The sequence below is a fragment of the Pipistrellus hanaki genome, assembly GCF_964339955.1.
Source record: "Pipistrellus hanaki genome assembly, chromosome: 13".
Taxonomy (NCBI): domain Eukaryota; kingdom Metazoa; phylum Chordata; class Mammalia; order Chiroptera; family Vespertilionidae; genus Pipistrellus; species Pipistrellus hanaki.
Window position 1 is genome coordinate 50,745,601 of NC_140515.1, and position 144,179 is coordinate 50,889,779.

The following is a 144,179-nucleotide window of genomic DNA, read 5'->3' on the forward strand; positions in this document are numbered from 1 at the left end:
ACTCAAGGGGCCAAAGAGCTGCATGTGGCTCACGAGCCATGGTTTGCTGACAACTGAAATAGGGCATAGAGAGATAGAGGTCTTGGTATTCAAAATAGAGCAGCTTATTGGAAAGTTTTGAATCACTTTCTTGCTAAAAGATCCAGTGGCCCCATAGGAATGGCCCTAGAAAATACTTCTGGCTAATGGTGGTGGCAAGTTAGGGCCATCCTGCTTCCTCTGTTTCCCCAGAGTTTTCAGTGTGTTAATATCTTGGAAACCATCAACGTTTACATTGCCATGATGCTAGCATTAAGACTCCCCAGCTTCCTGCAGTTTGATTTCTTTTGTAGGTGAAGTTTGCAGCTGCCTCTCCTGGGTTCTTAATCAAGAAAGTCAGTAGTCACCTCTGTCTATGCAAATATTACGTTCTCCCCTTTTGCGTAAAAGACAGCTCATACTGGCTCACATTTCCTTAAAGAAATAGGAGTGGTGCTTCCTTTCCATTACAAGGATGTTGGAAGAAACACCAAGTACATACATAGCACAGGCTGGATTACTTGACACAGATAACTCATTCCCATGAATTGCTTCTAAGCTGATGAAAAACAGACACAGGAAAATCGCCAGTTTGAAGAAATAGCATGATCTACCTGTCTTTTCTAAGTGTTTTAAATTTTTAGTCTATAACAGTGGCCGGTAAACTGCTTTTCACAAGCCATATGCGGCTCTTTGGCCCCTTGAGTGTGGCTCTTCCACAAAATACCACATGTGGGTACACACATACAGTGCGATTGAAACTTTGTGGCCCATGCGAGAAGTTGGGTTTTGGCCTGGGCGAGTCTATTTTGAAGAAGTAGCATTAGAACACTCAAGAGGCCAAAGAGCCACATGTGGCTAGCGAGCCGCGGTTTGCCGACCACTGGTCTATAAGAATGAGGCCACATTTTCTGATGAGATGCACAATTTCATCTTTTTCAAATGAGAGAGGAGTTACTTTAAGGTGCCTAATAGCAGTGTAATAGAGAGCAATGGCCTGCAACTGAAAAAGCGGCAATTTAAATTGGACATTAAGAAAATCTCACTCGAAGCAAGGGCAATTATTGCCATGAAAGAATTTCCTAAGGGAGAAGCAGGGAGCTGCCATTAAAAGACGTGTTTAAAAAAAAGAGGAGATGAAAACAATTGCAGCTGAACCTGCAGGAGGATCGTTTTATGATTTATTGCTTAGCGAGGCCTGCATGTCATCCTCACTGGAGAATGACCAGGCTCAGGGAGCTTACTTTCCAGGAGGGAGGGATCCTTACTGAATCAGAAGACTCGATGTCTATATTCTACTTCTCTTCATGCAGAAACGTAAGGCTACAAATGGAATATGTGTAACAGAGGCAAGGAGAACATGAGGGTCACTAATTTTTGAAAATCTACTCTGTGTCTTACAATATTTTTAAACACACAGATATCCATATCTATTATCTATTTCTATCTAATCTTATGCATATCTTCAAGCAACTAACTGATTTGTTCATATCGGTGGCTTTAATAAGCTGGAATTACTGGCAGAGGAGGCGAGGCCTGGTTCTTCCTTCACACCAATATATTGCTCTACCTGCAGTGTGAGATATAAAAAGCATTCTTTGCCTGAAGTCAGAAGTTGAGTTTAAGTCTTGCACTGGGGTTGTGCAAGGCCCTTGGACCTCTCACAGTTTCACATTCGCATGTGTACATGGAAAGGTGGAATGCCATATCAGCTGAACAGTGTTCACTAATAGAGGACGGTCAGTTTTTTAGTACATCCCTGTAAGTGATTCTGAATGAAAAAGAAGCTGTCATATTGGCCTGCAAAATGCCCCGAAACTCTCACTATTAAGGAACACTGGCAACCTATGCATTTTGGTGGCTGTTTTATATCTTCTCTTGTGCTATCTAACCCATTATGGCAGTCTCCTTTCCTGTCCTGCTACTCCCTAACTCACTCTGGAAAAGGGGCATATCACACCTTACTCCGACTCCATCAGTATTCGACACCCACACTATCACTAGCCCTTGTATGCATTGGGTGTGTCTACCTGGGAGAGTTGGAAGATGCAATGTTTGTATTCAGCCTTATTTACACATAAGTGTGTGAGCACCACACTACACCAGGGTGGACGCACACTGTGACTGTGGCTGCCTGAATGTGGGTTCAGTGTCCTATGGATGGTCAAGTCATGAAGGCAGAGGACTCAGAAGTGCCTCTGGGCACTCGGAACCTACACTGTTGTTTTTCCCTTCTCCTGAAATCCTGCCTTAGTTTCCAATGTCTGCTAAATTAAAGTAGATGAAAATCCTAAATAAGTCAGGTGATATATTAGCTAACATGATGAGGGAAATCCATTTACAATGCGTATACATTGATCAAATCATCATGGAGTACACTTTCATATCTCACAATTTCCTCACTTATACCTTAATGAAGCTGAAGTAAAGAAACTATAATAATAAAAGGGTAATATGCTAATTAGACTGGGAGACCTTCCGGATGTCCTTCTAGACAAAGCCATGGTGAGAGGGCTGAGGCAGAGGTGGTTAGGGCGATCAGGCCAGGAGGGGAGGGCAGTTGGGGGTGATCAGGCCAGCAGTGGGAAGCAGTTAGGGATGATCAGGCCAGCGGGGATGCAGTTGGGAGCAATCAGGACAGCAGGCAGAGACAGTGAGGGGTGATCAGGATGGGGGTGGGGGTAGTTAGGGGCAATCAGACAGGTAGGCAGGTGAGTGGTTAGGAGCCAGTGGTCCAGGATTGTGAGGGGGATGTCCGACTGCTGGTTTAGGCCCGATCCCATGATCAAGCCTAAACCTGTAGTCAGACATCTCCTGAGGGGTCCAGGGTTGGAGAGGGTGCAGACTGGGCTCAGGGAAATTTCCATCCTCCCCCCATTATAAATTTCATGTACCAGGCCTCCAGTTTTGGCATAAAAATCTCTTAGGAGAGAAAATAGAGCTGAACCTATGTTAGTGGAAGAAAAAAAAGTACCAGGTATTAGAATGTGTGTGTACTTCAGGTCTCTTGCTTTGGATTAGTTGCTAAAGTAAATGAGATTGGATATCTCAGAACTTTGGGAGAATTGGGGTATTTTGGTACTTTTGTGTTCTGTTGAATTCAAGTAACATTTCATCTCTAGTTTCACTGTTGCTATAAATCACATTTACTAGACACTCATTGAATACCAACAGCACAGACTAACTGAACAACTGCATTAACCACATTTAGAATTTTTCTTAAAATGAATATGCTTTTTCAGAGTCCTGATTTCTTGAAAGAACTAAGTCATTTCTACAACTCCAGGCAAGTTAATAAATGTTCTGGGCTCCAGTTTCCTCAGATCAGAAAGGTATTATAAGCTTACCCACTGTTTATTCTTCTCATTCCCATAAGACTTTGTACATCACTGTAGCAGTAGGAAGCCACTGAATTGTAAACTCTCACTTAACAAGACTGTTGAGAGCATTTAATGTTAGCAGATGCCCTAACTCTGTAGGTATAGGGTGGATTTTGAAAATTCACAGTGAGTGTCAGGAGTACAGTCCAGATGGTCTGGTGTCCAACTTAGTATTTATTCATTTTAAAATGAATTTACTTCATTATTTTCTCTCTGTGAGTAAAAAGTAACCTCATAAATCTCTTCATTTTTATGCACATTGTCCAACTCAAAAAAGTATAAGACATGCAAAGAGAATATTAAAAAAAAAAAACCCTCAAATAATGGCAGCAAACCCAGAAATAAGGTACAGAAGTAACTAGAGAAGTTCTAAATGGCTATCACAAATAAGAGAAAATAGATGTTTTAAATAGCTAATAAGATGAAGAATTTCAATTGAGATTTGGGATCTACAAGAAGGAATCCAAATGACATTCTAGAATTGAAAAATATCCTATATAATAAAAGCCTAATATGCAAATTGTTCAACTGGGAGTTCAACCAGAGTTGGATCACTTGCTATGATGTGCACTGACTACCAAGGGGCAGCATGGAACATGGTGGGCATCAGTGACTCAGTGGTGGCAGCAGGCAACAGTGGAGGAGCTGCCAGCACCAATGGCCCCCGATGAGAATGGTACCACAGCTCAATGGTGGAGCAGGTGAGCAGGTGGTGCCACGCCAAGGTGTGTGCAAGCAAAGTCATGATCGCCTTGTCAATTTAGCCACAGACAGTGACCAGTGATGCTGGCTTGGGACAGGGCCGCCTCCTGGCTCCCAGGTGCTGAGGGAGCCAGGCAGAGGGGTAGAGGGGGACCGGCCCCAATTGATCATCCTGCAACTGGGATGGTAGAATAGGTGAGGGGGCAGCAGCATGCCACAGCAGAGTGCCAGGTGGGGTTGCAAGGCAGCAAAGCTGGGGGGGGGCGGTGAGCTGGAGCTATGAGCCTGGGGGCATGAGCTGGGGCCTGATCTCTGCAGGACACCCCAAAGGACCCCACCCATGCACAAATTCATGCACAGGGCCTGTAATATAACACATATAACTGAGAGCTACTGAATGGGTGGAAAGAGGCATTAACAGATGACATAATTAGTGAACTCAAGACAGATAAGATAAAATATCAAAATTGAAGCACAGAGTCACAAAATTAATGTGAAAGCCTAAGAAGCATAGGAAATGTGTTGGACACAGATGGTATAACATACATGTAATTGTAGTTCTAAAGAGGACAGAGAAATGCAATAAAGAATAAATGGTCAAGATGTTTCCTAACATGTTAAAAATAATCAGCACACAGATTTAAGAAGCTCAACAAAATCCAAACAAGATTAATACAAAGAAAATCACAACTTTTTTGAGCTATTTGGGCTCAACTGCTAAGTTGACAGAGGCAATGGCCTTAGCTAAGATGGACTATATCTGCTCCATGGGGTCACTCATCCTCCAGTGGGCTATCCTGCTTGCTGCCCCATGACAACAAGGGGCTTCAAGAACGAAGGTTCAGAAGTGACACATGTTACTTCTACCAACATCCTAATAGTCAAGCAAAAACAGAGCCAACCAGATTCAGGTGGTGGAGAAAAGTCTTCACTTCTTGGTGGCTTAAGCTTCAAAGTCACATTGTATGGAGCATGGATGATGGGAAGGGATGAATTATAGACAACTGTATAACACTCTACTGATGCTAATCTGGGAAAGTCAAAGATCTATGCATACATATACCATTTCTTCTCATTCACAGCCATAGCTTGTGTTATTATGAATGAGAAAAACCAAAGGACACTGCATCTGAAGGTAAGAATATGCCAGAAATTAGTAAGTTTTATAAAGTCTTCACACACACACACACACACACACACACACACACACACACACACACAAAGGCAGGCAACTGACAGCATTGGCATCATTCAGATCAGGACTTTCACTATTGCAGTCCCAGCCTGCATATGTGTTTCAGAGCCTCCCATTCTAGCACATTAAGGTGCTGGTATTGCCTGCAGGTTTTCACATATGCCTACGCTTCAATGCCCCCATGTTTTTGTATAAGTTTCTTGTACCTAGAATGGCCTTCCCATTAAGCCAAATCCTACCAATATCTTAAAGACCCAACAAGAAGGCTACATCGTCTTTCATCAACTTGTCCCTAACCACCCCTTCCAATCCTCTCAAGTAGAATAAAGCTCCTGCCTAAACCGGTTTGGCTCCGTGGTAGAGCATCGGTCTGCGGACTGAAAGGTCCCGGGTTCGATTCTGGTCAGGGGCATGTACATTGGTTGCGGGCATATCCCTGGTAGGGGGTGTGTAGGAGGCAGCTGGTCGATGTTTCTCTCTCATCGACGTTTCTGGCTCTCTATCTCTCCCCCTTCCTGTCTGTAAAAAATCAATAAAATATGTTTAAAAAAAAAAAAAAGAATAAAGCTCCTGAGCTCATAAGTGTTAGCATATTTTACAGTATCCTTCATGTGACATGACTTTGTACGTCATTTTTTAAAATATATTTTATTGATTTTTTACAGAGAGGAAGGGAGATAGAGAGTTAGAAACATCGATGAGGGATAAACATCCATCAGCTGCCTTCTGCACACCCCCCCACTGGGGATGTGCCCACAGCCAAGGTACATGCCCTTGACCAGAATTGAACCTGGGACCTTTCAGTCCGCAGGCTGACACTCTATCCACTGAGCCAAACTGGTTTCAGCTGTACATCATTTTTGTTTGTGTCTTGTCTGTCTCTGAAAAGCAGAACCTTGACTGCAGGACCCGAGGCCGATTTATCCCTGCATTCTTTTACAGTCCCTGCTCAGAGCAGAGGGTTGCTCGCATGGTGGGTATCTGATAGATCACCTGTTCAGTGTCTAAAGAAAAAGGGCACAGTTCAATTCTATTTGATTACATAGACATTTTCAGTTGTGTCTTAATTTCTAACTATTCAGGATAGATGGATGCTGTGAGATTAATTTTGCATAAACCAGGTGATTGATGTCCAAGGAGGGGAGGGGAAAAAAGCAACCCTGGTTTCACTTTTGATTTTGACACATCTATTTCCTTGGGCCTCTGGGCATCAAAGCCTCCCCTGCAAGCTTTGATGCATCACTTCATCACTGACGGAAGATCTTTTTCAAACTCTTCGTGTTCACACATCTTGCTTCCCCTGAAAGATCTGAACAAATGGCAATTGCTTCCTGTTCCAGTTCATCACTCACGATGCCTGACAGCTTCCGACTTTAATGAACGCCACCAGAGCACCCAGTCCCTGAAACGTGGCTCTTTCCCCTTCTTGGCTCATGGCCCACACGAACACCGCTTTGATGCTGTGGATACAACAGAGTCTGTCGAACAGATGTAATCACAAGCTACCCTCCATTTAACAGTCAATCAATGTAGCTGACACGATGTCCTTTTGGCTAGGTGTTTATGTACTTATAACCATTCTCGACAGCCTGTAAAATTCTTCATCAGATGGATCTGCTTTTCTAAACATGTGCAGTGTATATGTTCCTTGTTCCACCATCTGAGGTTTTAAAAAATGCCTCATTATTTATCTAAATCAAAGTCAGTTTAATTCAGAACCTGTACTCCGCTGGATGACAAGACATTCGAGCTCAGTTTGCTTTTATTTATTTATTTTTTAATAAAACTGTATTTTAGAACAGTTTTAGATTTATAAAATGACTGCCAAAATTACAGAGTTCTTGTACATACCTCACCTAGTTTCTCCCACTGTTAATATATTACATTAGTATGGTCCACTGGTAATGATGAATGAACTAGTACTGATATATTCTTATTAATAAAGCCCATGCTTTATTTAGGCAAAATTAAATTTCTCTGTCCACTTTCTGTTCCATCCCATGAAGGATAGTGCGGTAAATTTTAGCAATCTTATCTCTGAGGTTCCTCTTGACTGTGAGAGTCTATGTCCTTACTCTTAATGACCTTAACAGTTTTGACACTGTTGTTCAGGTATTTTGTATGTCCCTTAAATGAGACTTATCCGATGTTCTCATAATGAGACTGGGGTTAAGGGTTTGGGGAGGGGATCACAAGGGAAAGTGCTATTTTCATCATGTTACAGCAAATGTACACACTACCAACATGACTCATTATTGTTAGATGTTGACCTTGATCACCTGGCTGAGTGTGTGTCAGGTTTGTCAATGTTTTTTTCTGTTTCCATTTCCTTTGGAGGAGGTAATTTACTCAGCTCACCCTTCATGAGTGAGAAGCTAGGCACCACCTACTTGAGGACAGAGTATCAATAGTTGGCTATATTTGTGTGAGTCTATTTCCAGGCATAAAATTCTGTTCCAGTGGTTTATGTATCTATTCTGTCAACAATGCCATGCTTTTCTGATTACCACAGTCTTACAGTAAGTCTATTTTTTAAAATATATTTTTATTGATTTCAGAAAGGAAGGAACAGTAAGACAGGCACAGAAACATCAATGAGAGCAAATCATCATCTCACCAGCTAACTCCTATACACTCCCTTCAGGGGATGGAGCTCGCAATTGGGGTACATGCTCAGACCAGGAATCAAACCATGACCTCCTGTTCATAGGTCAGTGCTCAACCACTAAGCTACAATGTCCAGGCTTACAGTAAGTCCAGATATTAGTGGTGAGACTTCTATCTTTGTTCTTCAGTGTTTTGATGCTTAGTCAAGGCCTTTTGCCTCTGCATAAAATTTTGCAATCAGTTATCTTCTATAAAGTAGATAATACACATGTAGACAAAAGAATAAATAAGATCATTTAAAATAGTGGAGGTAATTGATAGTGATAATGTGGAAAGGTGTTTGGGGCTAATTTTGACAGTGTGATCAGAGATCTCCTTAGGAAATGTCCTTTGGGATAACTGAATGAAGGGAAAGCAAGTCCTATCAAGTTTAAGAAAATAGATCTCTAGTGTGGAAACTAACGGGTGAAAGGGATCTGAGTGCAGTTCAGCTTGGTAGCAACTTCAAGAAGGCCATTGTGGTTGCTACTAAGCTAAGCGAGCCATGGGAGAGCTGGAAGAGAAAGCTGGAGCACTAGGCAGCGGTTAGAACATGTAGGGCTAGTGGGCAGTTCTACAAAACTTTACACAGCAATGGGGAGCAGATCGACCCTGGAAAACTATTTAACAGAATGTGGGCAGACAACCTAATGGTTGATTCAAATTCTTGCATCGTGTTCAAAATTTTCCCCACTCCTTCTTACTTTAGTAGCAGTTTTAAAGGTAGGTTAGAAAACATGAAAGAAAATATTTCAGAGACTTTTGTACTTTCCAATATGGACCATTTTTCAATAATCATAAATATCTGCCTCACTTGTAGAAAAACAGATTAAAGTGCAAATACTGAGTATCCATGACATCTGAGATGTTCTTCATGATCTTGGACTTATTTGTGTATAATTATTAAATTTTGGAAAAAAAATTCTATTCTTTTAATACATATCTCTCCACCCTCTATTACTCTCTCACTTCCTCCCTCCCTCTCTCCTACTTACTCCCTCCCCTTTAAATCTAATTCTGTCTATCTCTCTATCATCTATTTTTAATCTGATCTAATTCAAGGACCTTACAAGGTAAGTCTGTTAGCATTGCAGCATTAGCTTGACTAGAAAGACTTTATGCTTCTGCAATATAGAATGATTTTCTATTCCCTCTACTCCTTCTGCCCTATCTGCTTGTTCATGCTGTTTCCCTCCCCTGCATTATCTCCAGTAGGGCCCCACCATGTAGAAATCCTACCAATCCTATAGGAGCCAAATGCAGACTTCTCCAGCAATCACTTTTCAGAGTCAAAATGTCAGAGATGACTTTGGCCTGAGTGGTACTGGGTCTGAACTACGCTTTGGGGAAATGACTCAGATATAGGTGTACAGAATAACCGCAGGCTAAAGAAGTAAAAGGAAATAGTTCCGGTTGGTAAGACTCAGAAATCAATAGTCTTGAAAGCCTATGAGCCACTTCCCCCAACTCTGCAGTTTTTGCACCTTTTCCCAAGACATATGTCAATGGCACAGGTGGTCAGTAATTCTGTTTCTTAATGAGAACAAACGAGTCCTGGATGTTTGACGGAGGCTGGCTGATGACAAAATCACTAGCTCCGTCTCCCGAGTTGAAAGAATACTATGCAAACATGGCTGTGAGTCACACGTATTCAATTTAGGCAATTGCCTTTGGACGTGTGATGATTCTATCTGAAAATGGGGTCAGTCAGGGAGAAAAATGGACTTTGTGAGGCTGAACAAACAAGTCACTCACTGAAAATTGAAATTTCCATTTTATCCCCGAGTTCTTAGATGAAGTTGTCCATGTCTCTGAAGCTCTGGTGATTTCTTTATTTCCCTTGTGTCAAATAGGATGTAGCATATGCTTGTGTATGCATGTGTGTTTACCATAGGCCAGCACGGATCCTGCTGCATGTGGTTCTGAGTAAGATGGCTGGCAATGTAGCTGCTGCTGTGTTTGTAAATCTGCATCTTCCTTGGCACAGGCTGCAGGACAGCTATCCTGTCCTCTCACACTCTCCTTCCCCTCCCCCCACTTTACAATCTGCATCAGAATGGACAACCATGAGGAAATCTGCCTTAGCAAGCTGACTGAGTTTCCTGAACTACACAAGGCAACACTAGAATTCTTTGGGAAGAGGAGTTAACTACTCTTTATATCTTTATATCTTTATGTTTTTAAAAAATATGATGTCTTCTCCCCCCATCCATCAGTCAGAGCTAACGTGAAATGTGCATTGTCATTTTTTCTAAGGGCATACAGCCCTTGTTTCTGAGCCAGACCATCCTTTAATGTATTTTCAGTTACTGAAGCAACAATCACATTTGATACTTGCTTTTTAGAATTATATTCAGTAGCTGGTAGTAGTAGCAAATAGAAATAGTGGTAGTGGTAATAATCATCATCATATTCTTTATTTGGCAATTATTTTATGTACCAGCCATGGCAATAAGCACTTGCTATATAGTAAATAATTTAATCCTTCTGGTCATCCTCTGTAATAGCAATCATTATCTCCATTTTGGTAACGAGGGGGTTCAGGCTCAGAGAGATTTTATATGGCAAACAACTTACAAGTATTAGAGCCTGGATTCAATCCCACGTCTCTTGAACTTGTCATCTTAATCTCCCTGCCATATTGCCACTCAGAACCTTTACAGGGAGAAGCTCTTACCTGAAGACTAGAATCTATTGAGTGCAGGCAATATAATAGTGAGAAGTTGATCACAGCCAATGGTATTTTCTGTGCTGAATAGAGGAACCTGAAAACTAACAACATGATGAGGAAAGGGCAAGTTGGTGTTGCTAAATGGAATTCAATGAAACCAGTATTGATTTATACTAAAGGCAAGGTATGGATAAGCACTAAACAGAGGGTGATGAATTGGACCCAATCCTTAACTGTAAGCACAGTTAAGAGAAGAGGATCATACAAATAATTAAGATCAGTTTAGTATAAATGCTGAAAGGGAATGAAGTGATCATGGACTCTCATGCCATTTGCAATAGTTGGAACATTGCATTTTAAATAGTAATATTTCAGAAAATTGTAGGTTGACAATCATACGAAACCATGTCAGGGGGAATAGCAAGGTCCAGAGGGAAGAAATATCACATTTGCATCTCTAGTAGCCTGAGAAATAGGCACGGAAGAGAGTTCTCCTTGAGAGTCCTAGTGAGGAATAGTTGTGGATTCAGAGAGCCATAAAAAAAACTGGGCTACTATGTTCATTGCAGCATTATTTACAATAGCCAAAATACAGAGGAAACCTGTGTCCTTTGGTAGACAAGTGGATAAAGAAAATATATGTAATGGAATGTTATTCATGCAGGAAAAAGAATGAAATCTTGCCATTTGCAACAACATGGATGGATCTAAAGGGCATTATGGTAAGTGAAATAAGTCAAACAGAGAAAGACAAATACCATATGATTTCATTTATCCTATATAATATGCAAATTGATCGAATGGCAGAACAACCTGTCACTAAGATATGCACTGACCACCAGGGGGCAGATGCTCAATACAGGATCTGCCCCCTGGTGATCAGTGCTCTCCCACAGTGGGAGCACCACTCAACCAGAAGCCCAGAAGCCTGGCTCATAACTGGCAAGCGCAGCAGTGGTGGTAGGAGACTCTTCCACCTCTGAAGTAGCACTAAGCCTTCCTTCATACATTGCCTGAGGGCTCCCAGAATGCAAAAGGACTGAGGGACACCCCCCTGCCCAGTGCATGAATTTTTGTGCACCAGGCCTCTAGTATAAATATAAAAACAAAGTAAATGAAAAAAAAAAAAAACTCTTTGAGAACAAATTGATGGTTGCCAAATGGGAGAAGGGTTTGGGGGATGGGAGAAAAAGGGGAAGGAACTGATAAGTATAAATTGCCATTTGTAAAAACAAACACAGGGATGTAAAGTACAGCATAGGGAACATAGTCAATATCAGAGTAACTATGCATGGTGTTAGTACTAGACTTATCGGATAATCATTTTATGTTATGTAAATATCTAAGCACTATGTTGTATGTCTGAAACTAATATAATGTATGCCAACTATAACTGAATCAAATTGGACCAATTCCCTTAATCCACTCAATTTGCAATGATCAAGAACACCAAAAAGTTCAAATACTTTACTGCTGTACTCAAGATTCAACAGCTGCTTAGTAGTGATGTCAGAATTAAACCCCAAGTGTCCTGAGTTCTTTATGGCCAGGTGCTTCTTTGAGTCACTGCCCACACAGCCTTGTGGTCTTCCAAAGAGGTGGGGGGGTTGAAAGATGGGCCTTCTTCATTATCTCTTGGGGCAACTCTCAGAGGACAAGATGATCAGATGCCAATGTACAAGAAAGTGCTTCCAAACTATATTATTTTTTTTTTACTATAAAGAGTCCCAGACAGCCCTGACTGATGGGAGAAGCGAATTCAGCTGAGGCACCTGTCCTGCACATCTCTTCCTCTCAGTCAATGATTACTAAAGAATGCTAGGCAGGCTGAAATGCTAGTAGAGTGCAGCAGTGAAGGGTGTGGCTGAAGCCAGATGCATCCCCATCCATCCCTTACTTCAACCAAACCACAGTTTTCTCATTTCCTCAGACCAGGTAATACTAGAATTTCATTCAAAGCTCATGGGATGGTTGGTGAATTAATACAAAGAAGTACTAAGCACAGTGCCTGGTACAGGAAAATGTACTTCAACAAATGACTTCTACGACTATAATTATTTCTGTTGATAACGTTGGTATTAACTCAGTAAATATTAAGTGGGTGTCTGTCCAATTCCTAGAATGCAGTGGATGTAGAACTCCCAAACCCAGGCCCTAAAAAGACAGGCAGCTTCTGCTTCTTCTCTTTTGGAGCCCAGGCTCAATGCTCTCAGGAAGTCTAAGATAAATTCAGGATGATTAGAGAAGCCCTGATGAGAGACCCTAAATGATGAGAGTCCACCTTTGGGTGCTCCAGCTCCATCTCAACTCATAGCTGATGGTGGCCACCTGAATGACCCCAGAAAGCATCACAGAGAACAGAAAAACCACCTAGCTGAGCCCTGCCCCGATTCCTGACCTACAGTTGGTGCTAAATCATATATCATCTGTTTTATTTTACCAAGTTTAGGACTTCATTACATGACAATGGATAAGTGATACAACGTGCATTGAGTGTTGGGTATTGGGGCAGAAATAGAGAGGTGGTCAGCTGGATAGGTTACAATGGATTAAGAAAAAAGTGAGTGAAGGAAGAAGGCAAAGACTACTGAGGTTAGGAATTCGGCGGTGAAAGTGCAGAAGTAATTTGCTAACAAGAAAGAGATTAGATTTGTAGGTTTGTTTCCAGGCCAGAGCAAGCTGGGTATGCTGGCAGAAAGGAGAGAGACTGAGGAATGCTTGGCCATCTTTAACCACCTATTTCAAGGACTGCCCCGCAGTTTTGCCTAAAGAGCAGATGCCTAAAATGGTCCATCGCTAGGACCTCTGGTCTGTGCCTCTCAGCTTTGAGTTTTCTGAATTCACTTTCTTCTTCTCAGGAAAACGTTTCTGCAAAAAGTTTATCATGTCCTTTAAAAGGTGATGTAGTCATTTTAAATAAATTGTTACACATATTTATTTAGTGTTATTCTCTAAATGCTTTAAGGCTGTGGCTTGGCCTACGTGGTTCTGAAAAGGCAAATGATAATTGGTATATTGCCCAGTTACACAACCCACGTTTTGGTCTACAGAATGCACAGGCATGAGAGAGTGCTGCGTCAGGTCCCTGTGCTTTCTGGACAATGCCATACTGGAAGCTGATCGCCTTCCTCCTCATACCATCCTATACAGACATACTGGCCACCCAAGTGCACACTCATGCTTGCAAACTGACAGCAGATGCTGCCTCTCTGAATCCTGTATTCATGTAAAGAGGCATGTAAAAAGCAAAAGAAGACCACCATATTTTTACTGTGCTTTTTAGATGCCTCTCTCCTCCAACATTTGAGTGTATATACACTTCCTCTGTAAGACTGGGAGCTCCGCAAGGGTGGTTTATTCCTCTAAGCTCAGTGTTCCAAGCACATAGGACTGTTCAATCATGTTAATAATTGAACATATGATCTGGTATCAGAACCTGTGACATTAGGATCTCGTATGAGTCATTGAACTTCCAATGCTTGAGTGCTTCTGTGTCTCTAGCTAAAAGGAAGGGATTGCTACTTGCTCCTGCCTACTTCATGCTGCTCCTCTGATGTTTAACCAGTTAGCCTTCATAAAACACTCAGAAGGTAAGGGGCATGGAACAATGCCAGATGGTAACAGACTCCCAAGGCATCTCAAAGAGACCTGTCAATCAGCGAAAAGTCATGGAATGCAAGCTTCAAGCACCACAGATTCTGACAGCTGAGGAATCTCTGCTGTCTGTCATGCTGGTGTCAGGGGTCCTGGGAGCTTAGCTATGAGTCCTGCTGATTGATGCTCACAGTCTCATCTCGCACCTGTTTGGATGTATCTTTGCAAGGTGAATGTGTAATATCGCTGCACTTGGCTGTGATATCCAATTTCATATGTGTTCTTTACTTATCTACAACAGTTGCAAACCTTTTATAGTTGTGAATTCAAGGCGCAGACTGTCTAGGACTGCTCATATTAGCAGCCCTAGAATGTGATTGTTAGTTCTTGTCATGCAATTCTACTTTGAATAATCAGATGTTGGATGAAAAGCAAATACTGCTGTTTTAATGTAAATAAACTACAAACAAACAACACACACATAAGTGCACGCTCCAAAATTTGCCACGCTCCCCAATATTTCCACCTTCTAATATTTTCCAAAATTTGCCACAATTGCACATCTGCCAATCCCCAATTAAGCCATGGCCGATGATGCTGCAAAAACTAGGAGATGTTCCCATCAAGCCCTGCTCAAACTGAAGATTCAAGAGAAAAACGATTATGTTTTCAAGCCTCTAAGTTATAGGGTGATTTCTTATACAGCAGCTGATTACTAATACACTACCTTACCTATTCCTAATTCCTGCTGTTAGGGATCACTATTTTAAGTTTGTTTTGCCATTTATTTTGGAAGTTGCTTCCATATTTCTAGCTGGCACATCTCAATGCCAATTAAAGAAAGTTATGCCCATTTTCTGGGACTCAGTCTTATTTGTGAAATGAGGTAGCGATACTAGCTTTGCCACTGGTTTGTCTAAGGATTACCTGAGACAATGAGCTTAGACATAGTTCAGGAAATGGCGCATAGTAAATACTGTAAAATTATGACTTTTACAATGAGGAGAAGACGGCATTTTTTCACGTCAATGTAGAATAATCAAATAGTAGAGCCAGACCCATATCAGGGACCACATGGTCAAGATCTATTTAAATTTAAAATTTACATGACCTTGAAAACAGAAAATACTGCATCCAGCACAGGTGAGTCACTTTATATACATATTTTTAAATAGCTATTCCTTTTTTTCTATTTTTTAAATTTTGTTTTTCAATTACATTTTATAGTCAGTATTATTTTGTACTAGTTCCAAGTATACAGCATGGTGGTTAGACAATCATACTATACTTCACACTATGACCCCCCGATATTTCAATTACCTACTTGGCACTATACATAGTTATTACAATATTATTGACCACATTCCCCATGCTGTACTCCACATTCCCAGGACTATTTTGTAATTACCAATTACTACTTCTCCTAAAGCTATTTCTTGAGTTCTTAAGTAGTGGATATTTCCTATAAAGTTAACACTACAAAATATGACCACTTACCACACTTCATAGAGACTATAAAAGCATTTCCTTCTCCATATCTCTGTTATGTTAATATCACAAAACTTAGTTTCATTAGCATTTTACATTTACATTTTATAAATATTTAAATATTTTTATCTGGTACATATTCTATTTAATAAATGCTTTTGGTTGTTTATGGGTTTGTTTTTTTCTGAAGCTAATCTTTAAACTTTTGTGGTTTACTTAATTTTCTATGTACCTGCCATTAATGAATAAACTCTGCTTTCAGCTTTTCTCTGATTCTTGGCTCTCTGTTCAAGTCTATGCTTGTTACTAAAAATCTTTCAGAATATGACATTTCATAGGAAAAGCAAATCAACAGGTAGCTTTCCAGGTGAGTGGGAAGCTACATAAAGATAAACATGGATGGGTTGTCTCACACATTCACCCCAACCGGAAATTAAACCTGCAACCTAGATGTGTGCCCTGACTGGGAATCAAACCCGCAACCTTTTGGTGTACAAGATGACACTCCAACCAACTGAAGCAGGGTTCAATTCACATTTTGTGGTATTAATATGCCTTCTAGTTCATTTGCTAAAAAGGATAATAATTCCCAGGTGGCACATTATAGCAGAAATATTAACCTGAGCATCTTCTAAAAATAAGTTATTCAAGTATAAAAATGGTGTTTCTTATATACTCCTTCTTCCTCCCTTTCCTACCCTTCCCCACTTTTACTCTCCTCTCTTCTTTTCTTGTCTTCCTCCTCCCTCTCCCTCTTTCTCCTGTACTAGTATTGGATTTTTCTGAAATGAGTTTTTCCAAAGAAGATATTTAAGTCTATTTAAGAGCTTGAAAAAGATATATAGGCAGGAGAGTTGTAATGGTTGCAGTCTTGGTGATAAAAAAAAAAAAAATCTAATGAAGCTTTAAGACCCAACTTTTCTCTCATCTGTATCCTCTTCTCTGTTTTAGAAATCCCAAAATGATTTGTCAAGACAGATAAAAGAGGAAGAATTTTGCCATTGGGATTATTGCTTCTGAGGGTGAATGAGTTATAGACAAGACAAAAATGAAAAGAAATACATGATGTTCCGACTTCATTTCTTTTTATAAGGCCAACTAAGAATGACTCCTGCCATCCTCCTGATGAGAAGCTACAGTATTTCCATTTTCCCCTCATCTCTCTCAGATATATGATAGTCTAATATCATGCCCGCAATGTTGAAAGTAAAGAATTCTTACTATGACCTATTTCTTCCATAGCACATAAAATGGAATGCAGTGGGTGCTATGATTTCAAGACCTCTTAAGTTATTATCATGGACATCTCTTTTTGAACCTCATTGTTCTCTTATGTAAATAGGGTAACAATATTGTTGCTGGATGTGAAAAACAGTGAATTTTATGACAACCTCACTCTAGTCAGTTTTTGTCATTCATAGATAGATAGATAGATAGATAGATAGATAGATAGATAGATTTGTTTGTGTGTGTGTGTGTGTATGTGTGTGCATGTACATGGAGAGAGAGGTAAACAGAGAAAACAGAGGAACAGATTCCAAGATGGAAAAGAAGTAATAGAGAAAAGAGATTAGAATGAATATGTCTGTGCATATAATATATATATATATATATATATATATATATATATATATACACACAGACATATATATTGTACATAATTTCAACTGTGTGATAAAAACAATGATGATTGCATCAACATGACAGAAATATATCCTTAAAAGCAATACTTTCCTTGGCCTTCACAGGGAAACCACAACAAATTTAATTCAACTACGTTGCCGTTTTGTTTGTTCTAATATGCATGCTGCATAGAAGGCAGAATTAGGCTAATCTGGATGCATTAACTGAACACTTGCCAGTTTGATCTTTGTACAGTACAAATGTGTTTCATGATTAATGTCACTTGTTCTTTTCTAGATGCTGTCAAATTCCTGTCACTTTTTTTGTATTCAGCTGTTTGATGAAAAGGAAAAAACACTGTGGCAGAGGGTATAATTATGTAAATAAAATCAGCCCTTAAAGGTGGCTGCAGAGCAAGTGTGTGTGTATGTGTGTGTATGTGTGTGTGAGAGAGAGAGTGGGGGGGAAGGTGGATGCATGGGGTATAAGATGTAAGTTTAATCATATTAAAGAATAATTCACATCATGGTTAACACATGTTTTTGTAGGAATAGCTGCCTAGTCCAAAGCCTGTGAAAAATCTATTTGAAAAGTTTTATGACTACAATAGAAAAAAAAAAAAGATTAGGTTCAAGGCTACCCCATAATGCTCATTGAGCTAAAAAGTCAGCCTTAGGCTACTTGGTCCAGGTACTTACAAGACATTTATCTCATCTCAGAAAATATAAATCTGTGGTCAATGTAGGCATAGTTACCAGTAATTATTTGTTCATTTTGATAATTTTTTTTCTTTAAGGATAATAACCAGAGTTCACCATTTATTCCATAAACAGAAGGAAAAATCTGCTGAGGTATTTGTGTGGGGTTTTTTATTATTATTATTATCATAGAGGTTGAAGCATAACAGTAAGAATCAATCCTCCCATACCCTCCAAACTTTGAGAGAGATTTTCATTCCCTACAACTGTATTGTAGGGCCCACAGCAGACACTGCCACACCCCCCAAATAAAACAATTTTATAGATAAAGAAACTGAACCTCAGCAAGACTAATCAATTTCCCTGAGGTCATCTCCTTCATAAATTGGATTACAGAATTCAAATCCAGATTTCTGATTTAAAAGCAATTCTGATTTCTGCAATTCTGCCAAAGACAGCCAGTTATTCGATAGCTTTGCGGCAGAGGTAGTTTGTTATTCATTTATTCATTCATTCATTCATCCACCCAGCCATCAGTCATTCACTCATGCATCAACAATTACTGAACACATTATATATGGGCAAGGTCTTCTCTTCAGACTATTTCAACTAAAAGAAATAGATTTCTGTTAAGTTGTCATACTTTGCCTGGAATGTCCATGCATGTGTGCTTTCTGCTCTGTCCTGAATATTGCAAATAAATATTAGCTATTATTAGAGTGATAAAAGTAGTGATTGTATTATAGATTCTCATACACTAGTGTGTTAAAACTCCATGTTTATATTGGAAATCATGAATCCTTCTGAAATGTAATCTTCCAGCCCATGATTGAATTTCAAAATGAGGCTTTATAAGAGCAAAGGTAAATGACACCCACAAGCTTTAAAATTTATACAAGGTGGCTTTCAGGAACATTACAGACTTAATTCACTTTGCAAGGATATCTGACCAAGAGGTTGAGGAGCAGCTGAAATCTAGCCCAATCTCCCCTTCCCAAGCATAAACAAAGGACCTATGGACTCTAATTCACACACATCCACTGTCCACCCACCCAAGCTGCACATCAATACAACAGTTTTATCCTAAACAGAGATAGTATTTTTTTCAAGCTCTCTCAAAGTGCCATGTGGGCTAGTGGTGACCAAGCTGGTCTGGATGCCCACCTGTGGACCTAGACTCAGGGGTACCAGAATGAAGGACAGTCAGTACTACTGTTCACTGGTGATTAGTTCCGTGACATTCTACATCTAGATAAAAATACAATATCAAGTTCTAAGAATTAGGGTCTATGATTAGAATCTCCATTATTTCAAAACTTGGCTGTGTACAAATAAAGTTTTCAAGGTACAAATGAATAGATAACAAGATAGAGTATAGTATAATAAATGCCATTACATTTCTAATTAACAACAATAATAATAATGTTCTGTCTAGTCTCTGTATATCTATAATACCTTTGCTGCCATTTTCAAACTATAAATAAATTGTGGGTTGGTACTTGATAGCGTAGGGATTTTGAGGGCTTTATCACATGTCCTGAATGGAAAAGCTTTCATCTCATTGTAAAAAAAAAAAAAAAAAAAATCTGTCTGAATTCAGGTTCTCATGGCAACACATTCTGACATGAAAGGCTGCACCAAAATAGTACAAAACATCTAGAGGCGCCCTTACTGAGGGGGTTAGTGTTTGACCACAAGTCAATGGGAGGAAGAGATCATACATACAGCAAACAAATTCTTTGCATTCAGTAGGAGGCTTTGGCTCCTTTCACGCACGTTTCTCTGCTGGAGTTCCCTATTCCTGGATTTCTAACCGCTTCTCTTCCTGATTGCAAAACCTCTTCTCACCCACCCACTCCTCATGCTTCCCATTTCTTTCAAGTGCCTCTTTGAAGCTTATCAAAGCCACCTCTCTCAGGGTCCTTTTCATTTTCCTCTTTAATAACCTGCAAAGCTGAAGGTGCCTGACCCTGCTCTCTCTGGTTACTCTATGAGGCCTATAGATAATGGGGATTTCCAATGGCTGTTTCTGGCTTAATGATTCTCGGATTATTCACATGGCCCGTCAGTCTCATACATTCCCTGGGAATTCATCATGCATTCCCAAGGAAATGGTGAAACTGGCCATTTGGATGTTTTAGGTGGGGATGACCTAAATAGTCATCTTGACAAGTCATGCTTGCATGGTTAACAGAGAAGTTTCACTTTGATCAGGCCCTCTGAAAACTGTCCCTGGGGGCCTTAGTGACTTTTGCTTCTGATAATGGCAGGCAAAGCTAAGCAGACCCACCCTCTTGCTGGGATCAATGGAATCACAGGAAATGCAGCCTGCTAAAAGACACTGTTGATAACAAGGCTATTAAAAAAACTACAAAAAAAAAAAAGAATTTAAAAAAATGACAATTTAGGGAGGTAAAACTTCCATTTGAGGCCACTTTCCTCCAAGGTACTTTTACTGAATTCAGAAGATAGAGAAATTGAGGAACTAAGAAATGCATTTAGCAGCCTCATGGGTTGAGGGGAATAAAAATTGGATTCCTAGCCTTTCAAAATCTTCAAGCTTCTTCTTCAAGAAGAGGAAAACTTTCTCTGTAAAGGGCTGACAAGCCAATATGGTTTGCCTTTTGCAGCCATACTCAACTCTACTGCTGTTCCACGAAAGTAGCTGTATACAATTCTTAAATGGATGTCCCTGTGTCCCAACAAAACTTTACTACAAGACCATGCAGTGGGCTGTTTACCAACCACTTGATTATAATAACCAGGGGCTATGCCCTAGGAAGGGGAAGCTGGAAATAAAAGATTTCACATGAACTAGATCTCCACTCTGGCTCACTTCAATCCTGAAATTAAACTACGGCAATCATTGATTGAGTGGTCTTAGGGCACTTGCCAGAAATAAGTTCAAATCATTTCTAGAGGAAAGTGACATAATGCAAGGCTTCAGCGTATTTCCATCCTTCTTTTTAACTTGATTTACCTAATTGTATGCTGCAACTGTGACGCAGTGGTAAGAAATAACTCGGTGAGATTGCACACGCCTTTGGCACAGTTTCCCCCGTGTTAACATCTTGCGTGAGCATAGCACAGAATCACAACCAGGAAACTGACATCAATAGAATCCACTTACCTTGTTCAGAGTCCTGCAGTTTTACATGCACTCCTGGTGTGTGTAGGCATGTGTGTAGTTATGTTCACCATTATTTTGTCACATGTGTAGATGGATGTGACCACGGTCGATACACAAAAAATACACAGAAATACATGCAAATCATCTCTAGAGGGAAATAACATAATGCTAGGCTTCCGCATATTTCTATCCTTTTTAACTTTTCATGTTGAGCCACTTGTATACTGAGACGCAGGGAAAAGAAATAACTTGCTGAGAATATGCAGACCCTTGACCCAGTTTCCCACAGCGTTAGCATCCGGCATAAGCATAGCACAAAAGCACAAACCAGGAAACTGACATGGATAGCATCCACTTACCTTGTTCAGAGTTCTTCAGTTTCACAGGCACTCCTGCTATGTGTATACATGTGTCACCCTTATTTTGTTACATATGTAAGTGGATAATACAGATAAAAATACAGATAATACAGAGAAAAGTTCCATTGCAAGGATCTCTCATGCTTTCCCTTTGTAGGCACAACCATCTTATTACCTTACCCCACCTTAATACCTGGTAGCCACTGATATTTTTCTCCATCTCTAAAATGTTGTCATTTCAAAGATGTTATATGAGTAGAATCATGTAGCATGTACCTGTATTAGTTTGCTAGAGATGCCATAACAAAACACCAGAGACTGGGTGGCTAAAACAATAGAAACATATTGACTCACGGTTCTGGAGGCTGGAAGTCTGAGATGAAGTGTTGGCAGGGCTGGTTCTTCCTGAGACTGCTCTCCTCTCTGTGTCCTCATCTGATTATCTCTCTGTGCAAACACATCCCAGATTTCTCTTCCAATTCCTAGAAGGACCATCAGTAGCATCTGATTAGAGCTCCACCTTAATGGCCTCATTTTATCTTAATAGTGTCTTTAAAGATCTATTTCCAAATACGGTTACATTCTGATACTAGGATTTGGGACTATAACATGCGTTTGAGGGGGACAACAATTCATCCCATAATAGTAATCCTTTAAGATTGACTTTTTCATTTATCATAATAACACTGAGATCCATCCAAGTTATTACAAGTGTTAATAGGTTTTTTCCCTTTTTTTGCCGAATAGTATTCCATGGCATAGGAATACCCCAGTTTAACCATTCCCCTGTTGAAGGACACTTGATTGTTTTAACCCTTCCCTGTTGAAGGATACTAGATCTTGGAATGGTGATGTTAGTCTAGCCACTTTAGCTCTCTCTCAGTTACTTTTCATGATATATCTTTTCCACCAACCAATTTATGTTTTTAAATATACGGTGTATCTCTTTTAGACAGCATCTATTTGGGACTTGTTATTTTTATTCAATGTAACAATCCCTTTTGTGTAGGATGTTTATGGCATTTACATTTAATGCAGTTGGATTTACAATTGCCATTTTACTATTTGTCCTTTTGTCTCATGTCTTTTTATGGCCCTTTTATTATTATAGATATTTAGTGTGACACATTTCTTTGTTGACTTTTACTATGTTATTTGTACCTATTTCCTTACTGGTTGCTAATACAAGATGCATTATAATTCACTATAATTGACTTCAAAAACCCAGATATTTTGTTTCTTTTCATTGTCATGTATTATATCTGTATGTTCTATACACCAATAATACAATGTTATAATTATTTCTTTATACTATCTAACGCCTCTTTTTTAAAGAAAGAAAATGATAAATTATTTTTATATAGGCTTTCATAATCATTCACATACATTCCAGTTTCTAATTTTCTAGCTCTTTTCATTATTACTTATAGATACAAATTACCATCTGGTGTCACTTTCAGCCGAATAACTTTTTCTACTATTTTTTAGGCCAGATCCTGTAGCAACAATCGTTTCCATCTATGTTTATCTGGGAATGTTTATTTCGTCACTATTGAAGTGCATTTTTTTTTCTTTCAGAGCTTTGAGTATGTTACAATAGTATCTTATGAACTCCATTGTTTCTAATGTAAACCAGCCTTGAATCATCTGTTTCTCTGTCTCATGCGTACTTTTCTCTTTCTGCCTTCAAAATGCTCTCATCCTTGCCTTTCAACAGTTTGGCTCTGATCTGGCTAGCTGTAAATATTTTTTAGTTCATGCTTCTTAGAGTTTACTAAACGTCTCAGTACCATCAATATTTTTCAAAAATTGTGGGAATTTTCAGCCATTTTTTTTTTTAATGCCTGTTTCTCTCCCCCTTTCTCTACTTTCTCCTTCAGGGACTCCCATTACAAGTATGTTGGTATGTTTTATTTTGTTCCACTGGTCTTTGAAGCTCTGCCTGGTATATAGGAGATTCTCTGTGTCTAATGAGCTCATCATTTTGAAATGCTGAGTTTTTGCTTGATCAATATGATAATTGTCATCCCTGGCAATTGTGCAAGACCATGCCAATAATTTCAGTGGGGGGGTGGTGGGGTCTGAACTTAGCCTGCAAAAGGCATGCTACAAATTGGTTCTGTTTAGTCTTGTCAATTCATCCATGTTAAATCAGTGTGACTTTTCCCCTCAGATGTTATTTTGGGGAGTATCTTCTAAAACCCTTATTTTGCTCCTTACATTCTGACTAGTCTTTCTTGTCTCTATTGTCTTTCTTGTCTCTATTGTTTCATTTTCCAGTTAACTCATAAAGTGAGGTGTCAGGGACAGTTTAATGCCCGCATGGCTAACCCAGTCAGTAGTCTAATACCCCAGCGATACTATTTATGTCCAGGACAATTACGTCATCTCTACACCAAAGAAACTTCAGTGCCATAGTCTCTTTGAGGACTTCAAGGGATCAAAGCATTCTTCCTTGGACTAGGAAGCCTGTATTTGGTAGAATCGATAGGAAAGTGACAGCAAAGGGACCCACAGATCCTCCAGCCAGCACATGACTTAGTGCTGCTCAGGAGCAGTCTACTGGTTATAGAATCTAAAGGAGACCCCAAGGAGCTAGGAACAGGAATGAGAGCTGACAGCTCATACACACCAGCAGACAGCTACAGAATGTTCTTTGACACTAAACACAGATTAAAAGTCTGTTTCTCCTTCATCACAGACAGAACGTTCTAGTATATTTCTGTGAGTCAAGTGCTATTTGAAGTATTCATCAGTGGACAAAAACGTTCTTATAAAACATTCCTCATAAAAATGCTTATTCTAGGCAACTACTCTTCATTCAGTAGAATCTTGTGTACTTTTTCAGAAAACTTGGGTCTGGCCCATGTGGCCTTAGCAGCTTACCTCCCTCCCCCCTTCTCCTCCTCTCCCATGAGGTGCTCACATGGAAAGCTTTTCCCTCACTGAATTCATTAAATGCTTTCCTACTCTCAGTTCACCTACTCATGTCTTCTTGCTTGGATCATCCTAATCTGTTAAGGGCTTCCATTAATCATATCTTACAATAATCTCTTTAGATATTCATCCTTCCCAGTATAACTTGGGCCATGACTAAATCTCTTATGTGTCTTAAGATCCTAACACATGATAGTTAGATTTATTTGCTCAAGAATATTTCAAATAATTTTAGGTGCATGTTGAGTTTACTGTCTCATAAGTTGGTCACTATTTGCTAATGCCAAGAGATAATTCTTCCTTAATTCTGAATATTTAAGGACCAAAAGTTGAATGTTTCTTCATCTATTAGACTGCACCCTCTTAAGTGTAGAAAATTATGTCTGAACTTTCTAATTCTGGCATCTAATGAAGGGCTTGATGAAGATGAGACACTCAGTAAACACAGATCAAAATATGGCTAGAAATATAACACGAAAATGGGACTATTTGACTTCTGAAAGTGGCAGCTTAAATTCATATGATGTTTGTAAAGTAGAAAGAGGAAAAGGTAGAATTACTTCTGGTTTACTAGGTTTTCCTCAAAGATTTGCTGAGCTATGTTGATGTCACAAATAGAATAGGGAAAATCCATGTTCTACGATGAACTGAAGCTACTGAGGGAAATTGAACATTTTCAATCTAAAGTTAAGTTTTCTTGGGAATGTTTCCTTTAATTCTGCAAAAGACTGAATTATTTGCTGAATGTCTTCACACTATTTCTGACTTTACACTATTTTTCCCTACTCTAAGTTCTTGCAGCAGAAACTACTACCGTGTTTTCCTGAAAATAAGACATCCTTCGAAAATAAGACCTACTTACAGGTTTCCTTCTGAGTGAAATATAAGACATCCCCCTGAAAATAAGGCTCCCCTAGGCTAAACATGAGAGATTTGGTCCACTGATTCTGAAAGAAATGGAGTCACAAGAAATTTAGGAATTGGATTGTTATGATAATGTTCCAGATGATGATGACATGATTGTCATTGAATAAATGAGTAAATTCTTGATACTGTAGGATTCATAGTTTGTCTGGTTTGTGCTGACAACTACCGTACTACCGTACTGTATACAGGTAATAAATTTCCTTTATTTTCATTTAACAATAAATGTGTACCGTATTCTTCTTCAGGGAAAAATAAGACATCCCCTGAAAATAAGATCTAGCACATCTTTGGGAGCAAAAATTAATATAAGACACTGTCTTATTTTCGAGGAAACAGGGTAGATTGGTTTTAGACTCTTATTAGCCCTCTAGTGTTTAATGTAGCATCAGGGAAACCAGGACTGGAAATAATCAATTGAGGCTTATTTTTAGCAAGATTCAGCCTGAGAGAAATGGTGAAGTCTCCTAAGGTTTCCTAGCGGAGACTCCTTTAATTTAAGCAAATCATACATAATCACATTTCCATTCCTCCTTCAAAGTTTTATTTTTAAGTGCTTGCTGAAAAGCGTCCACAACATCCAACAGACTTAGCAGTTTTAGCCATAAATTTCAATAATTTAAGATCAAATGTAGCAATTTCAGGAAGGAGGGAGGAGACATCAGATGTTTCTAAACATCACCCCAAGATCTGATCTAATTCCAAGAGAAAAGCCAATGGGTGACTGATAGAACTTGACATTTTGAGTCTAAAACTGATGAAAATGTGAAAACCAAATGATGGGGGGGGGGGAAAAAAAAAAAAAGGCCAAATACTGAAGGAAAATAACAAGATGGGGTATAAGACAAAGATTTATTGACAAGATAGAAAGACTAATTTATTTTAAAGGTTATTGATTAGAACAGTGTGAATTTGACTTCATTATAAATAACTACCCCACGGGAATAGAATAGAAGTCTAGGAGCAGACTGATAACAATAGACTTAGTGCTTGTCAACGCCAACACTGCAGATTAGTGGATGGCTAGATTACTCAATGAACAGTGCTACCTGTATCTGTTATACATATGGGGAAAATTAAATTGCAATTTCTACCTTATACACAAATATTTGTGGGTAACCACTTAAATGTGCAGGGGGAAATTATAAACATTTAGAAAAAATAAGAATTATATTTATAAGATAGGAGACATAGTCCTTAAAGAAAATAGAGAAATACTCAATACATTTGAAAATGTTAATGTGAATAACCTCTATTTCTGGAAAACTATAGGAGAGAAAATGGATATATGACATACTGGGAAAAATATTTGTACCATATCCACCCAATATGGTATTCTTATCTAAAATAGTTAGAATGGCAATATGAATGAGATAAGAAATCCAGTAGAAAAATGGATAAAGGTCGTTAACAGGCACTTTACCGAAGCGGAAATGCAAATGAGTTGTCTGAGTGGTCCAAACACAATTAAACCAAATTTAATTTCTAATCATTTTCTGATATATAGTCCCACAAGGCACCTTGCTAAAACAGATGAAAAGTTCTGTACTGAAAAACCCACATTAATCCAGGCCTCAAAAAATTCTCCTGCACATGTATAAAGTAATAGCTCACAGGGGGAAAACATCACAAAATACAGGAAACACAACACATAAGGTAGCCACCAGAAAAATAAAATACCTCACAATCAGAGCCTAAAAATTATAGATACTAGGATTATCCAGCTCAAAAATAAAATGTTTAATATTTTTCAAGAAATTCACTGAGAGGGTCGAAAATATGGAAAAGAGCACAAATATGTTATACCTTGTACTAAATGCTTCTAGAAATAAAATACTGAAAGTTCAGAAAGGATGTGATCGGAGGTGACAGATACAAAGGGGAATAAAAAGCAAAGAAAGTAGTAAATGTGGACAAAAACTGATTAAAATAATAATTACAAGTAAAATATTGTTCACAAGAGGGGAAGGGAAGTTGTTGACTTTCTCCCCGCCCATCCCAAGTTGAAGGTTGTGGCAATCCTGCATCAGCAAGTCTATTGGTGCCATTTTGTTTTAAAGTCACTCATGTAAGTCATAACCCAGTTTATTAGTAGACAAGCAAGAAAAAGATATTTAGTTGGTAAATATAAATAATCATGAACATTAACACACTTTTTCAATATTATAAAGACAGCTTTATGCTGGATATTCGAGTAAGAAGTGATCAAATTATAATTGTTGTTTCCCGAGTAACAGATATTCTTTGTTTCTCTTTTCATTTGCCTAAACTGTTTGGGATTGGGTGTGTTTGGTTTTTGGGTGTTTTTTTTTTTTTTGGTTTTTTTTTTTCAGCCATCAGCTCTAGTTTCCTATAAAATATCTAAACTTTGAAACACACATCAGATGATTTTCAAAGGTTATTCAAGAGGCAAATCGCCTTCACATAGATAAAATCTTCCCTGGCTTCATCTGAATTTATTATTGTCACACTTTTCCCTCAAATAATTAAACCCGCCTCTCTATAGTGCCTTTAGCCCTTGTTTTATGGTGAAATAAGTAAAGAAGATCTTGAAATATATAGTAAAGTCTTCCGCAAACACATATTGTTGAAGCCTAAAGGAAAACAAAAACCAAAGTCCATTTATTTGGAAATTCCAGCTCAACATGGGGATATAGGAGGCTCCTGAGCTCACCTGCTTCCATGGACACACCAAATAGACAGCTACATACAGACCAATTCCCTCTGAAAGGAATTCGGAAACTGTAGGGACTAGTGACAATGGGACTCTCCTGGCCCAGAAGGTAGCACAGTCTGTTGCAATTTCTGGTAAGTGGACACAAATAAGGTGATATAGTTCTAAAAGCAATGGAAATAGCTTTCTGTTCCGGAGATTTTAAACTATAGTTTGTCCCTTTAGTTGCTTTAGGGATTCCCAGCTTCCAGGCCAAGGCAGAGCAGTTTTCTTTAGGAGCTGGTGCTTTGCATTGTTCTGGGAGTTAGCCCCAGAGGCCAAGTCTGGGGACTGTTGCCCTGGCTCTGCCCACAGTTTTGTAAGCCTTTCATTCCATGAATTGCATTCCATGCCTACCAAAGGTGTTTCTTTATCTGTGACTGAGCTCTTACTAATGTGGCATTTGCTATCAGAATTAGTTGCAGGTAAGAATGACATCCTGCCCTGGCCGGTTTGGCTCAGTGGATAAAGCGAAGGCCTGTGGACTCAAGGGTCCCAGGTTCGATTCTGGTCAAGGGTGTGTGTAGGAGGCAGCTGATAGAGGTCTCTCTCTCATCGGTGTTTCTGACTCTCTATCCCTCTCCTTTCTTCTCTGTAAAAAATCAATAAAATATATATTTTTAAAAAACAAGACAGGCAGGGGGTGGGATGAGGGCATGCGACGGGTCAGGGGAGACTGGGGCAAGGTCAATGGTGGGGGGAAGGAGATATATGTACTATATATGTAATACTTTAAACAATAAAAAAAGGAGAAAAAAAAAAGAATGACATCCTTCAAGGGCTTATTGGGGGTACCGATGCTGTGGATTGGTTAGCAATAGGATTTTGGAGAATAGAGAGGTAGGTGAAAAGTTAATCATGAGTTGACTGCAATTACTATGGCTGTTCTAGAAATGTATCCACTTAAGCAAATCCACCTGGCCCTGGTACTTGGTGTGTAAGTACTGATCAGGAAAATGCTTTCTTCTCTTTTCTCTCTACTGATAAACTGAAAATTGCAAAAGTAATAGTCCAGGCACCTGCGGGAGGCAGCCATTTGATGTATCTCTTTCTCGTCAATATTTCCCTCTCTCCTCCTCTATCTCCCTTTCCCTCTCTTTCATATTAAAAAAAAAATAGAAAAATATCCTCGGGTAAAGATTACAAAAAAAAAAAGTAACAGTCCACCTTTATGATCTTGCCTTAAGGATACATAAACTCCCAGATTCCCATAAGCCAGTCACAAAAGGACAAATACTGTATGACTCCAAGTTATATAAAATATCTAGAATAAGAACATTCAGAGACCAAGAGGAGACTAGAGGTTTCTAGGGGCAGGGAGTAGAGCAAATGAGGCATTGCTTAATGGGGTGCAGAGTGTCTGTTTGGGTGGTGGAAAGTTTTGGAAATAGTGGTGATAGTTGCACAACACTGAGAATTGTATACTTCAAAATAGTTAAAATGGCCAATTTATGTCATATGTATTTTAACACAAACACAAATTTAAAAAGAAATTGAAGTCTTCCTTAACTTCTTATCTAACCATTTTCAACTAGAACAGTGGTCGGCAAATTCATTAGTCAACAGAGCCAAATATCAACAGTACAACTACTGACATTTCTTTTGAGAGTCAAATTTTTTAAACTTAAACTTCTTCTAAGGCCACTTCTTCAAAATAGACTCACTCAGGCTGTGGCATTTTGTGGAAGAGCCACTCTCAACTGGCCAAAGAATGGCATGTGGCTCGAAAGCCACAGTTTGCCGACCAGGGAACTAGAGAGTCTGGATTCCTGCACAACTCCATCTTGAATGGGAGTGGAGACTCTTCCGTAGAGGTAGCAGGATTCTCTCACCAGGATGAGTGCATGTCCTTGATTACCACAGAAATCACATTGGCTCCTCAATTATTTTAACAACCACCCATTTGAAGAGTTCAAAGAGATAACAAAACGCAAAGATGGTCACAGTACCAGGCTCCACATTCCAAATTCAGAAAGCCCGCTAACTCTCACCTTATAGAGGAATTACCATCCTATTCAAATTTTTGCGTTCAAATTTTAGCACTAGAGCTTGTCAAAAGTCATAGCAAATAACGAGCAGTATACAGGGAAGACAATCAACAAGTTTCAGGCTTTATCAACATGCCTATCAATAGAGCATATTTTCTGAATCTATTACAGTAAGTCCTCGTTTAAGTTCATTGACTTTTAGTGAAACAACACATCCTGAAACCAATTTTATCATAGGCTAATTGATATCAATAAGACTTAAGTTCCTATGGAATCTCAATATATAAACAAAATATATTGAATGATAGGATGTTATTCAAGGATCTGCTATACTTGAGCATCTAAACTTTATTGAAATATTCCCTTTAACAAACATTTATTTTTGCCAGTAATATTTCATCTGCTATTTCCCTTAAGAGGTTAATTCTGCCTGTATGGAATTAAGATGTCCGAGGGAGGGGAGAACCCTTATTTATCTTTTGGACATTGCTTTCTTCTTGCAATGTCAGGAAATTAGAACAATCACCTCTGGCAACCAAGGTCCCTACTGTTCTTTCTCATACAGATTATCTAACTGTCTCAGTTCTCTTTACCTCTTAGAGCCCTATGTTGCTGGCACTTCTGAAGACAGGTGTGCCATTTTTGTTATGGGTATGTCTTAAAGAAATGGGAGTCTAGCCCAGCCAGTATGTCTCAGTGGTTAAGCATCCACCAATGAACTAGAAGGTCATGGTTCAATTCCTGATCAGGGCACATACCCCAGTTTTGGGCTCGATCCTCAGTGTGGGGTGGGGGTTGTGGGAGAGGCATCCCACAGATGATTCTCTCTCATCGTTAACATTTCTTTCTTTCCTTTTCTCTCTCTCACTGCTCCTTCCAGCCTGGGAAGGTATTTCTCCCTTCTCTGACAGGGATTGTTCTGCTCATTCTCAGCTTTTGAGTCAACAGACACTGCTTTTTATTGGATGGAGGCTTACTAGAAGCATCAGAGTAAAAGTTACATTGGAATCCAAGAGATTTGTCTTTGTTCAGTTTCCAACTAAATGCCATATTTCCCTTTTACATTCTAGAAATTTGATTGATTATTTGGCTTCAAAAAATAGGGTAAGTTAACCACAGTAGACTCTCTGATATGCTTGTAGTTCTAAGCTGAAGAACAGGTGGTCTAAAATACACAGCCCTTTCAATTAATTTAGTGGACTTACTTGGATCTAATGCTAACAAAACCCATTTAGTAGCCATCAAACTGTCAATCAGAGACCCCTGAATCAAGAGATGGGCAAAGCAATAGGATCAAAGCAATTATACTTGCCAAGCATATGACTTTATTTCATGAAAAGGAACAGCAACGCCAATAGTTGTTGAATTAGATCAGCTGAAGTTTGTTTTTTAATGTGAATATGCTTTTTTTCTCTACAGATTTTTTGAAAAAATTCACAGAGATGGCCTTTTATTGTGTTACTTTGATGACTAAATAAGGGCCTCTATCATTTCCATTTGCTACCTGGCACCTGCACTGTGGTGATTTGATGGGGTAAAACATGTTCTGCTTTAAAGACCCGGCCCTGGGCTGTTTACTGCCACATGCTACTTTTGAAACACAAATGTTTCCCATTTTTCTCTAGTACAGCCCCAATAAATATTAAATACACCTAAAGGCCCAAAGCAGGCCAGCAGGAGACATTTGTAACGTGTAAAAACAAGAGATTGACTTTTGGGATGTAAAAGAAACTCTTGTACATCAGCATGATTTTTAAAAATAAATGCAATAGAACAATGGGGAATGACATGAAACAAGAATCCAAATGGTCACTGAATATAAAGAAATATAACATTAGCAATAGTCAGAAATGCAAAATAAAACAAAAATGAGACTTTGTCAACCTAGTTGGTTACATAGGGTATGTTTTCTTTCTAAAACTTTAGCTGTCTGCTTATTGTATTTTCCTGAATGCTTATTGTTTTTCAGTACAAAATTAAAGGAATTGAAAAGTAAAAGGAATAGAATAATATTCAAGAGAGATACCAATTTATACCCTTACAGATGGACAAAGATTAGACAACTGAAATGATACCAAATGCTATCAGGGTTGTATGTAAGGAAATGTGATACTTCTCGCACTCATAATGGGAATGTGGACTGACCGATACCAAAATTCTCAGGGGAAAAAAACATCTGGCATTGTTCATTGGGACTGAGGATTCTGAACTCTAGGGCACAATTCCACTCCTGGATACACACCAAGAAACTCTCATTCGGATCCACAAAGGACCATGTATAAGAAGACCAGCATAAGTAATGGTTATCTGAGTCTGATAGAACAATGGAGATGTTTCACATCCTGTGCTTGATATAGCACCTTTCACCTACTGGGGACCACACCCATTAGCTGGTGGGAAAGCTAAAGAGAAAGGGGCACCCCTGACCAGATGCAAGATGGTACAATATTTGTAAACAACTGCAGCTACTGAATTAAATGCTGCTCCTCTATATTCCTTGTTAGAAGTAAATAAAATATTTTCCCTTTGATTTCTAGCCTTGTGAAGGAAAATGGGGGGCTGGGTGGGAAGAAAACAAAAAAAAATTGGCAGAAGAATGAGTGTATGAAAAGAGGTAACAAAGCCCCTAAAATGTCTCTGGAGCCACGGGAAACCTCAGAAAGGCATTCTGGGTGACACAGAGGACAGCGGGCTGAAAAGCCACTGGGGCAGACGAGGGCTCCTGAAGTGACGGGACAAGCAAAGGAAGCATATTCAGCTGACACAGTGAGTGGCAGAAGGATAACAAAGAAAGACCTTGACGCTGAGGATAAACCCAAGAGCGCAATAATGCAGGCAAAAGCAAACTGACTGCAGAGCTAATGAGGTTTCAGCTTCCCACTCCCTCCCTGGCACAGGCCACCACAGGCCTGTATCTCATCCTGTCTTCTTCTCCGTACAGATAACCTCCTCACGTGCTACAAGCCCGCAGACAAACCCACCGTGCCCCATTTCTTGTCTCCACTCCACAGATAAGCCTCCCTGTTGTTTTTGTCCTCCTGCGGGGGCCAGCCAAGACACAACAGGGGTTATCTGTCCAGTGGTGTCACTCTCAGAGCTTTGCCTGCAGAGAGAGCAGGTCCCAGGGATCAGCTGACACTCCCATCGTTTCATTTTTCCAATCCTTATCGGTACAACATAAATGCCAGGAGGGCTTACCAGAGAATGAAGTCAGAGCAGCAGCGGCCGAGACAGCCCAGGAAAAGGCAGTGTCTCCATCCTCAGGCGCACACGGGGTGAAGGGGGTAGGCGGGGGTGGTATAACCTCTCGGACACGTGCAGCCTATTGAATTAATTACACCGTTAAGCTTTCTCCCGTGAGCTCAGAAATAAAATCTAAAAGAGCTAGAAAGCCTTTGGAGAGGACACCAAGAGTCACTAGCCAGATTTTGCATTTAATATCACGAGGATTGATGGCTTTTTTACCTAGGGTTGCATAAGGAGACCACCAAGGCCTGCATAATTGCTGCATTTGGGCAGAGATTTTCAGCATCCCACAGACCTCGCAACCTGTTAGGTCCCCTCTGAGGTCTTATAATTGCACTCGGTTAGCTAAATCAATGCGTAATCTGTAACCGCTGGCATAAAGGGCCTATTTCACAGGCTGCTCCAGAGCAGGGAAGAAATCAGGGAGAGACAACGAGATTCCTTCTCGTAACTCCATCAACTGGGGCCAAGTTGATGAAACAGCGTATGCAGCTCCTTAGTTAAGTGAGCTGACCCCTGAAGGGTCATACGCAGACTCTGGAAGTGTCCAGCCAATCAAAGCAAGGAGTGGTAGACTCGACCTGCTGGAGTGCATGCAGCTCCATTGGACAGGATTTATTGTTTACTCTTGCTACTTTCTCGAAGCTTGGGCCTTGCAGGCCACATGGTCTGAGCTTGGCATGCATGTCACCATCAGCAGCATGAGAGGTTAAGATGCAGGTTCTTAGGCCCCACCCCAGGCCCACTGAACAGAATTTACAAGATCCCCAAGTGGTTCACAGGTACAAAGGAATGATACTGAGATGATGAAAACGCCCCTAGGCCCGTGGCTGGCAAACTGCAGCTCGAGAGCCACATGAGGCTCTTTGGCCCCTTGAGTGTGGCTCTTCCACAAAATACCACGGCCTGGGCGAGTCTATATTGAAGAAGTGGCATTAGAATAAGTTTTAAAAAATTGGCTCTCAAAAGAAATTTCAATCGTACTGTTGATAGTTGGCTCTCCTGACTAATGAGTTTACTGACCACTGCCCCAAGTGATCTAAAGTCTAAACTCACCATCAAAATTTTCGAACTCCTGCAGTGCGTTAGTTTACATGGAATCTGGAATCAGACCAAAAGGATACAAATGCAAGACCAACCTTTACCACTTGTGTGCCCTGGGTAAGTTGTCAAGCTCTGAAGCCACAGAGAATCACAGAATCGTGACATACATGCCAAGCTCAGACCATGTGGCCTACAGCAAGCCCTCAATATGTTTGCTTTTAATGTTACCATGATATGAGGATATAGATGCTTAAGGCATGTTTTGGGAACGCATAACTGAATCCAATGACCCCTTCTGACAGCCTTGATTATAGGATTGCTGACCCTCTGCCTGCCTCCTCCTGGCTCAGTTCTCCTCAGGAAACACGAACTCCCTCAGTGGCATTGTTTGAGTCCTAAACATTCCCTCCTCTGGCCTTTTAATGCAACTGTAGGATTAGCTCATTTTCCTAGCAAGCTTTTTTTATTTTTTTTATCTTTATTTATTTATTTATTTATTTATTTTTAGGAGTTACTTCTTTCTAAAGTAGGTCAAAGTGGGAAATGTGCTGGTCTTTGCACAAATAACTTGCAATTCAGCAACACATAGATAGATACTCAACTGGCCCGTCTCCATATTTAGGCATCTCAAAGGAGCTGACACAGAGGAGAAAATCCTAAAACTTGTTTGTTTATTTTTAATTATTCTAGCAGAAATGTGGTTAATCCAGAATTTCTACAGTACATAAAAATAGTTACTTTGGGGATCAGGAGGGATGTGGGCAAGTTCCTGACTATGAAGAACCATTATGCTCCATCTAAACAATATTCATATAGAGTTATCCCTCTTCCACCCCCAGCTAATTGATCCTGTTTTCTCAACCAATTCCTTGATATACACTCTCCCTACCAGAATGTAAACAAACAAAAATCTTATAACAATGAGAGGAAATCAAAACATGAGAGTGGGAATTCCACATAACTAGGTAGGTACTGGTTAGAAAATTCTGGGAAGGGGTCAATGAAAAGGACTTTTACCTTACACATGTCTCTGTATCCTCTTTTATTCCCTTGGAAAATGGTCAAGCATCTCTACTTCATAAGATGGAGGCAAAATTCTTACAACTTACATGGGAATATCCACAAACTTTAAAGCAGTCTTATCAAACACCATTCACAGTGCATCAAAATCACCCAGAGAGCCTGTGAAACACCTATTTCAGGGCTCCATCCCTGCTGACTCTGACTCAGCAGTTCTGGGGAGGGGTCTAAGAATTTACGTTTCTAGCAAGCTCTCAGGCAATGCCCAGGCTGCAGGGCCATGGACTTTACCTGGTAGCAGCCAGACCATAGTGGAATGTTTTATTTCATTCCTTCGTGTCTCCTTTTACTGTGACAAATATAACCAATAAAAAGAGTGTAAGCTGTCCTGGTTGAGTCTTTTACCAATAACTGCATATGAATATCTTAGTTTTCATTGCTATTTGTCTGTTACTATTAAATATGGATTCCTATTGTCAAGCCTGGCCCTTTCTAAGATTCTGGGTGGGGTGGTACTAGAAGCCACATGGTGTAGTGCCAGGAACCAATTCCAGCATGTCATAATTACAAGAGTTTCATTTGGTGAGCTCTTCGAAGCCACTCTGCCATACTTCCCAGAAAACTCTCCTGAAGGATTTATTTGATAATATGGTGAAACAACTGTCAAAAATTTCAACCACATACACTTGAAGGAAATGAAACCAGATGTACCTGGTAAGGTCCACTCATGTAACATGCCAAGAGGGGAAATGAAGGCCCTCAGTGAGAGGGGTGGGTACACATTCAGCCTGAGGATGTTTACATAGGGACTAGGAATAGGAACAAAGAGCCTCACCTCCCACCAGTCACAGGGATTAACTTTACAACTGCAGTAACAGAACATTTTACAAGGACTCCAGGTTCAAGAAGAACGCCAGAGCATACATGGCTTCCCCTTTCTTCTGAAGGCCCCATGGAAAAAGAAGTACAGGAATAAACTAAATAGTAAACAATATTAGCCAAGGGAAAGGAGGACGCTGGAGAGGCCACCAATGTAAGCGATTACAATGAAAGGGTTGAAGATTAAGAACAGTTGGACTGTTGACATATACAACAGGCCGAATAAGCACAGCCTGCAATGTGTTAGGAGGGATATATGTGCTGCAGAAATCCTAGAGGAGCTTTGGCTTAAAGATGACAGGTACAGCAGAGCTGTACCAAAGGTCATGTGTGCAGACCTTTTACTGAGCATTAGCCAGCAACCCCATCATCCCTGCCAGGGCTCCCACAGAGCACAGGCTCCTTGGCATTTGGCTGAAAACAAATCAACAAAATACAGGTCCTCTAGGAGGAAATGGAATAAAATGACTGCAAAGAACTAGGGATGTTAATGCCTGAAAAAAACAACATCACTTCTCATTTTGACATTTAGGGCATTTGCATCATATATTGAGCTCTATGCCCGTTCACTTCAATACTGCTCCTGCCTCACACAGCAGCAATCAAACAATTCAAGCAGGAGTTCTAGCACAGCATCTTACAGAAACACTCGGGATCCCCAAGTATGTAAGGAGAACAGACAATATTAAAAAAACAAAACAAAACAAAACAAAAAAACAAATTAAAAAAAAAAAACCAGGAAGCAAAATTTTAAACAAAATTTTGCAGGTTTGATCCCCAGCCTACGTCAAGGCACATTCTGGAGGCAACCAATTGATGTCTCTCTCTCACATGGATATTTTGATCTCTCTCTCTCTCCCTCCCTCCCTTTCTCTCTAAAAATCAATTTAAAAATATTCTCAGGTGAGGTTTAACAACAAAATTTTAAAGAAAGAAAAAGGGGAAAAAAGAAATAAAATGCTAGAAACAAACAAGATACTAAAATAGAAAATTGTGTTTGGGGGCATCTTTTGGGTAGGAACCCAAAGGGCTGGCTCTAAGATAGTAGAATGGGAAGGCAGCTTCTCTGAGGGTAATCTAGAATTGGTACTACAATTGGCCTCCTGCCAGAAGCAAACTTCAATGTAAAAGGCCTGGGGCGGGGTGCAAACCAGGTGGAGGAGAACAAGGGGGGGAAGGGATTTGCCCCAGGGCTAAGCCAGCTCCCACAATTTTTCAGTTTCAAGTGTTTTATATTACTTGTATTTTGTGTCGGTTTCATTTGCTGCTTGTTAAATCACTTATTCATTCATTTCTTTATTATTTATTCAGACCCACTGAATTGTGAATGGAATTGAAAGATGAAAGAGACCTAGCCCTTCCCCACCAAAGATCTACACTTTAACATGTTACATCCAAACAAATAATTATCATACCACATGAGATAAAAGTCTCCCCTAATCACACGTTCTTTCTAAATGGTCTCCCGGAGGGGTTCCTATGGGATACCTCTCGCATTCCTTTCCTCACATCTTTCCTTACTCTTCATTCATTATGTCTCTGTTCACTAACTTTGAATGTAACATTAGAGATGGTATCATGAGCTGATGAGAAGAAAGTATCTCCTCTACTGTTTTTAAGTAGCATCTTTTCCAGCTGAATTCTCTCTTTCAGTTTGTATGAACATTCTGAGAGATAATTCCCTAATTTTTGTTAAAGAAAAGGATCCAATACAGTATGTTCTCAGGGTATTTAAGTAGTGCCAGCTTTTCAGAGAACATGTAAATTACACTTGGCAGTTTTCGTCTCAGAAGAAAATGAAAAGTAAATAAATTCAGTATTGCATTAGACAATGAAAAACATTGAGAACATTTGGCAGCAAATAGAGGCATGTCAATGTAGATACACTGTTAAGTTTGGGTTGCAAAATTCAGTAGCTACTACCAGGAGAGAACACAGACTGGAATCTGAAGGTACAGCTGTGGGCCCATTGATGCTCAGAGAGGAATGCCCAGGCTGTTGAGCTATTCTTTCCTACCTGTGATCCTCGGGCGTGATGTCAGAAGCTCCCATAGAAGCGCCACTGTCCTTGACCACCATCTATGTTGCCATCTCCGTGCTCAGTTGTCCCTAACACGTGACACAAGCCCAGTCAGTTACCCATAGCAACCGCAGCTTGGCTTCGCCCAGTTCCAGAATGCTTCTCCAGCATTCTGACCCTAAAATGTGAGCACACAAAGGCTGGTAAGGGTCACAGCCAATGAGAACCAACTGGCTCTAGCTCTCCAAACTGGCCTTTTAGGAGGACAGAGAGGCTAACTTTGGAAAAAGCCTTATTTCTTCCAAGTCAACATCTCCCAGGAAGCAAAACAGTACAACACAAAGCTAAAACAATGTCATCCCTCCTTTTAGTACAAGTTGTGATTAAGTTTTGGCAATTTATACATAAAATCGCTCTCAAATCTATTGCTGCCCATTTATCTTACACCCAGTGTTCCCAGTACAAGCCCTTGTGATTTACACTCTGGAGTGTGACTGCTACTCCCTGCTAACACTTCTTCTAACCTCCATCCCATATTGAGAGAACAGCCTCTCTAAAATACATCTGATCATCTGCGGCTCCCCATTGCCCTGGGGACAGCATTCAAATTCCTCCGTGTGGAATAGGAAGCCTGCCACCATCTGGTTCCATGCAATCTTTTCTTCCTCTGGCTCTAAACTTCCCCCAGCCTGCTGTGGGTTTCCCTGTGTTCCCATATGTTAACTTCTGCAGATCCCTTACTCCCTGCCTTTATTCAAGCAGTTTCCCTGCCAGGAATTCCTTTTACTTTCTTAACCAGACATCTGTGTCCTATATTATCCTCTGTTTAAAATTGGTTTTTCTAGTTGCCCTCTTTCAACAAGTTATGATGAATTTTTATTTCCCTTTCCTAAAGCTCCCTTGGCATGATGCTAATAACTACTTCCCTCTCATCCTGCCTCCTCTCCTCCTCTTCCCAGTTCTCCATTCTGCATGCCGTGGTCCTTCCTTTACTCCTGGTGCCTTTCTTCCATCAATCTCCTGGGCCTCAGCCTTGTAAACCCTCATTATAGATTATAGGTGAGTCCTAGACAGGTGAAGACTCTCTGTGACATTCTTTTTTTTTTTTTTTTTTTTTTTTTTTTTTTTACAGAGAGGAAGAGAAAGGGATAGTTAGAAACATCGATGAGAGTCATCAATTAGCTGCCTCTTACACGCCCCCTACTAGGGATGTGCCTGCAACCAAGGTACATGCCCTTGACCAGAAACTGAGCCAAACTGGTTTGGCTCCCTGTGACACTCTATCTTATCACATGTTAATCCTTCTTTCCCACACATCAAAGTGAATGAGCAGTTGTATGATTTTTGCCTGCCCTGTTAGACTTAACACTCTGGCAGGTCGGGGCAATGACTGATCTTTAGCTTTACAAGGAAATTGTCTAGACTTATGTGGAACTTAGTAGCTAGTCACTATTTATTGGAAGACATCAAGCTGCCTGAATATAATAATGATGTAAATGAATATAACATTTAAAGAAATATTATTATTATAAATACTATTTATCACAATAAAAAGTATATTGATAAAATAATTACAAATTGCCAAGCTGAAGTCATTTTCTGCATTAAATGCCTTGCTCAGAAGAATGTGTCTTCATGAAAAACCACGATTTGGGAAAATTTTAAACTCATGGGAGAAAAGGCATGTTTTGATTTTTTTCAGTCTCTGAATTATAGACTGTTATGAAGTTATATTTATTTTAAATTTATAGATTTGACATATTATGTTTAATAGGTACAATCATTTAATTGTTTATTCATGTATACATTTTTGCTAAAGTATTTATAGCACTGCTATCTAATTAGGAGGATCAAACATGTCTCCCTAATATATGATTGGTGTTTTCATTTGACTTACCAAGTAGTTTTAAACTAAAAACAAAAAATTAAGTAAAAATTCAAATATTTTTTACTCAAATTTCACCAATTCCAATTGAAAGGGTGTCTATTAGTGCATTTAATTACCTATAAGCATTCAAGGTACATTTTAGTCAATGAATATAGTCTTAGGGTTGAGAAAACATTTGTTACAGCCCCTATTTTAGAATGGAAGTTTTTTGAAAATAGGGAAGTTTTTAGCATTATCATCTCAGCTACAATTTTTTAGTACATTGCTCAGGGCAAACACCAATAAAGGTCACTGGGTTCTGTGGGGAGTTTGGACAAAAGGCTAATAATTATCATGGTCTCTACTCACTCATCATCTTGTGGAGAGACATCATTGGGCTCATGGGTAGCTGGGGATCATGTGATTCTGTGCTCCAGCCAAGGGCCCTATTCTCTTCTATTTCATGCAACAAACATGAGAGCAACATTGCATGGGTGTCATTAACATTTAGGCTGGGTTATTAAGAGGTCTGAGGTAAGGCACCGATGATTTAGGACAGTTCTAAGAAATTCCAGCCTCCCAGCACAGCACATGGAAAACTTGGGCACTGCAGATCTGCAAGAATTGGGCTTGGGCACAGACCTTTTTTCTGGGAGGAGCCCAGCACACTTACATCACATAGCAACCTGGGGTAAGCCCCAAGGCAACGAATTAGGAATTCAGCACAATGCACATCTCCTTTGTTCATAAACCCTTGTTTTCATGACGATCATGTTGAGACTGGGCTCAAAATATGTCTTTCCTTCTTTCTGTAAGGAACGGGATAGATGGTGGCCTGGAAACTTGACTTGTTAGCCAATCAGGAGAAATTGGTCTTTATGTGATAACTAGATGAGAACAGGAATAAATAAAAGGAGTAAAAACAAACAACTACTCTTTTTGTGACTCATACCTGTCACTCTATTCCTGTATCACCCCTATGAGGTAGGCATGAATGCCCCCTTTAAAACTAAGAAATGGAGAATCAGGTTAAATAAGTGACTCAAGGCCTCAATACTAGTAAAAGGCAGCCTTGTCTGAATCCAAAACCCATTTATTGGGCTGATCTGTCTACGGTTCCCTTTGGAGTTATCAAATGCAAAAACAAACAAACAAAAACACAGTTTGTTGTCATGAGAACTACTCAAAGTGTATGGGTCAATTGTTGTTATCTGTGGTCCCAAGACAATGTGTCTATTGCTTTATTCTCTTATCCTTATGTGATCATCCACTAATTAACAGTGGATTTTCTGCTCAAAATCTAATTAAACCACAAATCAGGAGCTTTCAAACTTTTTTTAAATTGGTGGAATCCATTTTAAAATTAAAGAATAAATCAGAAGACCTTTTCTTCATTTTTTTTTTAAAAAGTGCCCTTAAACATGCCTTTGAAGAATGGTGCTTATAGGATAATGCTAAGTGAAATAAGCCCGTCATAGTACCATATGATTTCACTCATATGTGGAATCTATTGAACAACATGCACTAACAAGCAAACAGAACAGACTCTTCGATAGAGAGCATGCTGACAGCATTGGGAGAGGGGCTGGATGGAGGCGAGTGGAGGGATTGAGTGAAAAAGAAAATATTAGATAAAGAACTCATGGATATAGACAACAGTGGGGTGATTGTCAGGGAGTGAGGGGTGGGAAGAGGTGGAGGAGAGGACATAGGGGTTATAAATGATAATGAACAGAGACTTGACTGGGGGTGATGAACATACAATGCAATGTACAGATGATGTGTTGTACAATTGTGTACCCGAAACTAATTGTGTTAACCAGTATCACACCAATAAATTCCATAAAAAGGGAAAACAAACAAACCATGGGATCTGAAAGCCACTGCTTTAGCCAGAAAATTTACTATAGGACACAAATGAGTATGGCCAGAATGAGCTTTCTCGTTTTCCCAGGAACTCAGTCTCAGACAGAAGGCCATGCCCTGTAGGAGAAGTGACAGCAACTCACAGTCTATTGGCTGTGCAGCAGCGAAAGAAAGACAACATTAGTTCTAAAGTTTCAGCTCACAAAATGGGGGCCTCACCTCATTACCCCTGGGTGCCTGTTACTGCAACTCAATTGTATGGAGTACAAATGTTTATGTCATAAAAATTATACTCTCTATATATCATGTTGAAACCGAACTAACCTCACCCTGACAATAACTCTTATGAAATCACATGGATTTGCAGTTTGACTCCATTTGTCTTCCTGACCCATTAATAGTGCATTTATCATCAAATGACCTTAGAATGATTTGCCGCTGTTTGCTTTCAGCATTGGAGGTGACCAAGGTGCTGACATTAGTTGGTGAATCTCACCATGAGGCAGAGACTCGGCAGACACAGAGGCTACACAGATTCTCTGAAAGAAGAAAATACGAGATTGAGCTGAAGGCAAACAGCAAGACGGAAAGTGAAATTACTGAATCAATTTAGGCTTTTTATGGTGTTTTGGCTAATCTGAGGTGGCAAACACAGCTCCTTTTCTTGGCAACAACAAGGATCAGCCTACCATTGTTATCTTATCCTGCATCAGTGGGTTTTACTCACTGAATTTGTCCCTGAAGTCTCAAATGGAAATAAGCATTGTGACTGTCTTTATCATTTGGAGGTAAGAAAAAGTAATAATGTTGTGATACCAGTGTTGCCTTGGCTCAAGGTTATCATATAAAAGGCGGCAAAGGTATCTAGCCCCTTCAATCTGGCAGGTTAATCAGATAGTCTTTGCAGGGACTATCAGGTCAGACATCATCTCTCCATGGGCCCCTTTAGCCATTACACCCATACAATCCCTTTTGTATTTAAAACACCAAGAACAACAAAACAAAAAATGTCCACTCTTCTGTTCCTTCTAAAATTCATCCAGGTTCTTTCTTTATAGCCAACCAATAAGCCTACTCCTAATTCCTTCTCGCCACCAACTTCATCCTGGATTCTAAACCTTGACTTCTCTGTCTGCCCTCATCTAATTCTCCCCTTCCAAACAAGAGCACAACGTGCTGCATCAGGAACTCCATGGATGCCTTGAGATTTCAAACTGTTTACAGAGGGTGTGAATTTGTCCAGAGTTCTTGTAGTTATGTCAGAAGCATTTCATGCAAGAGAGAGGAAACCATATCTAGGCAGACAGTCCATAAATTCTAAGGTGGATGCTAGGCAGAACAAGGGAACTCTGGGAATAAGGAATAGGGAAGGAAACCTGGGATCCAATGTAGAATCTCTACTCCTTTTTAAAATTTTAATTATTTTTCTTTTTTCTAGTGTCTCTCCCTATATAGTACTAATCCCATCATGAGGACTACAGTCTCATGACCTCACATTATAATACCGCTCACATTGGGGGGTTGAGAACCTCAACAAGAATTTGATTCAGTCTATAACACTCTGTAACCTTGTACACGCTACTTAGTAATGCTGAGACTACAAAAAAGAAGATTAATAATATCTTCCTCAAAGAATCATCAATAGGACTGCTGTGATGCTTAAATGAGAAACTGCAGAAATAGTGTTTAGAATAGTGCCTCATACACAACAAGAGCTGGAAAAATATTTTGTTCCCTCAAGGATATATATATCTACTTCTTTCTGGGGTAGTACGTAAATAAAGGGGTAAATATAACCAATAATGCCTACGGCGCATATGTATAGTCTCCAGATTAGGGCAGAAATGCTCATCTCTGCACTGTTGGTTCAGGCTCTTGGTCCTTCACCTCTTATAAAGGGCCCTAGGACCAGAAGATGCCACCATGATGTCAAGGCATCTGGACCCAGGACCTCTGTCTTCATTTGTAAGTCTATTTTAAGAAGATTATTGACAGATATGGGAACTTCTAGAGGAAGATGACAAGGTTAGGAAAAGTCTGGAAGCCACGTGAATGGGTGAACAACTACCACAAGTAAGGTTGCTAGATTTAGCAAGTAAAAATATAAGAATCCCAGTAAAATCAGAATCTCAGGTTTAAAAAAAACAAATCATATTTCAGCATAAGTAGGTGCTGTGCAATATTTGAGGTCTACTCATACTAATAAAGTATTTCGTGTTTATTTAAGATTCAAATGTAATCAGGATCCCTGGCAATTCTCTTGTTGGAGACAGTACATACACATGAGACGGAAATGTAACATAATAGTCATAAACCCATATTATTATTTAAACTTGAACAATATGAATGGCTGGGTAAAAACATTCTGGAGTGAGGAATGGGAAAGTTCAAAATTAGGTGGCAGTATTTGGGAGAATTCCTCTACTTCCTATGAAGAAATTAATCCACACTACTGCAGGCAAGAAATAAGTATTAGCACAGAATTTCCTAATATCTTCAGCCTTTAGCCTGTGGTAATCTTGGGATTCCCAGAGGTAATCATAGGATAACTTTCCCAAACCCACAGTGTTTGCTATAGTCTGTCCTCATCTCCCACGATTGCTGGCTCAAGTCTCATTATCATGGTCATTCTTGGACTCTTTTCACTTACTTTCCAATGGAGTGAGTCTTAGATAACCCATCTTTCCTTCATAATAAATGAAGAAATCCTTCATTAGAAATTCATTTCAGTTTTTGGGGCAACACAACCTTCTCAAATTTCCAATTTGCCACACAGTTTTCCATTAATATATTATATAGGTCATTACAATATAAATTTCCAAACATGATAAAGAAACTATCATCAAAGGAACAGGTGACCTTTATTTTACAAATCTATTGGGGATAAAGTCCACATAGCTCAGTTTTCTCTAACTTTCATGATGAGAAAAACAAACTGTGAGGAGACACCTTATTCAAGGAAACTACGTGAGGTTTGGCTGCCACATGACTGCCAGAAATAAACCCTGAAATTTCCAAGCAAAACCCTGGTAAACTAAACATTTCCTTCTCAACTTATCTGATTGGTAATATTCAGAAGGATCCACACAGACTATCTGGGCAAGACCTTTCTCTCACGAACTGGTAAACAAGGTGACAAAAACCACAAATTCCACCATAATGAACTGAAGAGGGCAACACATTCTCTCCATCAAAAGCAACAAGAGAGCAGGGCAAAGCTGTCCAAAACAACCAGTTCAGGGCTCAGGAAACTGGCCAAAGACACAAAACCAAAAGAGACGCAGTGCCACTTAGCCAGAAGTTAGGGTCATGGCTGGTAAGCACAGTAGTGGTGGCGGGAACCTCTCCCACCTCTGCAGCCATGCTAAGGATGTCCAACTGCCAGCTTAGGCCCACTCCTCAGGGCCTAAGCTGGCAGTTGGACGTCCCCTGAGGGCTCTTGGACTGAGATAGGGTGCAGGCTGAGCTGAGAGACCCTCTGCCACAACACCGAGTACATGAATTTCATGCACCAGGCCTCTAATATATTAATAAGATAGGTCCTATTTAAAAGATTTTAAATTAATATACTAACTTTTAAAAGTATCATAAAGTATTAACCTTGAATATTATTATATACTAGAAATTCAAGGACAGCTTTGCCCAATGTAACTTTCTCAATGATGGAAATGCAAAGATGTCCAATATGTTGGTTCCTATTTAGAATACATTGACTTTTGAGTACTTGAAATGTGGTTAATGTGATTGAGAAACCTGGGTCATGGGGGCTGTGGAGACCCAGCACTGACTGCTGCCACCAAGGCCGGTGCAATGCAATTGTTCAGGGGGCCCCATCATTGCCCCATGATGGCCCCGTAGAGGGAGGCCCAGGCTACCCGGCCAGCGGTGGTGGGTGGGGCCTTCCTCTGCAGTGCACTCATTTCATGCACCAGGCCTCTAGTATATAATAATTAATAAATAATATTACAAGAATATGCTCTGTGTTTCCTGTACTCGCAACTATAAACCTAGTTTGGCACTACCCTGCACATAATTTAGTTTAGAGAAAATGATCATTTTAAAACAAGGGGAAAATAATATAGGTAATTATTTCTATCTGCAGATAATACCTTTTTTAAGGCTTGCAATGCAAGGAATTCAAATTAAGATAATGTGATACTATATTTACTCACTTAAATAGGCAAAAGAAAAAATATTACACATTATTAAACAGATCATTTGCTAATAAATGAGGAAAGTTGTTCACTTAATTTTTAAGACATTCTTAATTGAATTATCAAGGGATCTGGTTTATTGGGGAAGTGGCTGTGCATATCAAATAACTAAAAATTATGCTTATAATTAACTCAGAAATTCCACTTGTAAGAAATGGCCCTAAGAAAATAATTTAAGTATGCTCACTACTGTGTTTACAATATCAAAACACTAGCAAAAAATGAAATATTGAAAAATAGACTAGTAAATTACATCACTGTATGAGTAGAATTATAGAATTATAGTAGAATTTTAACATTTATTGAGCTTAAATATGTTTAGTCTTTGTTAGTAAGTGCAAATGTAGTTTGCACATTAGAAAATCTGATTTTATTTGTGATATCTCTGTGTCTATGTTCATCTGCCTCTATATCTAGAATCAAATAAATCAGCAGAGCAGCAGGGCTCATTTATTGGTGATGAAATTATGGGCATATCAATTAGAAATCTCTGTTGGCAAGCACACAAACCAATTCCAGTTATATTATGCAAGCACTGTTTATTTAAGAAGGCTGCAAAAACAGATGAACTCATATTGAATAGAACTGAATGGGGGGAAGGTGGAGAGGGAGAGATAAAAAGAGAGGGAGAATAGAAAAAAATATATTTAAAGAAGCGCAAAAGAGTAGGAGGATTGTATGATGAACATAGCTATGACAACCAGTTCTAAAGCCAGAAGTGTCCTAATGGTTTAGACATTGACTTTAGTTGCTGGACTATGAGATGGTCCCAGTCCAGGGAACCTATGAGGAAGAGCCCAGGCAGTAAGGGTCGAGGATATGGAGGAAAGTTCAAGAATCAGGTCAGAAGTGTTTCAGTATTTTAACAACCACTAACAGCTGTACTAGTACAAACAAGCTATCAGTCAAGTCTATATCTATAACAGTGTGCATCCCACACTTGCTATTTCTTTTCTTCATGGGGTCTCTGTTCAATTTGTTAGAAGCATGTTTCAAATACTTTTCTTAGGACAGAATAGAATAAGTGATTTATTCTAAGAATTCTTAAAATTTCTCAAAAAGTAGATAGGTAAAATAAATAGCGATATATTTTCAAATAGTATCTTTCCTAAATTTAGGACCCTCTTGTTACAATCATTTTTTTTTAATTATATGTAGATAGCTTTCCTCTGACTTCTAAATACAAATTTTGCAACCAAGAAATCTGACAGCAGTCAAATTCTGCGTTTCTTTTTTAGGTGTCTATGCTTTTGACCCAAAATATAATATATAGTTTTATCCTGAGAGACTATGGATTTTATCATGTATGCCTAGAAGACTGTTCCTTTTTGATGAATGTAGCCTAGAACTATAAATGTGTTCAGTCTGTAGACTCTGAACTTTCTTCCTCAGTTAACTTGCCTCTGCTGTCTGCTTAATCATTGCCTCTAGTCTCTGTTTTTTCTTCTACTTCGGAAATGCATATATTGATATGTTAAAACTCTACCTCTTCCGGGGCTCTTATCTTTTTTTCCCCTTATTATTTCCAACTCCTCTCTGGTTTGCTCAGTGTTTTGAGAGATTTCTGGCACTTAATCACTCAAACAACTAATTGAGGCCTTAATAGTGTCCATCCTGTTCTTCAATTAATATACAAAGTAAAAACCATGTTTTATAGTGCAAGGAAATCTCTTTGCTGCAGTATTTGAATTCTCATAGATTCATTTATATTTTTTAATTATGTTTTCTATCTGTCTTCCAGCAATTTCATTTCATTGAGGTGTTTTTTTGTTTTGTTTTGTTTTTGTCTTTTCTCTTTGACCTATGCATTTCCAACCCCACTCTATTATAAATGAATAGTGTTTTTCCTTATGCTACTGGTCTAAGTAATGATTACCTGAATTATCTAAATGGTGATGAAAAGTCACAAGCACTTTCCCACAGATTTGCAGTGGGGAGGCAAGACATTTCCCTGATAATAATGATCATCTTGTCATGTACTTATCTTCCTAACAGTGTTTTCTATCCTGTGTATTTCTCCTCCACTTTTATCCATTTTCCCATTATATTGTTTAGTGTGTGTATTTTTAACTAATGCATTTTGAAGTTCTTTATTTTCTAGATATTAGTACTTTGTTGGATGTATGGTTTATAAATAGTTTTTTCCCCATACTCCTAGTAGTATCTTTTACATAGCAAAACTATTTAATTTTAACAAAGTACAATTTACTGATATGTTTTACTTTAATGGATCATGCTTTTGGGATCATGACTAACAATGTTGACCAGATTCCAGATGCTGCACACTTTGTCCCATATTTTCTTTTAAAACCACTTTGAGTGAATTTGAATACATAATGGGAAGCTTAGATAAAGATTCACTTTTTATTGACTTTATTCGTTAGAAAATTTTAAGGTTCATAGCATTTAGTACTCTCACTTGATGATCTTGACCTCCAATTCACTGAAAAATTGAAGGAATCAGAAATGTAAGGAGTCAAAAAAAAATTTCTCATGACTCATAATTTACCTATGTATCTAACAACATTATATCTCTATGTTCTGCCTTCACTTGCAATACAACAGATTAACTATTTGCCTTCCTTTCTAAAAGCATTTCCCCCCAATCCTGTCTTATTTACACTCCAGCAATATCCCCCTCTCTCAACTATTATCAACTTTCTCCATCAAACGGATTGTTCATAGTAGCATATGAACATGCTGCTATTTATTCTATATTAAAAATCCATCTTAAACACACTTTCTTCTTAAACTACTACCCATTTACCCATTTATTTACTCACCTTCTCATCAAAAGTACTTTGAAGTATTGGTATAGTCAGTCTCCATTTTATCTCTTTCTGTTTTGTCTTATCCCCATACAAATCAATAATTTTCTCATTCCATTGAAATACTTTTTTAAAATAGCCTTTGAGTTATTAAGTTCAGTGTTCAAATCTCAGTAATAGTTTACACCATTGGTCCCTCCCTCCTCCTAGAATCAAAATCATGACTTTGCCTCCAGTCTAAATTTTCTCCCTCCTCCACTGGTTGCTCCATCTTATGCCCCTTTGCTAAATATTTTTCACTCTTTCCCCTAGCCTCTGCAATATAGTGTCCCAGATAGTTTCAAAGCGAAATCAAGTCACGGATATTTATCTCCTTTCAATTACCAGCCTATGGCCTCCTTCTCAGCACCATATTCAGGTCTCTTGTGCCTTCCACCAGGAAGAAATCCACACTCATTCAAACACTTAGCCTTGTCCAATCAGAGATGGATCATGGCCCAGAACAGTCACAATGCTGTTCTGCCACATCAAAGAAAAGATGTCTGCCTAAGTAATAAGAGTCTGGAGGTTGGGGTAGGTGGAAAGGTGATCCAGAAGGCAACTCCAAAGCATCTGTGATTGATGGACCAGAGAATAGTGAAATTCTTTCCAGGTGCTTCAATAACTTGAGAGTCTCTCTCTCTCTCTCTCTCTCTCTCTCTCTCTCTCTCTCTCTCTCTCTCTCTCTCTCTCTCTCTCGAGTGTGTGTGTGTGTGTGATATCTTGGAGGCACAATTTGTAGCCAAAGTGTACATTAGAATGACAAAATATGAACAGCTATAATTGGGGTTTGATTTAAAGTAGGTAGGGTACCCACCTCCCTTACTCATGAGATAATGCATCAATGTGAAGTAATAGCTCTCAGAAGTGGGCATGATTTGTTCTTACACTCAATGGTTTTTTAGCAAAGATCCCTAATAAAAATTTATTATTTTTTCAATTTTTCATTTTTTGCCTTCATTAGTTTCCTAGAGTGCTTCCCCCGGCACCTCTTTTCCCTTTATTAAAGCTCATTTGTGGAAATTATCTTACCCTCAGGAACACAAATAAACTTTTATTTAGCAAGCTGTGGAAATCAGAGATAGGCAGCAAAGACAACTGAGCTCATAAAGCATCAATGTCACCAATGCTCTCTCATTACTCATTCACTTCACTGATGGCTTTCATAGGACAGGAGACACCACATCTTCCTTGGATCATCACGTTTTCCTCTCTGGGTGTCACAGAAGACAGTGGATGGGAGCAGGTAGGGTTTGGAGACACAACAGGAGTGACTATTAATCATCCACAAGTCCAAATTTGAGTCTTAGTTCACTCATCTCCTGTTTCTCCCTCTATGAAGGAAGCAGAAGTAGGTGATAAGAGGCATGTGAGGTAAAGAGATGCTCTCAGATGGGAGTTTTATACTCAGCATTTGATGGGAATCAATTCAGAGGACCCAGAACGCTGCATTTACCATTTCTATTGTGCAGTAGTGTATTTCCACTCCAAACGTGTGTTTAAAAAGTCAGCTTGACACTGGTTCTTCCACTGGAATTGTTAGAAGCATCCTGTACTCCACATAATAGAAAGAACTTGTGGTACATTTCAACACAAGTTTTGCTCGCAACAGGAAATGTGTAGAAGCCGATTTTCAGAATCTGCAAGCTCTTCTATGAACACATGGGAGTGGAACGCAGGAAATTATCATTTGTATCTATAGACATTAACGGGAAATTTTCAGTTACAGCATCACATGAAGCGGGCTGGGAGAATTCTTGACTTACTGTAAGGGGATGTTTGAAGAGGACCTACTTAACATATAGCCCACATGGCATCCGTGGGTGGACCCTGCAAAATGGGGAATTGGTGGCACCTCCCAGGATTGCCATGAGCAGCTGGTTTGCAGCGGAGCTTTCCCACTAGAATGGAAACGTGACGGGGTGCACCAAGGTGAGAAGCTCCAAGTAGTTATTTATTTTACAACAGCTAGTAATCCCCTGATAATGACCCTGGTGAACATAGCTAGTGATGCCATCATTACCAAAGTTCTCTCTGTTCTTTCTCCGTGTCAAGAAAGATCCTAAGACTTCACCTGTGCTATGTCATCAAGTCAACAAAATAATTCCGTAGGGTAGGAATTATTGATACCCACCCATTTCCAGATACCCCCTCACTTTCCAGATGATAGAAAGGGACTAATCAAAGGGTCACGCAATGAGTAGGTGGCCGAGCCAAGAGCATAAGTAAGGCTGCTGAACTTGAAAGCTGTTGCACTTGACAAGTGTCTTCTCAGAAGTTAAAAGTCAGAAGCGCAATATTTATCAATGCATCCCTCGTAGGAGGAGATAACATACAAGTCAGAAAAGCAAGCGGCATGTTGGGAATGGGAGAAGCAGAGCAGTTTGTCACTAAAGTTAGAGGCTTAGAGGCTGGAGAGATGAGAGGAAACTCATCATGGAGCAATCAGAGCTAATAAATAAATAAATAAATAAATAAATAAATAAATATTATTTATTGTTTATTATTATTTATTAAGGACCAGGGCCACCATATCCTGTGGTTTGGGCACAAAACATAATGGGAATGAATACAGCTTGAATCAAAACAATAAGCCCAGTACCTCCTTGTTGTTACATGTCTGGTCTATCTCTCTCCATATGGTCAAGATGGGAATGACTAGAATTTTATTTATTTTCCAATGCAGAGTGGTAACTGACCCTTCTCGGTGGTGATGTCACGGGGACATCAGAAGAAATCTAAAGCTAGGTGGCCAGGTGTCAGGCAAAAACCTTGAAATTCTATTACTAAGGGAAGCTAGGGAGTCAGGATCCATGGCTAACCGAAGTCATTCCTGCTAAGATTCAGGCTGAATGAAGAACCACTGTAATCAACAAATCTTGGAGGTGACAGGGCTAGATCCTTAAATTGTTGGTCATGAAAAAGCACAGGTGGGATTTATTTTATGTCCTGCGTATAAAATGCATACATATTTATCCTGGAAATGTTTGAATCCTATAACTGTATATAGAAATATGAATCGCCGTATCGCCACCATCAGAAGCAATTATTGTTAATTGGCATAATTTCTGCATACCCTCCATCTACTGTTAACGCAGACTCCAGATGACCCACTGAATACTGAGAAGCTCTAAAGGAGACCATTCCCAATTCCTGGGGGCCGTACAGCTTGTGCTGAGAGTGTAGAAGAAGGCAATCCGCTTTTCCCTTCTTCCCAGGCCCCAAACAGCCACTTCTTCCCCAGTGATAGACAATGTGATTAAGGAAGACTGTCTACGCGTGTGACATGCTATTGGGGCAAGGATTTTTCTATAGCCATTAAAGAGAGATAAGATTGACTGGCGATACAGAAGTACCTGCTGTTCTAAGGTAACCAGCGTAAGATTGTCAGATAGCGGGGTTTTTTGTTAGTTTCATGCCAAACTTAACAAAGTACCTACGGGAAAGAAATGAGATGGCAAACCACCTGCTTATCACATCTTTTCCTATTTGGGGGCTGTCACCCTGTGGGCAAAGATAGTGTGTGAGAAGGTGCCACTCTCCCATCACAGAAGGTTCTGAGGCGCAGAAGGCCCTTTCTCAAGGTCGTACTACTTGGCATTAGTGAAGAGCCCACCTCCAAGCTCTCTCAAAAAGAGAATAACTAGCCGAGGCCAGTTTGGCTCAGTGGATAGAGCATCAGCCTGTGGACTGAAGGGTCCCAGGTTCGATTCCAATCAGGGACATTGTACCTTAGTTGCAGGCACATCCCCAGTCGGGGGGAGGGGGGGGTGCAGGAGGTGACTGATTGATGTTCTCTCATTGATGTTTCTGGCTCTCTATCTCTCTCCCTTCCTCTCTGTTAAAAATCAATAATATATATATATATATATATATATATATATATATATATATATATATATATATATATTTAAATAGAATAACTAGGTCAGGGACAATTAAATAGAATAACTAGGTCAGGGACAACTTTCATAAACTTTTGCACTCCATAGATAGTGCATGTGTTTCTGGTGGGTGTTATGACAACTGCATGTGTGTATAGGCCTATGGAAATAGATCTCTTTAATGTATTCATCTCTCAGCAAATATTCATTGACCATCAGAAAAGTACTCTTTTAGCTACTTCTGCTGTGGTGCTGAAAACACAGTCTCTGCCCTATGTGGCTTATGTTTTAGTAAGGGATACAGACAAAAAGCAAATAAATGATAGCTAATACAATTCAGAGGACTGCTTACACAGAATAGTCAGGCAAAACTCTCTGAGGAGGTGCTTTTGAGCAGAGATTTGAGTAAAATGAGGGAACAAGTTATGGATGCGGGGGGGAGGGAGGGAGACAAAACCAACAGAGAAAAAAGTAGGTGCAAAAGCCTTGAGGTGGTGAATCTGTGTGGCCTCTAAGAATAGCACAGGCCTTTGTGGCTAAAGTGAGGGAAGGAAAGGCAAGATGGAAGTCAAGACCTTAGAGATCAGAGACATAACACTGCAAATACTGTGGAAAGGTATCACTCTGCTAACATCACTCTCTGGTTCCTCCTCCTTCCGCCTTCGGCCGCCCTGAAGCCTGAATTGTTTCACAAGGCACACCCACTCTCTCTGATGATCTGCACACCACCAGCTACCCACCCCCGGCTCATGGTGTACTCTTTCCTGCAGTGATACCGAGCGCGCATGCACATAGCTCCCTGGGTTCTTTCTTGCTTTTCTGTCTTTGCATAAGCAATATCCTCAGGCTCAAATGCTTTTCTTCTTATTGACCTGATGAATTATGACCCTTCTGAGAAAACACCTTTTAGCTCTTGCTTTTCCAGGCTCACACACGAAACCCCACCTCCATTTTTATGCCATGTCTATTTCCAGCATATCTTATAGCTGCTCTGTGGTCACTACTTGTCTGCATCACTGCTTCCCACATAATATTAATTTGGTGCAGTTACAAATAGGATATTTATCTTTAGATTCCTGATGCTTAGCACAAGGTCACATGCATAGTAAAAACAACAACAGCAACAACAACAATAATAATGATAATACACACAAATAATAAATGAGCTTGTGAGTGCCCAAATGAATGAAAGTTGTCTCAATGAGTTTTGGAAATCTTTTAACTTCAGGTCAATGAAACAAAACGTCATCTCAAAATGGACTTTTCTTCCATTTTTCATTCAGTCAAGAAGACAATCTTCTTTTCTGAACTTTTTCTAATAGAAACTGCAAGTGAAGTGAATGTCAAGCATGTTCTGTGCATAGAAAAATGTAATAACTACATAATACACCTGTCAAAATGATGTTTTAAAGAAAATGCTAACAGACCCATATAACTGAAGAGGTTTTGTGGGAGTTGCTATTATAAAGCAGTGTTTGACGCTCTGAACAGAAAATTATCACCTACGTGAAACTTTTAAAGCAACTGTGATTTAGAGTTGGAAACATTACCAGCAAGCCATTTCAAACATTTCAGATATGTGATCATTGGTTTGCAAATCTGCAGAATGGGCCAGTTCTTATGTGCTCAGGACTGAATGGGAAGAGAATGAATGACATTTCAGAGTAAAGATTTTTCTTTAAATATTGCCCTTCATTTAGAGTAAGTACCTAAATTGAACATAGGATGTTAAAAATATGAAATTAACTGTACCTAAATATTATGTAGAAATAATAAACGATCTTTGATATGATTCAATGATTGAATTAAGTTGCAAGGAAAATGCCCTCATAAAAACCAAGGTATTAAAAATCAAAAGGAGGCTGAGAAAGTAACATGAGGTTATTTTCCTGCCCTATTTATTCATGTCCAACTTATCTTTTCCCATTTTTTTTGTTTGGTCACAACTGCTCCAATTGGATCCCTGCTTCTTGGCTTGGGAAGGGACAGGGTTATTGCAGTTTCTGAGGTCCCACCTGCAGGGCCTAACTGAGAAATACCTCAGGTCAACCTGCAGTGGACATTGAAATCATTGATGGGGCAGCGAATCCAAGTGTAGAAGTAAGCTGGACAATTTTGAGAAGGAAGTCTAAATTTGTTAACAAAATAGAGGGTGAGACCAAAGAGGGGTTGATACCTGAGCTCCAGCCCAGGAAAGTGGGAGGAAAAGTAAGAAGTGGAGAGGAGAGGAAGGGTGAGGAAACACAACTCACACATATTTATCATGTAAACAGGCATGATGCTAAGTAGAAGAAGCAGAGGATGCATAGTGAACCAACAGCATCATGGCATCTACCTGGAGTTGGCTTTATTAGCTGCTGCAGTGATTACCGGGCACAGGGAGGTTGGTTCCAAGAAGAACCTGTTGGTGGTAACATGGAGAGTTGTTATTTTCCATGACTTTATATCCCCTGGATTCTCTTCTTACAATTGCTATTTCTTCTTCTCTGGGTTTTCAGTCTATCGGTTTAATTACAGAACTCTAAACCACAGCATTAACCCTCTGCTTTTCTTTGAGTATACAGGGTTAGGCAAAAGTAGATTTACAGTTACAGAGTTTCTTCTTATATTTATTAATTATTGTATTATTTTCCACACGAAATAATTGTAAACCTACTTTTGTCTTATCCTGGACTCTAATTGACAGAAAAAGCTCTCATTTCTCAAACAGGATGTCTAATGACAATCTGCTGATCTGTAGCCACTCTTTCTAATCAATTGCATGTAGTAATCACCATTTGGATATCCCAACATTGTTCGAACATAGCATAGCCTCCTCATCACCTTCAAAAGAACTTCGCAAGACATTGATGAGATTATAAATTCTATAAATATATTTTATCTACATTATATTTATTAATATGTTCACTCTTCTTGGATTCCAGGATAGTTGATTCTAGGGTTTGTGTCTTTTTCTATATGGTGTTGCTTAGAGTATATATTAAAGTGTTTGGCACATGAAGGGACCCATCATGTTTAGTTTATTGAAGTGAACTCCATGTTGAATATGAGGAAACTGAATAGATAAAAGACAAAATTTAGTTAAAATATTTTGGACTGTTCAAAAACCATCTCTAGCAACATATTTAATCCTGGAGTCTGTATTTCATGAGTTGTTTTCAAAATACCAAGGAACATAAAATGTAGCATATATATTTTTGAATAAAATATATACCTATACATATATGAAATTGCAGTGTCATTTGTAGCATCAAGTGTAAGCCATAAAGATATTCACTAATGAGGGTTAGTAAAAAAATTTATGGTTCATCAAAATAGCATATTGTATTAAATACTGTGTGTATTATCATTATGCTTGGATTTACTGAAAGACTACACACTGCACAAGAAACTGGGAGATTAGGATTACAGCTACAGTTAGGGTTAGGGTTTGGGGCAGGAGTTTAAAAGCATATAAAGAAAACTAAATTTTCACAGCATACTCTTTCCAACATTTGAATTTTTTATTAGGTGGTTTCATTAGCCTAAAAAGAACACACACAAAAAAATCAACTCTAGCTAAGTTAAACAAAAACAAAACTATTAAAACTACAGAGATATCTGATGCAACAATGCTCAATCTTCAAATGAAACCAGAGTCAATTTTGGATATGACATGACATTTGGCTCAAGAGATCAGAGTCAATCTCCTTGAATACCTAGAACTCTTAAAAATGGTTTTCCTGTTTTTTTGCTCGCATGGTGATGAAGTGCCAGTTCAGATATTCTACCCATTTTTCCAATTGGGTAGTTTGTTTTCCTATTATTGAGTTGTAATACTTCTTTATGCAGACTTGATACAAAATATTCATAAGATGTCTGACTTGCAGATTATTTTCCCAGTCTGTCTTTTCATTCTTTTTACAGTATCATTTGAAGAGTCAAAATTTTTCATTTTGAAAAAGTAAAATTTATCATTTTTTCTTTTATAGGTCATGTCTTTGATGTTACATCTAAAAATTTATTGTCAAATCCAAAGCCACACAAATTTGCCCCCTTATTTCTGGAAGTTTTATAATTTTATGTTTATAATTTTATGTTTTATAGTTAAGTCTGTGATTTACTGTTTATCTATGAATGAGATGCAATTTAAGTGTAAAGATTTGAGGGGGGGGGGGGTTTGTATATGGACAGCCAATGACATCAGCACTATTTTTTAATTGTTATTTCTCTATTTAATTGCCTTTGAAATCCTATGTCAAAAATTCAGTTGATTATATTTTGTGGGGACATTTCGTGGCTTTCTCTTCACTTCTCTAATCAATGTGCCTGCTCTCTCACCAGTATGACTGTCTTGATTACTGTAGTTGATAATAAGTCTTAAAATCAGGTCATCTGATTTCACCAACATTATTTTTCTTTTTCAGAATGGCTTTAACCATTCTGAATCCTTTTCCTCACCATGTAACTTTTTTTTATCAGCTTTTAACTACAAAAAAAAATTTGCTAAGATTTTCGTTGAGACTTTGTTGAATCTATAGATCAAATTAGAGGAAACTGGCTTCTTAACAATATTGACTATTCAATTTATGACCATGATATATGTCTCCATATTTGGTTTATTTTTACCACTGTTTTCAACCTACAATTTCTAGATATGTTTTGATATATTTGTATTTAAATGCTTCATTATTTTCATGTTATTGTGACCACTATTGTTCCTTTTCTAATTTCAAGTTCCAGTTCATATTACTGGCATACAGGGCAATTTATTTTATTTTGTAACCTGGTATCCTACACCCAAGTTAATCTTACTTATTTAGTTCCAGGAGCATTTTTTGTAGATTCTTTAAGATTTTCTACATAAATATTCAGGCTGTCTTTAAGTACAAATAGTGTTATTTCTTCCCTTCTACTCTGTATTTCTTTTTCCTTTCTAATTGCACTGATTAGGTCTTCCTGTTTGATAGTAACAGTAATGCTCTGAGAAGACATCCTAAAGCACATTAAGAACATTAAAGTCTGCATTTCTCTCCAGTTAGAGTGATTGTCATTTCATAAAGTTAAAGATAATATTAAATTAATTTTCTATTAACTGTTTATTCATGTTTTTTGCCCACTTTTTTTAGTCTTCCTCTTTTTAATTTTTTAAAAGTTCTTTATATATGATAGCTTTTCAACTTTTTTTGTTATAGAATCCCATGTAGATTTTCCCAATATTTTACTTTTGGGGAGCTTTGTCCATACTCTCAGTTGTAAATGCTTTATAATTTAACTGAAGTCACCAGTATTTTCTTTTACTGCTTCTGAATTTTGAATCATAAGAGAAACTTACCATCTCTTCATTTTATAATAAAATATATTCATTCTTTTCTAGCATCCTTATACCTTTTTAAAAAAACATTTAGCTCTCTCAGCTATTTGGAATTTATTTTGTTTATGGTGTGCTGTACAAAAATATTTAGCTTTTCATAGATAGCTATCCAAAATTTTCAATGCCATTCATTAAAATGTCGATTCATTCCCTGCTAACTTGAGATGCTATCTTTATCATATGTTAAGATTCTATATGCCTTTGTATATAATTCAGAGCCTTGCTTTTTGTTCAGTGAGTCTGTTTGTCCATTCCTGAGCCAATACAATACTGTTTTAATTAGAGAGGCATTGTAATTTGGTAGGGCTATTTCCCTACCAAATTACAATGCCTCTCTCATTAATGCTCTTCTTTTTCAGGACTTTTCTGTTCATCCTTGTCTTCAAAATGTCCAGGTACATGGGGAGATAAGGACACATATGTAATAGCTTAATCAATAAAAAAAATTAATTAAAAAAATTTAAATGTCCAGGTATAAAAGCAATGTTTGTGTTTTACTGTGATCTCAATAAAATAGATTAGCTTTCTAATTGTTCAAGTCAAAGTTCTATAATGCATAATTATTTTAAAGGTTGTTACAAATGTAAACATATACTAATGACTTCAAGTATATATCTAGGATTGTTTGTAGTTGTGTTTTTGGTTTGAAGACCTTAAAGATAACTCTGGTCTCACTCATTCCATTAGTGGGCAATGGTAATTCTCCCACCTGCTCCCTCACCATTGAAGCCTCCCTACTTTCGAGATCCCCCAAACAACCTACTATTATAAGACCACCATTTCAGCCCCTGTAATTCTGAAGTCATCTTCACACACACTGATGACAAGTTGGACTGTGAATTGTTCAGAGTCGCTTGGAATATACAGGAATTGTTCTTGGGCACATGTTAGGAGCTGGCTGAACCGGTGTGACGTCTGGGAGGAAGACTGACAAAACTTAGTAGAGTTCATGAAGTTGCAACTCGGCTTCAGAAAATCATTGAGAATGTCAGCAGCCCTGCTCTCGTACTGCACAACTTCTGGCCTGCATTGTGTCAGCAAAACAGCCTGACATAAATTTCCCTTCCCTGAAATTCACAGGCAGTGTTCACGAAAACTACCGCCAGGAATCATAACAGTGGAAATTGAAGCAGGCGAGGTGCAGAGGGGTGGGGATGACAATTACGAACTGAAGTGGAGGCATTGTTCTGATGCTGTGAAAGGTGCTTTTAAGTAGATTAGTGATATTTCTGTGAAAGCTACCTTATCAATTCATTCAAAACAAAGCACCCATTATGTGGAAATTGTGACGCGCAAGGAAGGAACATAATGATCCTTTTGTTCAAACATCTGAGCAAAAAAAAAAAAGAGCCTAGATTCAATCAGAGTTCCCGAAAAGAAATGCTAGGTATTAGGATTAAATGGGTCTTTGAAAATATTTCTGAATATTACAAAACTATTAAAATGATCCGAAAATACCTATTCTTTCTTCTTATTTACCCCCCATTCTTTATACTAATAAGCCTCCCTTGAAGTTAAATATGTCTCAATCAACCTTACTAATTGACACTGACAATTATTAAATAGTAGGAATAATGGTCACCAAAATATTAATACATATGATTATTTTCTATTCTTTATTTTGGGTTGTAACTGAAGATGCTCTCTGCAAATATTTTTGCATAAACTCTCCTATAGGTACATAACAATATCGATGCATTTTCAGATTTTTGAATATTAATCATCTCTTAGCTAGAATGATAATGTGTTGGGAAGAGTGAAAATGATGTGGATTTGGGAGCCAGGCCTGGGTTTGGATTCCAGGCTAATCTATTTTTGTTATGACGGAAGAAAGTTATTTAGCCTTTCTGTGTAAAGGAGGACATACCATCTATCTTAAATATTGTAGAGAATATTAAATACAATAACCTATATCCAAAATGAATGCCTTTAGACCCAATAAACAACAGGTTTTCAGAAGACTGATTCTGTACCAGCTAAACCATACTCATGCTCAATCTCACTTCACCCATTTAGAGACGTATTGGTTGGTGTAAGAAGTCCATGAGTACTTGAGTGAACAGAGAGATACAGGTGGAGTCTCTGGCATAACTGAGGCTTAGATGCCCCCAAATTTGAAAATCATTGCTACCTTCCATAGTAACAAAAAAACTCAGACCATGTCTTAGGCTCAGGTCTCACCAGGATGGAACACAGCCGAGAACCTCTAAATTGGGCAGATGATGATGTTGGACCAAACCCTGAGAGTACAATGAGCTCATTGTGCTTTGTTCTTCCCAAGATCACACAGAATCTGCCAGGATTTCCATGGTTTATACCACCATCGAACCTCAAGCTCCTACATGTGGTTCAGTTTCTCTGTCTTACACATTTGGGAGGAAAGAGCCAATTATTGAAAACATCCTCGTTGCCAGCATTATAGAAAGCTCTTTACATGCATTTTCTTCTGATTCCATAAACTAACTCCATGATGTTGGTGCTATTATTATTCCTCATATTTTTAGGTGAGAAAACTGGGACAACCTGAGACTATTTTTAAAATCCCATGAAAAGTAAACAGCACCTTCAAGCACTTTCTAACTCCTGGGCAGGAAATCGTTTTGCTATGCCACCTACTGCAGACGGTAGGTGCTCACTAGGAAGTTCTTGGCACTGAGCTGAGAACCACACAGCTTGAAGACAGAAAACAGTCATTAGCCTCGCTTTTAATGATCCTTAAAAATCTCTGAAGATGAACATCACTTGTATTGGGGCTTAGAAATGTTCCCCTGACAATAGGATATGCTTTCTTCGAAGACATTGAGAGGAGGGCCAAGAACTGGTGGCACTGCTGCTCCTCTACCAGTAGCCAGCATTCTCGGTTGGGTTGTAGCAAACACTCTAGTCTAGACTCTGTCGTTGTGATAAAATACCAACCAGAAGGAATGACCATTTTCTTGCAACTACGAATAATTCATTGAATATTTCAGGTAGTGATATCACTAAAAACAGTAGGAAAGTCAGATGCTCTGGACCTTAAAGCAAAATCTAGGCTATTGCTGAATCCTGTTATTTTTCAAAACAGGGTACCAGACAATCTAATCTCCTGAAGACTTGGCTTGTGTTAGTCTAACTTACTGATTTCACAGCAAACGTCCAAGTGCCTTTCGAAAGTCTGAACAAAGGCTGAAATTATCCTTAATCTGTTAACTGAGCGGGACGTATAAATACGTCAAACGTAAACAATATCGGGTACAGGTAGGACGTATGAATACGTCCTTGAAACATATGTTGCACCCTGAAATGGGCGGGACATATATTTCCGAACAAAAAATGTATTAGTCATCCATACATGTCTCCACATGAATTTAAGACACAGTAGGAATCAGTATAATTTCGCTATTGAGAGTGGTGGATGTGTTCTGGGTGAGCAGTGACGGGTAAGTACTTACACTTACCTACCTATTTTCGTATTATATGTTATTTACTTATATTTTTTATATCTCCAACCTTTATGTAATAAAAAAACATATAAAATTGATCCAATCATCAATTAATTTGTCAGAAAGGTTTAAAAGTTTTTATGTATGTGAACAAGAAATATGCATAGATGAATCTCTTTTATTATGAAAAGGGAATTTATCTTGGAAACAATATATATCTACAAAAAGTGCTAGACTTGAAATGAAGTTGTTTATTTTGAGTGAAAGCCGATCTGGATACGTACAAAATATAATTTTATACACAGGCAAGGACACAAATTATGGTTTGAACTACCCATAAGAAAAACAATCAACAAGAATTGTTTTGGAGTTAACACATGACTTACTGAATAAAGGGTATAGGATTTAATTAGATAATTTCTATACGTCAATTCATTTGGCTGAACTCTTGTGTCAAAACAATACAGACATTGTTGGAACAATGAGGATAAACAGAGTCGGAATCCCCAGTGAAATAAAAACAAAATATTACAGAAAAATGAACATATGTAAGAATCAAAGACAAAATTACAGTTTTAAAATGGAAGGATAAAAAAGACGTATTGATGCTCAGTTCTATTCATAATGATGAAAAGACAATGATTGAAAAGAGAGGAAGAAGGCAAGAAAAACCGAATGTTGTCCTGGATTATAACAAGAATATAGGTGGTGTAGATTTGGGAGATGGAGTTATGGTGGCCTACACGGCTCCCCGTAATAGGGTAAAAAAAACTTTATAAAAAATTTTTCTACGATTTATTGATATGTGCTGCTTCAATGCATATATTATAAACAAAAAAGATAAAGGTCATTTGGATCGATTACACTTTTTGATAGAGTGTGTAGAGAAATTGGTAGATAACAACATAGTGAAAACCCACCCAAAGACATCAACAAGTAGCTCTACATCTAAACCATCATGCTTAGTTGAAAGGCATTTTCCAGAACAAATGAAAAATGATATAGGAAAAACTAAATCCAGGAAATACCAAGTTTGCTACAAAAAAGGTGTTAGGAAAGAATCTACATACTGGTGTCTGGATTGTAAGGTAGCACTATGTATCAACAATTGTTTTAAAATATATCACATGGAAGTTGAGTTTTGAATTTTTACATTTATATTTCAATTTTTTAACTCAATATTTCTATTTTATTTGTGTGCTTTTGTTTATTGTTCTGTAATTGTTAACTTTTTATATTTTTTATTGTGTATAAAAATAAAAGATATATATTTTTTGTAATCTATAATTGTTTATAAAATTTATAATTTTTTAATTCTGTTTCCATTTTTTGTAGGTATTCTTTTCTATTGATATTTGTTTGTAATTTTGTATTTTCCTTTGTGCTTTATATATAATTATACGAAAAATACATATATTTCATTTATTTTAATTAAGTATAAAAAAAATAATAATATAAAATTATGTACTGACACGTCCTAGTGAAAGAGTATGTGCCCGTTGTACGTTGCGTAATTAAAAAGGGAACTCCCCGGTTAACAGGTTAATAGTATTGCTCTAGTCGTTAAAATCTCTTTACAGATGAGATCTCGCTTTCCTTTCACATTCTTACCCTGATGCCTTAATGTGACTGACACTCTTGAAAATTGAACCAGAGTATGAGAGACTGAAAAAATAGATTGGAAAACCTTGGGAAGAAAGTGGAATCTTGGGCAATAGCTCTGTTTTCCCTTTTTTATTTTTCATGTTTAAAAAATGTATTGAGGTATTAATGCATATAACAATGTAATATTAAGGTACATGTGTTGGTTTGATGCATTTATATATGGCAATATGGTGAAACTATAGTGCTAGCTAACACCTCTATCATGTCACATTATTAGCATTTCATTTTTGTGATAAAAACAATTAAGATCTAGTCTCTTACCAACGATGTTTGTAATACATCACTGTTGATCATAATTACTATGCTAGGTGTTGGATCTCCAGAACTTATTCATCTTCTAGTTACAAATCCATACTCTTAAACATCTCCCCAACTCCAACTCCCTCAGCCCCAGGAAACCACCATTCAACTTTGTTTTTATGAGTTTGGTTTTTTTTCCATTTGGAAGATGGATTCTCTAATCTGTTAGGGAGAAAATGCCTGAATGTGATCATGACAGACTAGGTTTATAGCTTGCTAGCTATATGTCCTTGGGAAAATCAATGTTGCTCTGGTCCTCTGCTTTTTTGTCATGTAAAATAGGGATATTAACACATGCTTATCAGAGTGTTGTATAGATCTACTGAGAAAAGATAAATGAAAAACTTTCTAAACCATAAATCAGCACAGCAATGTAAGCCATGGAGCCACTGAATCAAATGAAGAAAGAAGTGGAATCACCTTAAAGGAAATTTGGACAATAAGCCTCCCTCCCATATTATTTTTTTCACACAGTACATGAGTAAGTTATGATAAAAGATTCCGAGTATATGGAGAAAAATTAGAATGTTCCCTCTAATGAGTTTGATCAAGATTTGTCCCTTCAGTGTAACCCCTGGTAATAGTTGGAAATCGTTTGCCTCCTTCCTCTTTATGCACTCAAACCTTCCTTGTTCTATCTGAAACCGACATGGAGAAATGCTGTAGTTTCACCTCTGTATGACCTGTGTTTGTCATTCTTCCTGCTTGGAATGTGTCCATCTTTTAGATGTGGAGAGACAGAAATCTACTTCTGGGAAGAGGTGATGACAAATGGTGAATGATTAACATCACACCCTACCTCCCAAGCTGTTGTTTGAAGTATTAGGCTTTTTTTTTTTTTTTTCCACTGAAGGGAGAATTATTCCATTATCCATGATTCATCGTTTTTGGGGATTGTTATTGTTATTAGTATAAGTTTGAGAATCAATGTGACAGGAAAATAGCATCAAATCGTTAAATGGAACTTGAAAACACTGCATTTGATTGCTCCATTGTTTTCAGTAGAATACAAAGCCAGAATGACCGCTTTGAATCTTTTGAATGTACATGTTTTGCCAAACTTTTTTGAGATGATTTTTAATTTTACATTTCTGATATTGCAGCATCCTGCTTGAGGTACCATGACTGAAAATAACCACTCATTTATTTGGGACTAAAAAATTTTTGCATCAGATCTTAATTATCTCAGCATTTATAGTGTTAATGAACATAATAGGATATATTAATATACTTCACATAATCACAGTGATGGCTATCCAGCAAAACTAGTTTTCATTTTCTAACTATGTTGGTGAGGGATTAGTATCCATGATCTACAAACTCTGAGCTTTCTTATCCTTAAAAATAGTTACATATTTAGAGGTAACATGTAAAATTTTGTATTATAAATCTAAATAATTGTAAAATACTTAATTTGCATAAAAACTGGTATTTTAAAGGAAACTTTGTTCATCTAACAGAATCTGAGCAATTTAATGCCCACACATATCCAAGCTCTCACTAGTCAAATACTTTACATCATTCTTTAATCTTTTGAACTCATATTGCTATTCCATGGAACTAGCAAAGATGAGGTCCTAGGATAAATGCCTTTCACTAAAAGTCAGAAGGCTCAAACTGTGCCTTGTTCTTTATAACCATGTATATCAAGGAAGCAAGAGTAGGCTTACAGTTGTTTATATGGAACAAAATACAATAATTATAAATAGTAATACAAGAATAAGTTTTGATTTTTGAGTGCTCACACTGTAAACCTACTTTTGCACACAAAAGTTTATGGGAGCTAAAATGAATCTTCATTTAAGCGGAAAGTACTTTTTTTAATTTGCCATGATACCATGACGGCTCAGCTATAGCAGGTTATGATTAAGGACATGCACACCGTAAGTAGAGTGTCATAGAAATGACAAATGTTTAGAGTTGGCAGCTTTCTCTCAGCTGCTTTGAAGGTAAACTATGTCTTTTTTTTTTTTTCTCCCACATGAGACCATATGTCTTCCATCGTGGAATAAGAGCTGTTATATTCAAATTGTACTTTTGTTTATTCATCCCATCCTGGCAACAAATATCTGGAAAAGAGCTATGGGAAAATGTTTAAATGATTGATACTGCCTGCGCTATCCAAAGCAAAAATCAAATTATCTCCAACATTACTCACATCTCTTTTCCATCTCAAACACCACAGATAATAAATTAAAATGTCAGAAATACTCTTTGGCTTAAACATTTGTCTTGAAGATTAAGGATATGACCCAGCTCTCCTGGGAGTACATGTGAATTCTGTTCTTTTGGGGATTGTAGCAGTCAGGGCCCAGAGGAAGGGAAAAAGTGGCTTTGGAATCTTCATTTTGAGTATGCAATTGCTAGAATATTAGTATTTATGTGTTTTGAATACAGCAGAATAAGTTTCCTGTAACATGGAAAGCAGGGTCTGGTACTGTGCAAAAACAGAGTATCTGGATTCAGAATCTGCCTCTGCTACATGCTATGTGGATTTAGAGAAATTTGCAACCTCCGTTTCCTCATCTATATAATGGGAATGATCACTGTACCTAAGAGAATTGTTCAAGAATAAAATGTGAATGTGCCTGTAAATATTCTTATGCTGTTAGATAGTGTAGTAAGGATTCAATCATTGGTTTTTATTACAATTATTATATACAAAGAGGTTGGCTAGGATGATAAAGATTTGGAAATGTTTTCCAGAGAGGTAACAGTCAAATTAGTAGGCAAAATATACATGAGCATATTGAATGCTCTGAAAAAGTGCTGCACTACAGAATGCTCTCACACTTTAGTTACCCCAGCACTTCTCAGTAGTTTTTACCAAAGACAGCTCCTTTCACAAGACACCCTAAAACTTCTATGTGAACATCCCCAGGAAATTAGAATAGTGACCCAATACCAAGCCCTTTCTTTGTGTTAATTTAAATTTGAGAAATTTGTTATTTTTGTTGATTTTGGATTCTAAAATAAGATATGCTTTTTTGTTATGATAAAGGAATTCGTGGTTATTGCTGAAGTTTTGGAAAATTGAAGATATAAAATATAACAATTATACTTCAGACTTATCTCACCCCCAAAACAAATTGTTGACATGAGATGGGGTACTTGCCACATTTTGTCTGTCACTTAACTTTTTATTTCCACGTTTTACTTACACTCACTCTGCATGTAAAATATGGCATGGAGCTTTCTCGCATAATATTTTAACAAGTTATTACAAACTCTCTATTTTTTATAAAATACTAGAGGCCCAGTGCAGAAATTTATGTATGGGGCCAGGGGTGGGAGGTGTCCCTCAGCCCAGCCTACACCCTCTCCAGTCTGGGACCCCTTGAGATATGTCCAACTGCCCGTTTAGGGATCGAGCCTAAAAGGGCAGTTGGACATCCCTCTCACAATCCAGGACTGCTGGCTCCCAACTGCTTGCCTGCCTGCCTTCCTGATTGCCCCTAACCACTTCTGCCTGCTAGCCTGATCACCCCCAACCACTCCCATGCCAGCCTGATTGATGTCTAACTGCTCCTCTGCCATGGGTCCTGTCTTAGAGAAAAAATTTGAACAATCTGTTACATATGTATAGACAAATTGCTTTCTGAAAGCATTGTCCCAAATTGTGCTGTAGATATTAGTAACTAAACTTCAATCGCAACTGCAAAAGTGTATAAAAATGTAGATAAAATTTAGATACAGTTGCAATTACATACAGATATATAGAAATATAGATGTAATTCTGTCAGCAGCATTATGATGGATATACTGATGTCTCACATTTCCCTTTCATCCCAGTTCCTGCTTTCCATAGTAAACATGTCCTTCCTACTTATCTAAAAGATATGTCAACATCTGAATATCACAGTAAGTTGTCTGATATAAACACCACTACTTTTGCACATATTTCACAAAAGAGCGACATCAACAGAAATTTCTAAGTTTTGAACATAAATATTAATGGATAATGTCAAACTGCTTCAGTATGACTTGCCTCTGAAGGAAGATCCCACTTGCCTATGGGTCCTCAGAGTCTCGGGCCCCTTTAATTTTCTAAAATTCACACAGTGGACAGCATTCCAGAAGACTGTGTCCAAATGGCTCTCTCTCCTGTAAATTCCCACAAGTTCATGCCACTTGTAGGGAATTTCCTCCACGATTGCCATAGCAATCAAGGACTTCTTCCCTTCTCTTAGCTCTCCCAACCCTGCAGCCAGATCAACACTCCTGAAATCTAACTCTGACCATTTCACCCAAAAGCCTTTCATGAGCCCCCTACAAACCCCAAGTAAAAAAACTGAATCCTATCTTTTCCAATCACACTTGTTTCTCCTTCCTTTCAAGTAATTCCACTTCCAGTCAAGTCCGAAGCCGTAGCACCCTATTTTTTTGCTTTAATGTTCCACCTCGTTTCTTGATTTATTCTGTCTAGTTGGTCTAGAAAGCCCTATCTCATCTACATAATGACAATGGCTATCACAGATCAATTATCTACTTTATGGCAGGAACTGAATAGTGTTTCCAAATGTTATCTCATTTTCTTTAAATTATCACAGCCTCTATTTCACAGGTGAAACAACCGAAGCAGGCTTATGTGGCTTGTCCAAATTCACACAACTTACTTGAATTTAGAGTTCTATTGAACTTCAGAGTTCTTGTTCTCCCAAATTAAATACGTGTCATGGTGCAAATATTTCTTGTACTTAAATCTCCATTACCACCAAATTCATAAAATCCTTTCCAACATTCCAGTTAGATATGATTTCTCACTCTCTGAGTTCTTGTAACTCTTACTTTGTGTCTCTACCACACCATCAATTGTGTTACTTCTTAAAGTATTTAGGTAACATGGCTTTGTTCACTTATTTATCCATTCAATATTTTATTAAGTTTGGGCCTACTACATGACAAGGAGTTTGCTAGCCATCTGATCTATTAAACAAAATAAACACGATCCTTTATCTCAAAAAAAAAAACAACATATAACTTCATCATGAAAACAAGCATTAAGAAAACTCAAAAAAATGTATAATTAAACATTTTAACTAGTGCTGTGACGTGAAAGCATGGAGTACAATGAGACAATAAAGAAGATCCCTTGATCTTCCTGAGAAGACGCCACAAAGTTGAACTGGTAGCAAGTCAGAGGTTGGTAAAATGCTGGGAGGTTGCTCTTCCTCAGCTGGAAATCCACTGGGTGGACTGAAGCAAATTTCCCTCACTGGGGAAGAAAGGTCATTTATAGTTTTTAGCCCATGCCAATCAGTTAGTAGAAGCTCTACTGAGAAAGATTGGAGATTATATCTGAGGCGGGAAAGAGATGTCATGATTTATGAATGGTGTCTGCCAGGGGCTCAGAAGAGGAACTGGCAGTGGGCACATGGTTACTTCTGCCAAAATCCATTTAGACTAGCCAAGGCCTTGAGAAGTGTTTCTAGTATTGGCTAATTTAGCCAAAACACAAAACAAAGGGGGGTATAAACCAAGATTCTTAGAGAGTGGCAAAACAACACAGCATTAAATGTTTAAAAGGCTTGTAAACCTAAAGTTGATATTCAAAGAGTATGACCAAATCTATTACAAAAATGACCTCAATATAAATTTGGGTAATAAGCCCAGGGAGGTATTGACTTGTTTTAATAGTCCTTTTTATTCAGCCTAGTTACCAAATTGTTCTTTACATTTCTTATTACTGTTACTTTGATTTTCTTGAATTTTCACAGGGCCAATCTGCAGGTAATTATAGCAATTCCATTACAATTTTCAAATATTGTAATATCTTTCTCTTATTTCATTTGACTTCTACAATAATATAAATAATGAAGAAGAGAATATACATTTTTTTTGTTTACCTCTTCAATATTTTACCATTGAGAGTCAGAGATTATAATAATGGTTAATTTTTTAAAAAACAGAATTGAAGTTAAATTATATAAATATTCTGACATTGATTGATATTATTCAAACTTTTTTCTCCTTTATTAATTATATTTCCTGCTATTGCTACAATAAATATACTTGATTTGGGTATATTATTCATGTTGCTATAATACATATGCCAATATTTTAAGATTTTTGTTTCAATGTCCGAAAATGAGAATGGCCCAAATATTTTCTTAGGGGTCATTATTGGCAAGGTTACTGCTTCAATATTATGCTTATTTTATAAAAGTCTGTACTTTGTTGCAGTTTTTTTCTGAAAGCCACTTAGGGTTGTGGTTAAGAATCAAGGTTCCTACAAATCAAAACTATGGTATTGGCATAAAAACAGACACAAAGCTAATGAAACAAAATAGAAAGTCCAGAAATAAACCAACACAGATATGGTCAATTAACTTATAACAAAGGAGCCAAGAACATAAAATGGGGAAAGGATGGTCTCTCCAATAAATGGTGTTGGGGAAACAGAACAGCCACATGCAAAATAATAAAACTGCACCACTATCTTATACTACACACAAAATAAACTCAAAATGGATTAGAGACATTTACATAAGATCTAAAATAATGAAACTCCAGGAAGAAAACAAAGAAGTAAGCACTTTGATATTGGTCTTGGCAATGATTTTTTATTAATTTGGCACCAGAAACAAAGGCAACAAAAGCAAAAATAAACAAGAGGACTACATCAAATTAAGATATTTCTGCATAGCAAAGGAAACCATCAACAAAATGAAAAGGCAACCAACTTAATGGGAAAAATTAAAAATCATATATTTGTTAAAAGGGTTGATATTATATATATCCTATACAACTTCATAGAAAAAAAATTCAAATGAAAACAAACCTCCACAATGAGATATAACTTCACACCTGTTAGAATGAGGATTATCAAAAAGACAAGAAATAACAAGTGTTGGTGAGAATGTGGAGAAAAGGGAATACTGATACATTGTGGATGGGAATGTTAATTGGTGCAAAAACTATGGAAAACAGTATGGAGGTTCCTCACAAAATTAAAAACTGAACTACAATATGATCCAGCAATTCCACTGAGTATTTTTATCCGAAGGAAATAAAATCACTACCTTGAAATATCTCTGCACCCCTGTGTTATTTACAATAGCCAAGGCATGGAAACAACAAGACATGAACAGATGAATGGTAAAGAAAATGTAAAACACACACAAAAAAATAGATTATTCAACTATAAAAACAAGGTAATCTTATCATCTGCAACAATATGAATAAAATTTGAGGGCATGATGCTAAGTGAAATAAGTCAGACACAGAAAGACAAATACTCTCTGATCTCAACTATATATTGAATCAAAACAAAACCAACAAAAAACAACAACAACAAAGAAGCAAAACAAAAAGAACCATGAACTCATAGATACCGAGAACCAATTGGTGGTTGCCAGAGGCAGGGGTTGCAGGACAGATGAAATAGTTCAAGGGAGTCGAAAGGTACAAACTTACAGTTATAAGATAAATAAGTCCTGGGGATGTTCTATACAGCATGATGACTATAGTTAACATTACTCTATGGTATATGTGCATGATGATGAAATCTTAAATTTTTCATTACAAGAAAATGTTTTCACTGTGATGGACATTAGCTAAACTCATCTTGGTAATATTTTCATTATGTATACATACATCAAATTAGAGTAATGCCTACCTAAAATTGATACAGTTATATGTCAGTTACATATCAGTCTTAATAAAGAAAGAATTGAGGCTCTCAAGTCTGAGAGATGTGGATTAGAAACAGAGTTCCACTACTCACGGATATTCCCCATCTGTATGAAAAGGGTTAACAATGGTGCCTATATCATAAGAGTGTGAATATTAAATATAATAGTTCATACCAAGTACTGACCAGGCTTTGTGACAAATAGTAAGTACTCAATACTGTGTAAACATACACTGAAAAAACAAACATTATGAAGGTATTGTATCTTTAAATCTTCGTAAAATTAACCAGTAAGGTAGTGATAATCTAATGCCTCTTCAATCCTTAATTCTTGGAAACTTTTCCCCCTCTTTCTCCCATGTGTGTTCCCTTCAAAGGCTCTCTCTTTTTTATATTTAACTTGACTCAGCCCCAATATCAAACATTTCCATGAGACTGTTAAAACGTATTAGTGAGCTAAACATAGCTTTTTAAATACAATTAGCTACTTAACCCCCTCTGAATCCACAACTACATCTCATTTCTCTCTTCTCATATATTTTTTTCTTCTTAAACAATGTCAGAGATTCGTCTGTTTATTAGCGTTTCCCCAAAGCTAGCTCTTGAACTGAACACTGGATTTTTCTTCTTTTGGTTTCCTAATGTGTTGGCTAAATACTTCGTTTTCTCTCTTGCTATGATTTTTATTTTCTGGAATGCATAGTCTGCCCTGTGTGGGGAGAAAAGTGAGAGGAAACCTGGGTCCTCAGATGTAATGATGTTTGCATGAACCAGTCTTGGCTTCCATCCCTGGTCTAGATGGTGGGCCTCTGCATCGAGGACCACAGTGGGGAGGGGGTTTGTGGGAGGACACGGGGATCCATTGGCCCATTGTATGTGCTCTCTTATCACACAGGCCTAGCATTTTGACATGAGGTTTGAAATCAGACAGCTAAGTTTGATCCAGGATCTTCCATTTACTGTCTTTGTGATACATTCCCTAACTTCTCTAAACCTCGTTTTCTTCCTCTGGACAGAGGACATCATCACGGCATTTTTCTTAGAGGGTTTTTGTAAGGATTAAATGAGATAACGTGGGGGCAGTGTGTATCTCACGGGAATATCCCTACTAATAGAAACTGCTGCATGCCTGTGCTTGTGCATATGTGTGTGTATGTGTATGTGTACAAAACATTTCTTGAATTAATAATTCAATACTATTTCCCGTGTGAGCCTTGCAAATTTCGTCCGGGCCCTAAAACTCTACGTGTTGCCGCGACCCAATCTTGAGAAGAGATGGAAGAGCTCACTGAACTCCGTGGCTACAGCGTGATAAAAATGATCGAAGCCACTGGCCAACATAAAAGTGCCTCATGCACAGTTATTAATAACACCGAGCCGTGCCTATTATAGGAAACCTGCAGCTTCTATGCTTCCATAATTTTAGGCATGCTATCATCCTCTCAAGGAAGAAGAATCACCCCTAATACAAATCTCACCAGCTCTCTATTTTCCAATAAAGAGAAGCTTGCAAATGACAAAACAAAACAAAACAAAACAAAAACAATGGCAGGTCCTTTTCACCAGCCCCATCCGAGGCGGGGAAGGGATGTGGATGAGGAACATCCAGCCTGCCCTCCACAAATCACCGCTTGCTTGACTTCCGAGCTGATGGCAAGAGCCTTGATGAGCAGATGTGGAAAGGGAAGTGCGCCCCGGCTGACAAAGGGCCATTTCTGAAAAGGCACTCCGTTCTGATAAAAAAAAAAAAAAAAAAAAAAAAAAAAAGAGCCTGAAAAAAAATATTTAGAGAAAAGGCACCAAAATGGACCCCCAAAAGCAAACTGCACGCTCTTGCTCATGGCCTGTGCTGCCATCACTTGTTTCCAGAGGATGCTTAGGGGAAATCTTGGACATTGCCAGCCGCCTCTCCCCTTTTCTTCATGAGATTTTTTTTTATAATGATTTCACTTCCTGTTCTGAGGGCAGAAAATTATTGTTTATTATTTTTTTAAAATTTATATTAGACTGTAATTTGTGAGGCTCATCACAAATACATAACATTTACATTTTATATAAAAGACAAGTCGGCCACTACCAACTGCCTACAATGATGAAAAAAAAAATTACTGAGATAAACATTTTAATCAGGACCAGGCCATTGGAAAGAGTGCCCTGAGAGAAAAAGACAAAAAAATATATATATATTAAGTAAAAACACTTGAATATAAGGTTTTGTTGAAAAAATTGTGTGGGTAAGGACAACTCAAGAGTCCTAGTTGCCTGCAGCTGCTTCTTTGGTCCTGTGCACAGGTCCACAGGTTGGGGTGCTCCGGTTGGGGGGGTAAGACTCTATAGAGGTTACTCCAAAGAGAGGAGCTTTGGGGACCACCTCCTCCTTGGGGAGTGTTCAGACTGCTCTGACGCCCATAGAGTGCCAGAAAGCTGCTCAGACTTCTCATGCCATCTCTGGGGCTTTCCCTCCAGCTGAAAACTGGGGGGGAAGACTGGAGTTGGATTGTGAAGATGGCAGTGGGGAAGGAAAAACTGCATCTTCAGAAGAGTAACTCCCCTCTTCCTCTTGGTGGCGAAGCAGTCTTGAGGCAAAACCGTCTTGAACAAAAGACTTTGGTTTAAATTATTTTTAAACAGGAACCACAGAATGCCCTCCTTTAATGGGGCCGTTATGAGGGCGTGGTTCCACAGTATTCAATGTTTTATTCTTTAAAAAAGTATCAGTCATTTGCATACCAGTGTGAAAGAGGTGGGCAGCTATGTTGTGCCTGTTACGTATCTTTTCCCAAGGCCACAGCCCCCAGGAGCTGCTGAGCTGTTACATAAATGATGTCTGACACATCCAGAATTTCTTCAAGACGGACCTCTTACGCCTTCTCATATGTTTCCTGAGAATTTTCTGAGTTCAATATCCAAGAAACAGTCAAAATGCCCCCAGGACTTAACACTGTAACTGTAGTCCACTGTGCTTCTCTTATCCAGAGATATCCTGTTTCCGTTGCCTAGAATCCTTTTTCTTTTTCCCAGCGTAGATGTGAGATCAAGATGATGTAAGAATCTGATGCTACACATGTTGTACTTGGAAGATAAAGAGCGGGAGACCCCTCTGGACAAATACGTCTGAGAGGAAAGGCCACCGTGAAGAGTTGGGTGACATCACCTTCCCGATGGAATTCCCTCCTCCCTTTGCCATGCAGATTTTCAGAAAGAAATGAAATCGGGAAGGAACTGTGAAATGCTTCGGGGAAAGGCATTTCCTTCTCCTGTTATAGCCTCTTTCAGGATCTTTATGGAAAGATGAATGGGGATCCAGCCTGCGCTTGCTCTCACGGTGCTGTGGGAGCTGCAATATCCGTGAAATCTCTTGTGATTTTTTTTCAGCCAGAGGTGCCCTTATTTAACTTACTCAAGGCCTGTAAAGGGGACTGGTTACAGCACCCGTGTGCAAATTTCGCCCATGGAACTGCCAGGTGAAACCAGGAAAGGGATCGAGTCTGAGCAAACTAAAAACCAACAACATAGAGACCTAACGCCCCCTATTGTTAAAAATGTGTAAGTTGGAAAATACATTCAAATAGGCTCCTTCCCTCCCTTTTTACATGGGACTGGGGCAGCTATCTATGCAGGGACCTTGTTATTTTTAGCAACATGCCAGGTGGGCCTGGTTAATGGCCTCCCTGCAGTACACCGGAGCCAAGTGGAGACTGTCATGTCAGGCCTGAGGAAGGAACTGATGAGGACTCCAGCCTTTCCAGAGCTGCTGTGCAGAGCCCTGCTAATTGCCCTGTGGTCCAAGCTCAGCATCCATGGGATTTCCTCACAGCGGTCCAGATGGCTGCAGCCTGGACTCCAGGCCGGCCAGCCTGCACCCACGGGCACTGCCACCTGCTCCAGGAAGAGGGCTGGGCCCATTAATTCTGGTTTCCAAAGACGCTGCTGTTTCAAAAGCGCCGGCCACGTGGGACCCCACAGACCATTGCTAGGAACAGGCCTCTAAGGCCTCCTCATTCATTCTGTTCCCCGTCCACTGGCCTTGTTTGTAACATAAAGTTAGCTGCAGCCTTTAAGCCCTGTTGGCTCTCTGGTTTTATTGCCGGCAGAAAACGGTGAGCGAATCAGCATTGTCTCCTATTGGCAGGTCCCCACCTGTGAAAGGGTAGTTGCTGCGATCATTAAGAGATGCTTCCACCCTCTGCCTGATGCAGGATTTACAGAGTCTGGCTGTGGAAGGCTCTGGAAAGTGCAGATTATCTCATTATATGAAATGACAGCCTAGCACCTCCAAGACAGGGCAATTCCAAGCACCCACAGGCTCTGATACAGCCGGCTTGTTGAAGACGATGCTGACCACTTTGAAGACTGGTGCAGGCTGCATCTGTGTCTGCGCTCCAGGCTTCAAAGGAAGATGTGCTTTTTTTTGTCCCAGAGAGCCCCTGCAAACCTTCCCCAGGAGGAAGTATGTTCCCATCTAGGCGATGTTTACGATGTACAACGTGCCAAGACCGGTTTGGCTCAGTGGATAGCCTTTGCCAGGGGTCCTCAAACTTTTTAAAGTGGGGGCCAGATCCCGGTCCCTCAGAGAGCTGGAGGGCCAAACTATATAAACTACTAATTTGTACTGTAACACCTTGGCTGCGCTCACTGCCCAAAAAACCTGGCGGGCAGGATCAGACTCCCCTGGGGGCTGCATGTGGCCCGCGGGCCGTAGTTTGAAGACCCCTGGAGAGCGTCGGCCTGCAGACTGAAAGGTCCCAGGTTCGATTACGGCCAAGGGCATGTACCTTGGGTGTGGGCACATCCCCAGTGGCGGGTGTGCAAGAGGCAGCTGGTCGATGATTCTCTCTCATCGATGTTTCTAACTCTCTATCCCTCTCACTTCCTCTCTGTGAAAAATCAATAAAATATATTTTTTTAAAAGATGTACAATGTGATGAATTGATGCAGGTAGATATTTATATATTTATTATCACACCTGCTAAAGGACAGAAATACAAACACTAAAATAACATTTATATGATAAAAAAAATAAACACAAAATTATATCAAGAAATAACCCAAAACAAGGAAAGGATGTTGGTTAGCCCCATTACATCAATAAAGCCCCAAGATGGGGCCCCAATCTGGGTCCCAAATAAGATGCAGGATTTGGGGATGGAAAGAAGACAGTAAGATCATACGCTAGCCATGTACAAGCCATCATGACATGTTCTTCTCAGGAAGATAAACCACATGTCTTCTGGCCCAGAATTTTAGCTTAAGTCATGTTCCTCCATTAAATTCATAATGAAAGGCTTGCACTTAGCACAACAAATAGTACTGAGTAAGATTTTTTTTTTTTTTTTTTTTTTTTTTTTGCCTCTTTGACTATTTAGCTAACATTTCTCCAATGAGTCATCTGATTTCAAAGCATTTGCAGTTTTTCCTGTTGGAATTTAGGTCATTCAGAGATGGTTTCCTATCGTTTGAACTTTATTTGCCCTGCCTTTTCTCTCTCTCATCTCTATACAGCTAGTTTTTTTGTTTTGCTTTGTTTGAATGGCATTCTGCTCCAGTTTCTGAGCTAAACACAAAAGTTGGAATAGTCTGCCATAGCTTCAGCCCATCTACCTGCTGAGATCTGGGCGTTAAATTCCATTGCCTGTGTGGCCCACTGTCTGACTCCCCAAGCCTGAGAGCCCCACAGCTTCCAAATGTCATCACTGGCCCTAGCTGGTGTGGCTCAGTGGCTAGGGCGTCAGCCTGCGGACTCAAGGGTCCAAGGTTTGATTCCAGTCAAGGGCACATGCCCAGGTTTCAAGCTAGATCCCCAGCTGGGGGCAGGCAGGAGGCAGTGGATCAATGATTCTCTCTCATCATTGATGTTCCTATCTCTCTCTCTCCCTCTCACTTCCTCTCTGAAATCAATACAAACATACTTTTAAAAAAATGTCATCACTGTTTTCCCTGCAACTATGTTGAACCATAGCCCATGGAGGGACCCTCCTGCCTTAATCTCACTTTTCATCCTTATAAACATGTCTTCTTTCAAAGCCTTTTCATTCTGTTTTCTGAATGTACATATTAGCCAGGATAAAATTGTAGCACTTTAATGACTACTTAAAGAAACAGGAATGTTAATATTTAAATGATGCATGCAAGCGTAATTATTTTTATTTCATCCTGAGAACGACTTGTTTTCCTGATTGCAAACCACTCGTGTTCTGGTTTCCCTGCTTAGTCCGGGATTGATGGCCCAACCCCACTCCAGGTGCCTTTCCCATCGGGTGGGAACCTGTGTTTTATCTCTCAGGGACCCTCCACATATGTGGCACGTGAGTGAAGAGTAGACAGCACACCTATAGGGATCACAGAAGACCTGCTAAGGAAAAAACCCTATGAAACAAAATAACTCTCTCTTTTTTTCCCTGTATTATCATTGCCAGTAATTTATTGTGTAAAAAAAAAAAAAAAAAAGACAATGATCATTCATTTTCATTTAAACGTAAGGGTTTCCAATCATTTCCTGACTCCCGAGAAACTTCTCTATTATAGCAAATGGCGAAGAGGGGTGAGGCAAGGATTTATGAGGGTAAGGCTCAGCAGCTGCGGAATGAATATGAGGCTTGAAAGCTGCAGGGGACGATGGAAACACCTGGAGAGAGACCATCAGGAGGCGGGGAAGTGGGGAAGCACAGGGAGGGGAAGAGGGCCACACCTCACCACCAACACCTGCCTGTCCGTGGTGTGCTTTCATGTGTAGCATGTCATGCAACACCTGCTCTGTTCTTCAGGTGAGGTGGTACTACCACTTCAGAGAGGAAATCAAGGATCGAACACATGAGCCATTTTTCAGGGAGTGGCTGAGTTAGAACACATTTCTGACTTACACATCTGTGTTTTCTGCCATGTCCCACATTTGAGAACTTCCTGTCGTGGTGGGGACCAGCATCCTAGCACCCATTCCCTGTGCTTCCCTGGTTCCCCCTGGAGGCCACTGTGATAGCAGCTGCCGGACAGCCATAGCAGCAACAGGATGCTTTTAGTGAGCGATCCAAATGTCCAGAAAATGTCCAGAGAAAGTTGGGTACGCTATTTTTACCGGCGAATAATGTAAGTTATTCTCAAGCCAAATAAAAATGGGTAAATGAATGATGCCTGTGATGCAATTAAACGTCCATCATTTTGCCGGGACCGGTTTGGCTCAATGGATAGAGCGTCGGCTTGGGGACTGAAGGGCCCCGGGTTCGATTCCGGTCAAGGGCATGTACCTTGGTTGCGGGCATATCCCCAGTAGGGGGTGTGCAAGAGGCAGCTGATCAATGACTCTCTCTCATTGATGCTTCTAACTCTCTATCTCTCTCCCTTCCTCTATGTACAAAAATCAATAAAATATAAAAAAATAAGATAAAAAAATAAACGTCCATCATTTTAAAAGACAAAACAAATTCGAGAGCACGTTGTGATTTTAGAAGCTCGTGTCAGGCTAGATGCCCAAAGCTTTCCTGAGAGCCACACCCCACCCCCTTCCTGCTATCAGGGCTATGCATGTTAACATTTTTGAGAAATAATGATGGCTTCAAAAGTACCTGTTTGTTATTGCAGGGTAGATTCAACTTCTTTATGTCAACAATTCTATCATTTCCTTGAAGAAGAGACTAAGGGAGAAGAAATGACCTACTGGTTAGCGTTCCCTTGGGTCCAGAACCATCCAAATAAAAAGATTTCCTATCCTGTGCTTCATGTCACTGCCCTTCTCTCATTATCCTACGTGGTGATGTGAACATCATTGCCTTCTAAAACAGTTGGCTTGTTGTTAGTCACAGAACCAGGATACAGCCAAATAGCAGTTTAAGGACAGATTATCCCTTGAATGAGAGACTATTTGAAGGAGTATGTCATGTGTAAGAGTGACAGACGATTGGGGAGGAAAAAAAATAAATGATGGCCCTAGAGTTCAGAGCTTAGAAAATAGAAGAAGCCTTGATTTTATTATACTTCTGAAATTGAGCATGACTTCCTAAGGATGTTGGAGTACATTCCAAAGAGGCACCAAGGTTTTGAAATTGACACCCGATGTTCTTGATTTGCCAGTGATCAAAGTCAACCCTTCAGCCTGGCAAATAGGACCCTTTGCTCCATTTTCTCTGCGTTACATTATCAGGAGTAATTCTTGTTATTCTCGGTGATTTGCATTCTGAGGCCGCTCTCTGGTCTCTCAGGACATTAATATTTATGTATTGTCAGTGCCCATACCGTTGCTACAGGCATGAATTAGCAACTTACTTAAGCTCATCAAATATAGATCCCTTCTTCCTGTGGTGAGCATTATTGCCTTTGTGCTTGAAATTATAAATGGCAGCTTTGGTACAAGTGCGAAAATATTTCAGATGTTTCTGACAAAATCCTAATGCTGGTGAAACTGGTTTCTCAAGTGACTATGGTTTAAAAAAAATTTTTTTCAAACCCCAAAGTAGCAGAAGTATGTGTTTTGTTTGTTTGCTTGCTTTTTACTTACCGTCTATTTTATTTTTCAAAATCATGTGCTTAAAGCCCTGGCCAGTATGGCTCGGTTGAGCATCCTCCTGTGCACTGAAAGGTCACCGGTTCAACTCCCAGTCAGGGCACATGCCCAGGTTGTGGGTTTGGTACCCAGTTAAGGAAATACAGGAAATATTGGTTGCATACAGGAAGCAACCAATCAATTTCTCTCTCTCTCTCTCTCTCTCTTCCTCTCTCTCTCCCTCCCTCCCTTTCCCTTCCTCCCTCTAAAATCAATGAAAAGATATATTTTTTTAATTATGTTCTTAAAATACTTAAATTGTTCTAAATGGCTGAAATTAAAGAAGATACCAGTCTAATTACTCTAGTTTTTTATGCCTGAGTCCCACTGGGCAGAAACAAAAATGCTAACAGAGGTTGAACTAATCAGAGTCAATTCTGATTAGTGAAATATGGTTATGTTTTGATTACTGAAGAATGATTTTGTTATCTTTTCTATATATTTATTACAAATTCTTCCAGATACTTCCATTATCATAATTTACCTGTTTTTATCAATGAAGGCTTCATAATTTTTTTTTTTACTTAGTTCATTCTGTTTTGAAAAATTATATTAACATGCCTTGAGACAAAAGTTCATTTTTTTCAGTTCACTGTGATAAGCAGATCATGGGCCTTTTCAATCATGAAATACTTTACTTCTTTATTTTATTTTTCTCCCCTCTTTTTACCCTGTTCTGTCTTTGTAATAATGCTACTATGCGTGTTTCATCACCTGGATTGTTTTTAGCAGTTATTTCAATGTGGTTTTTTTGTTTTGTTTTTTTATCTTTGACCTTTTGCTTATGTTTCTAGAATTGCCACAGCTTTATTTTGGCAGTGTCTATTATTTTTAATGTTCAAAATTCAATAACCCAGTAGATCATTCTTTTCTCTGATGCTCTTATAAAGATTATATTACATTGTTTCATGGATGCAATATCCTCTCTTATTCCTTTGAGGATCATAGAGATAGTGTTTTTCTTGTTGTCATCATCATCTTTACTGTCTTCTGCTCTCTTTGCGGTTTATGTTTCTTCTGAACTCTTTATATATATATATATATATATATATATATATATATATATATATATATATTTGTTTAGACTCTGTTTGTCAAGTTGGAAACTCCTTTATATATCATGTGACTCTAGTTGTTCCTGAATATTTATTTGTTTTTTAAGAGTGAGAGATAGTAAGTAGGTGATTTTTAAAACTCTGCATGTCTAGAATAAATGTATCTATTGGTACAATTCACTATGGAACAACTGAACTGTGAAAGAAAATATGTATTCATTATAAATGCTTACATTTCCTCTCTAATCAAACATGTCAGACAATTCGTCAGATATTTCTGTTGGTCTTTTTGTGTTAGGCTGGTCATCTCTACAAGAGAATGTTCCAGTAGGTTGCCTGACATGTACACTTGGTTTGATAACAGTCTGGGAAGACAGGAGGGGCAGTCAGGCTTTTACCAACTGCCATTTTTAGTCTCGCATCTCACCCTATTCTCCACTGCTCTTTGTGTTCTTCAGTCAGCAGATCCTTTTCATTTACCTTCTCCTTTTCCTGCTCTGAATGTAATTTATGTTTTATTTAAGAGTCCTGCCAGGTTTTATTATTTCACAAGAATGAAACAAGGGGTAAGGACAAGCGTAACACTGCTGGCTTTGATTACTGGCCAGCTGTTGGGCCCTGGGTAGATGATCTCTATTGAGATGGCACTCCTTATTCACCAGAGGAAAGAATTTTAAAAATACGGTTATGCTTTGAACACATCCGTGAGCTTTTATACATAATTACAAAAGAAGGTCAACTCTGGTCTCATCAGGAAGAGCGAATGGCTAGGGGACTGTGGCTCAGTCAGACTCGTTTCAAGTTTTGCTGATTAGAGGTCTGATTTATACCTGGAGGGATAAGAACTCCCCATGTAAACTTGGAAGCAATCGCTCTGTTTTCAGCTCCATGCACCATTTCTGACTTCTATAGCACCGGTTGCCTGTACATTCTGAAAATGCATAGGGCTTCTCAGATCAAATTCTCACCAGAAATAACTTGTTTTTCAGACATTTAGTTCTTCTACTCTAGCTTTCTGGGGTTAGAGGGTCTCCATTCTCCCATCTGCATTCCAACTCCCCAAACAGTGAAGAAATCCGTAATATATGACTATTGCATTGCTCTCACCATTTACATGTTTTATTCTATTTCATGTTATATTCTTTCAGTAAATAGTTTGTTTATACATTTATTATACTATTTTATTTTTTAAATTAGCAACTCTGGCCTGGCTGGTGTGGCTCAGTGGTTGAGTGTGACCTATGAACCAGGAGGATATGGTTCAATTCCAGGTTAGGGCACATGGCCAGGTTGCAGGCTCAATGCTCAGTGTGGGGTGTGCAGGAGGCGGCCGGTCAATGGTTCTCTCACCTCATTGATGTTTCTGCCTCTCTCTCTCCCTCTCCCTTCCTCTCTGAAATCAATAGAAATATATTCTTAAAAATCTTTTTCAATTTTCATTTCTGAAATCTACCCAAAAATTAAAATATTGGGCAAACTTTTAAATAAAGAAGAAAAGTATCATAACCCAACCCATAAGCTCTGAACTGTAAACATACACACACACACACACACACACACACACACACACCAAATTCTGTGCAATATTTTTTGAGGTGAAGGCACCAACATATCTGATTCAAAGCTACATAATTGTCAGCTCGTGCTGACAGTGAAACCTAGGTACTACCTAGCCTACCCCAGTCTGATTAAAGTAGTAGTACTAGTAGTATTAGCATTGTACCATCAGAATAAAATGAAATATGCAGCACCTGCTTAGCTGCTGGTTTGGGGTGGTAAGAAAATCTATATTAGAGGCTGGAAAATTGGAATCCCATTTTATAGTGGAAAATATTTCGTAAATAGTAACCTGCAGTAACTCAGTAGGTAGACCACATAGGTATTAAACTGAAAGGAATTTGGTGAATTTGGCAAAGAATTAAAAGAAAGCTATGAGCTAGTTAAAATAATTGGCCAATTTGAAAGTGGAAAGGAGATCAATAGATTTCAGAAATTTGGGACTATGTAGATCTAGGATAGCTGATTGCCTTTAGACGCCAAATGCAAAAGACAAAATTGAGAAAGTATTTAAGACCAATTAAACTTGAATCTATTAGAATAGATCACATTAGGAGCATGGCCTGTACTTCTAGCATTAAAATGCCTATGTGAATTAATATGCCTCAAAACAAAAATGAGAATACAGGTGAACATTTCCATAATTGCCTACCAGTTCTAAGATAATCTAAAGAGATGTGAAGACAAAAAAAATGCAAAGACACACATCTTACATGAAAACCATGTCTCCAAAGGATTTCTAGCATGTGAAACTTGCTGGAGTAAAACAGAGAAGAAATCTACACATTGTGGGAGAATTGTATTCTCAAATAAATCATGAGGCTGTGTATAAAGGTCCTGTGACACTGCTGGGACATCTACCCCTAATAAACAGAATGTGGGCTGAGAAAGCTCTAAGAAGAAAGCTGTACAATCTGCAACAGGGGTGTGTTCCCCAATACCCTCTCCACAGATGGCCAAGGAGGAAACAGGTAAAGGAAGAACCCCATTCATTGGACTGGAGCCAGAGACCACAAAGAACTATGGACAAAGAAGCTCTTCCCAAGAAAAAAATTCAGTGCTTAAGCAAAGGAACATTCCCTGCTCAGAGTTAAAAGGCAATAGGTGGATTTCATAATACTGAGAACAATATGGCAAGAGCATGGTTAACTGTATAGACATGCTAACCTCAAACTCATGATGCACCTGTAGGCACAAAATAGGCTCAAGTAGGAAGATGGTAAACTATTAGAGAGATCTAAGAACTGCCCTTATCCTTATATCAAGTATTTAGAATATTTATTTGTAAAAACATTTTCTTCAAAATGCACTCCAAGAATCAAAAATAGCAGAGATAGCACTAGTTACCCCTAACTCCTGTATAGACATTTTTGAATAATGGCTAAATGATTTGTTCTCCATGTGAATACAAACTTGTCTGTGTGATTGATGAGGACAATTTTCAAAGATAAGTAATATGACTCAGGATATTTGTATTAGTATGGAATTAACAGTTTAATCTATTTAGTATTTCACACTGATTGCTCTCTGGATGTAAGCATTTATTAGTATTTATACTAATGATGTTTGGTATGTAACATCTATAATATATTAGTATCCAGTATTAGTATATAATACATAATATGAGATATGACTTCATGCAGTAACATGGAGGGGTGATGTTAATATGATAGTTGTGTTTTGTTTTTTAGCACTATGATAACCAAGTCACATTAGTGATATTACTGGCTTATAGTATACCATCTAATGCAAAAACAAACAAACAAACAAACAAAAAAACCAATTAGCTAAACTGGACTCCTTTTCCTAAGCTAGGCCAATTAGAATGATAAAGGACCATCAACTTCCATTGTAAAAAAAATGTTCTATATAGAAATGATTTAACTATGTTGATTCAAAATACAAATACACAGATAACCATTCTTATAAAGATAACTAGTGGCCCTTTGCACAAAATTCATGCATAGGGGTGGGCAGGGCACTTAGCCTGCCCTGCACCCTCTCCAATCTGGGACTCCTGCTGGTTTAAACCAGCAGTCAGACATCCCTCTTGCAATTGGGGACCGCTGGCCCCTAACTGGCCCTCCTGCCAGCTAGATTGCCCCCAACTGCCCCCCTGCCAACCTGTTCACCCCCAACTTCCCCCTGCCAGCCTGCTTGCCCCCAACTGCCCCTGCTTGCTGGCCTGATCACCCCCAATTGCCCTCCCCTCCTGGCCTGATCACCCCTAACCACCTCTGCTTTTGCCCTGCCACCATGGCTTTGTCCAGAAAGACAAAGGTCTCTGGTCTAATTAACATATTACCCTTTTATTAATATAGATAGGACATACATTTCTCAGATGTGGCATGCGATTGGTGGATGACTATAATAATCACGTTTGTAGGTGTGAGAAGAAAGAATGGTTTCATTTAAGGTAACCCTTCTTTCCACAGGGAACAAACTGAAGTCCATAGAGGTTGTCACCAGCATGAAGCTACAATGGCACAGAAATAGAATTTAATTCTCTTTTTCACAATCAAATGCATTTTTCTCCAAATTGCATAGCCTCCAAGTATAATTGCAGAGAAAACTTACTTAATTTCATTGATTTGTTGTCTTTCCAATAAAATAGGGAAAAGCAAGCAAACGAAACTGCTGCTGAGTCGATGCCAAGCAATTTCTTACAATAGAACAAAAAAGGATAATCTGGTTTTCTCTAACAGCATTCGCTCTTGAGTCTCTAAATTGCATTTATTAAAATAGTAGCATTTTTTGTCTTATAATAAACACCTTCCCTTTCACTTTTCTCTCCTTTAAGTTACTCTTGGTAGTAAAAGGCAGAACACTAGAGGCCAAATTTAAAATCAACATAGGAAGAGTTTTTGCAGGTAAACAGGTTCAACTGATGAGCCAGAAAAGGTGTTTCTTTCCCAGTATGGACCAGATGTCTCCTACGGAGCTGAGAAAACATGTTTACCTGAGGTACCAACTTGAATTCTCTATGGGAAAACCTCTAAACTTGCTGGAAAACTTTTTTTCTGTGCTGTAGGCGAAGCTTGTAAAGCCTCACTCCACTTCATGTCTCCCTTCCTTGGGTATCAGATCCCCCCACAAAGCAAGCAACATTTGTTTTTAGGGGCGGGAGGTGAAGGAAAGATCTGCATTGCAAGGGGTTGTACTGGTTTATTCTCCTCCTTACTCTGGTGGTTGGAATTGTGTTGAGAACATACCCACACAGAACAGGAGATGGAGCTCTTAGCTAACATGAACTCAAGGTGCCTCCCAGCTTTTCAGATTAATCTCATTTCTTTATCCTACGATATGCAAAGGGTCCCAGAAATCGCAGCTGTCTCAATTTTCCATGTTCATTGGTTACTTATGTTGGGAAGTATCCAGTTTGGGCACTCAAAGTCCTTCCAGACTCAGGATCTGTTACTGAAAATGATGAGAACTCAAAGAAGCTCTGAGTCCCAAGGGCTGTGAGATTCAAGGAAGCACAGAGACTATTCCCTCAAAAGACAGTGCAGGCTGCAGGCAATTTCATGTAAAGTTTATGCAAATGAAGCATTAAGACCCTTTATTTGATCTGATTGCTCCACCTAAACCCCTTCTACATAGAAATAATGTTACTGCCACTAGAGTCTTCTGGTTTAACTAACTGATTTTTAGGGATGACCATATATATTCTCTTCCCTCACTTATTCCTCCTAAATATGGTCTTTTCTCACCAATAGTCCTATTATGTTTTTCAGCTTGCTTTGTTCTGGGTAGATCCTCTTCCATTCCTTTCCCTTTTGAGTCTTTTCAAATGGTAGGAAATAGTTCTGGAAATAAAAACCCTTCACAAATCACGGGAGGGAAGCCAAAGAGCAGAGAGGTTAGACGTTACTCTTTCTGACTAAATACTAGAGAGAGAAATTGTTTACACTTCTGGATGAGTGAGCTTGCGGGACTTTTGTCCCTGCACTTAGCCCATAAAGAAATGCTAAAATTAATCATCCATAGGTTGAAGTATGATCCTCTTTAGGAAACACCTCCATGTCATCTTAACTGACACCACTGCAGTTCAAGATGGATATTTGGGACACAATACTCTGATCATAGGAGGGTTTGGAAATGGCATTGATTAGCTCCCTCAGCCCCGATGTTTTCCTCACTCTCTGAAGAAGGGGCAGCCACAACACGCTAGTGATGTTAGAAATGGGGTGAGGGATGCAATCTTCCCTGCGCACAACTTGTTGTCTTAGCTTCTCAAATGCTAGTGAGATTAACTATGTTTCTAGCCCTGCAACCATGGACAGTGCTCACCCTACCATCAAGTTTGTGAGACCATGAAACAATCCTCTTTTTGCCATCTCCAGGGGGCAGTGTTTTTTTACCTTTTTTTCTGAATTGAGGGGTCCCCTGGGGAGAGTTTTCTCTGTATCTTGCTGGAACAGTAAGACTGGGGAAAATGGATCAATAGTTTATCTATTTATAATCACTAAAAGGAATAAGGTGGGGCTATTAGCTTTAATCAAGATGCATCCCTTAAAACACATTGTATGACAAATGTGGATTATCCTATATAATAAAAGGCTAATATGCAAATTGACCGAATGACAGAATGACTGGTCGCTATGACATGCACTGACCACCAGGGGGCAGATGCTCAATGGAGGAGATGCCCCCTGGTGTCAGTGTGCTCCCACAGAGGGAGCGCTGCACAGCCAAAAGCTGGGCTCAGGGCTGGCAAGCACAGTGGCAGTGGCGGGAACCTCCCCACTCCCCTGTTGTGAGAGAGCACAGGGTCCCCTACCTCCTGAGTGCATGAATTTCATGCACCGGGCCTCTAGTATTCTCATAAAAGTACTTAGGAGATAAATTTTAAAATGCAACATAGGGCTAAAAGCTTGCTATGAAGAGGAGGCATCAGATATGCAGACATGATGCATGTGTGTGCATGGAGCGCCATGGCAAGGAAGGAGTGCTGATGGTGTGTGTCAATGACAGTCAGAGAGGACTTCCAAAATATGGGAGTTTAAGTTAAATTGTGAAAGATGAAGAGGAGACCCTCAGGCTGACAAGAGTGAAAGGAGAAATGGTAAGCAGCAAGAGGAGAGGGCTTGTGGTAAACGCAGGAGGAAGCATGTGAGAAAGCATGGAGCCAGGAAAGGAGCTCTAAGGAGTGAGGAATGTGAAATGCTAAGACTGAGAACATACCGGAGGAGGATTTGGGGGTGCCAGATTTTGCTACCTGGTGCTCACCCCAATCCTTTAAGTGATAGACACTTCATGAGTGGTTTGGACTTATTCCCCAAATTTATCCTACTGTGTGAAGACAAGATCATAGTGTCCTGGTGCTTTCTTTTTTTTTTTTTTTAATTTCTTTATTGATTAAGGTATTATATATGTGTCCTCCCCCCACTTATGCCCCCACCCCCCTGTTGTCTATACCCATTGGTTATGCTTATATACATGCATACTAGTCCTATGGTTGATCTCTCCCTCTTACCCCCACCCGCCCCTACCTTCCCTCTGATGTTTGATAGTTCGATCAATGCTTCTCTGTCCCTGGATTTATTTTTGTTCATCAGTTTATGTTGTTCATTATATTCCATGAATGAGTGAGATTATGTGATATTTATCTTTCTCTGACTGGCTTATTTCACTTAGCATAATGCTCTCCAGTTCCACCCATGCTGTTGCAAATGTTAAGAATTCCTTCTTTTTTACCGCAGCATAGTAGTCCATTGGGTAGAGGTACCACAGTTTTCTAATCCACTCATCTGCTGATGGGCACTTAGGCTGTTTCCAAATCTTAGCTATGGAAAATTGTGCTGCTATGAACATAGGGGTGCATATATCCATTCTGATTGGTTTCTACCTTTTTCGGATATATTCCTAGAGTGGGATCACAGGGTCAAATGGAAGCTCCATTTTTATAGTTTTTTGAGGAAGTCCCATACTGTTTTCCACAGTGTCCTGGTGCTTTCTTCAGTATTTTCAAGAACAGAAATTCTCAGTGATGAGGATATCATTTGAATTGTAACTTTAAGGGGGAACTCCAGGCTACTGGACATATATTTTTAGAAAAGTGTTTCACATGTTTTCTAATTATGGGGAATTCATTATGAAAATATCTATTTCATTAAGTATTGTGAATGATGTGACAGATTTGATTTGAGATGGGCCAAAAATCAGAGTTTCTTACATTGAACAATGTGATGTTGTTGTTGTTTTTTTTAAAATTAATAATGCAGGATTCTCATTATGGATGTGCATGACATATCATCTGCCTATAAAGGACTCATCAGGAATCATTTAAATGTGATGCCCTGTTAGGCCTGTTGATAAGAAAGCCTGGGGATTTGGCCAATTAGGTTTGAGTTGATGGCATTTGTTGGTTGTATTAGACAATAACAATAACAACAAAAAGATAAGATTATATTTTAGCTTTAACTCATTTAATTTACATGAAAAAATGAAAATAACAATAAGCTATAAACCTAGAAAGAAGCTTCAGAAGGCCCTCAATGGAGTAAATTGTACCATTATATTCTTAAATGCTATCGAGATATGAGATATTTTCTGCTTAAACTAGAAATAATGTTCTGGCAAAAACAATGCTTACATTGTGTGACATTTAGAAGTTAGGAGAAAATTAGGTATCTTTTCTGAAAGCATATGTGTTCCTTTTCATAGAAAAAGGTAATCTATAGTTACTTCCTTTTACATCAGCTGCAAAAAAATACTTAATATTCTTCACATCTAATTTAGCTCAGTGTTCCATATATTTATGTTCTCTTATTGCTCCTTTAATAGTTCTATTTAAATGTTAACAAGATTATTGTGAAAGCAATTCTATTACAACTGAATTTAAAATACTATTTTCTCCTTTTTCTTATAGGCAGGAATATTGTCCATTGCTTCTAATATAAGTATGATCTGAAAGTGATTATGAAAGCGCTATTATTTGTCCATGAAGAATCAAATCACTCAAGTGGCTTCTCTTAGGCATAGAAATGCAGGGCTATGAGGCATATATTCTGGGGGAGTTATTTGTAAAGAAGAATGTTATGAAACTTGGGGTTTCTACCATGGCTTGCAGCCAAACCTGGTTATAAGAAAATAGGTTAATTTAAAGAGCATCCTGAAAAGAAAAATTACCAATGTGTATACTTTAAATATGTAATGGAAATAATAGCCCTTGGAAAAGAGTCCAAGAATATCATCTTATATATGAAAAAATCCAAACACTAAGGGATTATATGACTTTCCGAGTATCACTCAGAGAGTCCACAGCTGAGCCAGAACTGGAATGCGTTAGAACATGGGTTTTGTTTGGTTGTTTCTAAGCTTGTATTGGTTTTCATTTCACCAATCACTGACCAAGCATTTTGGAATGACACAAAAAAAATACAAATTTAAGAATTAGTATAGCTTTGGTTAGCTTTAGTCAAAATTAAACCCTGGTTTACATGGAGACTAATCTGCACCAGAACTAGAATAGTAGAAATGGCAGCAAATTTCTTCAATCATGGAAATATGCTAGATTTGTAACGATAGAACATCCATTTGTCTCTTTATCTCATCAGCTCTGGCTAAGAAAGGTTGTATCTAGCAACCTAAGTCCCATCTACACAGCTCCATGCTCCAAAATTAGCATGAGGTGCAGGGGAGTCATTATATAAAACTTCCCATCTTTTCTAAGGAATAATAAAAATTCAGAAGAGAATAAATTTGTCAAGTTCACAATGCTATTATTTATGATATCAAAAAATTAACCAGAGCCCTAACTGCTTTGTCTTAGTGGATAGAGTGTTGGTCCGTGGTCTGAAGGGTCCCAGGTTTGAGTCCAGTCAAGGGCACATGCCTGGGAGATGTCGATACCCAGTCAGGGGTATGCAGAAGGCAGCTGATCAGTGATTCTCTCTCATTATTGATGTTTCTCTCTCTTTCTTCCCCCTTTTTCTCTCTCTGAAATCAATAAAAATATTTCTAAAAAAATTAACCAGAATAAAAAAGCAAACTAAATAAAATATTTCTAAAATACAGCAATTTGATGAAATATTAGACAAAATTTGTGTAACATGAGAAAATGAAATGTTCTTTGATAAAAAAAAAAAAAAAAAAAAAAAAAATCGGACAAATTAGTAAATGTTGCACCCCCGAGTAATGAAGACTATAAAATTTATTTCCAATCATTTTTGTATGTTCCATTTTTTCTGCATAGAATAAACTGTATTTTATAAGCAATACTTCGCTTACTGAAAAAGTGGATGAGCCAAAATGATTAGAGGCTCTTAAAGGCTCCAATGCAGAGTGATGTGAAACAAGGAAAATGTGTACAGTTATAAAGTGCTGTGCTTTTAACTTTATAGACCTAGAGGACCTAGCTTGAAGCCACTGAAGCTCTCAGTATTACTACTTGTGAATTCTGCTTTCGTTTTTAATTCATGAGGAAATTACGTTTTTATTACTCGCTGTCAACTTCTTATTTTCTTTCTGCCACTTCACCCTCTGTCATCTCCCTGTTTTCCTCTTCCTGCATTTCTCCTAGGATTTGGGAACAAATCCTAACTGAAGTTTGGTTACAAACTCAGGTATTTGGACATTCCATTTTGAAAATATTAAGTATGGCTCTAGGAAGCCATTTATTCTGATCAAAATGATAAAAATGAAAGAAACCCTTCCTACTGTTTATTTTGAGTTACACAATAATTCTCTTAGTTATTCTTATTTATGTCTAATAAAAAAAAAAAACAGGAAATTTCCTTTACCAAGACTTTTTTTAGGTCACTAATGGTATTAGATTATTAATGTCTCAGAGGATGAGTCTTAAGTACTGGTTTTCTCTTGTGCTAAGTTTCACTCCTTGTGGTTTTTGGTGACTTATTTTCCCCCCTGTAGCTTTGCATTGATGACACACGCATCTCCAAACACTTGGCGTATGTTATAAATCAGATGTTAGCAAACTTTCTTTGTAAAGATCAGATAATAAATATTTGAGGCTTTGTGGACCACATACATTCCCTTGTAACTACTCAAATCTGCTCATTGCAGCTCAAACCAATCACAGATGATATCGATATGAAAATGTACAGTCCTAGTTCTTTTCTAATAAAACTTTATTAATGAACACTTTATTAATATAGCATTTTAATTAATAAAGTTTATTAGTAAAACTTTAATTAAAATGTTATAATATAACCATGTTTTAAAATAAATCAAAATTTGAATTTCATAAAATAGTATTTTTCTTTTGATATTTTTTCAACCATTTAAAAATGTGAAAACCATCCTTAGAGTGCAGACTCTTCATATTGGAAAACTTAAAGTTATTAAAGCCAGAATTATGGAATAGTATTATGGGTGATCAATTATAATGCTTTACAATGTTTAGAATAGGCCCGAGCCAATTTGGCTCTGTGAGTAGAGCATCAGCCTGTGGCCTGAAGGGTCCTGGTTTCGAATCCAGTCAAGGACAGATGCCCGGGTTGCAGGCTCAATCCTCAGTAAGGGGTGTGCAGGAGGCAGCCAAACACTGATTCTCTCTCATCATTGATGGTTCTATCTTTCCCTCCCTCTCCCACCTCTCTGAAATCAATAAAAAATATTAATTAATTAATTAAATGTTTAGAATAAAATTAAAATATTTAGAATTCACTAAATTGCCTTTCTAACAAGTTATTAGATCTTCCTAGGCAGTGGAATCTCTGTTTTTGTTTATTCTCTCCCTTCACCATCACAACAATCTAGATATTGGACTCTGAAAATCACCTTATCTAATAGTTATCCCTTTATAGTCATTACTTAGAAGGCAGGGTAAAATAAAATATATCCAGAGGATTTGCATTTCTCTTTGATGAATGGAAAGTTTAATCAGTCTTCCTTAAACAAAATACTAAAATTATTCAAGTTAATGTATAAATACTGTAACTAATAATGGGATTTGCATAAAGCCAAATAAATCAACCTCTAAAGAGAGAATTTCAGAAACCAATAATTAAGTCCACTTGTGGATGGGTGAATAATGTGCAAAAAATGTGCAGGCAGTAAAATACCTCTACACCTAGGAAATAATCATTAGGTTTGGTGAACATGAAGGCAGATGCAAAATATGTGGAACACGTGCTCAAAGCCTCAGACATCTTCTCTGCTGACAACCCGACTTCCTCTCTTCTACCCTGATTTATGGCGAATGGCCCTTCTTCAGTGGAACCCGGTTGTGTGGACACGGTTATTAAACAGCTCTCCTGGGATCATAAAACAACTGCATTTGAATGTCCCTGCTTTGCTCCTGATTCTTTGCCTTCAATTTCTGAAATTGAGTCAATCTTTAATCCTGGTGCCTTAGCTTGATGCCCTTGGCCCTTGCTTATGTCCTGACTTCAAATAACTGAGAAACCCAGGAACCCTAAAATAATGCCCTAAATTACTTGCCATAACAAAATGCATTTAAAGTAAAATCTAGCTTTATTTAATATGAACAAGATTAGCTCATTATGAATTAACTAGAGACCTGGTGCATGAAAATTCATGCACTCAGGGGAGAGGGGTGTTCCTCAGCCTGGCCTGTGCCCTCTCACAGTCCAGAAACCTCAGGGGATGTCCACATCCCAGCTTAGACCCATTTCCCAGGGGATCGGGCCTAAGCTGGCAGTCAGACATCCCTCTGGCAGCCTGGGAGTCCTCAGGGGGGTGTCCAACCAATGACAGTTAGAGATCTTAGCACTGCCATGGAGGCGGATAGACTCCTGCCACTGCCTCTGCACTCACAGTCATCAGCCCAGCTGGTGGGAGCACACTGATCACCAAGGGACAGCTTCTGCATTGAGCATCTGCCCCTAGTGGTCAATGTGCATCATAGAGATGGGTCATTGCTGGTCATTCCACCATTAGGGTCAATTTGCATATTACCCTTTTAATATATAGGGTCCTCTATTATTTAAATCTTATAAAATTTGAGATAACCACAAGCCCATAAAAGCCCAAATCCATAAACAATCCATTGTAAGGTAAATGTGGTTGAAGTAATATTATTCATCCAACTACTGATATGCTCTATTTAAGCCAGATTTTGCTTAATCGACGTATTTTGCCCCTCTTTGTTGAGTTAAAAATTTGACAGACTAGGCCTAGTAATTGGTATTCATTATTCTAAAGATATTAAAATGAATAAAGGCTGAATAGAATACTTATATGTACTTTGTAAAGTTATGGTCAAAGTTATTTTATTCCAGTATTCAGAGAGTATTTTTTAATGTTTCAACCATTAAAAACCCACTAAAAACTATTTAACTTTTTCATGAAATTTCAAAACAAAAATGAAAACATTTCCCTACATCTAGTTCGCTTTATCAGTTTCACAAGCAAAGTCAATGATTATTGACTTGTGATAGGAAGAAGATATTTTTTACTCTTGAGCTCCCCAGAATGTTTCACATGGAGAGGCAGTACTACCAAGCTGGGAGATAGAAAATCTGGATTCCAATCTTTCATTCTATTTGAGGGGGAAGGTGAATCAGGTAGATTACATAGCTTCCAGTTTTCTCTTCTATAAAATGATTGGGTTTGAGAAATTAGGCAAGAGATTCTTTCCAGGTCTAACATTTTATGATATATGATTGGAAATTCACTAAAATAGAAAGCACAGAAAACACTGCAAAAATAGTGACTTGTCCAGCATTTTCTAAGCTCACAAATTATATTCAGGGAACATTCTGAACATTGAGATGGATGTATTTCTCAATGTATTTCAGGCTACTAATCTTTCTCAGAGAAAATGACTGTTCCATCATACATTATGTACTCAAAGAGTGAGCAAATGAAGCTTCCAAAATTGTCTCCATCACACATAAATAACTAATACACTAGATGACCATGTCTCCTCTAGTTACTGAAGCATTGCACAATGCTATTTTTTTTTTTTTTTGGTCTTTTAAAGAATTTAAACTTCTCTAATGTTCTCTGTTTAAAATAAAAATATTTAAAAATTCATGTTTTAAAATAGAGCAAATAGCATTGATGAAAAAAGACAGAAGTTCAGCCGAAACCGGTTTGGCTCAGTGGTAGAGCGTCGGTCTGCAGACTGAAAGGTCCCAGGTTCGATTCCGGTCAAGGGCATGTACCTTGGTTGCGGGCACATCCCCGGTAGGGGATGTGCAAGAGGCAGCTAATTGATGTTTCTCTCTCATCGACATTTCTAGCTCTCTATCTCTCACCCTTCCTCTCTGTAAAAAATCAATAAAATATATTTAATAAAAAAAAAAAAGACAGAAGTTCAATTTTTTTTAAAACCTCCGACTTAAACTGTTAGGCAAAAATAGTTTGCCTTGAACCAAATCAATGAGGAAGCCAAAAATAAATATATTTTTAAGTTCATCTCAAGTAAAAACAAATACTTCAAAGGTAAAATACAGCTTCTGGTTTTAGTTACAACATGTAAAGAATGTAAAAACCATTACTCCCATCCTTAGGGCAAAAACTGAACACTGGGTCGACATGGGTCAGTGGTTGAGCATCTGCCTACAAACCAGGAAGTAAGCGTTGATTCCAGGTCAAGTCACATGCCAGGGTTTTGGGCTTGATCCCCAATAGGGGGCATGCAGGAGGCAGCCAATCAATGATTCTCATCATTGATGTTTCTATCTCTATCCTTCTCTCTCCGAAGTCTATATATATATATATATATATATATATATATATATATTCTTTTTTTAAAAACTGAACAAACTGAAAATAATTGACTTTCTCATATCCATCAAAGAAATGGAATCACAGGACAAAGCACAACCCTGAAATCTAGAAAGACAGGCAAAAGCAGAGACTCTCAGTTGAAACAGAAAATCACAGCCAAATTCCAGCTTATGTTCAGTTCAATCTTGTACTGCAGTTTAATCTCGAGTTTAAAAAGCTTTTGAGATTAGCTTGGTGACCCAGCCAACATCTGCATCCTTGTTTCTCCCATGTCTCACTTAGCTGAGGGGGAAAAGCCTCAGCTTAATTATTTCTATCATCAAAAGATGTGGCTGCGCATACAATAGAAGTCAGAAGCATAAATACTGAGCATGTGAACGAACACATGATTTCAAAAAGTGTATTCCTAAGTAGGAACGTTAGTGGATGTTATTAAGACTTTCCTCTCCACCTGACTGAAATTCAATTTTGAAGGTTTGTACTCTTTCATCAAAACCCTCTTAAGTTCTTTCACACTTGGATAGAATAGGCAAACAGAGTATATTGAGTAGTTTTCAAAGAGGAAATTCATTTTTAATGAACAGGTTGCTTGATATCTGCCCTCGAAAGTGCCTGGAGTTAGTGAAAATGCACTGTGAGCCCTTCACACAAAATCCTTTTTATTTGATTCTATTAGATTCCAGTTTCTGTCAGGGCTTTTAAGTACATCGGTTTAGATTGGAGTTTCATAGCCTTGACACTATTGAAATTTGGGGCCAGATAATTCTTTGTTGTGGGGAGGTGTCCTGTTCAGCAGCATCGCTGGCTGGTCCCCACCTACTAGAAGACTAACCAACCCCCATTACCTTCCATAACAGCTTAAATATGTTTCCCAGCATTGCCAAATATCCCATGGAGGACAAAACTGACTCAGCTAAGAAGCACTCATTTAGAATGATCCTTGCCACAATACACATATAACCTTTCTCAAAAGTTGGAGAGAACTGAATGATGTACCAGTAGCTCTGGGATCTGCTCTATTGTTGAGATTTATGAGTGTGTAAGTTATCACCTCAACCCCATCAGAAAACTCCCAGTGTAAATTGTCAAGTCTTCTCTCTGTTCAATTATCACCATGAGAATACTTAGTCTTTGACAAAAAGTCACTGACTGCAGATTATACTGGCTTCTGCGTGTGTGTGTGTGTGTGTGTGTGTGTGTGTGTGTGTGAGAGAGAGAGACATAAATTAAGGTGTATATATAATCCTAATTTATATTATTAAACTATATATTGCTACTTTTATTATGTCACCTGTCAAAAAATGATCTAAAATTCCCAAGTTATGTTTCTAAAAATAATTTTATGCAAGGTTAGTCAACTCATCAGTAATCCAAAAAGTTACAATGGTTTGCCTTGGATTCCACTACATCTGAAAATAGTATCATACTAGCAACATAATGGTAGTTTTATATTTTGTTAATATACCTCTCCTTACAACTTTAATTTTTACCTTACCATTAACACATTTTTATTCAATTGAGAAATTTTTTTAGTCCTATTTTTGAATACTTCTGTGATCTTTGTGAATAAGTATCTTGTTCAGGAACTCTGGTTTTCTATAAATTGGATTTCTGTTCTCTATCATAGCTGTTAATTTCTGTCGTTAAGTCTCTTTGTCCTTTTTTTTTTTCTGTGTTCTGTAAAAATCTCCCAATTTTGACCTACATGTCATTCATTCACTTTTAACTGATGTTCATTTAATTCTACATCAGAATCGGGTTTAAAAGAAAACTCTTGCAATTTTTGTTTTTAACAATTTTCTTTATATTACTTAGCTCCATTTGTATTGTAGACTAATCATTCCTTGTAGAACATTTACTACTGCATGCTGATTATACACTGGCTTAATATCTATTAACTTATATCATTGCCATATAAGTGTAAAATGAATATATTTAAATTGTCCACATTTTACACATTAGGAATCTGAGCTGCAATGTATAGGAAACTTGCTCAGAGCAACCAAGCTTGGACATCAGTCCAATGTCAGAGACTGATTTCAGTATAATAATACTGAATTTTAAGAGTCTCTAGGAGGGTAAGAGATCAACCAAAGGATTTGTATGCATGCATATAAGCATAACAAACGGATGCAGACACTGAGAGGGTGGGGGCTTGTGCTAGGGAGTGAAGGTGGCCTGGGGAGAGGCCAGTGGGGAGAAAGGAGACATATGTAATACTATATGTAATATTTTAACAGTAAAGAATTAAAAAATAAAATAACAAAGAGTCTCTAAAATTTTATCGTTAATCATTTGAACTAAAATGTCTTGTATCATTAGAATCATGAGTCATATCCATTGAATGAGAACTGTCACAGGCTTAATATTTGCAACATAGATAAAACATTCTCCATCACCGGCTCAATTCCCTGCCTGTTGGTTCAGAATGTATAGCATGTATCTAGAACTTAAGATCAAATTGGTTCACCCAGCACATAACATACAACTGCTTTGCTTTGTGAAGTTGAGGGAACTTCTTCTATCCTCTTGTTTGTTTTTTCTGGCACTCTGATCCAATGAAAAATATTTTTAAAATTATAATTTTTTATGTACACTATGCACACTGCTTTATATCTTGATTCTTGAGATCTCCTATCTCACAAGAAATTGAGATCTCCTATCTCACAAGAAATGGAATGAGGAATGAAAGAGTAGAAACCCACAAATGAAGGGAGAAAAGATGCTACGATATTGTTTTCTTAGTTTTCTGATTTATGCCAACCATAAATTATAAGCAAAGATGACTCTTAAAGTATCTTCCCTACATTTCCATGGGAAGATAAATTTAATGCCAAATAGGATTTTCTCTCAACAGACTAAACGTATGTTAACAACCACTGATTGCTTTTGCCATATTTTTGTTTATCAGTTCTATGCCAGCAGAATTTCAGAAATGTTGTAGCAAAGATTATAAGCCAGTCACCAGTTAAAAATAAAATTTTACCACATTGCTCCTCTTACCAAACATGGGTTAAGAAACAGAAATGTAGATGACAGTAATCAGAATAAAATAGACAACATTTATATGCTAGCTAGCATATTCTTTGAGTATCTAAGCAATGACTCCATATGTATGACAATGGATATATTAGATAGATAATATATGTTTATCAAAATGAAAAGATGCACTTTTCTTTTTTCAATAAATTGTATCTTTCCATTGCAAAATCATGTCTAATGTGTTTCTTTATATAGATGCTCTCAAAACAAATGCATAGGAGCAAACATCCAGTAATGACAAGGCTGTGATTGAATTATTATTGCTCTGAAGTTAGAGGATAAAGAGAAAATTCATGTTAATTTTGAGATAAGTTTAAATTAAAGCATTAAAAACACTGTATATTGCAGAAAATGGCAGGAATATATTAAAGATTTAAAACAAGACATTCCTTTTTTAAAAAAATATATTTTGTTGATTTTTTACAGAGAAGAAGAGAGAGGGATAGAGAGTTAGAAACATCCATGAGAGAATCATCAACCAGCTGCCTCCTGCACACCCCACACTGGGGATGTGCCCGCAACCAAGGCACATGTCCTTGACCAGAATCGAACCTGGGACCCTTCAGTCCGCAGGCCAACGTTCTATCCACTGAGCCAAACCAGTTTCGGCAACAAGACATACCTTATAAGAGTCTGTGAATATTTCAAACAACTGAAATTGTGAATGAAGCACCAAGAAAGCATATATAGTAGGGATTTAATTCAAGAAAGGCAATGATAGTGTAATGGGCATTATAACAACAACTCTAAGGTGGATAATGGGTCACTGTTCCTTAGAGACAAATACCTCATTCACACAGGAAGAATTCTTCTACCATATACATCCATTGCCACCTCCCACACCATCGAGCTCATACACAAAGTTCTGATGTGGGGTGCTGATGGTGATTCTCTGTACTCCACCATAAGCCTCCCCACCTTTCCCACCCATGACATTCCCACCTCAGGAGTGCTGGAAATTAGGCAAACAAGGAGATCAAGGGGTTCCATTCCCACACCAGGCCTCCCAGCTCAGGTCCACTGCCCAGAAGAAACTCCCCATGATTTATAGCTGTAAAAACCAGCAAGATTGTGGCTGAGATGTGTGTGTGTGTGTGTGTGTAGACAAAAAACAAACAACAACAAAAAAGCTATGTCCCAAATGAACGAACAGAACAAAACTCCAGATAAAGAACAAAATGGAGACAAGCAATTGACTAGATGTAGAGTTCAAAACACTGGTTACATAAAAATGTTCAATGAATAGGTTATGTATAGGTTAATAAACTTATCATTTTTCATTCATGATTAGAGCTTTTAGCATCTTGTTTTTAAAAACCCTACTATATCTCAATGCCACAAAGATTTTCTTCTGCATTATTTTGTAAAACCCTTCCATATAGACGGCTTCCATTAACCTGGAATTGATTTTCATGTAGTAGGGAGTTCCATTTCTAAGGAAAATCAAAACCTTTATCATCCTGACAGAAAATAAAAGCACATTAAAATGTAAACCGAATTTACATGCCTCCCAACTCATGTTACTTTTTTTCCTGGAAATTTTAGTCTACTATATTTTTTTACTTATGATCTCCACTAAGCATTAGTATTATTATTTTATATATTTTATGTTCATTTACATTTTCCCACAGGCAGGAATATATTTTCTTGCTTTTAATTCCTTCTGGCTTTTCAGAACTTAAATTTGTATTAATTTATCTTCTACTTAAAATGCTTTAGAATTTTCTTTGTGAGAATCTACTAGTAACAAATTCCATCAATCTTTGTTTATTGCAGATGTTTATACTTGACTTCTCTTCATGCAGTATATTTTCTCTAGGCATAAAATTTTGGATCTCAGTTATTTTATTTCAGTGTTTTTGAAAGAGACTTCCGTTGTCTTATGATATTTATAGTTGCTTTTCAGAAATCAGTCAGCCAGTCTTTCCTCTGAACAAGGGTATTTCTCATTTATCTGCCTGCTGTCAATATATTCTTGTTAGTTTTATTTTTGTTTAATTTTACCATTTTGATAACAATATATGAATTTTTAAAATTATATTTGGGCTTTGTTGTCTCTCAACACTTCTAAAATTTTTTCAACTATTCTTCCTGTAAATGTTGCCTTCTCATTTCTATTTTTCTTCTACATTGGACTCCAGTAAAATGTCTGTTAGACTGCTCATGGCATTCTTATCTCTTACCCTCCATTTGCTTTGTCCATGATAAAAGCTACATAATTTATTACCTCACTTCTAATTTACAAATATCTTATCTGCTATTACCAATCTGTAGCAACTTACTTCATTTTAAAATTTTGAGACTTGTATAATTATTTCTAGAAGTTTTGTTTATTTGAATAAGCTCTGCTAATTAAGTTAATAGTGCTATATAAAAGTTAATTTCCTGGTTTTAATCATTGTACTTTAGTTATACCAGGTATTAAAAGAGAAAATGGGCTAGGGATATAGAGGAACTCTACTATTCATGCAACTTTTCTGGAAGTCTACAGTTAGTTCAAAATTAAAAAAAAAAAAAGCAATATATCAAACTAGATAGTGATTTGGCATATACGACTAATGTTCTTTAAAAATGATAAAAATGTACTGACCCAAAGAAGACAGCGGGCGCTCATTAGAAGTGTGAAATCCGTATTAATAATTCAATCTCATATGCAGAAACCATGCCCACAATAGGAAGTGCGGGCACAGACCAGCTACAGCTTTCAAAAAAAAATCTATAATGAAAGCGCACATAACTAAAGCTAGAAATTTCCGTTTTAAATATTCCTAGGGAATGTAGAACCGAGAAGCTGCAGGCCCTGCATTTTCTTCTCTTCTTCCTTTTCCTCTACTTCTCCGTTTTTCCTCCTCTTATTAAAACATTATCAACAAATGGAAATTACATTGAATAACAGATTTTTTTCTTATAAAATTTAAGCTCAAAGGCTTCCAGTTTTTAAAAAATAATAGTATCTTGAAAATATACCAAATGAGGCATAATTAAATTCCTTACTGAATCATAGCAGGGAGGATGGGCCCACTGTTCTGTAATATACCGGCATCCATCCCCTGTCTTATTTCATTCCTACTTATTTCTTTGAATGGTTGACTCTGCCTAAATTAAAAACAAAGTAGAGAGTAGAAGTAGTTCTTGGCCCATGTCAAAGACCAGCACCAATGAAAATATTACTGTCCCGTTTTCTGGAAAATCCAGTCCATAAACCTTAAAGTCGGGCACTAGATTTTTTCCTCCCACCTCCCTTCTCTGGTTGGAGGCTTTTAATGAGGGACCGCCCTCACATTGCCCTGGCATGGCTCCCACTGCTTCCGGCTGCACGTTTGCAGGTGCAATAGGGGAATAAGGGAGTCTGAGCAGAAACCTGGAGTAGGAGTCTCATGTACACACACACACACACACACACACAGAGAGAGAGAGAGAGAGAGAGAGAGAGAGAGAGAGAGAGAGAGAGAGAGAGAGAGAGAGAGAGAGAGAGAGGGAGAGAGAGAGCGCACAAGCAGAGTGACTTCAGGATGAGGACTTCCTTTTTCGAAGCTTCCAGTTCTGACATCAAGCTTCCAGTTCTGACATCAAATGGCTTGGGGAACGGGAGCCTCTAGTCATCTCACAAGGAGACCCCTGCTGCTCTGCACACACTCAAGACCCTGGCAGAGTCGACTGCTCCCACCTATTGTCAGCTCGCTGAGTCCTCTGACGGACCCAGCTCATTTCTCTTAATCAGGAGCAATGACTTTGAAAAGAGCCTGATGGCACCAGCTGATGAACTGTGTCAAGAGGGAGAAGCTAATCACGAAGGATGTGCCTTGTGCCTGTGTGTGCTATTTATAGAAACCTCCACAGATTGAGGGGGGGAATACATTAGCATTATTCAGCTATACCTACCCTGTAATTCTCAACGCTTGTTAGTGACAAATTCTCCCTTAACTGCTTTTTATATTATTTTACAACTAATATTTCTTTTACTTAAAAATTGTTCCTTGAAAGAGGTTCCTTCTTCCTCCTCTAAAGATTGCTGATCTAGATTTCCAAAGCGAGTCATAAGGGGGGGCGGGGAAACAGAAAAAAAAAAAAAAAAAAAAAACAACCTTCACATAAATGACAAAAAGGGGGGGGGGGCAGTAAGGGGTGCTGCCCTTTCCTAAGTAAAAGGCTTTGTTACTTTGGAAACAATGCTTCCATCCAAGGGCCATCACAATAACACAGTGTAACCATCGTCAAGTGAGAAGACTGATGCACAGGAGGAGATGGAGACTGGAAGCTTTAAGATGGAAACTAAAACCACACAGAGTTTAAGTCTAAAAACTGTAACAATAAAACCCAGACCCACCTTGTCTTGAATAAGAGCCAATAATGTTGTCCTTTGGTACTCAGATCTCAAACCGTAAGACGGACAAAGGGTTCTCAATATAATCAAATGCCCAGCCTGTGTTTAAATTTCCACAACTGTCCAATGAATTAATTAGAACAGTATGCTTGCCTGCTTCAGGATGTGCATTGTGACTGGTTGATATGTTTTCAATGTCTTTTTGAACCTACAGTTTTCTCCTTTTTTTTTCTTCCTGTTTCTGTTTTTGCTTTCAATGTATTTATGGAAGACACGGGCTTGATATCCTACCAAATGAACCAAGGTCAGGATTTTGCTTTTTGCATCACTATGATGTCATATAACACCTCACTAGCAAACTGGTACTACTTGCTTTTAATATTTTTCACACTGATACTTTAAATTCAGAACTACAGCATTTTTAATTGAAAACCATAGATGCACAACTATCTTTTCCTCAGGAATGTCAATCATCATTTACAATAAGACAACTTCCATTATTCTTTATTTTTCAATAATGCATAGCAGTCTCAGAATAAACAATCCAATCTCGACACTAGCAATTGCTTACTAAAAACAATTTATTTGCAGTTTTATTTTCTTTGGACTGAAGGGGTTCAGACTATTCCACTGTGCCATAAAAAAATAATTTTTACTCAAGGCACTTCAGAATAAGCTTTTTTCTTGAACTGCCTAAAAACAGAGCTTTCCCAAAGAACTCAGCTGTCATAAATGCCTTCCCTGGGAGTAACCAGGGAGACGGACAGTCACCACTGGAGACAGAAGTCAACAGCACACCTAAGCAGACTTTGTCATAAAGTGTCATGTCTCTGATCTCTTCTTCCAAGGGCTCCTCGTCTTTCTTAAAAGTTGCCTGTTTTCCCATAAATGACCTCTCTCCTGCTGCCCTTCTATAAGAAGTCATTAATTTCACATAAATATCCTCTTTTCCTTCCCCTGTTAAGACAGGATATAAGCCCCAAATTTTCACCACCTACTTGAGTCACATTAATGTGAATTTTCATGTAGATGAGATGAAATGCTATATATATATATTTTTTTTTTAACTAATCTGTCTTTTGTGAATTTAATTCACAGGTCCCTATCACTTTACCTAAGATTACAGTGGTGCCTCACACAACGAACTTAATTCGTTCCAGGAGCAAGTTTGTTATGCGAAAAGTTCGTTATGTGAAACGCGTTTTCCCATAACAATACATGTTAAAAAAAATAATTCGTTCTGTAGCATAAAATATGCTAAGATGACATAAAAAAAGATAAATTTTTTGTTATTATTTTTATTTATATACATCTAAAAACATAATTTTAAAAAAAAAAAACACACATTTTTTTAATTTTAAGACAGACTAAGTAGAGTCTACCGAATCTTGCACATCTTCATCCATTTTCTGCTTTTTGGCCGATGGTTTCATGAAAAACCTGTCCAAAGTTCGCTGTGCGAGGCATTCTTTATGCGAGGCACCACTGTATAGAGCAATTTTTTTTTTCTCTTTGGTAAAATATATCCTATGTCCCATTAGACATGTTGAGGCAAATTATAAGGTTTTAAAATTTCTCTTTGTGGCAATTTCATCAACTAAAATCAGAAGTTTATTTGTTTCAGTTAACTGATAATATGTAAGGATTGATTTTTTTAACTTAATTTTGTTCATAATGATGCCAACATTGTGCAGAGTTCCAATGTTTAAACTATAAAATAAATTATTTGCAAAGAAACTTAGTTTCTTTCCCTATTTCATTCAACCTATTTTCTCCCCAAAAGAATCCTTTATATATTTTTTTCAGGTTTATGTTTGATCTTTTCACATTTTATATAGAAAAATATACATACATATTTATATTCTCTTTCTTCTCAGGTACTCCATAGCAAACTGCACACTTTCCACTATCTTGATAATATCACATTAAACCCTTTATCAGATGTATCATTGGCAAATAGGTTCTCCCATGCAGTGGGTTCCCTATTCATTTTGTTGATAGTTTCTTTTAGTTTTTAAATCAGTATTCTTCTATCAAAACCAGTTCAAAGAAACCTAATATTCACTAGTAGACCAAGAATTGTATTCCTACCCATTGCCTCTAAAAATAAAATCAAGTGACATCAGATACTGTTAATTGAGAATAAGACTTTTATTCTGAAATAAGTTGAATTTCAAATCTAGTTGCAACCTTGGGAGTGGGTAGGTGAGCAATCGGGTAATACAGAGGTTATATGGCTTTTTCCTGATTTATAAATCTTTGCCTGAATTTCATAGACTACTCCCTAGAGACACATCATAGAAAACCATTAAAGACTCCTACTTAAAATTTAACATTTGTAAACAGTGTCTTATCCAGAAGGTCACCATCTGCAATTTACCATCATTTTAAAAGCCCAGAGGAAATGAAATGCTAAGTATGACATTTTTGGGATCATGCTTCCAAGTTTATTAAATTGCAGGAAATAAACATTCTCATTTTTCATTCATTTTTAGTCTTCTTTTTAAAGCTTCAAAATTAATATATTATTGGCACTTAATATTTTTTAACTACAGTATTTCTTCCTTAACATCTATATTTGGAAAGCCTTAATCTGCATCCTTCTGGTCTAGATGGATAGTAACTATCTAAAGAACTGAAAAGGATGGCTGAAAGAAGGATACTGAATTCATGGTACAGAGATAATTAATTATTCATATGGTAAAAGGTAAAATCGTATGCTAGCTCACACTATACATGAAAATAAATATCTGAGTGGCAAGAGTAAAATCTATAGCATTTTTAAGATATATTTTACTGATTTTTTTTACAGAGAGGAAGAGAGAGGGATAGAGAGTCAGAAACATCGATGAGAGAGAAACATCTATCAACTGCCTCCACACATCCCCCACTGGGGATGTGCCTACAACCAAGGTACATGCCCTTGACCAGAATCAAACCCGGGGCCCCTCAGTTTGCAGACTGAGGCCCCATCCACTGAGCCAAACCGGTTTCGGCAAAATCTATAGCATTTTTAAGTAAAAATGTATCTAAGACATTATATTAGGATTAAACTTATTTAAACATTTTCTTTAAAAAGAAAATAACAACTTGTTATTCTGGTCACATTGAATTATTGGGCTTCCATGTCCCCCTCACAGTGTAAACAATGTTATATGCAAAATGTATGATGCAACTGTCTGGAGAGCCAAAAGCACAGGACTCTGGTCCATGAGAGAAAGGGAACTCAGGAGATGAGTTCCACGTTCCCCCTTGTGCTCTTTCTTGGGGAACTTTTCAAATCTCAGCACAGGAAAATGACTTCCAAACCCAGAACAGCAGCCTTCCTAGTAGAGGATATAGCAACCAGATCTAGGGGCTGAAGTTGTGGCTGGAATGTCTAAGACAAGATACAAGATAGGAAGGAGGTACACAGAGAAAGAGCCTCATAAATCTGATAGGAGTGCCCTTGCGGTGTTGACCAAATAGTTAAATATATGTGTGTAAGGCAGGATTCTGTGTGGGTAAGGATAGGTCTTCTCAGGGTCTTGAGTAGTGGGAGGTGTGAAGTAAACAGAGATTCCAAAAGACACACAGGTCATATACTTTGGGATCACAACCAGGTATACTGGCGAGATCTAATGGAATACTCTGAGCATTCAGTTAAAATCTTACAACGTATGTACTTTCAGAGTAGAGCTACTCTGGCCCAAGAATAAGGAAAAGGAATACTCTAGACTTAACCCTAATAAAACCTAAAACTAAGCCTTGACAAGAGCAGGTTAAGCCACTAGAAAAGTAACTGTCTTTCAGACTGAAACTCAGTATTCTTTAAAGGAAAAGAACAAACTCAGACTATCAACACTGTATTGAAAATGTCAAACATCCTATCTAATAAAAGAAAACATGCAAACTGACCATACCTCCACTATGCTCACAAACCATACCCACAAGCCAATCAGGAGTGAGTATGCAAATTAACCCTACCAGGTTCCAATGATGAAGAGTCAATTTTTTGTTTTTCTGGCAGGAGAAGACAAAAGTAACCATTCTTAAATATGCCCAGAGCATTTTTCATAACAAAGGCATTCATAAAAACTCCAAGGGGAATGACTTTATAAATGTTATCTGATATAAAAGAAGGGAAATTTCCCAATGCCAGTCCCTCTAGCCTTTCTATCTCACCTAAGTGGTGGAGTGGGGTGGGAAGGGAAGGGAAGCTGAGAAACAGTGAAGGTCAAGACCCAGAGATACAGACCAGATAACATAACTAAGATTATAGAATGTTTCCTTTCCCCCCACACCTTACCACTTACCCATTTTCATACTTTTATGGGTTTTACCAGGAATTACCCTACCAGGTATCAATCTAACAAAATAAGTACAGGATCTATATAAGAATAAAACTAAAAAATAAGAATAAAATTTAAAACTCTAATAAAAAACACACATATAAATGAAGAAATATTGGAAGACTCAATAATGTTATCAATTTTTCCAACTTGATCTATAAATTTAACATAATCCCAATTAAAATCCTGACTAACTACTTTGTGGATATCAACAAACTGATTCAAGAGTTTATATGGAAAGGCAAAAATCCAGAGCAGTCCAAACAATACTGAAGAAGAACATAGAGGACTGATACTACCTAACTTTAAGACTTATTACATATCAAGTCAGTATGGTATTGGCAAAAGAACAGACACATGAAACAATGGAAGAAAGTAGAGATACCAGTAATAGTCAAATGATCTTTGATATAAAGAAACAAAGTCCATTCAATGACTATCCTTTTCAATAAGTTGTTTTCAATGGTGCTGAAACAATTGGACATTTATCTATCTACAATATAAGAAGGAGAAAGGGAAGGAGAAGGAAGAAGAGGAGGAGAAGAAGGAAGAAAAGGAGGAAGGGGAGGAGGAGGACCTAGACAGAGACTTTACTATAAAAATCAACTCAAAATGGATCTTAGACCTAAATGTAAAATGTAAAAGGATATGCAGTGTTTAGAAGAAAACACAAGAGAAGCTTGAGGTGACTTTGGGTTTGGCAGTGAGTTTTTAGATATAACATCAAAAGAGAGAAAAACATAATAAGTTGGATTTTATTAAAATGAAATCCCTTTTCTCTGTGAAAGATATTTTTAAAGACAAGCCACAAACTAGAAGAAAATATTTGCAAAACACATCTGAAAATGGACTTGCATTCAAAATGTACAGAGATCTTAAATTACAGCAATAAGAAAACAAAATTCTAAAATGAACAAAATAGCATATAAACAAATACATCACCAAAGGAGATATACAGATGGTAAATAGCATATAGAAAGATGCTGATCATCATTTATCATTAGAGAATTGCAAATTAAAATAACAATGAGATACTACTGCACACACATTAAAATGACTAAAACCCACATGCTGACAATAGCACATGCTGGTGAGGCTATGGAGCAACAGAAATTCTAATTCATTGATATCGCAAATGCTAAATGGAATAGCAACCCCGGGAGATAATTTCCTATCTCTTAATAAAGCTAAATATAGTTTTACCATCTGATCCATCAATTATGCTCCTAGGTATTTACACAATTGATTTGAAAACTCATGTCTACACAACAATTTACACATGAATGTTTATAGTAGAATTATTCATACTCACCAAAAATTGGAAACAACCAAGATGTTCTTCAATAAATTAATGGCTATAAAAACTATGATACATCTGTGCCTATTATTTCTCAATAAAAAGAAATAAGCTTTCAGACCACAAAAAGACACAAATGCATGCTGCTAACTGAAAGACAGTTGAAAATTCTACCAACTGTATGATTCCAAATATATGGTATTCTGGAAGAGCCAAAACTACAGAGACAGTAAAATGGTAAGTGGTTTCCAGGAATTCAGAGGAAGGAAGGGAAGAGTAAGTGAATTATAGAGGATTTTTAGGGCATTAAAAATATTCTGTATGATATTGCCATGGTGGTTACAAGAGCCTGCATTTGACAAAACCCATAGAATTTTACAGCAAAAAGAGCAAGCCTTAATGCATGTAAATTAAGAATAAATTTAGGACAGTTTCACTAAAACGGGTTTGGCTCAGTGGATAGTACATCGGCCTGCAGACTGAAAGGTCCCAAGTTCGATTCCAGTCAAGGGCATGTACCTTGGTTGTGGGCACATCCCCAGTGGGGGGGGTGCAAGAGGCAGCTGATCGGTGTTTCTCTCTCATCAGTGTTTCTGGCTCTCTGTCTCTCTCTTCCTCTCTGTGAAAAAAATCAATAATATATATATATTTTTTAAATTTAGGACAGTTTCTATCAAAACAATTGTTTTCTAAGTATAAGGACAGATTTCTAGTACTTTCAACTCTGTTTTATTCACAGATTGGAAGCATTGTTAGAATGATTTTGAGAAGAACTTCAAATGCAAAATGAATAGAACATCATAATCCACTGGTTACACAGAAGGTTTAAGAAGAGAGCTCAATATGCAATCTCTTTTCTATCTTTCACCACATTATTTATTAATATGGAACAGTTAGAAAATACAGTGGTCCTTCCTCCCACTTAATAATTTTCCTCATACTTGGAGTGAGTGTTAACATAAAGACCCATTGCCCAGTCATTATCCAATATTAAGTTTCAACTTGGAATTAATTGTTCATATGCCTTGGCTTGGTGTAATATACTTCTCTTTTTTTGTTAATATATTTTATTGATTTTTTTATAGAGAGGAAGAGAGAGGGACAAAGAGTCAGAAACATCAATGAGAGAGAACCATTGATCAGCTGTCTCTTGCACACCCCCTACTGGGAATGTGCCCACATCCAAGGTACATGCCTTTGACCAGAATCGAACCTGGGACCTTTCAGTCCGCAGGCCAACGCTCTATCCACTGAGCCAAACCGGTTTCAGCTATACTTCTCTTTTTACTGGAAAACAGAATACATTCTGGAAAACAGATCTGAGGCAGAGACACACAGGGACCACTGTGACAGACTAACTCAAATCATTAAGAGAATGACTTTGACCGTGTACTTGTGCTCCCACACCCATCACCATCCTCAACTGGTGTACATCAATCAGAATGATTCCTTAACATTAAATATTATATCATCAAAGAGTAACTAAAAGTATGCCCCTACCCAGCTTGCGAGATAATGACCATTCATTCATACTTACTATAGAGTGAAGTTTATTACTGTCTGCTCATTACAGCCCAAAGAGAAATTTAAAATCCACTGAAATGTGAAAATGAAACATTTCATTTGCCAACACATTTATAAGTCCAGAGGAAGTATTATTTGTCAGGCTTGAATTTTTATTTGTATCATGGTTTAAACACATGATCTCCCTTTTATTCCTCTGCTTGGTACAGCTTAATATGTGTGGAGAAGTGGGAACAATACTGGTTGGAGAAAAAAGTTCAATAAAATTAAAATTTCAAGTCACCATCTAACTTAGTATTATTCATACTCACCAAAAATTTAATTTCATTGAAATTCTATTTTAATGAAGGAATATAGTGGAAAGGAATAGGATGGAATGGAGTACAGTGCAGTAGAAGAGAACAGAATAAAATACCCAGATGTCAAATACATTGGATATCACTTCCCATTTATCCCATATAATACCATTACATGTGAGACCGCCATAGTGGCAGAGCAAGCCCCCCTTATGCAGAAATGCACCAGTGGGAACTCCCCTATGCAGAAGTACATCTGTGGAACCTCCCTTATACAGAAGTGCGCCTATGGAAATAAACCTTATACAGAAATGCACCAGTGGAAATCATCCCTATGCAGAAGGGCACACAGTGGCCAGGTCCATCCTGAATTACAAAAGCAGAATGACCACTCAAATGACTACAGTGGCAGTGGCGGTTCCCCTTGGCTGTCAGGTGTGTCAGTGTTTCTGCTTTGTTACTAGGGGCAGAATCTAAAGCGCACCATGAGGCTGGCGTTCTGCTGGACCTACACCTTCCCTCCGGATAAGATGGCAGGGAGGAAGAACTGTGTATTCTGCTGTAATTCCTGGCTTAGCTGGCTCCTGTTTTTCACAAACCAAACCAATATCTGAATTAACATGCTTCCAGAAAATAATAGTTCTGATTGGGTTGCATGCTAAAATAATACTTAGCACAAACAGAGGAGGGATTATACCACTAGCTAACCACACAGGACAGCTGAAACCTACCCAGAAAAGTGGAATGGTCCCTGCCAAGAAAGCACGAAGCAATGAGTCACAAACTCACAGCCAACACCTAGGGAGACACAAACACAGATGTCATCTCTCCTTCTTCCCTTTCTTCCTGCTTCTCACTCACCCCCACCGACTGAGGGGGACTGGGGAAACAGATGCAATGTGGGCAGAAGGGGCTTAGACTGTCGATATTTTTTGTTTTCCTTTTTAAGTGTATATTTGTTGCATTTAGTGTACCCCAGAATTTCTCCAGAAATGATATATATTTTAAAATATATTTTATTGAATTTTTTTACAGAGAGGAAGAGAGAGGGATAGAGGGTTAGAAACATTGATGAGAGAGAATCATCGACCAGCTGCCTCTTGCACACCCCATACTGGGGATGTGCCCTCAACCAAGGTACATGCCCTTGACTGGAATCGAACCTGGAACCTTTCAGTCTGCAGGCCGACGCTCTATCCACTGAGCAAAACCAGTTTCGGCCAGATATGATATTTATTTCTAATATCCATTTGCTTTTTATTCCTTAAAATAATTTAAAGGGAAGTAGTCAGCATGCTTAAGATGTTGGCCACAATGACACAGTGATTTTAGATCACCAGGAGAGAGAAAAATAAGAAGATAAAAAAGAAAATTTAAAAAGAGGGAGAGAGAGAGTAGTAAAAAATAAATTAAGGCCCAGCTGATATTGTTTAGTGGTTGAGTTTCAACCTATGAACAAGGAGGTCACAGTTTGATTCCTGGTCAGGGCACATGCCCAGATTGCAGGCTCAGTCCCCAGTAGGGGGCATGCAAGAGACAGATGATCAATTTTTATCTCTCATCATTGATGTTTCTCTCTCACTCTCTCTTCCTCTCTGAAATCAATAAAATATATATTTTTTCAAAATTAATTAACTAATTGATTAAAGAATGGCAAAACCAAGAATCAACAGGGGATGGCATATCATTTAGGGACCTACATTGTGTTAGCATTTTCCTGGCACTGTTGGAGTGAGATTTATTATTACTGTTATTTAATAAATGGCACATTGCCTCCCAAACAATCTCAATCTGAATTTTACCTTAAAATACTGGTATTCCAATTGCTTAATGAGCTCTTCCCAACCCAGTCCCAGCACACCCAAACAAAGAGAAGGTCTATCTGTCCTTTCCTGCAAGTTTACCATTGCAAGCCATGCTTTGAAAATCTGAACTATGCTGACTGTTGTTATGGGTTGAATTGTGGACGCCTCCCCTCCCCCCAAATTTGTAAGTCCTAACCCCAGTGCTCCAGAGTGTGACTTTATTTGGAGATAGGGTTTCTACAGAGATAATCAAATTAAACTAAGGTCATTAGGGTGAGCTCTCATCCAGTATGACTAGTGTCCTTATGGAGACAGATAAGCACATAGGGTGAATGCCATGTGAAGATGAAGACAAAGGCTGGGCAGTAATTGTACAAATCCTGGAATGCCAAAACCACCGGAAGCAAACCACCAGAAACTAGGTCAAAGGCATGGACAGGATTCTGGCTCACGGCCTGAAGAGGACACTGACTCTGATGATCTTTGTGTAATCAGATCTGTGAAACAGCAATGTCTACTGCTTAAGCCACCCAGTTTGTGGCATTTTGTTACAGCAGTGCTAACAAACTTATACTCTGGCCATACTCTCATCTTGTCTTCCAGGACTCAACTATCACCAACAAGGGATTAAATGGTCTATAAATTTAGAAATAAAGTAGAACTTGGGATAAATGATTTTAAGGAGATACAAAAGGGCCCTTACTTAACAACATTCCCAATTTAATATCATGATACTACAGAGAGTAAACATGAAAGTGACAGAAATGTTATCAATCTGGTAAGAAAAAAAACATCAAATGACACTATCCATATGAGGTATGAAATAAAACTCACAGTTGTAGTTATTCTGAACCAGTGTAATCATCACAAAATACTGTCAAAGTCTATCATGCCACTTCATTTGGAGACCTACTGCTGTCATTACTGAACTGGACTATGCCACAATGCTCCCAGAACCACATACCAATATTGTCACAGTGGTAAATTTTATACTACACCTGCCCTGAGAGGGTATGAAAATGTAACCAAATAACCATATGGTTTGCATGGATAGGGAAGTATTCACCCATTGACTGTTCACCAGGGTGATAGTCTAACTTGACTTGGGACCATTAAGCTCCCTCTCCCAATAATTCTATCACAGTGCATTACTGTGCCGTTTGTAAAATTGTGGCCTTGCTTCTTTTATGCTTGCAGCCATCATAAGATAAACTGCCTCTGACACTAAAGAGACTTGATTGGCTCTTGTGATATGTGGGATGAAGTTCAAAACTCTTTAACCTGATTTGCAAAAGAAAGGCTATCTTAGCAGACATGAGAAATTTGATATTTATTACAGTTATTCCCAAGGATAAAATAGACATCATTCATTAAACAATATATATGTCATTGGGTTTTGCATATATTATTTTATTTTATCCTCAGAAACCCAGAATATATGTCTTCCCTACTTACTTTTGATGTCAGAATTATATTTAAAATATATGAGTGGATTAATGAGTTTTATTATCAGAGTTATTAAAAAAACAAACAGTTAAATAGTGTCCCTCTTTCGTGCCAACCCAAATATCTACCCATGATCTTTGCAAGTGAAAGCCAGATAAATCATATGATTTTCAGATATCTGTGTGTATTCACAAGCAACCTGATTAAGAGTCCCAGCATATCCCTAACTATTTTTTACGTATTTAAAAATATATATATTTAGTAGTAATTACAGAATATTTCCTGCCTCTCTTCATTAGGGGAATAGGAGTTTTTCTCAATACTCCACTTAACCTACAGGCAGCACTTGCAGCCGGTAGTGGTAATCTCTATGATGAACAACCTGTCAATTACCTGTAAAAGATTACCCCAGCCCTTTAAAAGCTGGCAGTAAATTTAGGATTTTCATTTTTAACGCAATACTATACAATCCAGTTTAAAAAGCACGTGTGCTTCATACAAATTTAAAGAAAATATTGCAAAGGAGTAAAACCATGACAATGTTCAATGCGTATGCAGGATGACTTATGTTATGGACAATAATAAAGAATGTATACTTTCAAACCAGTGAGATAATACAAAAGTTACATTTTCTAAAGATGTGATGCTTATTGTATGCTTGATACCCAGTCTGTGAGATAGTTAAAGCTGTAATAATTCTGCTACTGTCTTAACTGAGAAAATAAGGGCCCACAGACGTTAAGTCCTTGCCTAAAATAACAGACTCTCTAACTGTGTTATGAAAATCCCACACTTCCTAAGAGCAGCAATTACTCCCAAGGATTTCAGAGATATGCTGGGCCCTCAGTGGGCTGGACACAGATCTCACTGGACACAGATGATTTTAAGGAGATATGAAAGGGCCTCCCAATTTAATATCATAATACTCCAGAGAGTAAACATGAAACTGACAGAAATGTTATCCATCTGGCAAGAAAAAGAAAAATCAGATGACACTATCCAGAGGAGGTACAAAATAAAACTCACGGTTGTACTTATTCTGAACCAGTGTAAACATCACAAAATGCTGAATTGAATGGCCCCACTCTGGATGCTTATAAACTGAAAGTATTTGTACTGAAACTGACCGTAGCTCTTTATGCCTCAGAGAAGTGTGTTCAAAGTACAAAGCCACCTCACTTCCTCTCTGCAAGAAAACACAGATCATTCAAGACCTCTGCCATTTCTAGCCCTTTGCCTCACAAAGTCCATTAGTGAGCATTACCTACTCAAAGGTAGGACTCAACATTTAGCGAGGGGTGGGAAGACATATTTCCACATAAAATGAAGTGAGCAAATGTAAGTTATAGGAGGGATTCAAAGGATTGGAAACTCTAATGTGTATAATTTATAATTATTTGTTCGTTCTCTTTGCTTCCTGGCAAACTTGACTTTGGTCTTCGTCATATGGCATTTGCCATATCCAAGCAGAAAGTTTGAATGCAGGGTGTGGCTTGACCGGGACCTCTTACCTCCCACCAAGAGCACTGCCAACCTCAGTCAACGGCTATTCCTTCGGCCTCAGTTCCAAAATGAGTAGGTGTGGATAGTCTTGCAAACTGACCGAGCCCTAGCAAGCTCCTCAGAGTCCTAGCTGTCCTAGCTGACCTTCAACTCTCAGGCAAGGTGAGCAAGGAAGGAAGAATGAGACTTGGAAGCCACTGAGAAGTCAGGGGATGTTGTTATGCAGTAACGGGAATTCCCAGAACAGTGCAAGCAGCAGAAGAGTGTCTCTATTCTTACCTCTGATCTCAAGTAACATAGATTCTAAAATAAACCGAGGCTTACAGGAACAGCTGTTCATAAATGTCTGTCGTCCATAAAGCATCCAGGTGAAAATGGGGGCATCGAGACTTTTGCAAAGACATATAGCAGAAATAGCGAGAGAAAAAATAAAGGAGAAAAATAAGAATCAGTCTATTTATAGAGGACTCTCTTAAAAAAAAAAAAATCCATCATAATTCCTCCCGGGAAGGAAATGGTTTACTGCATCTATAATGTTTGACCTCAAACAGATCTTCTAATAAACAGTCAACCACCATAACTGGGTTTTGTAACAGTGGAACATAACTTAAAAATGTTTTTAGTAGTGTGTACTTGGGCATCCAGATAGTTAGTTATAAATAAACTCGGAACTTACAGAGCTCTGGCCACTGTTGGAGAATAGAAAGCAGTAACGGATATTTCCTCTCTGCTTGAGTGCCAGAGAATAAATACTGAGCAAGCCTACTCTCAGACGGAGCCCCCAGAGAATAATGTTCCGCAGGTGTTGTTAGTGCTGTCTGACCCAGGGAAAGGAACATTTTATAGAAAATCTATTTGAGGGTTTGAGGTCTGAGGGTTTAGGATCCCCTCAGAGAAAAGGGTTGTGTGTATGCCGCTTTTTTGCCTTAGTCTTTCTATAGTTGAAAGTTTACAATTGGATATTTAAAGAACACGAGTTTGTCTTGGCAATTTAACCCTTGTGGCGATGAATCCGTCGTAATGGGAAATTACTAGGTTTTACTTGGTGCTAAGCACTATGTGAAGTCTTTGACGCTATCAATATCAACTGTCAAACTAACACACAAACTAATATATCTTGCATGCACCATTTGTGTTGCAGAGAAAACTGCAGTTACTTGTGCCTTCAAAATCCTAATGCCCAATGTGATGGTAGCAGGAGGTGAGGCCTTCAGGAGGTGGTTAGGTCCTGAGGGCGGATAATTCAGTAGTGGGATCCCTGTTTTTATAAAAGAGACCCCCGCTTGGCCAATGTGGCTCAGTGGTTGGGTGTTGACCCATGAACCAAGAAGTCACTGGTTCCATTACCAGTCAGGGCACATGCCTGGGTTTCCTGCTCAACCCCCAGTGAGGGGCAGGCAGAAGACAGATGATAGAGGTTTCTCTCTCATCAATACTTCTATCTCTTTATCACTCTTCCTTCCTCTCTCTAAATTCAATAAAAACACATTTTAATAAGAAAGAGAGAGAGAGACCACAGAGGGCTCCCTCACCCCTTCTACTCTGTGAGAACAAAGTGAGCAGGAGGAAGTTTTCAACCTGGGAGAGGGCCCTTGCCAGAACCCTACCATGGGGCACACTTCAGATTTCCAGCCCTCCAGCGCTGCGAGAGATAAATTTCTGTTGTACATAACCACCTCCCCATGGTACTCAGCTACAGCAGCCCGAACTGACTGAGCCAACAGGGCAAGGTAATTCAACCTCCTCGGGACAGAAATTAGTATAGGTTATCAAGAAAAAAATGGATTCAGTCAAGCCTTAATCTTAAAAAAAAAAAAAAAAAAATTAAATCATTACTCCTCATAAGGTCTTGGGATCAATGAATAGCTTTGTTAATTAACATGTAATTGCAATACTTTTCTTAGTTTATCAACTCTGAGAAGAAAAGCATTTTGACTATTTCTCTGAATAGTGCTAAATGATCTAGTATGTACATCTATTTAAATTGGGTGCTAAATGAAATATTTTAGAAAGAAAATAAAATTGTGATAAACAGAGAAGTCATTTAAGTATTGAGTTAATAAAGGTGGTGAATAATTCACTTTTCTTCAAAATTGAGTGCCTTTGGTACAAAACAGAGAGAAATAATATGTATATTTATGTACATTATAGGATCCCACAATATTTCTTCCAATATAGTCCTGCCTTATGTCCTTCTGCAAGGCTTGTTTCAAAATATATGATCATCTCTAGGATGAGCACTTTTTACTACAGGACAGACTGTACTTTTTAACTTCAGAGGGAAAAGGTGCTTACATATAAATAGAGATCTTATTTTTTTCAATTACAGAAATGGCACTCTGTGTCTAATACTGGGACTATGTCATCATCAAATGTCCAGCAGTACAGACTAATCTATTAAAAGGGCTGAGAGGGACAGAGACTCATACAGATATAGCACTGACAGAGGTAGTAACGGGTTTAAATACATTTCTGACAAGTACCTTTTGTACTCTAAATGTGAGTTCATCTTCTGCAAAATGTTGGCAACTGAGATTTCCTTTGAAATAGGACATTGAAAAAAAAAAGGCCTGCTACTTTGGGAAGAAGTCTAAATGGATTCCTGCTATTCTCTTTTCCTGCCCATGATTATGGCACCTGCTCATCACCTATGTCCTAAAAGTAGAGGTCTTTAAATATTCTGCTAGAGGGATAAGAAGGAATGGTTTTCCTTGGAAAGAGCAATGTGACATTTGCCATCGCTATACATTTCCGTTGGCTGCCATTCTAGTTTTCCCCAAGGCTCTGGAATTTCTTAATAAATGCATGGTGTGTTCTCTAAGTTTACACCAACAATCTAAGATTTTTGCAGGGAAAAATAAGTGAAATGCAAATGACAATAATAAGAGATCTTAGTGGTACATCCATAAAATGGAATGTTATTCAAGAATACAAGGGAATGAAGTACTGACATGTTACAACATTGATGAGTGTCAAATAAAATGCTAAGTGAAAGAAACCAGTCACAAAAGACCACATATTATATGATTCTATTTATATGAAACTAGAGGCCTGGTGCACAGATTCATGCACTGGTGGGGTCCCTTGGCCTGAGAATATCCCCCAAGGGGTCCCAGATTATGAGAAGGCACAGGCCAAGCCAAAGGACCCAAACATATCTCCCCCGCCCTTCCCCAAAAAAGAGAAAAAAAAAAATAGAACTATCTTCAAAAGAATAGTATTTACTTTAAATAATGACAGGTCTGAGCCAGACATCTCTGGCGGTTTCTTTGCTTTTAATATTCCTGTTTACAGTTTAAGTTCACTATCTTTGCTGATTACATGAAGCATGTAAATTTATGTTGATTTTGCTATTCAGGTTAAATGAAAATTTGCCAACTATTATCCTAACTCAGGTAAAGTTCTTATTTCTATTCTCTCTTTTTTCCAGCAAAACCTATATTAGTTATAATCTACCCTCCTTTCTTTCCTCAATAAACTTTTGGCCAGGAGGGTTGATTTGGGGAGTTTTTTAATTGAATTCAACCAAAAAACTGTAGTTGTGTTACCTGGACATCATAAAATATAAATCCTTTAGAAATGTAGTTTTATTGATTTCAGTTATTTAGTGAGACAAACCAAAGGTTCGCAAAATATTTCCTGGGAGATATCCTACTGTTTTATCAACCAAAGGAGAAACCTTTATATATATATGTATATATATATCACCTTTCTTGAAGTTTTATGCAACCATTTTAAGAGTACAATTCCAGTTTCCAAAATCTAAATTTCAAAGCTTATTTTAAGAAGTGTGATGATGGCACACCTGAGCAAATAATTATTTTTCACCTTTTACCTGGCTACAAAATTTGTAGTGACCATAGCATCAGCATAGGTCACTGAAAATACTAATTTTCAGGTCTTAAGTGTGAGTAAGTTGCAACATATAGGGGAGAAGTATGAGAGTAGAAAAATTCTAAGATTTAAAGGCATTTGGATAAATTCGTACTTTGCCGTCTTTACTCATAATAACAAAATAATGGAAGTTCACTTTGTGAGAAAATGGAAGCATAATAGAAGCAAAAATTGCTATGTCAATTTTCAGAAGCCAATCTAATTCAAGTATGTTATTTTTCTCCTTCAGAGGGAAAAATAGTAATTTCCCATAACTGCTTCATTTTATTCTTTTCAGACATATAGTTTTAGTATGTGTACTGCTTAATTTACTATTATTGCATCTGATTTTTAAATTTTATTTTTAACAATAGGACCTTAAATGTTATAAAGCTTTATAGATTTAGAAACAATTTAACCTCTAGTTATTTTATTAGAACCACAAAGAATCCCTAGGATGAACTTATGTGCAAAACTGTTAATCACGTTTTAAAAATGAGAGTTCTTTAAATTATGGACTTTGTTGGATCTTGTAAAACATGACCCCAAACTGAACTGAATGGAAGGGGCCAGAATCTGAACTTGAGTTGAAAAGAGATAAGGCCAATGTTGAGGACATGAGGCCAGCTGTGTATGTAGAACAAGGCAATCAGAAAATGAAGTGATTGGGAGCAGAAGAGTGACTAGCCAATCAGGGGACTCCACAAGGACCCAGGTCTAACACTACAGTGTGCCCACAACAGATTATCTAACAGAGAATAAGGAAGCTACCTACAAAGACAGAGACAGGTGGTTCCCATTCACAGATGTATGAGGACAGGGGCATATCAATGGAACCATGACTTAGTACCCCAAGTTACTCCATCCTTGGGGTTGAAAAATTCAAGAAGAACTACGATGCTCTGAAAATTCATAGATAATTCCTGAAACTGGGATATAAGGTCCCTCTGTGAAAGTGCTACAGGAAATGTTTAATGGTCTACCTATCTTCAGGCTTTTAATCCTTCAAATCCAACCTCCTTCTGGCAGAAAGAGTAATCATTCTCAAAGGCATATTTAAAAGACAGCCCTTAGTGCTTCCTCAGAAACATGTTATCAAAAGAAAAGCATTAAACATGGGGTTTTTGCCCATCTTTCTCACTCTCCACCATGGCACTTTATATTCTTGTTCTATTTCATGTTTAGGATCTTTTTGTTATTCACTCCATCTATCTGGAAAATCCTTTACCTCCTTTTCCATATGACAATATCTCTATCTTCTGTCCTGAAACCATATTTTGTTAAATTTACACAAATATTTATTGAACACCAGGAATCTAAGCATATTTTTTAACCTTCTTTTTATCATTTTCTTATTATGCTTCCAATTCTACTTCTAGCTTCAGCATTTTACATTGGATAACTACCCCACCAATTCTAATATAGCCTCTGGGATCATTGATCTAAGTTAGCATACCTTATTTGAAAAGAGGATATTATACTGGGTTGGTGCCCCAGATAAAACACTGATTTGTTAGGGAAAATAGATTCTGATATCACACATTTCTTCTTGGGATATGGTCTGGTACTTGAGACATTTTTTATTGAAATGTTTGGTATCCTACTGTTGGCCAGTCAATGTATAAACCCCATCAAAATGTTTTAAAAGGTTTTACCAGTGCATATAAGGATGGAGTTTCTCTTTGGATCATTCAAGTATGTAGCTCTGGACTGGAAATGTGATGCCTACTTGTGGCTTTAAGGTTGGTTAAGAGGTGGTGAAGATGATAACAGGAACTGTCAAGTTGAGAGTCACAACAATTCACACCTCCTATGATCTCTCTTTGAGGAAAAGAAATACTTTAAGGGAAAGATTTAGGTACTGGTTTCTTATCAGCCTTCAACACTTTGCTAGAGTGGCAGTCATGACCAAAAAATGTTAAAGGTCTCATTTTTCTGCCTTTGCTACCTTCTCTGTATTCAGAATAGAGCAAGTGAGTAAACAAATTTGGGAGGATAAAAGCCAGTTTTCTTAGTGGTAGCGAAGGGAGTTACAGAAAAGAAAAAAGGGTCAGACTGGAGTATATCCCATGGTAGTGTTGATTTGAGATTAATGTAATCAGCATGAAGACAAGGTTTATCATTGATATACTTATTTGCTAGCTCTGTTGCTGAGTGGATCTAGAAGTGATATTACATTATTAGCAATGAGTATACCTAGTGCCAAGATTGGGGCAAAAAGAGTAAATAAAGAACCTGAGACATACTGATCAGCCAGTGCATGCTAAAAGTAATAATAATAATAATAATAATAATAATAGAGACATATTAAAAAGATATGAAGAGCTAAATTGAAGGGTTTCCCATTAGCTAAATTTGGGAAAATTTTAGCATCAAAATAAATAAAAATGTAATGGATTATAACCCATTGAATAAGATAATAATCCGTGAGTATATACATATATATGACAATCCTTCTTTTCAGTAGACTACTCAGTAAATATGGATTAAATGGTGGAGTTAGAAAATTATGGGACATAAATCTAACAGGTGAACATTTTGATGACAAAATATTTATATACTGTCAAAGACAAAGTAACTCCCCATAAATTTTGATATGATTCACTGAGAAGTGAGAATATCATTGCTGGGATATTTCTACCAAAAAGACATAGCCTAAATCCAATCATGAGGAAATATCAGATGAACTCAGACTAAAGGGCAGTCAAAGGAATCTGGGGTCAAAAAAGACAAAGAAAGCCTGAATAACTAACTGTTCCAGGTTAAGGGAGATGAAAAATATTTTAGTATGAAATGTTATAATCCTGAATTGGGTCTTGATCCAGAAAAAAAATAGCTATAAAAAATATTATTAGTACAACTGATAAAATGTGACTATAAACTGTGGATTATACACTAGTATTATATCAATGTTAAATTTCCTCATTTTGATCATTGTACTGTATAAAATAATACATAGAAGTTATAAAAAAAGAATGCCCTTGTGATTAGGGAATGCACACTGCCATATTTAGGGGTAAAACAGGGTCATGTTTGCAACTCAATCTCAGGTTTCAGAAAACTGATGAAAGAGGAAAAGAGAGAGAGAGAGAGAGAGAGAGAAAATGTAAACAATTTCTGAAGCTGTGTGAAGAGTGTATATGATTTCTACATACTATCTTGCAAATTTGCTGTAACTCTGAAATTAGAACACAAATGAATAAGCAAAATATTTCCACCACTTGAGAGTGGATAGTTCCCTGTGAAGGGAGAAAAAGTAAACGTCTATGAAACAGGAAGAAGTTGGTCATATGAAAGCAAAGTGGAAGCTAACATTTCTTTGCTGCCATAATAACAGCCCTTTGCAGCACAGCTATGACCAAAGGGTTATAAAAACTCTTCTGAAGGTATAAAGCATATCTAGAACTTCAAAACTTGGTCTTCAAATTTGTAACTTCACAGGGAAACTGAAGTCCTTTAAAAGCAACCATTTTTTTTTCTTTTTATCATATCTATGAGAGTTCCTTGTGCTCAGTATTTCCATTGAGATAAACGCTAGAACAAGCCAAGTAGTCTTTGACGATTGTAATTGGGGACTTCTGTATTTGCCTTGTGTTAATGGGTACGTACACCTGTTCAGCATAGTTGATGGGCAGAGGCAGGTCAGTGAGTCAGTGGGGTGGAAGGGTGGCCAACAGACTCCCTCGATAAGTAAAGCTTTTGTGCCAGAATGATTTTCTTCCCTTTTTTAGATTCTTTAAAATTTTATAATAATTTTATCCATTTTAATTGTTCATTGTGAGAGGCACTTACAATTACATTCCATTTGATCCTCACAAGATTACTGGGAACTAACTATTATCATCCTGTTTCACAGACAAAGAAATAGAGGTTCCATGCTTGAGTGACTCCCCAATAATCCCATACAAAATAAATGGCCATTTACCCCACATTAGAGGGCCCGCTCTTTCCAACACATTGCACTGCCTCTGCATGAGGTTGTGCCACATACGGAGAGTGAATTAGGTTATCAGCCTCAGGACCACCTTTTCATTAGGAAGCATGAAGAGAAGGTGCTGGGCATGTGCGCACTAGAAAGCCATGAAGTCATAACTGGAGAGAACCAAAACTCTAAATATAAGTTCCCTTCTGTTTTTTGTTTCATCAGTTTTCTTCCCACCCACTTTAAATTTCTCAAATTAAAGTTGCTCATTCCATTTGTTTCTATGCTTTGAAATACTATTATGGAACTGAGAAGCAGGGTGAAAATCTTTGTTCTTAGTAAATATGCATTTGAAAACCACCCAGCTGGGAAGTAACCCTGTGAAAACAGCTATTAGGCAGCCCGCTGTGAATGGGCTGGACTGTACGATAGTTCCAAGTTCTCTGGGTTTGTGGGTGTTTTTTATGGTGTTTTTTAAAAAATCTTTTTTTATTGACTTCAAAGAAGAGAGAGGAAGAGAAAGAAACATCAATGATGGAAGAGAATTATTGATCGGCTGCCTCCTGCAGCCCCCTACTGGGGATCAAATCCACAACCCAGACATGTGCCCTGACCAGGAACTGAACTGGGACCTCCTGGTCATAGATCCTTGCTCAACCACTGAGCAACACTGGCCCAGCATGGGTTTGGTTTTGAGCGTAATAGTGTCCCTCTATGTATATTATCCCCATAATACACACACACACACACACACACACACACACACACATACACACACAATGAAAATACCATACAGAAGCTGACAAAATACACACTCTACAGTTTGATGGAAATATAGCTAAGTCTTAGCTTCTTCCTTCATAATTGTCATGGCCCCAGGGAAACAATAACCACTTCAAAAATTTCAATTGGGAGTCAAGAAGTGAGAGACTGGGATGTCACAACTTCCTCAGAAGGGTAACGCTGAGGCTTCTGTTTTGTCAACTGGGAATGAAATGTCCTCCCTGCTATGTCAAGGACTGTTGTGGTACTCAAATCAAATAATGGATATTAAAGTACTCTGGATACATTCAATCCCATACCAATAGAAAACCTTGTTTTCTAAGCAACATTTCTTCATTGTCAATAAGTTACTTGATGCTGAGCAAAAGGGTCAACCTCTATAAATATGAAATAATTCACAATGGTTCTCTAGAATGTAATAATTCACCCTTTAGACTAATAATCCCCACAGACCAAGAACCTTGTCTAGCGCATTGTACTCAATCAACAAATAAATATGCCTGGACACATAATTGCAAGTAGAGACCAAACTACTGAGTACCATATTGGGTTGGTTCCTCAAAATTATCTTTAAAATGCCAGTCCCTAGCACAACTCTACTGTAATGATTGCTTTTATGTGTCGACTTGGCTGGGTCATGGTGCCCAGATATTTGGTCAAACACTATTCTGGATATTTCTGTGGAGATGATTTTTTTTAATGAGATAAACATTTAAATCTGCAGACTTTAAGTAAAGCAGATTATCTTCAATTAACTGTGTGGATCTCCTCCAATCAATAAAGGCCTTAATAAAACAGACTGGCCTCTCTTGAGAGTCAAGGACTTCTATGAGCAGTCTGTCTTTGAGCTGAAATGGCAACTCTTCCCTGGTCTCCAGCCTGCTGGCCAACCCTGCAGAACTTGGACTCCCCAACCTCACAATCGCATGAGCCTATTCTTTAAAATAAATTTTTCCCTATAAATACTCGTAATTGATTTTTTTTTTGAGAACCCCAATGAATACAATGATCAATATTCAATGGCTACCAAGATGTTTAATCCCAAAGTGAATTATTCTTAAACCATCAAAATATTTTACTCTAAAACAATCCTTTTTTCCCCAAATAAAAATTTCTTCAAAATGGTTCCATATGCATTTATCCATTCCTTACCAACTATTTATTGACTCCTCATTTAATTATTTACTATGAGACAGAAAAATAACTCTGCATAAAGCAAATAGAGGGCTACACCCACGTTTAGCACTGGTGAGAGTCCAAAATACTGACATATTACAAATTTAAAAGTTACAAAAAATTAATATAATTTTGGGGAGCTACCTCTATTGTAATGAATTTTGCTTGTTGACTACAGAAACCTTAAGGAAACTTTTTTCTCTCTGAAAATAGTAGCCTTGGAGAAAGGAACTGAAGTAGAATTCATTTATTCTGCATCTAATGTAGAAAAATGGCACTGAAATTTTGAAAGGAACGTGAAATTGCTGTACCTTCTAGTGTCTATGAATAAAATAGGTGAGGAGAAAGAGAAAAATTCAATTTAACACTGAGAGCAATTTTCACCTTCCCTTCCTTTGAAAACATGTGAAAGGTCATGTGTTGTCATGGAAACATAAAATAAGAAATCTGTTCTCAAATGCTTGTAGTTAGGTGCAAGATTGTCAAATACAGGCTGTTTGTATTTGTCTCTTACAGAGTAGAAAAACACTGATAATGACTTGGTACATAACCATCCTTGTATTTATTCTAATCGTTTAGGAGTTTATATTTTGTGTGTATGCTATCCCATAGTTATTTCCTTTTATTTTCTTCGTAGAGTTTATAAGAGGCTCTGAGCCCGCACCTTATTTATAATGTCACTGGGTTAAAACTAAAGCATAGATTTTAAAGCTCAAAGGTCATTTAAAATAATTTAATACAAAACAAGGGCCTGTTCAAATTCATGAACCCATGCTCACAACGCAAAATACTTGAAGCAACAGTTGTCATTGCTTAGCTGTAAAACCTTGGAGCTTAGGGTAAGACACACCCCTGAATGTGAGTCCTGGTTCTTCCCTTTAGTTTTACTGAGTGGCCTTGGGCAACTTACTTAACTCCTCTCTAACCTGTTTGCTGATGTGTAAAATAAAACTTATTGAGTCATTTTTTAAAGAAATGTTTGATAAATATTAAATAATATGGACCCCAAAGTAAAGATATTAGTGATTGTTATCTCCTTTGAATTACTCATATCAGTGAACAGAACCAGAGTCTGGATAACTGAGCTTGATCTTTAATTGCCAGATCCCCTCTATTGCTTTTGAACCTCATGATAGGGTGCATTCTTACCATTCTAGATCATTGGCATAATTCCATCAGAACCTGGAATTCTTTCTCTGACCTTCCAGGATTTCTATAACCTACCCAGATGCTGCCTCCCAATCTTGAATTGCACCAATCAGCCTTAAACCACTGAGCATTAAAAGAGACTCAAGTACCCTTAAAGTGGGAATGCAGAGTGTTTGGTTCAAGATCCAACTGCTAGTGAGGCTCAGAGACCAATTTCCCAACTTCTAACTCAGAGCTCCTTACTTTGCATCTCACAGATATGGACTGAAGACAACCAAGAATGCACTGCCCCTTCCACACACTATGCTAATTTCCACTACTCTGTCTTTGCCTTGGAGAGAGCCGTTTTGTTTAAGCTTGAATACCAATGTGAGTTCATGAAATCATCCTCAGAGTTATAGCAGCAGAAATATTTTAAAGAATAATTTCTAGTTCCTCAACATCCACATCTTCTTAAACCCAATCTGCCTGAGAACCACCTGTTTCACTTTACAAAACAAAAAGCAAACAAAACACAGTTATCCTTCATCCATCCCACTGCTTACTGTGGTGCATTATCCCAAAGTGGAAAAAACTCATCCATGCAAAGTGTTAGCCTCCTGTAATATGAGAAGTCAGGTCACCCCCAACTTTCCCTTGACTAAAGTACATTTATAGTTATAGAAAAGAATGGCGTTAAAGAGTAGTAGCTAATGTCAGAATGTTATAAAATCAGATACGTGATAAATAAAAGGTGAAACGAAAGACAATTGAATGACTTTACCTCTTCTGTCCCCAAAGACTATCCAAAGATTCATCTTCTTTGAGGCAGAGCCCTATGAGAAGAAAACAGAGCGTGGATAAGAAATGCTGAATGCTAAGAATTTTGGATCACAAATTAAAATGCATTCAAATGTTGCAGCTATGCTTAATACGCATCCTTAGAGTATGCATTTGACTGAAAAGAACTTTTAAGTAGTCAAAGTCATACCACTTTGCTTCCTTTAAAAGAAATTACAGTGTTTTTCAGGATTACCAAATTTCCCAAGGTGTACAGTAGAGAACCTACCTGCATTTTGGTGCTCCACCTGATCCTCCTCTGGTCAGATACAACACTCGTGCCCAAACTTCAGATGGATCACTGCAGGCTCTTTCCCTCTCCTCCCCTCCTCACCTTCCCCCTCCCCTATCAAACCCTCCCTTCTCCTCTTCTCTCTTATATGTAGTCAGGAGATTGTTAGTGGTATTACATACCCAACTTTGCTGTATAGCACAAGAAATGAATAACTTTTCAGTTTCAATTGCCAGTGTAGATACACTTTACAGATTAAATGGCTTTTAAAATTATCCCCATGTAATGGTAAGGGAGGGAAAGCCAGCTGTCATCAAAAGAGAGCAGAGAAGCACTACAGACACATGGGTAGAAACACAGCCTCTAGAATTCATTCCCAGGAGCAAAAGGTGACACACTCAAGGCTTCTGATTCCGTCCAAAGTAAAATAGCAAGGTCCAGGTTGATTCTCTTGCCAGAAATTACAAAAAAAATGAAAAAAAAAAATATGAAGCAATAGTTTTCCAGACACAGAACATGAGGTAAAGGACAATAAGCCCTGAGAAATGGAAAACAATTGAGATCAACCCTAGTTATTGCTTTGCGAGAATTTCTTGGCCATGCAGAGGGGGGGCCCACAGCTGAGCAGGGTGGACTTCGGGAGCTGAGGTTAACAAAGCAGGTATCCTTTGCAGGACAGAGCACTGAAAGGGAGAGAGAGAACTCCAAAGATCCAGAGTGAGAACTAAAAGGTAAGCCACACCCTGGAAAAATGTATCACAAATCGCATATCTCATAAAGGATTTGTATCCAGAATATATCAAGAAGTCTCAAATTCAGCAATAAGAAAACAAGCAAAAAACAAAAATGTAAAATTAAAGCTAAACACCAATTTTAAATGGGCCATAAGTTTGAACAGACACTTTGCCACAGAAGATACACAGATAACAAATAAGTGCATCGAAGATATCACCATTAATCATTAGGGGGGAAAATGTGAATTAAAGCCACAATAAGAAGTCATTACATGGCAAGTAGAATAGTTAAAATGAAAGACTTATCACATTGAGAATTAAAGGAACTAAACCTCTTGTGTAACCACTTTGGAAAGCAGTTTCAGAGTTCCTTTAAATATTAAACAAGCAACTCTTGTGATTTATACTATCCTCTCCTGGGTATTTTATCCAAGAGAAAAAAAAGCACATATCCACACAAAGACTTATTTACAAATGTCCACAGCAACTTCATTTGTAACAACCCCCAAACTGGAAACAATTCAAATATCTATTAGCCAGTGAACAAACAAATGGTAATAGATAATGTAATAGTATGCAATTTTAAAAATGGACTATTAATATATGCAACAAGTTGTATGAATTTCAGAATAATTATCTTGAATGAAAAAAAAATCAGACCAAAGGATAAATATATTATATAATTGCATTTATATAAAATTCTAGAAAATGAAAACTAACTAGAGTGATAGAAAACAGAGCAGTGGTTGCCTGGGACAGAGTGAGAGGGCAGCTTCAGGAGAAAGAGGTCAGTTACAAGGGGGCATGAGGAGATTTGGGGGGAGCTGATGGTTTTGTGGGTATATGCATATTTAAAAACTTACCAAAATCTATACGTTAAATATAGGTTTAAGTTATTCAATTAAGCATTACTGAAGGCATTGAGCATTACTTAAACTACCTTAGGAGCTCAATAAACAATACACTATCTGAAAGAAGCTAATAGTCTAGTAGAAGAAGAAAACTTTATAAGGAAAAAAATTCCAGTACAGAGAAAGCACCAATGAGGAGAGGTGTGTCACCAGGATGACTTATGAGTGATTGATAGGAAAGAACTATCCTAGGAAGAGGGAACATTATGACCAAAAGTACTTAGAAGAGGGAACTTTATGACCAAAAGGACTTAAATATAGTGTGGCTGGCATGGCTCAGTGGTTGAGCATTGACCTATGAACCGGGCGGGGGGGGGGGGGTGGTGGTGGTATCACAATTCAATTCCCAGTCCAGGCAGATGCCCAGGTTGTGGCCTTGGTCCCCCAATGTGGAATGTGCAGGAGGAAGCCGATCAATGATTTTCTCTCGTTATTGATGTTTCTATCTCTCTTTTCCTTCTTCTCTGAAATAAATAAAAGTATATTTAAAAAAAATACTTACATATAAAACAGTTATAAAAAAAAGTTATTTAATATGACTAGAGATCTAGTGTGAGGATCATTTGCCCAAGTACATTGTATTCACTGCCCATAAAGATGCTTAAACATAGCCAAATTCATTATAGAAACTATTTATTCCAAAGGAATTCTTTAAGTATCAGTCTATTCCACACAAGTGTGTGGAGTTTTAGTATGTTTGTTGAATGAATGAATGAATGAATGAATGAGGCATATCTGAACCCTATAGTGGCTCGCCAAAATACTTAACGATTGTCATATGAACCACCAGGTGGCAGATATTTAGTCAAGAATGGCTCTTAATCAAGAGCAAAACTCAGATGATGAAATGCATAATAGCTTTTGTTCTCTTGATTCTTACTGTCTGAGTTCATTAAAATCAAAAACATTTCGTGAGATGAACTGAAGAATATTTTTAGCCCTTTTGTCCTAGAAAAATAACTGTTTATTGAACTGGGTTATGAAATTGAATTTGAAAATGACAGTAACAAATACTCTTCTTTCAGCAAAGAAAAAATAATAACAACAGAAGGAGGATTTTTGAGGCCACAGCATAACTCTACAGAGATTTCTTCTCCTCTCTCCCTGAAATCAGTAAAAGAAGGATTACAACCAAAAGTCATTTACTGTCACACAGTGCTTGAAGAATCAAGGGTCAAGATGGATGCCTTTCTATTTTGGTACATGGGACAAGTCTCAGTCTATATAGCAGAAAGAGGGTCTCTGAAATACAGCATCCTTGCCCACATATAGGATGTATCCTTAAGCCCTCGGTAGGCTTGGTTGCCTTAAGTGGGACACTGAGAAAAAGAGAGAGGTCAACCAAAGGAGACTTTCCAGAATAGAAATCAGGTCACACAGGAAACAGCCTTAGGAAATGAAGGTGCACAGTAGAAACATGTGAGAGGAGCCATCGAAGGTTCCATGGGGAAGTCAGACAAACTATTTTCGCTCAGAATTAGGACAATTGAGTTACAGAGAGATGGAATTCTGCTTTTAAAAGGGAAAGATTTTTTTTTTTGGGGGGGGGGGGGTGCAATGGAAAGATATGTACATATACAATCCCTTAATTAAAAAATAAAATAAAACCTGCAAAAAAAAATAAAATAAAAGGGAAAGATTTTTTCATATTTGGGGCAGACCACCTAAGAGAACTCGGGCTTTCCTCAATGGACTGGTCCAGCAGAGGCTCAAGTGTAACTAAGTGTACTAAAACCCAGTCTATCTCCGGAGACCACACTCAGAAAGAGGGAGTAACACAGGCAAATACACTGTACAGTGTCTGTGTACGGCACATGCTCAATATGCAGCACTTTCTTGTCTGTACTTTTCCTGTCTGTAACTACCTTAAGTTTGACCGTGTAACCTCATTTTTCTTCAGAAAATAAGCTTAACTTATTTTCTGAAGAAAAATGTATATAACTGTGTAGACATGCTTATAATAAAGATTATAACACTTCATATTCACAAATTTACTTTTCAGTTTATCAAATACTCTCGTACATATTTACCTCATTTACTTAATACTCAGGATGACCAGAGCATAATTCTTGACACAAAGTAAGTACTCAGCAGGTCTTTGTGAGCCATCAATAATTACCCCTATTTCATACAAACTGAGGCTCCATGTATCAGTCCCCGCGGTTTATATGTTGCAGAAAAAGCAGTTGAGTTAAAACTTTCTGAATCTTTTTCTCATGTTTATCTTTTGCAAAGGTGCATTAGCATAAATGAAAAAATATCTATACATACATACATAAAAATAATAAAAGACCGTGTGTGTGTGTGTGTGTGTGTGTGTGTGTGTGTGTGTGTGTTTGAGAGAGAGAGAGAGCACATGCTCCAAAAAAGCAGACATATTGGGAAGCTGTTCATCCCAACTGAACACACATTACACTGATCTGCAGTTTGGCTTAAGAAAGTTCCTGATGATGAGTTTGGCTACTCACCAGAGAAGAACCATCTAGTCTCATAGAAGAGAGCCCTGTTGCTCCTACCAAATGTAAGTGAATATATATATCTCCCACACAGACATGTGCACATACAGCTGTTTCCCAATTAGTTAGCTATTAAACAGTGGTGCACTATCTCAGCACGGGCTAGGACAAATGTGCTACATGGAAGGAACTCTACAAAGAGTATGCAGAGCAGTGTTCCAGTCGCCGACAAGGGTAAGGTTATTTAACGCTATTCTTGGAAATGTCAAGCAATCAGCAAGAACAGTATTAAATTGGGGTCACTGGGAGTTCCCCCTGCACTCAGCATGCTGAGTAGCCCATTATGTTATTCATAATAACGTGGGCCAGCCTGTAATGGCTTCTATATTTATAGGCCAGCCAATGAAGTTTACAAATTCAAGTTTAATTCAAACTCGGACTTCCCTTGGTTTGGTTAATTTACTTGAAGCATTTGTTATGGGCCAGACATTTATGTAGAGAGCCTTACATACATGATTTTGCTTAATAACTCACTATACCTTTAATTGTAAGCTCCATTTATAGGTTTGGGAATCCAGAAAGGACAAATAACTGGAACCGGGTCACACAGGTGAGCCAGGCTTGGAACCCGGGCACTCTGACTCCTGACTCACCTAACCCTGCACACCATGGAGAGGTCCCATTCGGGTTCAGAGGAAGCACAAGCCTTGGGGTTCTGGGTCAGACATGCCCACCCTAAGAGAAGGAAATGAGTTCCATACTGGGAAGCATTTCAGATGGAGAATGGCAAAAATCAAAGCCCAGGGAATGCTGGGGAGCAGGGTTCACTTCTGAGCCTGTCTGGTCACAGGGAGAGTAGTATAGACAGACAACAAGAACCGCAGACTAGAACAAGATAGGGCCCCAAGGAGGGGAAAGACTCCTAGAACAGAATACTTCAGTACACAAAGCCTGGTCCTCACCCATCCCTGAAGGCTTCCGGCCCTGGCCCTGGCCCACAGCTCACTTCAGCAAGTCTAATCCCTGAAGGACAGGGTTGTCCCGAGGCAAAGGGAAATAAACAGCAAAGATTATCATTTAGCATGTAATACTCAATGAATGTACATTTCACTGCCAATAAAGAAATTATGTTCAAGTTTTCATCCTCTCCCTCTCATTCATTCATTCTGTCTTTCTCTCTCTCTCTTTCCCTCTCTCTCTCTCTCTCTCTCTCTCTCTCTCTCTCTCTCTCTCATACACACACACACCTCACTCCCCAACACACATACTCATAGGATGCTCTCATATAAGATTGGACAACCCCTTGTCAAGCCTTCATGGGATGAACAATGAAATGGACACATATCATCGTCCTGACAGTGAGGTAGATAGAGGAAGGGAGCTTGCTGAGGGAATGCCATTGATACAGGGCCAAGATTAACATGTTGATTCAGTCAGGAAATCTCTGAGGTAGCATATAAATGAAGCTGACTTCCCCCTGTGATTTTTAAGGATCATACTGGAGCATGCTCAGACCCTGGCCACTACCTGGCAGAACGCTCCCATTGCATTTACTTTTGTGCTCCACTAACTACCTCCACAGGCCTCCTGAGAATCCCAGGAGCCTTGAAGCCTGACAGCCATCTTCTGAGGAAAGAAGCCCCCTAGTGGCCACCGAGCCACATTTTTTTTTTTTTTTTTTTTACAAAAAAAAATTTATATGCATTTATTCATTCATTTTACTTTTAAATTAATTGTTTTGCCAGGAACTTGCAAGAAGTGAAGGCAGCTAAATATGAACTGCAGATGAGAGAGCATAGTTATTCATAAGGTCATTGGTACAAACTCTTGTCATCGCAATACTCATTATACAATGGCGCTCAGATTCTGCAGTCAGATAACTTCCTCAGGGAAATACAAATTAAGGGTGAGAAAAAGTATAGCAGAACACTCAGCTCAAGGTTGGATGGTGCCAAGTGCAATTTTCTCAGCACACACATAGCTGGGGGCCTGGGACCAGGGAGAACTCATGAGTCCATTTCCTCTGTCTCAGATTCATTCAGCGTGTATGATTAAATCACTCCTCTGTGTCATTTGCTTATTCGGGGGCTAAGGATATGACAGAATAAAACAGACAGGACCTCACCCTGTGGATCTTACATTCTAGTAGACATAAATACAATATACATGAAACAAAGAAATACTTTGATTTCTAGATGGTGGTTAAGTTCTATTATAAAAATACAAGAAGGTATTTAGCTAAGAGGAAGAGCCACTTTAGATATTGTGATTGGTGGAATTCTTCTAAAGAAAGTCATATTTGGGCTGTTATAAAACACTTGACCATGTAAAATCATCTAGAAGTGGGGACATGGTTAGCATGTTGCAGCAGCAGCAAGAGGTCCAGCATGGAAGACTGTAATGAGAAAGGAGCATGGCAAAGAACAGAAAATTTGATGGATCCAGATTATGTAGGAACTCCAAGATCCCGGCAAGAAGTCTTGAATCCACTTCTGAATAAACTATAAAGCAACTAGAGGATGTGAAGCAGAGTGGTATCTGATTTCTTCGATGAAAAGTTTACCCTGGTGTCACGTGGAAAATGTATGGTTAGGGACAAGAGGAGAAGTGAAGCAGAAAATCCAGTTCGGAGGTCACACTTGGAACTGTCACGTGAGCAGCATGCAATATTAAAATGAGGTCACTGGGAGCTTCTGACATTCAGCATACTGAATGACCCACTATGATAGTCATACTTTTTTCCCCTAAAAGCCAAATATCTAAGAGAGTATATATTCTCAGGGTATTCTAGTAAATTTTACTGAGGCTAATTCTGAATCAAACATTGTTCTTGTTTTTGCAGCTATTGTTGTTCTTAGGCCTTTGCCTTAATTTCCTTTAGCTGACTGATTTTCCATTGTGAGAAAACCAGGAATCAGTGTTTAACTCAAAATATACCCACCATTTGCCAGAGGACCTTGCACATCTCTCTAAGCCACTTTGGGCATTAGCCTTTTTTTTTTTTTCTCCAAGAATAAATGAGGTAAGCATAGGCTCTTCTGGCTCTGAAATTATACCATTGTTCAGATAACTGACGTAATTACAGTTTGGCCACAATTAGGTTTGCCAATTATTATTCTGAAGCCAGAGCTTTTTATATATCTTTCTGGATGTTGTCAACTATCTGCTCATTGGGATTAGATTATGTCTTCCTAGGCATCCAAATTTTAGATATACCTAATGTCACTGAAACCCAGTTATGATAAGTCAGTAGCAAATGAGCACAGTGAATTTCTAAAGCCCAGGCAAATTTCTTCCAGAAATTCTCTTAAACATTTTCTTAAATATTCCTTTGTGGGCATATTCTCTTTTTCTTTCTTTTAAATATATTTTTATTGATTTCAGAAAGGAAGGGAGAGAGAGATAGAAACATCAATGATGAGAGAGAATCATCAATCAGTTATCTCCTGTACCCTGTCTACTGGGGATGGAGCCAGCAACATGGGTATGTGCCCTGAGTGGAAATCGAACCATTAACCTCTTGGTTCCTGGGTCGATGCTCAACACTGAGCCACACCCTGATGGATGGCATATTCTCTTTTTCAATCACCAAGAGGACACTTCATGAGCATACATTTCTTGCCCTAGATTTATTAAACTCTAATTTTAGCAGCATTCCCCTATGCCAACCTATAAAAAGGCCAAGTAAAGGAACTCCACTATATCTCATTACAATGTCCAGTTTGCTCCTTTCCAAGCACAATAGTTTACACCTGGTGTTCCTTCAAGACACAATTCTCATAACTGAGCCAGCAGATTCTATTTGTCTCTCGACCTATTTGTCCAACTTTGCGTAAATCTTCTACAAAAGTCTCCACTCCTATCTCAGACTCAAATTTTCCAGTATGGTAGTTTGTCATTTTGAACCAAGCCACTTAAACTCTAGCTTGAATTGGTTACATAAATCCTTTACACAATTTTTACTCATCTATAATTAATTATCATAATAAAATCGTTAAATTCCATTTATTTCTAATGCCATAAATCTTTCATACCACATAATTTGTGGTGTGATTACATGATTAGCTGAGTAGCATAATTAGCACATTCCAGAGACCTGGAGCATGACCTTGGATTGAATTCTGCTAGCCCTCCTTATCTCATTATCAGTAACTCCAGGAGAGGATAAGAAAGGCTGTTGCTCAGACATAAATCTTTTCCTTATATCTCTTTTCCTGAGAGCCATTTGTTCAGGGAGAGTCTCTCCTAATATGCTTTCTAGTTTCCCCTGCCTTTTCTTTTTACTCTCAGATTTAAGTGCAGTTAAATAAAATGATAGTTACATTAATTTAAATATACACATTTCACAGAATGTCTTTATATAAATACATAGTATATATAAAAATTCCATATAAGAGCCAATTATACAATCAGTGCAAGCTGCTGCTTTTTTTGAAGGCTAGTCAAGAACAAGTACACTTTCACTTCCAATGCATTCTATTGGCCAAAGCCAGAGCTATCTTCATGAGTATATGATCTATGTGGCTGTACATGCTTAGAAAAAAAGGCTATGTGCTTGGTTTAATGACCTACTATTGCCACTTTGAAACTTTTAATAAGATTTGAACAAAGGGCCCCCATATTTTCATTTTGTACTGGGCCCCACAAATTATGGATCTGATCTTGGTCAAAACAAGTTACAAGGCCAGCCCAGATTCTAGAGAACGGGAGGGAGGTGAGGAATCATACAGATAGATAAGTAATACAGGGTCGTACTTCAGACATGGGCAAGACATTTCCCTTCCGCTGCCTCAGTTTCCTAATGTACAAAATTATGGCGGAATAGAGCCTTGCTCATCAAGTTTTTAGCTGAATTAAATGGGATTTTTAGGGCTCAAAACAGAGTCTGAAACATTGTAAGTACTCAATGTATTAATATTAACTCTCTGTAAGTCTTTATATATCTACTCCAATATATTTATAGGTTAAAATAATTCTACCTTTGAAATTACCATAGCGTTTTGAAAAATACTTCAAATTGCCCTTGAAAATATTCCTGGTGCCAATTTATCAAATTGCTTATAATTTTTCCTGAATCTGATTAGTGATTTATTTTCATTTTAATTCATCCATAGTAATTTGAATATCTTTTTATTTTTCAGTGTGTTCGAACACATTCTTGCCTTATGCATTGCCTTTATTTTTCTGTTGCCTTTATGACTTCTGTTTAACTTTTTTATTGGGTTAATTTCTGCTATCTTATTAATTTGGAAAATTAATACCAAAAACACACATTAAAGAGACATTATTTAAATGTTTTCTTTCAAAACCTAGAAAAGGTCTTTTCTCTTCTCTTTACATGTACAGTCATACAAGGGTGTTTCTTTAGGTGTTTGAATATTTTATATGATAAAATCTTCCTTCTGTTGATACTCTTCTATAAGTACATTTTTATTTTTATTTTTATTTTGCTTTTAGGTTTTTGATCATTCTAGACCTGAGGGTGTTACTGATGAAGGAGATGGGGCAGGAAGCGTGTAGATGTAGCTACCGGAGGTAGAATAAGAACAGCTGACATATCCAAAGATGTGAAATACAAGCTGAGAATAACAGGATGAGAATGACTCAGCCTCGTGCACAGGCAGAGGGAACAGGAGGCGCAAAGACCCCAGAGATCCATTCAGAATGAGCCCTAGAAGAGCAGCTAGTGTGGCTGAGAAAGTGTCTGTGGAGAGAAATGCGCGGAGATTAGCTCTAATGGAAACCTTCATCGAACAGGTTTTGTATCTGTTCTATTACAAGTGACCCAATGTCAGATATGAACTCGAGGACTTCTAGAAAAGAGAATGTTGTTTGAAGCACGAATAAGATTGGCTTAGCAATTGGAGTCAAGGGAAAGGTGAAGCAGAGTTAGTTGAGTCTTCAAAAGGAGATAATTTTTTTCTCTATCAAAAGCAAAAGTCATGAAACAAAGACAAATGATGATAAGTCCTATAAAATAACCCTATGAGAAGTAATTTAAAGAGAAAATGAAAAGGCTACACACAATGGCATATATAGAAAATTTTCCAAAACAAGTGCCTTATGAGAGTACTATAAAAAAAGAGTACTAAATGAATAATTCTAAGAAATATAAAAACTATACTCTTTCTTGATGAAAAGTTAAACGGCATTATTGTATGGTAGAAACTACTCTGGAGTATGTAGATATGCATAGTTTACATGTGAGTGAAAAGATGTGAGTGTGTGTGTGTGTGTGTGTGTGTGTGTGTGGAAGTGGGTTGTGTTTCAAAGAAATTTCAGAATAATTATCACAAAGTCTCACTGACCTGTTCTCTAGCTTCTGAATTCCACCAGCATAGACAGACTCTCTCAGATATACTCGGTGCCACTCACTGAGCTGCATCCTGGAATGCATGGGTTTAATTAAAGTTAGACCATTGTATACAATAGCCACGCTTAATCTCCGAAATCAAAAGGAGTAACATACTACACCTTAGATTTTAAAGCCGAGTACTTCCTCCAAGAACAGTTGCTAAATGACCAACTAAATACCCATGGGAGGAGTGGCGAACCCCTGTGGGTGGTGTAATGGCATTGCTAAACTGCACTGTTTTAAAGGAAATTACCTGAACATACAGCAACAGGAACATTGGATCAGACTTCCCATGCTCGTGAGCAGGGCCACTCCTTTTGATTGTACCATGTGTGAGCATATTCTTTAGTGCCCCATCAAACATAAATAGGGAGCTTGGGGAAGTGGACCATCTTAAGGAATTGTTTTCAACTCATGGCAACATGCAGCATCCCTGGACCATTCAGTCCCATCCTCCCAGTTCTGTGACTCCCTCACCCATGCTGACTTAAACACGAAGTCCTGCGCTGTAGTATATACCATGTGGACCAGTCACTTTCCAATATCAAGGGTTTTTGTCATACAACTTGTAATATATTTGATGAACTTTTTATATTATTACAATCATAATCCAGTTCCTGCTTCCCAAAGTTATATCCAAGTTGCCACAATAGAGATTGGGAGTCCCCAAAATCTGCAAATATCCACCTTCACACACACACACACACACACACACACACACACTTTCTGGTAATGTCTGGATATTTCCAGAAGTGACTTGTTCTATTGATTATGTTTGGTTTTTATCATATTAATTTTTAAAGGGTCACTTTAATTCTAAGATTTGGGAACCTCTGATATTACTTTACACAGAGACCATGAGCTTTACATAGAATGCAGAGGACTGACCTGCAGCTCACAGTCCCAGTCCCAGCAGCCGGCCGGCCTGTGCTGGAGTGGATGTCCAAGGGCACTGGATGGGCTTTTTAAGGTATTTACATAAATTGGCCCCAAATTGCAAATCAGAACATATTACTCATAGTTGAAGAAACAAGCCAGAGCCAGAATAATAAAAGGAGTAAAAAACATCAAGACCATACAGTGAGGGAGGGCAGGAATTAGGAAATGTGTGAGGAACAAGTCCAGAAGTTGAATTTAAGATAGGCAGGCCAGATAAGCTAACAGAAGCTGTGATCAACATATAGCCACATAAGGGCTGTTTTCTCATCTGTCTGTTTTGGCTTGCATATCTAGGGTACAGGTCTGCCAAGTTATGAGAAACACTCAGAAACACACAACAGATGTTGTCCTAAAAATTAAGGATGTTATCCAGCCATCAGAAAGAAGGGAATCCTGCCACTTGAAAAAATAACATGGATGGACCTTGAGGGCATTATGCTAAGTAAAATAAGTCAGACAAAGACAAATACTATATGATCTCACTTTTATGTGGAATTTAAGAAAGCCAAACTCATAAAAACAGATAGTAGAATGGTGGTTATGAGGAGCTGAGAGGTGGGGGAATGGGGAGATATTGATCAAAGAGTATAAACACTTAATTATAAAACAAATTCTGAGGATCTAATGTACAGCATGTTTATTATAGTTAATAATAATAATACTGTGCTATATACTTGAAAGTTGCTAAGACAATAGATCTTAAATGCTCTCACCACACACAAAAAATTGGTGATTGTGTGATGTGATGGAGGTATTACTAATGCTATGTTGGTGATCATTTTGCAATATATGTGTATAAAATCAACATGTTGTATACCTTAAACATACACAATGTCATATGTCAGTTATCCTCTCTAATAAAAGAGAAACATGCAAATTGACCATACCTTTGCTACAACCACAAGCCATGCCCACCAGCCAATCAGGGCAAGAATGCAAATTAACCCAACCAAGATGGCAGTTAATTTGCATATTCAGACCAGAGCGAAGACTGAAGCAGCATAGAAAGAAGTCAAGCACTGCAGAAGAGAGCAAAGCTGCAGAGAAGGAAGCAAGCAAGACAGTAGACAAGGCAGGGAAGCAGGTTGGGCGAGGAGAAGGGAGAAAAGCAGGCAGAGACCACAGCAGGAAGCCCTATTGCAGGAATCTTCCTGCAAGGGGCATCTACCCTGTTTCCCTGAAAATAAGACAGTGTCTTATATTAATTTTTGCTCCCAAAGATGGGCTAGGTCTTATTTTCAGGGGATGTCTTATTTTTCCATATGCTAGGTCTTATTTTTGGAGGATGTCTTATTTTCGGGGAAACACGGTAGATCATAGTTATCTCAATAACTATGGAAAAGTAAACAATTAAAAATTAAGGATATTGAAAGCATGGTATTTTCAGTGTCAACTACTATAAGAACACATTGTTCATACTAAACCACGGCAAGGTCAACTTATTCGTCTGGGAACAGTCTTCACAACCTCCTCAGTCAAAGACTGGGCTGTCCTAGTGCCTGGCTTCCTCAGTCTCTATGGTTAGGATGGATCACATGGCCCTACCTGTGCCAATGTAAGTCACTGACCTGGCACCATTGGGAAGGGATAGAAGGCTTTTGAAGCATTAGGCCAAGACTATCAGAAGCTTACTTCCCTGCAGCTCTTAGAAGACATTTCCACAATAGAAGCAAAAGAGATCCTCACAGAGCAGGGGTCTTCAAACTACGGCCCGCGGGCCACATGCAGTCTGCAGAGGAGTCTGATCCGGCCCACCAGGTTTTTTGGGCAGTGAGCGCAGCCGAGGTGTTACAGTAGGAATTAGTAATTCATATAGTCCGGCCCTCCAGCTCTCTGAGGGACCGTGATCTGGCCCCCACTTTAAAAAGTTTGAGGACCCCTGTCACAGAGTAAAGAACAGAAATAAAAGACAAAAGCCCTGAAACCCAGGCAAGGGGGAGGTGGTATTCACCCAGGACATTCTGAGATTACAGTCAGGAGGAGAACCATCATGGCTGAAGCATCTTCAAGTTTATATCTGGAAAGTGTTGAATGCCAATCTAAAGAGATCATCAGATGGATGAAAAATCAGAGAACAGAGTTTGTAAGCTGGAAGACGGAAAGGAGGGAAGGTTCTGTATGCAGTTCTGAACAGATGCTGTGATGGAGAGAGGGTTGCACCCCCTTTTTCTGTGCACTCACAGGGAGCATAGCTACCACCCCACCCTCGGTGCATCCTGGGGTGCACCAAATGTGTAATAAGAGGGAAAGAAACCACTCTGGTCAAACCCAGAGCTTCCAAAGTGTTCTGCCTGGCTCACATTTTTACTCACGCCTCTCAATGGAAGAGCTGGAAGAGCCAACTGTCTGAGAAAAGAACTGGGGTTAGATGCTGGACATGAAACCCTCAGCTCTTTGATTTCCCTTACTATCAGTGACACAAAGACAAAGCACAGGGTGAGAGGAGTCATCCCATTATTCTTTAGAATAGTCACCAGCTAACAGTGGCAGCGGCCCCTTATTAGCCACTCTGCTCAGCCAGCCAGCCACTTGACATTAACACTAAACATCGTTTCTCCACTCCAGGCATAGATAGGCTTTGGTTTCCTTCAAGGCTTCCTGTGTGTCAGCCTGCTGCTCTCAGAGCCATTTAGTGTCATTGGGACTAGTGTCACTCTTCCAGGCACAACTGGGACTGGGGCCCCATGTCTGCATTGTGCATAGGACTCACACTACACCATTCTCCTCCCAGATTTGGGAGAAATGTCCCCTCTCTTATGACACAGGCTCTTTCCCTTTACATTACCCAATCTCACACCTACAAGAGTCTGCTACATGAGTTTAGACTTTCACAAACAGGTAGCATGATTAATATTCATCAACTTCTCTCTTATACTCTGAAAAAAAAAATCCACGAGGTAGGAAAATTAAGGATCTGGCAACCTCCCTGAAACAGAAGTGGGGAAAATACAGGAAACATTTCAGACATAGCTCTAATTTGGCATGGTTCTCTACAGCAGAAAAACCCAATTAATATGTCAAGAAATAATCACACCACATGGACTAATCTATATCCCATTTAAACTCCACATTGAATGTTAAGCTAAAATGTGATAAATGTTAAGTGTATTCAGGCCGCCCCCACATCTCTAGGAGATGTGGGCTGGAAAAGTTTGAGAAGCACGGAAGTAGGCCAGTGTCCTGTTTTTGTGGGAAACGAGGCCCAGCCATGTGCCCAGGGCTTACACGGATCATTAATGGCAGATCCAGGTCACCACTGAGTGGATAGAAGCCTCAGAGTTTGTGATGAGCATGGGGAAATCACACTACTTACTTCAGTCTATCGAGGAGACCCCTGGAACCCAGATTGCTGAACATAAGGGACTCCCCCACTTTCCCAGGGCCCTGCTGCTGTTGACTTCATCTTTATAGGTGCATCACCTGTTCCATCCATTGCACTGACACAAGAGACCAGGCCTGCTGTAGTTAGAAATGACTACTCACCTTTCCCTTAACCACTAGGTCAACCCTTCAATTCTTACACCCATCATTACCTCAGTCCTCGCTGGATGTCCAAGCCACCCACTTAATCCATTAACACCAGGACATTTTCCTCAAAGGGTTCTGTACATTCATAACCAACCACAAAGTTCCACTCCTTTCCATGCTCTCAAACCTTTCCATCATGATCTCTAGAATACTCCAACTGGTATCGATATAATTCTCTACTTTCCCAACCTCTTCTTTTAGTTTTTCTTTACCAAAAACTCACTGACACCTGACTCACTCTAAGAGGATTTCTTTAGAAACTTTTCAAGTGGTGACTATTGTTCTCTCTCCCAACACAACTGCCATGGGTTTAGTGGAGGGTTAGGTACTTTCATTAATGTTGATTGCTTCATTATCTATCTTCCCTTTTACCCAAGACCCACAGTGAAATTTCTTTCAATGCATATGTCACCAGACCATACAATCTACTGCCCCTTTGCTTTGGTCTGAATATTTGTGCTTCCCCAAAATTCAGATGTTGAAACCCTAATGCCTGATGTGATGTTATTGGAGATGGGGCCTTTGGGCGGTGCTTAAACTGGGATGATGGATGGAGCCCTTAGGAGTGGGATTAGTGCCTTTACACAAAAGATTTCACAGAACTGGCTAGCCCCCTCTATCAGGTTACAGAGCAAACACATTTGCAGTCTATAACCCAAAAGAGAGCCCTAACCAAAATCCAACTGTTTTAGCACCCTAGTTTTGGAATTCCACACTCTGGGACTGTGAGAAATAAATTTATGTTGTTTATAAGTCACCACTTTATAGCATTTTGCTATAGTAGGCTGAATTGACTAAGATGCCTTTTTTGTTGTTGTTGTTGTGGCCTTTTCCTGATCCCTGATCACTCCCTTCAATGGAAGATTTTAGAAAGTGGCACATTACTATCATTGCTATTTTTATTACTATTACTAGAGGCCCACTGCATGAATTTGTGCATGGGTAGGGTTCTTAGGCCTGGCCAATTAGGGCCATTAGGATTTTCCAGCTGATGGCCGGGACCTCCCTTCGTTCCATGCTGCCTCTTGCTGCTCAGCATACGTCATATTGAGCAGTCTCCCGGTCAAACTCTCATGGGGGGAGGGAGGGAGTTATTTTTATGGTTTGCATATCCCATCAAAATAACAAATCCACAAAACCATGGGAGGGAGGAAAAGAGTCAAGGAGACAGGAAAAGAGAGAGTGAGAGACAGAGAGAGAGAAAGACAAAGAGAGAGAGAAAGGAGAATGGAGGATAAACAAGAAGTACCTTAATTGACAGAACAGAGAAAACTAAATATGCCTTGAGCTGTTGACAGTGGAGGTTGGGGTGTGAAAACCAATAGAAGCAACATGACTTCTGCTACAGCTCCACTATACTCTAAAATGCACAGATTTACGCACCAGGTACTTCTGAAGTCAGGGAAGTCAGATGGAGTAATAGGCAGAAAACTTAGTTGAAAGCATGATGAAGAACAGCGAGGGATCTGGATTTCTTCATTTTCCCTACAAACCAAGTAACTTGTCCTTTCCCACTTTGGAAGAAACCTGAATGTGTACCTCTCAAAATCTTAAGTGAATAAGGGTTGTGCCTTGAGAATATGAAGCACAAGGGAGGCTGGAGATAATATTCCAATAACGAAAACAAGAGTTTAATGATAATTTGCCAGTTTCGTTTTCCTATTCAAACTCTGGAAGACAACTTTATATAGCATTCACACAAAAAAAGATTAAAGTATTCCTTTCTGGGGAAACTAGCCAGATAAAGAAAATCTCAAAGACCTGCAGCCATTGACCTTGGGTTGTCTCACAAATAAATGGTCATGTCTCTGCCTTATCAATTTACAATGAAGTGCATCAGTTGACAAGTGTTACTGCTCTGTGACCATCCCCCAAAACACACACAGTGAGTTTTCATATATCAGTTTAATGTATGCTGCTAAGAACCAGAGATGACCAGGCATTTGAGAAAACGCTTAGTATAGAAACCATAGATAAAACTCAAAAAACAGAAAGTAAAACAGGGAAAAATAATGCTATGAGTTGAAGAAAATATAAGAAGAATTAGTTAATATCACCAAGTGATAAAAGGAAAAAATATTGCTTCCATTACATTGCAAGAGGGTATAATAAAAATGAAGACTCTAAAGAAAAAGAAATAGCCTAGATAAAAATGATACTAGCATAAATTAAAAGTGCAATAGGCATATTTAAAGATAAATTAAGGAAGCAGAACATTAAAAAAAGATAATCTCACCTTAGCTGGTTTGCTCAGTGTATAGAGTGTCAGCTTGCGGACTAAAGGGTGCCTGGGTTGTGGGCTCAATCTGCAATAGACAGCATGCAGGAGGCAGCCAATCAATGATTCTCTCTCATCACTGATTTTTCTATCTCTCCCTCTTCCTTCCTCTCTGAAATCAATAAAAATATATATATTTTAAAAATAATCTCCTGCCGAAACCAGTTTGGCTCAGTGGATAGAGCGTTGGTCTGCAGACTGAAAGGTCCCAGGCTTGATTCCGGTCAAGGGCATGTATATTGGTTGCGAGCACATCCCTGGTGGGGGATGTGCAGGAGGCAGCTGGTTGATGTTTCTCTCTCATCGATGTTTCTAGCTCTCTATCCCTCTCTTTTCCTCTCTGTAAAAAGTCAATAAAATAT

At 38.3% G+C, this 144,179-nt stretch overlaps 1 long non-coding RNA gene across 1 annotated transcript; it reads right to left on the reverse strand.

Moving 5' to 3' along the window:
* Positions 1–21,944: 21,944 nt before the first annotated feature.
* Positions 21,945–114,712, reverse strand: LOC311631755. Its single transcript, XR_014796649.1, has 3 exons — positions 114,671–114,712; positions 55,249–55,314; positions 21,945–21,986 (listed from the first exon to the last, which is right to left on the reverse strand). It is a non-coding gene; the product is annotated as an uncharacterized lncRNA (long non-coding RNA).
* Positions 114,713–144,179: the final 29,467 nt, after the last annotated feature.